The sequence below is a fragment of the Jaculus jaculus genome, chromosome X, assembly GCF_020740685.1.
Source record: "Jaculus jaculus isolate mJacJac1 chromosome X, mJacJac1.mat.Y.cur, whole genome shotgun sequence".
NCBI classification, from domain to species: Eukaryota; Metazoa; Chordata; class Mammalia; order Rodentia; family Dipodidae; genus Jaculus; species Jaculus jaculus.
The window spans coordinates 96,469,480-96,613,658 of NC_059125.1; the positions used below are offsets into that span (position 1 = coordinate 96,469,480).

The 144,179-nt window shown below is 39.5% G+C and overlaps 2 protein-coding genes and 1 non-coding gene across 5 annotated transcripts in view; 2 read left to right on the forward strand and 1 right to left on the reverse strand.

Moving 5' to 3' along the window:
* The first annotated feature begins 33,415 nt into the window (after nucleotides 1-33,415).
* Gprasp2 (G protein-coupled receptor associated sorting protein 2) lies at nucleotides 33,416-37,460 on the forward strand. Its single transcript, XM_004659186.3, has 3 exons — nucleotides 33,416-33,466; nucleotides 33,963-34,052; nucleotides 34,324-37,460. Exon 3 carries the CDS (start codon nucleotides 34,644-34,646, stop codon nucleotides 37,113-37,115), a length of 2,472 nt encoding a protein of 823 aa, XP_004659243.1. The 5' UTR covers nucleotides 33,416-33,466; nucleotides 33,963-34,052; nucleotides 34,324-34,643; the 3' UTR covers nucleotides 37,116-37,460.
* Bhlhb9 (basic helix-loop-helix family member b9) lies at nucleotides 33,420-93,082 on the forward strand. Of its 3 annotated transcripts, XM_045139986.1 has the most exons (9): nucleotides 33,420-33,466; nucleotides 33,963-34,052; nucleotides 38,664-38,758; nucleotides 40,036-40,106; nucleotides 59,656-59,823; nucleotides 88,274-88,372; nucleotides 89,127-89,220; nucleotides 89,548-89,623; nucleotides 89,949-93,082. In XM_045139986.1, the coding sequence occupies exon 9, from the start codon at nucleotides 90,222-90,224 to the stop codon at nucleotides 91,857-91,859; it is 1,638 nt and encodes a 545-aa protein (XP_044995921.1). In that variant the 5' UTR covers nucleotides 33,420-33,466; nucleotides 33,963-34,052; nucleotides 38,664-38,758; nucleotides 40,036-40,106; nucleotides 59,656-59,823; nucleotides 88,274-88,372; nucleotides 89,127-89,220; nucleotides 89,548-89,623; nucleotides 89,949-90,221; the 3' UTR covers nucleotides 91,860-93,082. The 3 variants fall into 3 exon arrangements, with proteins under 3 accessions (XP_044995921.1, XP_044995922.1, XP_044995923.1); XM_045139987.1 differs by lacking the exon at nucleotides 59,656-59,823; XM_045139988.1 differs by lacking the exons at nucleotides 33,420-33,466; nucleotides 33,963-34,052; nucleotides 38,664-38,758; nucleotides 40,036-40,106; nucleotides 59,656-59,823 and adding an exon at nucleotides 87,394-87,448.
* A 51,053-nt stretch (nucleotides 93,083-144,135) lies between these two features.
* Nucleotides 144,136-144,179, reverse strand: part of LOC123456963 — a 138-nt gene continuing 94 nt past the window's right edge. Inside the window, exon 1 of the small nucleolar RNA XR_006634820.1 lies at nucleotides 144,136-144,179. This exon is cut by the window's right edge and continues 94 nt beyond it. This is a non-coding gene — a small nucleolar RNA (small nucleolar RNA SNORA43).

Sequence of the window (144,179 nt, forward strand, 5' to 3'; positions counted from 1 at the left end):
AGCAAAGAAATTGAAACTTCAGAAAAGATGGGACTGGATAAAAGGTTCTGTGGATAAAGCACATGCCACAGAAGTCAGAGTTTAGATCCTTACAACCAAAATAAATGTCAAGTGGGTATTGTGATGGTTTATGTTAATTGTTAACTTGACAGGACCTAGAATCACCTGTGAGAGATTATCTAGATTTGGTTAGTTTCTGGGCATGCTTATGAGGGATGTGAGGGATAGTCTTGATAAGGATAATTGAGATGAGAAGATCCACCTTAACTGTGGGTGGTATCATTCCAAGGGCTGGGTCTTTCTCAAACCTTAGAAAAACGAGAGAGCTGTCCATGTACCATCATTCATTACTGTCTGATTACTCACTCAGGACTGAATGTGACCAGCTTCTTTAAGCTTCTGTCACCATGCCTTTTATGCCTTCGTGAACTTTAACCTATAACTGTTAAGGTAAAATAAACTCTTCCTCAAACTTATATTTGTTATTTTGTCTGAACAACAATATGGTTATTGGTACAGACATAGTGGCCATCTGTCTGTAATATCAGTTCTCAGAAGGCAGAGGTAGGAGAATCCCAGGACAAGCTGAATAACTCAACTAGCCAAATTGAAAAGCACTGGGTTCAAATGAGAGATGATGACTTACTAAATAAACTTAAGTGAGATCAAGGAACATACCACATATCAACCTCTGCCTTCTACATGCTCCTGAACACACAAATGCAAACACACATACACACATGCTCAACTCACAAAAAAATAATAATAGAAGTAAGAATTATGGAAAAGAACAAAGCAAAAATTCTAGAACTGATAAATCCAAAGTCTGATCTGAAAATTTCACTGAAAAAAATTGAGAAATTCAGCAGGAAGCTTGAGCAGGTAGAAGCGAATCTGCAAACTTAAAGGCAGGTCATTTGAGATCATAAAGTCAAACACAAAAAGAAGAGATAATAAAGATAATAAATAGGGTCTTAATGAACACTATCAAGTAAAAGTTTATATGCAATATGGGAATTGTATTAAACAGGAAATAAGAGGAACAAATCACTTATTTGATAAGCTAATGTATGAAAACTCCTCAATCTGAGGGAAGAAACTGACATGCAAATTAAAGCCAAAAATTCCAACTAGGACAATTTAAGAGAAAATCATAATGAGACATTTATTTAAAATCAAAAACAAGATGGAAATTTAAAAGCCACAAGATAAAAGTGACTTACCACATATAATAGAGCTTTTATAAGATTATAAATAGACTTCTCTGCAGAAACCATGCAGGTTAGAAGGAAGTACTATGATTAGTTAAAACACTAAAAGAAAAAAAAAAGCCAATCAATAAATGTGCCCAAGACTTTCCTTAATGAAGGAGAAAAATAGATTTTTACAGATAAGGCTAAGATAGTTCATTCACTCGAGATCTTCCCACAAGAATACTAATGAGAATACTTCAATTTGAAGTATAGAAGACAGCAACACTAAGTCATACAAAAATAAAATGTTTTCAGTACAAGATTTTAAAAATTTCTCAAATGGCTCTGCTAACGAAAGTAGTAGAAACTATGCCAACTTAAAAAGAATAAATAAAAGGGTTGGAGAAGATGGTTTAACCATTAAGGCATCTGCCTGCAAAACCAAAGGACCTCAGTTCAATTCCCCAGGACCCATTAAACCATATGCACAAAGGGGTGCATGTAACTGGAGTTCATTTGTTGGAGGCCCTGGTGCGGCCATTCTCTCTCTTTCTCAAATAAATAAATTAAATAAATATATTTTTAAAAATAAATAAAATGTAACCAAGAAGATGAATACATATGTGTGTGTGTGTGTGTGTGTATAATATTGGTAAAAGAAATTGCACAGTACACAAATGGAAATATATCCCTTATTTATGTATTAGAATAAACATTGTAAAATTGTCCATAAATAGGTGACATTACACATTAATTAATCTAATTATTTAATATTAATAAAGTACTAACAAAAGTTTAAGGTTATTTTTCAAATATACAAATATCTTAATTTTTTATGTAACTAGAAGACTCAAAATAGCAAAATAGACAAAGCAAACTTCATGAAGATATCAAAATAATACAAATATAAAAGATGAAATGAGAGTTGGAAGAATGGTTTAGTGGTTAAGACGATTGCCTGAAAAGCCAAAGGACCTAGGTTTGACTAACCAGGACCCAAGTAAGCCAGATGCACAAGGTGGCAAATACATCTGGAGTTCCTTTGCAGCAGCTGGAGGCCCTGGGGCATCCATTCATTCTCTCTCTCTCTCTCTCTTTCTCTCTTTCATTCTTTCTCTCTCTCTCTCTCAAATAAAAAATATTTTTAAAAGATGAAACTATACAGCTATTAGAAGAAAATGGAATCATCTCACATTAATCTGAGCAATGTTTTGTATTTTATTTTGCTTTTTTTTTTTACCACAAAAGCACAAAGAATAAATCCAAAAATGGGCAAATGGGATTGCACCTAAGTAAAAAGCTTATTTACTATAAAGGAAACAACACAATGAAGATGTAATCTGTAGTTTAGTAGAAAATATCTGCAACCATACATATGAAGTGATGTTAAGAGCCAAAATATGTGAGGAATTCAAATAACTTAATAGCAAGTAAAGAGATGACCTGATTTTTTTTTAATAAACAAAGGATCTCGATAGATATTTCTCAAAAGAAGACAGGAATGTAATGCCTGTATCATAATCATACATTCTAACCCACAGTATGTTAAGAGTTCTCTTTTGTCAGCATCTCTACCAACATTTGTTGCTTTCTTGATGACTATCATTCTGACTGGGATGAGATGGAAATATCAGTGTAATTCTGTATTCTATTCCATTCATGTATGTATCTCTGTTTGTGCCACTACCATGCTGGTTTTGTTACTATGGCACTGCTGTATAACTTAAAATTATATATGGTAATACCACTAGCATTGTTATTTTTACTTGTTATTGCTTTGGATACCACAGAATATCTACAATCTACAAAAAACTCAAAAAAAAAACAAGAAACCAGACAATCTAATCAATATATGGGCTAATTAAATGATCAGGCCTTTTTCTAAATGTGAGGAATAAATGACCAATAAATATATGAAAAACTGTTCCATATCACTAGCCCTCAGATAAATGTAAATTAAATTACACTGATAAAATTAAATAAATTAAAATATATAATATATAATAAATAAAATTAAATTACACTGATATGCATCTGCATATATGCATAGGCATATACCATACACAGACACATGCACCACATATCAAACATGCACAAATAAATTTTTTGTCTTGTGTTATTTTAAAATTTTATGTTTTATTTTGAATTTAAGATTTTTTTTCTATTTTGTGTACAATGGTGTTTAAATTTCAATGGGAATTGCATTGAATCTGTAGCATGTTTTTGCTATGATAACCACTTTCACAATATTAATTCTTTCAATCCATTAGTATGTGAGATCTTTCCATCTTCTGGTGTCTTCTTGAATTTCTTAACTATTTTATATTTTTTTAGTTTTTATATTTTATATTTTATTTATTTATTTGAGAGCAAGAGAAAGAGGCAGAGAGAGAGACTGGGCATGCTAGGCCCTTCAGCCACTGCAAACAAGCTAGAGACACATGTGCCACCTTGTGCATCTAGCTTATGTGGGTCCTGGGGAATTGAACCTGGGACCTTTGGCTTTGCAGGCAAGAACCTTAACCACTAAGCCATCTCGCCAACCCTCTTCTGTATTTTATTTTATTTATTTTGTTTTACGAGGTAGGGTCTCACTTTAGCTCAGGCTGACCTGGAATTCTCTATGCAGTCTCAGGGTGGCCTCGAACTCACAGTGATCCTCCTACCTCTGCCTCCAGAGTGCTGGGATTAAAGGCGTGCGCCACCACGCCCGGCTGAATTTTATTTTCATTTGTAGAGAAAGACAAAGTGACAGAGGGAGAGAGAGAATTGGCATGCCAGGGCCCCAGCCACTACAATCAAACTCCAGATGCTTGGGCCACCTCGTGAACATGTGCAAACTTGTGCTTGCCTCACTTTTGTGCATCTGGTTTACATGGGATCTGGAGAGTCAAACATGGGTCTTCAAACATTAGGCTTCATAGGCAAGTGCCTTAACTCCTAAACCATCTCTCCACCCCTTTTCTATATTTTAAATTGTTCTTTGTTGAGGACTTCTACTTCCTTCATTAGAGATATCCCAAAGTATTTAATATATTTTTTTTAATTTCTGTGAAGAATGGCATTGAAATTTTGATAGGGATTTCACTGAATCTGTATTTGCTTTTGATACCAAAGACTTTTAAGGCAATATTAGCTTTTCTAATCCATAAGCACGGATGGTATTTCCTTTTTTTTTTTTTTTTTTTTTTTTTGGTTTTGGTTTTTCGAGGTAGGGTCTCATTCTAGCCAAGGCTGACCTGTTATTCACTATGTAATCTCAGGGTGGCCTCGAACTCACAGCAATCCACCTACCTCTGTCTCCCGAGTGCTGGGATTAAAAGTGTGCACCACCACAGCCGGCAGTATTTCCATTTTTTAATAGCTTCTTTAATTTTATTTATTTTTATTTTTATTCATTATGAACTTTACTATATGAACAAATTGTGTGTTAGTCATATTCCTCTTGGGTTATCCTCTTATGTCCTTTCCAGTCTCCATTCTATTGATGGCTGTCTTTAGTGGGGTTATTGAAAACTTTTCTTTCTGTATTTTAAAGTTATTGAAGAGATCTTTCACATCCATGGTTAAGTTTCTCTTGAGGTATTTCACTTTTTAAAATAAAAGTATGTGTTTAGGATCTCAGCAGTTAGGAGCACTTGCCACTTAAGCAAGGGGACCTGACAGAACCTGAGACTGCACAAATCCGACTCTCCAGAACCCAAGTAAAAAACAAAAACAAGACATGACCACATAATTCTTTAACCTGAGTCTGCAGTGGGATGGGACAGAGACTGGAGAATCTCTAAGGCTCAAAAAGGGTAGATCCAGTTTGAGGCACAGACCCAGTTTTAAGGTATAATGAGGATGAGCAACAAAGACATGCACCAGAAGTTCTTCTGGCCTCTGAACATTCATTCATTCACAGCACATACATAAGTGCAAACATGTGCATATGCCACACACAATAATACTACACACACACACACACACACACACACACACACACACACACACACACATTTTTAAATAAATAATTTATTTGTGCATGTTTGATATGTGGTGCATGTGTCTGTGTATGGTATATGCCCACGTGTATGCAGATGCATGTGTACCATTTGTATGCATATAGAGGCTAGAGGAGAACATAAGGTGTCCTCTTCTATTGCTTATCTCCATATTTGCTTGAGATGGGGACTCTCCCTAAAACCACAGCTGTTCTTTTTGTAAGCCTCAGTGATTCTCCAGTCTGTTTCTTACACAACTGGGATTACAGGCATGTGTGGCCATGCCCAACTGTTTTCTTGAGTGCTGGAGAATTAAGCTCAATCTCAGACCCTCACAGACCCTCACACTTACACAGCAAGTACTCTTTAACTGCTGAGCCATCTCCTGGTATTTCACTTTTTCAGGATGTTGAAAAGGGGATTAGTTTTCTCATTTCATTCTCTCTTTTTTTTTTCTTTTTTTTGGTTTTCCGAGGTAGGGTCTCACTCTAGCCCAGGCTGACCTGGAATTCACTATGGAGTCTCAGGGTAGCCTCAAACTCATGGCAATCATCCTACCTCTGCCTCCTGAGTGCTGGGATTAAAGGCATGTGCCACCACACCTGGCTCTCATCATATTTTTATTCATACATAGGGAAGCTACTTGTGTGTGTTTTAATTTAGCATCTTGCCATTTTTCTAAAAGCACTTGTCAAAGTCAAGAGTTGTCTGTTGCTGTCGTTTTAGAGTTATGTATAGAGGGTTCTATCATCTGCTAAAAGGAATATTTTGAATTCTTTTATTACTGTTTGTATCCCTTTTGTTTTCATGTCCTGTCTTATTACTTGAGCTTAGATTGTAAGGGCTATGTTGAATAGGAATAAAGTGGGCACCCTTTTCTTGTGGAAATGCTCTCAGTTTTCCCCATTTTATCATATTTGCTACAGGTTTGTCATGGATATCATTTAATATGTTGAGATATGTTCCTTCTATTTTCAACTACTTCCTCAGGGGTTTTATCATAAAGGAATTTACAAATTTGTCAAAAGCCTTTTCTGCATCTATTGAGTAATCCATGAGATGTCTTTCCTAGAATTTATTTATGTGATGTATTATACTGTTTGGTGTATGTTGAAGGAGATAGTATGTCTGTAATGAAGCCATCTTGAACATTTTGAATGATATTATTTATGTGCTCTTATATTTAGTTTGTAACTAATTTATTGAGAATTTTTGCATCTAAATTCATGAGGGCCTATAATATTTTGTGTCTTTATTCAGCTCAGGCTTTAAGATAATAATGATTTTATTACCAAGTTTGGTAGCAAGCCTCTCCTTTCTACCTTATGTAGTATTTTGAGAACTATTGGGATCAATTCTCCATGAATCCATTTGGGCCTGTACTCATTGTATTTGAGAGATTTTTTTTTTTTAATTTTGGCTTCAATCTTGTTATAAATGTATAAGTTGGTTTTCTCACCTTAGTTTTATTTTATATTGGCAAGTCACATGCACTTAGAAATTCATCTATCCCTTTTAGATTTTCTAATTTGGTAAAATGTAGTTTTATGGGATCTCTCCTAATGATTTTCTGAATTTCCATGATATTAGCTACTTTTCTCATTGCTGCAATTAAGTCCCAGACAGGAAGCATCTTAAAGAAAGTTAGAATTTTTTCTAGCTTAAGATTTTGAGGGAATACTTTCTGTCATGGGGAGGGGAGGCATGGAAACAGGAGCAAGAATCTGGCTCATCACATTGCATCCACAGCCAGGAATCAGAGGGTAAACAAGAAGTGGGGTCAGGCTACAAAACCTAAAGACCCAACCCCCAATGATCCACTTCCTCCAGGAAACATTCCACAATATTCCCTAATGGCACCGCTAGTTAAGGACCAAATGTGAAAAATAAGAGCTTATGGGGCACAATTTATATTCAAACCACAACAATGTTTTATTGTCTATTTTTGTCTCTACTTTTTAAATCAATTGTTTCTTCTTTCTCTTTTATTGGGTTATTTTGACTAAGGGTTTACCAAACTTGTTTTCTTTTCAAATAACCAACTCTTTCTTTCATTGATTCCTCCTATTTTCTTTATGTTTCCATTTCATTAATTTCTTCTTTGATCGTATCTCTTTTTTACTACTGGGTTTGAGATTGCCTTGTTCTTTTTCCAAGACTATAGTATGTCTTATTAAGTTGCTTATGTGAAATCTCTATGACTTCTTAATATAGACACTTGTAGCTATAAGCTTCCCTATTAGAATGGTTTTCATTGAATCCCATAAGTTTTGGTTTGTTGTGTTTTCATTTAAATTTATTTATCAAATTCTTTAGTTTCCTTCTTAATTTCATCATCATTCAGCAGTGTGTTGTTGAGTCTCCACAAGATTATATGTGTTATGTATTGTAATACATTGTGGTCAGATACAATAGAAGTTATTTCAATTTTCCCGCAGTTGCAATTGCTTTATATTCTATTGTATGCTATATTTTAAAGAAAGTTCTATGGATAGCTGAGAAGAATATGTATTCTAAAGCATTTTGTGAATGTTCTGTAGATTTCTTTTTTTAAATTAATTTATTTATTTGCAAGCAGGGAGAGTGAGAAGAGAGAGAGAGAATGGGCACACCATGGTCTCTAGCCCCTGCAAATTAATTCCAGATGCATGTGCCTCTTGTGCATCTGGCTTATGTGGGTCCTGGGGAATCAAACCTGGGTCCATTGGCTTCACCAGCAAATACCTTAACCACTAAGCAATTTCTCCAGCTCATTCTGCAGATTTCTGTTAGGTCCATTTCTTCTGAGGTGTCATTTATCTTAGATGGTCCTATATCTTTATCAGGGTGTTCTGTCCATTATACTATTGCTGTAGTTCATCTTTGTGTTTATATCCAATAATTTTTGTTTGACAAAATTGGGTGCCCCAGTGTTTGGTACATATATATCTAGATGTGTAATATCTTACTTATGAATTGTTACCTTGTGTTGGTTTGAATATAAATCCACCCCCACTGTAGGCTAATCTGTTTGTTTATTTAATCACCAGTTTGTGGTGCTATTCTGAAAGGTTGTGGGAACTTTAGGCAGTACAATCCATGGGAGAAGGATGTCAGTGGGGCTAAGCCTTAACATATTGTAGTCCACTCCATTTGCTGTATGTATCTGCTTCCTCCATGTTGATGTGACAAGGTGCCACCAGTTTCCTGCTACTGCCATGGTTTCCTCACCATGGTAGACTTTACCTCAAAACTGTATGCCAAAAGTAATCCCTTTCCTTCCATAAGTTGCTTCTGGTCAGGTAGTTTTTTCCAGTAACAAGAAAGTAACTGGAACATAACTTAAACAATATGAAGAGATTTTGTTAATCTTTTGTAATTTTGGTTTGATGTCGATTTTGTCAGATATTAGAAGGCTGATCCCTGATTGTTTCTTTTTATTCTTTTTATTTATTTTTTTTTAGAGAGCCACTGCAATTGAACTCCAGATGCTTGTGCCATATAGTTGGCATATGCCACCTTGTGCTTGCCTCACCTTTGTGTGTCTTGCTAATATGGGATCTGGAGAGTAGAACATTGGTCCTTGGACTTAGCAGCTAAGCACTTTGACTGCTAAGCCATATCTCCAGCCCCACAATTACTTTCCAATTCTATTTGCTAGGAATATTGTTTTCCATGTATTTACCCTAAGGTTGTATTTGTCATCCATGATAAATAACTACTGTTGTACATGTTTCATGGTGATAAATTCTATCAATTTGTTTTATCACAGAAAGTTCTTTCTCCAATTATGACAAATAATTTTGCTAGACATAGTAGTCTGTGTTGACAGTTATTATCTTTCAGTACTTGGAATGCATTCCATAATCTCCTAGCTTTCAGTGTTTTTGTAGTGAAATCTGATATAATTCTGATGGGTCTGCCTTTATATATGACATGGTGCTTCTCACTTTCAGCAGTCAGTATTTTCTCATTGTTCTCTATGTTTGGTGAGTTAAATTTAATATGGTATGTAGATGTTTTTTGTTTGGTCTAATCCATTCTATGTTCTAAATGTCCCATGAGTCTGAATATTCATCTCTTTCTCTAGATTTGTAAAATCTTATACTGTGATTTTATTGTATAATTGCTTATGCCGTCAGCCTATATTTCTTCTCCTTCTATCCTCATGATTCATAATTTTTGTCTTTTAATGATGTCCCATAGAACTTACATGTTGTATTCATACTTCTCATTGTTTGGCCTTTATGAATGCTTCATTATTTTAACATATATATCTTGTCTTCCATACCTGTTCTTTTACCTTCCATTTGATTCATTTCATTGGTATGGATTTCTATTGGATTTTTAATTTAAATTACCTTGTTATTAATTTTATAATATCAATTGATTTTTCTCAGTATCTATTTATTGAAATTCTATTTCATATTCTCTATTGACTTTCTTTTTCCATTCAGGTTATTTGTGGTCTTAAATTTATTTAGTTTATTTTTAACTTCTTTGAATTATCTAAACTTTTCCTATAATCCTTCTTTTTCATTCCTTGTCTAGGATTTTGTATAACTTCATTATTGTGGAAATAGTATTGGGGGGGAGTATAGAATCATACTGCCTTGATTTTTCATGGTTCTTTTTACTTATTTTTTTTGAAAATTTCACACATATGTATAATATGTTTTGATAATATTCACCCCAATTATCCTCTCCTCTACCCCTCCCACATCACCTCTTCCCTTACCCAAATACTTGTCTTACTTTCATGTCTTTTTAAACATTATTTTTATTTTTAATTATTTATTTGAGATAGAGAGAAAGGGGCAGATAGAGAGATAGAGGGAGAAAGAAAGAAAGGGAATGGTCACACCAGGGCCTCCAGCTGCTGCAAATGAACTCCAGATGCATGTATCACCTTGTGCTTCTGGCTTACATGGGCCCTAGGGAATTGATCCTGAGTCCTTTGGCTTGGTAGCCATGCACTTTAAGCACTAAGCCATCTCTCCAGCCCTCATGACTTTTGTTTGATATAATGAATTTAATTAGGTTTGCTTGCATGATACTGGAGTACAGGCAATTTACCAATGGCTACACCAGTGAAGAAAATGCCTCCTTCTTCCCCAGTAGCAACTCAGGAAAGAGTGAGACTTCATGAGATCCTTCCCATCCATGGTGGAATGTTGATTGACCCAATAATGTTCAAGTAATCATAGCTGCTGTAGTTCTTGAGTGCATTTGACCCAACATGTTTGGAAAGCAGCATTCTACAATGTTCCTTTCTTTCCTTTTGCTGTTACATTCTTTCTACCTCCTCTTCCATGATATTTCATGAACTTTGGAGAGAATGATTGTGGTGGTTTTATTCAGGAGTCCCCTATAAACTCATGTATGTGTTCCAAATGCTAGGTCCCCAGCTGGTGACAATTAGGCAATTGGACCCTCCTGGAGAAGATGTGTTGTTAGGAGCAGGATTATACATGCTATGGCTAGCTTCCCCTTGCCAGTGTTTGGCACAATCTCCTACTGCTGTGGTCCACCTGATGCAGCCAGGAGGTGATATCCAGCTTCTGTTGATGCTATATTTTCCCCTGCCATCACAGAGCTTCCATTAAAGTTCATTAGTCAAAATAAACCCTTTCTCCCACAAGCTACTTTGGTCTGGGGCTTTCTGACAGCAATGTAAACTTAACTGCAACAGTGATAGAGATATGCTATTTAGGGCTGAGTACTCAAGATTCATTTATTCTCGGCACATTGTCCAGTTGTGAGTCTATGCAATAACTGTTGTCCAATGCAAAAAGTATCTTCTCTCTGAACAAAGTTGAAAGAAGCACTAATATATTGGCATAGACATAAATATTTAAAGGGCAGTTTTCCTGGTATAACATGTCCATTAACAAAATAGCATTAGTAGCTTCCCAACTAGTGCCTATGACTTGCTGTAATTATAACAGAGATGCCTTTTTAAAAGATTTATTTTATTTACTTATTAGAGAGAGAGAGAGAGAGAGAGAGAGAGAATGGGTGTGCTAGGGCCTCCAGCCACTACAAACAAATTCCAGATGCATGCACCACCTTATACATCTGGCTTACATGGGTATTGGGGAATCAAACCTGGGTCCTTAAGCCATCTCTCCAGCCCCCTTTATTTTGTTATTAAATATATACTTTGTATGGCATGTCATATATTGGTACCATCATTTCCCTTCTACAAGCCACAATTCTGCTGAGGACCCATCTCAGTGGGATTTCTGGTATTTCCCATGGGGTTGTAGTTTACTAATTGTGACAGCAGTAATCAGTCACTGTTGCAGGGGCAATGCCTCTGGATATGCCCTCCCAACTTGTGGCTCCTACAATCTTTCCAGCCCCTCTTCTGCAAAACTCCATGAGCCATGGTGAGTGTGTTGTAAGACTCTCAGAGCTCTCAGGGGCTTCTGGAATACTGCTTTGGTATGTGTTGAAAATCCTCAGTGTCTGTCTCCTTCACACTAATGCAGGTTATCAGGCATGCTATGGAAGCAGCAATCTTGTTCATTTCATCAATTGCTCTATGGGCTAACCTGGATCCTGACTGATGTGTGAGAGGTGGATTATCTCCTTGGCTCTCACTACCTTCTGAAAAAGAAAAACAGATCTCAAATATTGAATGAGGTCAGCATGGGTTAAATGGGATAAGAATTGTTAATTTAGAGAGATTTTGGTGGATGTAACCCCTCTTTGTAAGGTTGCCTTTGAAAGTGACTTGGTGATTCTTTATTTCTGCTTTCAATTATATGTTCTTTGTTCTATGGATTTAGCAGTTTAATTATAATGGGACAACTAGAAGTTCTCTTCTGGTCTTGTTTGATGTTCTAAATGTCTTCTGTATCTATATGAATTGGCATATTTTCCCCTAATTTGGTGAATTTTTTCTTCTATGATTTTGTTTTAAAATGAAAATTCTTTTACTTCTTTTATGACCATAATTTGCTTTATCCCCTTGTTTCCGTTCCTACTTGCCTGAGGTCTTAGTTGGTTTATGATATTCACTGTGGGTTCACAAAGGCCTCAGTCATTCCCTGTAATGTTGGGAGGCATGTCTCATGGTATTTCTACCTACTCTCCACAAAGATTTATATGAATTATTCTGTTTTTCCTTTATAGTTGTTTCATAAATTCTTTTCTAAGGAGAAGCTAACTTCCCAGGCTGGGCATCTCTGAAAAAATTAAAGGCTAATTCCAGTCAAGTACACCCTTGTAAGCCAATGAGTTTATTGGGCTTACTTACAGAACATGTGTGAGGGCTATTTAAAGTGTGTGGAGACTTCAAAGCAGCTGTAGCATGGAAAAATCTCATTCCAGTATCAATGAAAATCTCTCCATCCCTTGACTGTCCACTTTCTGAGGCCATGAGACATTGCATACAGCTGGTTGATTCATGTGTCCTCCATAAATTCATGTTTTGATACAGGTGGTAACTGAGCTCTCAGGTGAGGGTCTAATGACCCTCTCTACCTGTGGTGGTTTGAATAGAATAGATGGCCCCCAATATATTCAGTTGTTTGTTTGTAGTTAGCATTTTCAGACACCTGGCTAGAGGCAGTATCACTGGGTGGATCTTAACGGATGGTGGGGGGTTTCAGATTTCAATCTAAAGATATGCAAAGTGTGCCTAGCTGGAGTTCTTGAAGTATGATGTACTATGTGGCTTTAGGCTTGTGCTTCTCTCTCTCTGCTTGGCCCTGTGAAGGCAGGCCAGATTCTTCTCCCATTATGGAACTTCTCCTGGATCTTCAATAAATATCCCTTCCTCCATAACTGTGCCTTGTCTGGAAGTTCATCTCAGTGAACCTGAATCAGTCTGCTACAAAACTTGGTGCTGATGAGTGGGCTGAAATGAACCTGACCATGTGGATGTTGATCTTTTTGAATCTTTGTTTTGGAGAAATGGCCATGGACTTGGTGCTTGCAACTGAACATATCTTTTGGAGTGGTAAGCCAAGTTTTATGGACTATTCTAATGAGAGTCTGAGAATGCTAAGTGCAGACAGCATTGAACTTCGAGGGTTGGCTTATGAGCTTTCTAAGGGGAAGGAAAGACTTCAGAGGACTTTGTTGGAACTGGGCTACTGGCATAAGGGCTGGCTGCGTCCTGCTGCCCAGGCCCAGAGAGTTTGATCAAGGTTAAATTTGTTATGGACTGATGTGCTTGGCTAAAGATATTGGACTGAGAGATTTAAGATTTTAAGCTGCAAAACCTCAAGCAAGTTAGAATTACAGGCACTGAGACTGGTTTTTAAGTTACTGAATCTGCTATTGTCAAACACATTAGAAATCCTAAAGGAAGATGGTCCAGTTGCTTTGCCATGGAAAGGATGCCTAAGGATAGACTATCATAGAAATGCAAACACTTTTGGAAAGAGTTGACTGGAGAAGGAACCTGCTTTTCAAGGCTATGATTGGTTTCATCCCTGAATTAAGAATATGGCTGTGTCCTACACAACTGGTAGTAGTTTCAGAAGCATGAAAAATGCATGGAGTAGTTGTGAATTGCACACGGTTCCTGGAGCAGCTGCTGAGATGCTGCATGAGGTAGGGCCTGATACCCTGATAGGCTGAAATAGCCTTTGGAAAATGTGAGGAGTAGTCATGAATTGTACATGGTTCCAGGAGCTGCTGCTGAGATGCAGCATGAGGCAGGGCATGATGCCCTGATAGGCTGAAAGAGCCTTTGGAAGATGGGCCATGGTTTGCATGAAGACCTCAAGATGTTTAAGATATACCAGGACTATGCAAGTGCTACTATAGAGTGCATGTTGGCCTGAGTTGGAAGTGTTCCCTGGCTACTCTGCCCAGCTGGAGGGGTGGAATTGGAAAATCTGGAGACTGTCAGTCACTGGTTGTATTGGACTTGAACTGCAGAAGTTTGATATTTGTTTGATGGTGGTTGAGTTTGCATTGTTTTAGTCTCTCCTCGCTATGCCTTATACCAGTCGAAAATGTTTACTCTATGCCTTTATACGTTAGAAGTGTTTAACTTGTTTGATTTTACAGGTCTTAATATCTTAAATTGGTCAAGACTGTGGGGACCTTTGAAATTGAACTGAGTACAATTTACAATGTGTAATGGTTATAAATCTTTTGGGGGCCAGGGGCGGAATGTGGTGTTTTGAATAGAATAGATGGCCCGCAATATAGTCAGTTGTTTGTTTGTAGTTTGCATCTGCTGGCTACTTGGCTGGAGGCAATGCCACTGGGTGGATCTTAAGGTGTGGTGGTGGGTTTCAGATTTCAATCTAAAGATATGCAAAGTCTGCCTAGCTGGAGTTCCTGAAGTGTGCTGTGGCTTTTGGCCTTTAGGCTTGCACTTCTCTCTCTCTGCTTGGTCCTGTGAAGGCAGGCCAGCTTCTTCTGTCATTATGGAACTTCCTCTGGATCTGTAAGCTTCAATAAATATCCCTTCCTCCATAACTGTGCCTGGTCTGGCAGTTCATCTCAGCGAACTTGAAGCTGTCTGCTACACTACCCCTACTCTCCATAACGAAATGTCAACACATTCATTTTTGAGGCTCCTGTGTTGGCTGATTCTGATAAAGTTGGCTACAGTTGTTTACCTTAGAGAACTGCAGCACATAGCACCAGTATTTTGGTTTGTTTTTCTTCACTATTTTCATCTCCTTACTGAATACCTCTTTTATATCTTGTATAAATTTCCTTTAGCTGTTGCTTGTTGTTACTGTGTGTTAGGATTCATTCATGAGTTTGTTTTCTTCTTTGATTTCTTTGAATATACTTATAATCATTCTTTTTATTTCTGTGTCTGTGATTTTGTCCAATTCACTCTCTCTGTGCCATTATTGTGGTCTTATTAAGATTTGGAGATTTTGTCTTGACTTTGCATTCTTTTTATATTACTGCATTGGGATTTACGCATCTGTGGTTATTTCATTGCATTGATTATTTTTATCAGCTGTATTCTTTCAACTTAAGTATTTTACATGCACAGTTGGAATTAATTGTGGTACAGCTCAGGTAGATAGTTTAGAAATTATATACGCAGTTTAAGAGCTCAGGTGCTTACTGCTTCCTCCATATTACTCCCCAGTTAGAGTATTAACTACAGGAGTAACCACAGCTGCTGGATGTTCCCACTATGCTAATTTTATACTAGCTACTAAACAATGGTGGTCCTAGTGACTTCAAAACTGTTAGAATATAAATGAGCAAGAATGGTGTATACATATATATATATTAATGTTACATTTATAAAATACATGTATTAGCATTTTAGTTACTAAGATTAGAAGTAAGAGGGCAGCAGTGTTTGGGGTTTGTGTTATGTCAATTTGAAAACAGTCAAGATAAAAAATTATCTGGGGTGGAAAGTTCAGATACTGTTAGGGTTCACAAATTATAAATGTTTTAAATGCATGGAGGTTTGTGGTTATGAGATATGAAAAGGAAGAAATAATGAAGAGAGGGTAAAAGAGGTGGAATGAGAGGATAAGTATGCATACTGCATGGGAAAAGTAGTAGAAAGTGCCTAATCATAGACTGGGTGGGAAAACATACAGAATAATCCTAAAACCTAACTTAATAAGACAAACAAAAGCAAAACCACCATGAGATACATATATGTATATTAGAAAATAGATTTGAATATGAAAGGATCCCTGTGTCCTCATGTGTTTATGATTAATCCTCATACTGAGTCCCCAGCTGGTAGTGCTTTGGGGTGGTGGAGTCTTTCTGAAATAAATATGTCACTGTGGGGGGGGGGCTTCAGATTTTATAGCCCAGCTCCATTTGCCAGTGCTAGCTTATTCATTCTCAGTACACCCGCCCTACTGCTGTGGTGATGTAACACCCTGATACTTGTTCTTCCCATCCTTTCCCCACCATGATGAAACTTCAAATTTTAAGCCAAAAAATAAACCCTTTCCTTCCATAAGCTGCTTCTATTTGGGTGTTTTGTCCAAAAAATGATATTGTAACTGCTGCTGGGGGGCAGGGGAAGTGTCGAATTATTTCTCTTTCTGTAATGTTTTATGTAATAAACTACATTGAAGGGGGTTGTAGAATTTTGCACTTCTGGTTAAAACCTATAGAATGCTATGTGGGTTATGTATCACCCAGTGGTGTTCACACCACTAACCATTTGAAGTGAGTTTCTAGCCATGTTTGTTGAGAAGAAGAATTAGCTCCCTTCTTGGTAGACTTGGCTATATTCAGTGCTGTGCTGGAGAGCAGAAAGGGAGAGCCCTTGGCTTCAGCTGCAGTCTCAGAGGAAAAGTTGAAACATTTCTTGGTCCTTCCAGTGACCTCAGTCAATCTCTATACTATCCTATAGCTTCTAATCCTGCAAGACTAGTATTTGTGAGGAGAAGTACTTCCTGGTGGTTTCTTCTGTGCTCACTAGTGCCACTTGGTTCTGCTGGGCATGCAGATTAGAACAAATTCACAGTGACTTTCAGCTGCTTGCCCACAGAGATCTACTCATAGTTTTATAAACTATATTGGATATTACACATCTGGGCTTAGTTTATTGTCTGAATTTTATGAGCTATATTATTTGGGTTTAAGTATTTGCAGTATTCAAGTAGGGCTAGGTTGAAGTAATTGAAGTACATAGTTCAGAAGTCAAACCCTCAATCCATGTGCTCAGTGTACCTGGTGTGACTCCTATATTACATCCAAAGTACAATATTAAATTCACAAGCAATCACATCTGTTGAGTTTGCCCTCTATGCACATGTCATATGAGGCAGTTACAAATGGTTATCCCTTTAGCTCTAATAACTATTGGATGATAAACATATAGGGATAGTATGGTATATATTAGGATATTCATTACTAAAATTAGGTATGGAAGGGAAATAGCCTGAGTAAGGGTAGGGAGTTGTTAGATCAACTGAAAATCGATGGGCAAAAACTAGATTATTGAAGCTTCAGAGTTTCTGGACTTTTCAGAAGTGAACATAAGATAAATGGCTCCACAGGTTGATTCACAAAATCCAGGGTTATTCTCAGTTAGTGAGATCTGCTCTGTGCAATCGAGAGTAAGCCTACTTTTTCTGTATGCACTTTTTTTTTTTTTGCTTGAGCCAAGCCTGCTGTCTGCTCCCTTTGGCTTGTCAACATCTGACCCTGAGGTTCTCCAGAACTACCATCCTGGCTCTCTCTTGTCCTAAGTCAATATTTCTTCCTTGGTGCAATGAATTTTTAAGTCTTTACTTCCCTGTAATGTTTCATATAGAAAATTGTCTTGCTGGAGGAGATACAATTTGCAGTTCTGGTTCAAACCAATAAGACAAGTTTGTTCTTAAGGTTGTTGCAAATTAAGTTCTGCCTCCCTATTTTGTGGTTGTTTCCTATTCTCAGTCCTTCAGGGCAGCCTAATTTCAAATAACAGGTTTTCTCTCAAGATTTATTTTTCTTTTTTTTTCCTCAATTTTTATTAACATTTTACATGATTATACAAAATAACCCATGTTAATACCCTCCCTCCCTCCCACACTTTCCCTTTTGAAATTCCATACTCCATCATATCTCCTCCCCATCTCAATCAATCTTTTATTTTGATGTCATGATCTTTTCCTCCTCTTATGATGGTCTTGTGTAGGTAGTGTCAGGCACTATGAGGTCATGGAAATCCAGGCCATTTTTTGTCTGGAGGGAGCACATTGTAAGGAGTCCTACCTTTCCTTTGGCTCTTACATTCTCTCTGCCACCTCTTCCACATTAGACCCTGAGCCTTGGAAGGTGTGATCGAGATGTTACTCAATACTCCAGTCACTGCTTTCCAGAATTATGATACCTTCTGAGTCATCCCAAGGTCACTGCCATCTGAAAAGACAAAATTCTCTACCCAAAGTGAGAATAGCATTAATATAAGGGTATGAATATTAAGAGAAGTGCTTACTGGGCAGATTGATAAGCATAGTATATACATTTTTTCAGATATCAGCAGATGTTACACTCCTAGGGCTCATGACTACCCCTGTTTTAACTTTTCAGTATTAGGGATGTATTCCCCCCCCCCCCATAGAGCGGGCCTCCAGTCCGATTGGAGGGCAGGTGGTTTCCACCATGACAGATGTACCACTATTGCACCCATTGGCTCATCTGGCCTGGCTGGCCAATTATAAGGCTTGCAGTGTCCACTGTTGAGTATCTTCACTGGTGTTGTCTCTTTCTCCCATTGAACTCCATGTATAAGTGCTTCTTCCAGCTTTCTGTCAGCTGGTCTACATGGAGGAGCTTATCAGCTCAGTTCCAGTAGGATTTCTCAGTGGCCTTGCAGTATGTGGAGACTTCAGCAATCAGGTCTTACCATCTATTCCTGGTGGGAACCCAAGGTCCTCAGCAATGGCCTGTAATGTTTTGGGGGCATTAGGGACCTCCCAGGCCAACAACTTACTGGAGGGATCCCATCCCTGGCACTGAAAATTTTCTAACAATGATCTATGGCTCCTGAGTGTTCCATTGTCCGAAACTGGAGGATTCCATATGGTTTATTTGAAGATGTGGCACATTTATACAATGGAGTTCTACTCAGAGGTAAAGAAAAATGAAGTGAGCCGGGCGTGGTGGTACACGCCTTTAATCCCAGCACTCGGGAGGCAGAGGTAGGAGGATTGCCGAGAGTTCGAGGCCACCCTGAGACTACATAGTGAATTCCAGGTCAGCCTGAGCCAGAGTGAGACCCTAACTCGAAAAACCAAAAAAAAAAAAAAAAAGAAAAAGAAAAAAAGAAAAATGAAGTGATGAAATTTGCAGAAAAATGGTTGGATCTGGAAAGGATTATACTAAGTGAGGTAACCCATGCCCAGAAAGCCAAGTACCTCATATGTGGATACTAGCTACAGATGATTGGGCTTCTGTGTGAGAAGGAAAAATTTCTCAAGATTTTACTTGGTTGCTGCTCTCTGAGGCATGCAGAATGACAGAATGGGATTCCTCTCCACTACTAACCCAGAGACTGGTTGAATCTCACCAAAATCTGCAATTAATTTTGATACCTGAAATGTCTGTGTTTTTGTTTTGAAAGTAGGACTCACTGTCTATATTCACCAGGGCTATGTGGCTTACCTATTGGAGTATCTGCCTCCTCTGCTAAATGCTAGGGAGCTATATAGTTAGATAATTTCAGTAAGGATCCTTTTCCATGAGTCTCCATTTTTGCCATACTTTCCAGGTATCCTATCACAAACTTTATAAATGTTTGATGAGTTTTCTCTCTTTGGAAGAGAGTTTACTTTTTGTATCTTTTTTTTTTTTTACTCATTTTCACTGAATAATTCTAGTTTACCTTGTGTTTTAGTCAGGTCCATGTTGCTATGATGAGCTTCCAAACAGACACTGTTTATTAGAGGAATGGGATTTATTTCAGCTTACAGGTGCAAGGGAAATTCCATAAATGGCAGAAGAAACTGGTTCCCATTCATGAAGCACCAGTCAGCAACACAAGTAAGCACAAAACAGCAGCATAAACAGCAGGGGACTCCACCAGTGATTAGACTTCTCTGCATACCTTTGGCCTGGAGTTGAGATCTGCCCCAGTAACACTTCCCAGTAAAAACCTCCTCTAGCTAGGCAGATGGAGACAAGCTTTAATAAAATAACTGAGCCTAATCTACTGGGGGATATACATTCAAATTACCACACCATGTTACTTACAAGTCTGATCATTTTAATAGCTGCATTTTTTTAAGGTAGGGTCTCACTCTAGCCCAGGCTGACCTGAAATTCACTATGTTGTCTCAGAGTGGCCTCAAACTTATGGAAATCCTCTAACCTCTGCCTCCCAAGTGCTGGGATCAAAGGCATGCACCACCATGCCCAGCTTAGTTCCAATATTTGATGTATTTGAATAACCATTTGTGTAGTTACTTTTTTGTTTCTATGAACAAATACTTAACCAGAAGGATGTAAGGAAGGAAAAGGTTTACTTTGACTTACATTTGAAAGTGCATAGTCTATTATGGCAGAGAAGGTAAGGCAGAGTATCTAGTCATATTGCAGCCAGAGTAAGGAAGCAGAAAGTGAACAGGAAGTAGAGCCAAGCTATAGAACCTGCAGACCTATCACCAGTGACCCACTTCCTCCAGCAAGGTTCCACCATCTAAAGTTCTCACAGCCTTTCCAAATGATGCTATCAACTGACTGGGGGCCAAGTGTTCAAATACATTACCCAATTGGGGGGTTACATTATCTTCAAAATTCTTCCCCTGAACCCCATAGGCTCATGGTCATTTCATGGCAAAATGTGTTCATTTCAACATCAAATATGTCCAAAGTCTTTAACATTCCCAGTACTGTTTAAAGGCCCAAAGTGTACAGTCTCTTCATAGACTCAAGATACTCTCATAGTTGTGAACCCCTGTAGAATACATTTTATGTATATATATGAAAATTGTCAATACAAACATTTTTTAGAAAATATAAAGCTTAAATTATATACATCTAATGTATAATAGCACAAAGTAAACATTCCCATTCCTAAAGGAAGGAATAGAGGTACAGCAAGAAAAGATTGGGTCAAAGCAAGACAGAAATCAAGCAGGGCAAACACCAAATCCTGCAGCTTCATATTTGGTATCTAGGACTCAGTGATGAAATCATCTGGGCTCCAAAAAGCTTAGGTACCTTGTCTTTCCAACTCTGATACCTGTAGCACACTTAACCTCTCTTGAGCAGGAACTGCTTCAAGCATGCAATTTTCTTTGGCAGACATTCCTGATCCTGGCATCTCCACCATCCTAGAGTTTTTATTACAAATTGGTCTTCATTTTCACCACTCCATATTAGGGCCTCTCAGGGACTCCTTGCAGGAAATCCAAACCTGCCACACATTGTCTTTCTTCAGTGATTCTCAGGACCATGGTGAAATACTGATGACTCTCAACTTGCATTTGTCATGTCAGTAAATACAGTACCACATGGACAATGCTGGCAAGTTCTGCTACAGGATTGGATAATGGCATGAGGGTTGCCATATGAACTTTCCTGTTAAGACACACACAAGCATCTGTTAAACTTAGATAAGGCACCCATGACAGACAAAAGTAAAAGTTCCACCAAAGTAAACCTTGAACCAGAGAGCTTACTGGCTTAATTAAAGAGCATTGGATGAGGGCTTACAGTACATTGGTGACCCCAAAACAGCAGATGAGGGCTTACAGGAACATTGGTGACCCCAAAACAGCTATGGAACTATAAATCACTATTCTTTAATGGATGCTGACCTCAAGGAAGCTATATCACAGAGTCCCATGTATATTCTACCATCTCCCAGTATCACTTGCAGCTGGGTGGGAGGAGGGAGTAATGGCTGGAATCCCAGGTGAGGATACTTTGACCATCCCTCTTTTAGGGAGTGATAACAACTCCATGACTATTATTGTAGACCTTTCTTACCCATACAGGATACAAGTTTTCAAGTTCAACTATTGTTATTTTGATTGTTCTTCCAGATACTTTTTTTTTTCAAATCTGTAAGATACTCAGAGGTTAGCATTATACCATTCATACAATGAAACCATTTCATAGAGGTTGTAAATGATCAATGAAGGTCCATCACCATCCATTCCAAGTAAGTGCCAGTTAGCCTCAGAATTCAGCAGCTAGGGGATACTAAAGACAAATGCTGGCAAGGTACATTACAGTATGAACATATGTCATTCCTTATATCGACTATTTCATCAAAAGAACAATGTCTGACATAATTGCATGGAGGAGGCACAACATTATTTTGCTTTCTATAATCCATCAATATTTTCCATGAACTATTTCCCTTTCTCATCATTGGGCACTTCCATGTGGCTATCATGCTTCTCCTCAGCCTTGTTGGGCTCAGTTGAGGCAAGCAAAAGTTGTCTGGTCCAGTCTTGGGCCAAGGAGGAATGAGATTGCACTCTTGTCTCTGTGCCCACCACTGAAGTGGGCTCACCGGGTCTGGCAGGCTCTGGACCTGCAGGGAAACTGCAAACACTGCAGCTTTCTCCTCCTCAGCTACAGAAAGGGCCCCAGGCTTGGCCAACAATCTCCATGCTCAATATACTTCTTTTTTTGTTAGCATGTCTTTTATTTTAAAATGGTTTAACTTCCCAATTTCCACCTTGCTACCCCCCCTTTTTTTGTCTTTAACTTGTTTTCTTTCTATTTTATTTTTTATTTATTTTTTAATTTTTATTAGCATTTTCCATGATTATAAAAAAATATCCCATGCTAATTCCCTCCCCCCCCCCATTAATGTACTTCTTTACAGGAGAGAAATGTCCACAGTTTACTCTGGAGGAAGTTGTTCACCCTGGGACAAGCTTGGCCTTTTACCTATATTCTTTTATAATTTATGCTTCCCACTATTTGTTTAGGTTTTAAAGCCTTCTATATCTTAGCTAGCACAGCTTTTAGCCTTCTATTATTTTCTCCTCTAGGAAATCCTACTCAACACAAATTTTGCCATGTTAATTTCAAATCTTGCTCCATTTGATTTTTTAAATTTTTTGTTCATTTTTATTTAACAGCAATAGACAGAGAAAGAAGCAGATAGATAGAAAGAGAATGGGTACACCAGGGCCTTCAGCCACTGTAACAAACTCCAGATGCATGTGCCACCTTGCACATCTGGCTTACCTGGGTCCTGGGGAATTGAGCCTCAAATGGAGGCCTTAGCCTTCACAGGCAAGCACTTAATGCTAAGCCATCTCTCCAGACCCCTCTCATTTGAGTTTGAGTGATCCTTTGTCTGCTTTGCCATGTTCTTGTCTCTTTTCAATTGCTTTTCCATTTTAAGAACTGTATTTGCATTCTGGTCTGTCACTCAGATACAACTAAAATCTTTCCTACCTCATAAACATCATATTCCATCATGGAGTTCAGCAAGGCCAATAAAGCCCCATTCTAGCTCCAGGATCTCAACTGATTAACGTTGTTCTTAACTCTAGAGAACAGTGGTTTCTTTTTTGATAAACTCGTATGCCTGCCCCTCCTATATTGTCTTCCAACCCCTGATATTTAGGGGGACCTCAGATGGTGAGGGAGTGATTTTTTTTTTTGTTGCCTCAGGTCTGTCTCAAGGAGAGATGCAAAGTTACATTACTCAGTTTCTCCACTTGCAGAGCATTCATATTGATTTCATCTACCTACATGACTGACAAACACATAATCCAGGCCATTAAAGGTTCTTTCACTTCTTGCTTAAATACCCTTGCTAATTCAAGTAGTGCTGAGACAGAATATGGGCATGGCTTTCTGAAAGATGCTATTATCAAAGCCCCTTTTTGCAAGTTGAATCATAGATGTTTCCCTTCCTTTGTGTATTAAAGATAGCACTTTAGCAATCTCTTCTATCACTTCTACCTTACTTTCTTTCTCCTCATTGTCTGACTCATCTTTCTTCTCATGGGTTTCAAGTTTTTGTATCCCACAGAGGGACTATTTAACACAGTTCTAATTTGTATTCCCTTCCCCTTCTAGCACCTCACTTACTGCAACAACTGGTAAACTATCATCTCCATCTTATTCTCTCTTTTTATCCCATTTATCTCCCAAATTAGAGTCTAATGTGCAGGATGCTAGCTAATTGACCCTTTACTTTTGTAACTGCTTCATTACATGGCAAGTTCTTGCTGGGACAGCCATCTTGGCCTCATTTACATGTTTTATTATGCATAACAGTGGTCATGTAAACAGATATGACAGCTTGTCAGCAATCTAGACACATGTGTACTTCTCTCAGGGACTACAATGTATTCTGTAGTCCTTTCACCATGTCCAAGGCATCCTTGTATTCATGTGGCAGCCACATAGAAGAAGACAGTCACCCTAGATTACCCCACCATGGTTATACCACCTCCAGATGGCTCAGCTTAGCTACATGTGTAACTACCTACAGCAAGACCTATACAACTATCTCCATAGGAAGAAGGCACTGTTGTAGTTACCATCTCGTTGCTGGGACAAAGCTCCTGACCAGAAGTAGATTATGGGAGGAGAGGGTTTATTTTGGCATACAGTCTTGAGGGGAAGCTTCATGATGGCAGGGGTAAACATGGCCTAAGCAAAGTCACAGTATGGAGAAATAGTAGGAGAAGAGTGATTCTCACTAACACTGGCAAGCTAGGGGTTAATAGGTCTCAAGGTCCATCCCCAGCAACACATGTCCTCCAACAAGGCTCCACCTCCCAAATTGATATCTGCTGGGAACCAAGCATTCGAAACGCATGAGTTTATTGGAGATACCTAATTCAAACTACCACAGGTACATTTACATAGTACATGGGATGGGTGAGCTCACACCTTGGGGGAAGCATGAGGAGGTATGTTCATATTAAGATTGACACCGTGAGCTGGGCGTGGTGGCACACGCCTTTAATCCCAGCACTCGGGAGGCAGAGGTAGGAGGATCTCCAAGAGTTCAAGGCCACCCTGAAACTTCATAGTGAATTCCAGTTCAGCCTGAGCCAGAGTGAGACCCTACCTCGAAAAACAACAACAACAAAAAAGATTGACACTGTGGATGCTCCACTCATAATTCAGCCTCAGTTGCTTGTCTTCCTACCCAAAACAAGGGCCAGACAAATGCTTCTTCTAAATCATCTTGGTTTTGTCATGGCCTACATTTGGAAAATTTTGTTACACAAGTTTTTTTTTTGTTTGTTTTTTTGGTTTTTTTTTTTTTAAGAGATTAGGCAGTGGTATGGCCATAGGGGTTTTTTTTAATTAATTAATTAATTTTAGAGAGAGAGAGAGAGAGAGAATTGGCATTCCAGGGCCTCAGCCACTGAAATTTAACTCCAGATGCTTGTGCCAACTAGTGGGCATGTGTGACCTTGTGCTTGCCTCACCTTTGTGTGTCTGGCTTATATGGGATCTGGAGATTCAAACATGGGTCCTTAGGTTTCGCAGGCAAGCACCTTAACAGCTAAGCCATCTCTCCATCCCTGTTACCTGAATGTTTAATGAGATGTGAACAAAAGTCATTTCACTTGAAATAGGGCACAAATGGCAGACTAAAGTAATAATTCCACAAAATTCCAACTTGGTGAGCTAATGAGCTTATTGGGCTCACTTTAGATCATGGGTGAGGTGTTACTTACAGGAGCATGGGTTACTTCAGAACAGCTGCATCACTTCAAAATCTTACCCAATAATGCATGACAATGTTACCAGAATTACTGCAGTCAGAGCCTAAACTTAGCCCCTCCCTCCCCACACACATACACACAAATACCAAACAAACCAGGTATAACCACCCATCCTCAAAGAGTTAATTAAACAAACAATAGCAAAAAACACAGAAAGATATTTTCTCAGTGTGGACACATTGGGAAGAACAGAGAGTTCCAGTGTCTCCCCAAAGTCCTTCTTCCGGTTCCTGGCATGAGGTTCAGGTTTAAATAGAAGGCAAGGTTATATGTAGTTAAGAAGTCCCAGTCAAGATCTGCTTTCAACTGTCCCATTGTCTCAACTCTAATCTCTCATTCGAGGTCATCTAACAAGTTATAAATCTTTCCTAAATGCATGTTCCTCTGGCTGGGCCTATTTCTTTTTCAAGCATAAGATTTTGGGGGATATTTCAACTTCTTGGGGGTTTATTGTTTCAATAGTTTGATAGCCAAGGGTCGAGGAGATGACTCCATGGTTAAAGGGGCTTGCTTGCAAAGTCTGCTGACAGATTCAACTCCCCAGCCACCCATGTAAAGCCGGATGGGCATTTATTTGCAGTTACAAGAGACCCTGGCATGCACACACACTCATTTGCATGCACATACACCCTAACAACTGTGAAGATAAAAATAAAGTATGATAGCCAAAGAGAAGGGTCCAAGTGTTTGTTTATATCTTCCTTCCTACCAGAATGGTTATAACACCCTCACAGAACCTGCATTATGGAGTCCCCCATACAGTTAACCATCCACATCCTATATAATCTAGCATGTCCCCAAATCACTTGCAGCTGACGGGGTGGTGATGCCAGTCAGAATGGAGTAATGGCTAAAATTCCAGGTGAGGGTATTGTAACCCCTTCCCTTCTCCTTCTACTAGGGAATGTTAACAGTTCCATTATCATAGATCCAGCTATCATTGTAGTGTTCTGCTTAGTTATTACCCAGCCAAAGTAATCTCTATTCCAAGGTGGCCATGGAATTATCAAACTATGCCTGATTATAAAACCATACTACAACAAAAGTGAAAAAAAAAACTGCATTAGTGGACAAGCCTATAATTAGACCCTTATTTGGAAAAATCATTCAATTTTTCTACAAATGAACCACAGCATTCCAGTGGACTTTTTTTAAATAAATAATGCTAGAAGGATGGAGAGATGGCTCAGCTGTTAATGTACTTGCTTGCAAAGCCTGATGACCTGGGTTTGATTCCCCAGTAGCCAAGTAAAGCCAGATGCACAAAATGGCACATGCATCTGGAGTTCATTTACAGTGCAGGAGGCCCTGGCATGTCCATTTTCTCACTCCTTCCTCCTTCTCTCGCTCCAAACAAATAAAAAATATTTTTATGTGCATATGGAAGAAAATTAACCTTGGCTTCTGCTTCAATACACATACCAAAAACTAACTAACTAACTAAATGAATAAATAAATAAATAAATTATGACAGAACATAGACTTGATGATAAAAAAATCATCTGTAAAACTTTCACAAGAAAAGGAAGAATTTCTTCTTAGCTGAGAGTGTAAGACAAGTTTCTTAGATAGTTTACAGAATATATATTAGAATGGGGACAGAATCAGTCAAGAAAATCCAGAAAACTGTTGCAAATTAAAGCAAATGAGAGATGTAACACTAAATTCAATGTATGTACCTGGCTTTGATCCCATGACAGGGAAAAAGGACCATTAAGGATCATTTGAACACACTTGGAAGAATATATTATAATATAATATAATATAATATAATATAATATAATATAATATAATAATGCCATATCAATATTGAGCAATGAAATGATAAGCCAGAGACAGAAAAATCATTACAAAATAGACATCCAATTTAAAAGATTATCAAAATAGTTCACTGGCTAAGCACTTGCCTAGCTTGTAGAAGGCCATTGAACTATATCCCTAGCAATGCTGTTAAATATAGTTGTAAAATTTCAAAATTAGATTTCATAAGCTACTTGAGTTCTCATGTTTAATTTGTTCAATTTCCTTGCAATTACATGGGATAAATCTCATTATGTTCTATTTTTTAATCTTTGCTTTTAAAATGAAATTTAATAGAAGAAAAATTAAAAGGCAAAAAAAGATTATCAAAATATACAAAGAACCCTTAAAACATACCAGTGGTGAAAAAAACAACCCAATAGCTGGCAAAAAAAACCCAATCATTTATCAAATTAACATATTTAGTAGATGTTTGACATCATATGTCATTAAGGTAAATAGGTGAAAATAGGTCTGTGTCCATGGTGATTGACAGGAACAAGAAGAGATCACACAAGATGCACAGGCAAAGGATATGGTAGTGTACAACTTTACAAATATGAGGGGTTGGAGTGGTAAGGTTGAGTGGGCAGGTGAGAATGTTAGGAATGATGAGTCAGCACAGCTGTCTCTGGGCCAGAACTGAATGCATGTAGGGAGGAGGGGGTTGATCCTGAAATCTAAAATTTCAGGATCGAATCAGGAATACAGAGATGCTAGTACAAGTGTTATGGCTGTTGTAGCCTGTCAGTCTAAAGTCCATTTCAAGAGGCAGTAAATTGTGCTTAGCACTCAGTATCATGTTTCAATTTTTAATTTGGTCTCTGACTTTAAGGATGATATTTAATTTATCTGTGCTTGTATTCTCAAATGTTCTATGAAAGCAGTAATAGTGTATCTGGTACTAGTTTGTATTTTGAAGTACCACTATGAGCTAATACAAATGAGCTTAGAATATACTGCTCTCAGGACAGCGAATGTTCTCCTGACAAAATCGGTGCTTTCTAAATGAATTCATAACAAAGGGTCCCATAGGCATTTCAGTCTGGCAGTAAAACTTCCCAGTGTCTAGTAGAACCAATCTTGTGTAAGCAAATGTCATGATATCAAGATTCTCGCACTCCCAGAATTACCAGAGAAACTTGGGTTGCCATTGTTATTACATTTCTGTAAAGTTTTACAATAGAAGATTGATAAAGAAAGAGTGTGAGATTGTATAAAAGAAGGGTGGGGGAGGTCAATCAAAATTCAAAAGATTCTGAATAAGACATATGAAAATCTACTTTCTTAAATAACAGTACATCCAGAAGCAATAGATTGTTACTAGAAAAATTTCAGTGCCAGGGATGAGCTACCTTCCAGTGAGCTGTTGGCCAGGGAGTTCCCTGTTGCCTCCAAAACATTATAGGCTATTGCCAAAGCCCTTGGTTTCCCATGAGAAAGAGACTTCACATGACTGAGCAGCAAAGTCACTGAGAAATCAAGCTGGTGCTTAGCAGAAAACCTTCTCCCTGTATACCAGCCAAATGAAAGCTGAAAAGAGCTGCACTGTATGCAGCCCTATGGGAGACAGAAGCCATCAGTGGTAAAAATAATGGACACTGGAAGCCTCAAGTTTGGCCAGACAGACCAAATGAATCAAGAAGTGCAATAGTGGCATGCCTTCTCTGGGGGAAACCAACTGCTCTCTAATTAAACTGAAGGTCTGCTCTATAGGAGGGAATACATGGCTGGTACTGAGAACCTAATCAAAAGCCTGTGACAGGGGAGGTCATGAGCCTAGAGGTATAAAGCCTGCTCTTGTGTGGATAAATGCATATATTACAGTCACCAAATTGCCTTGGAAGCACTACACTTAATGTTCATATTCATATATTAATGCTCATTTTGGTTAGAGAAGCTCCTCTTTTCAGATGGCAATGACCACTGGGATGACCCAAAGGCAACATAGTGCTAAGTAAAAGGGAAGGAGGAGTGTCCAGCACTGAAACATCTCATGTCCTCCAAGACTCAGGGTTCATTGCAGAAGAGGTGGTGGAAAGAATGTAAGAGCCAAAGGAAGGGTACCACTCCTTACATACAATTGTACAGACAGAAATTGGCCTCGATATCCAAGACTTCACAGTGCCTAGCAATACCTACACAAGACCCTCATAATAGGAGAAAAAGATGATGACCTCAAATTAAAATAGATGGAGAGAGGGAAGGGATATAACAGAGAGTGGAGTTTTGAAGGGAAAGGCGGGGGAAGGAAGGGAAGTTCCATGGTTTGTTGTCTGTAAGTACAGAAATTGTCAACAATATTTTATATAAATATATATATATTTAAAAAAACAAAGAAATGAAAACCCAATCAAGTCAAGATCTACCATGTGATCAATTCAAATAACACATTTTTCTAAATGTGCTTAAGGATGTGATTTAATTTATCCCCCTCCAAAATGATCATAGTACTAACTGATGCCTTTATGACCACAGAGAAAATACTAATAACTCCACTGAGGAGGGCCCTCAGTAGAATGGGGTCTGGGGAGAGGGGATATAAGAGGATAACCTGAGGGGAATATGACCAACATGAAATTTGTTCATAAAGCAAAGTTTATAATTAATACAAATAAACAAATGTTCATAAAAAAGAAAGAAGAGTGAATGTATGCTCCATGATAACAGGTGTTTCTCCTTATTTTCTGTTGTATCCTCACTGTGTCTTGTGTAATCCAGGATGGCTTTGCACTTACTATGTAGCCTTGAACTCATGATCCTCCTGTTTCCATCTCATATGTGCTAGGATTACTGGCATGTGCCACCAACCACCTTGGGTTCTCTCACACAGACACTTATTCCTCTTTCTGCCACAACTAAGTACTGTTACAATTACATGAACATTTATTTATTTTATGTTAAATTTAACCAATTAGTAACCTTAGTTCCATCTGCAACCACACCTCACCTTAGCTAGGCAATATATGTCCATATGTTCAGGAGAAGAGGATATGGAGAGGTGGGGGGGCATTATTCTGACAAATATGAGGAAGGTGTTTAAATGACTTTCAAAATTTGAAAGGATGGGCTGGAGAGACGGTTCAGCACTTAAAGTGCTTGCCTACAAAGCCAAAGTAGGACCCAGGTTTCAATCCCCCAGGACCCATGAAAACCAGATGCACTAGTAGATGCATGTGTCTGGAATTCCTTTTCAATGGCTGGAGGCCCTGGTGGGCCCATTCTATCTGCATCTCTCATTCTCTCTTTTAAGTAAATAAAATTATTTTAAAAAGTAAAGTTAAGCCAGGCATGGTGGCATACACCTTTAATCCCAGCACTCAGGAGGCAGAGGTAGGATGATTGCCATGAGTTTGAGGCCACTCTGAGACTCCATAGTGAATTCCAGGTCAGCCTGGGCTAGAGTGAGACCCTACCATGAAGAAAAGGTAAAGTTATAAAAAATTAAGGGGTAACAGCATTTATATGTGCTTAATCCCAATGCTTTTATTCCCATACAGGAAGCAGGAAAAAGAGAGGATCAAGAAGAGGGGAACAAGGGGCTTGAGAGATAGGTCAGCAGTTAAGAGCATTTGCTAGGCATTAGTTTCCCCAGTACCCACATAAAGCCAGAAGCACAAAATAGCATTTACATTTGTAGTTCTTTGCAGTGGCAATAGGACCTGCTGTGCCCATTTTCAGTCTCTCATTTATTGCAAATAAAGAAATAAAATAAAAGCCGGGTGTGGTGGCGCATACCTTTAATCCCAGCACTCGGGAGGCAGAGGTAGGAGGATTGCTGTGAGTTCGAGGCCACCCTGAGACTCCATAGTAAATTCCAGGTCAGCCTGGGCTAGAGTGAGACCCTACCTCGAAAAAAAGAAAGAAAGAAAGAAAGAAAGAAAGAAAGAAAAAAAGAAAGAAAGAAAGAAAGAAAGAAAGAAAGAAAGAAAGAAAGAAGGAAAAAATATTTTTAAAGTGGGAGAAAATGTACATTGGATAAAGGAAGATTTAAAATTAGCCAAGTTTCTGTGTCGAGAAAATAGAGGTTCTGCAGGACTTTCCTCTGAGTTTCTGGTGAACCCTATCAAGAAAGGTTGGATATGAATTCACGGAGAACTATTGCAGCAAAACCAATTCAGACCCTAACTGAAACCTAAACAGTTGGCTACGGGGCACCAGAGAGGTAGAACTGACACCATGCAAATCCTGATAGGAAAAGACTATCTTTGAGAACTATGGGGCCAGCCAATAACCAAATTCCCACTTGAGAGAGAAACAGTGTGGCACACAGGTCGTGGCACAAACCTGAGGTTGAATTTCCAGGGCAGGAGGTCTAGTGTGGTCATTCTTTTAGAAGAGGGGCAGTGGTGAGTCTTGTGATAGGAGCCTTAGGGGCACAAGTGTCTTCCTCTCCTTTAATGCTGCATGAAATAGTGAAAGAAAAATATTGGAGAGCCACTAAAAGCCCTCTTGGCCATCTGTTGCTAGGTGACCTGTCCCCTATAGTCCCAGCACCCCCTATGCCACTGGCTTGGGAAGGAGGGTGAGCAGGAGAGGGAGTAGAGGAGTGCAGTGTGGGCTGCAATTCAGCTAGGAGCAACTTGGTATCCATCCGCTGCTCGCTCCATTTTTCACAGCTCCAGACCTCACTCTACTGCTGGTCCTCAAGCCCCCACCCAGCCCCTATCTGTCCGCCCCCCACAGTGTAGCAACACCAGAGAAGTGGTGGTGGTCGTCACGTTAGTGTGCGCGGGGGTCTGCTGCGCGGCGGGCTGGTGGGGGGCCGCCGCTCATCCCGGGCTGCGTGTGGCCCCGCCCACCTCCTGGTCGGATCTATGGTGGGCCTGGGAGGGGGCGTCGAGCCCACTGCACCATATCCCTCCGCCCCCTTCCCGACACCCTCGAGGCGAGCGGTTCTTGCCGCATCCTGCGCAGCCCCTGCCCGCTTTGGTGCAGAGGCGTGGGGGCGGGACGCCTGTCTGCCATTCTGCCAGCGCAGAGAGCGGTGGGAGCCCCGGCGAGAAGCAGACCGACTACCAAAGGGACGAGGGGTTGAGGGGAGCCCCGCGACCTGGGCTGTGCGCCTGTACAGGCAAGTTGGGGGAAGTGGGCAGTGCTGTGCGTGGTCTCGGGCAGGGTGTCTCGCACTGCAGCCCGGCTGACGGCGGGTCCCTGGGCCGTGACAGCCAGCACGCGCACGCGCGGAGGAGGCGAGCGGGTTGGAGCGGATCCCGGGAGAGGTGCGCAGCGCCGGGGACCCCTGGTGGTGAGGAAGCGGTGACCTGCACCGGCCGGGCCAGGCCACTGGCGGAGGTTCGTGGGGGGAGGGGCGGCGGTGAGGGCCGCTCCATCAGAAGGTCTGGAGGCCAGCGGCGCCCACCGCTTTTCAGCCAGCTTGGTTCTGGGGTTCCCAGGCGCCCCGCCCCGCCCTCGGCGGTGTCTGCGCCCTCCCAGTTGTGGCGGACTTGGCTGCTGGAGGAATGGTGGCGCGGGAGCTGGGGAACGGGTGGGCGCCCCAGTAGCCCACCGGGTTGGGTCGGGACTGGTTTGCGCGCTCTGAGGGCAGCCCAGCTGGTGGATGCGTCACCTCTGCCACTCTGCTACTGCTTCAGGAAGGAGACCTGTTGGGCTCTGTGTCCTGGGTGCTGTCCCTTCACACTGGCTCTTGCTTGATGTTCCTCTCTTGTCTGCGCGGTAGATCGGGAGTATTCTGACAGGCCCCAGAGAGCATCTGTACACCAGAAGCTTGAGAAAAGACGAGCAGGAAAATGACCTGGATTTCTGGAGGTGTGTGGGGATGGGAGTGAGCACTGTCTGTGAGTGGAGACCCGAAAGGGGTGGGGTGACTGACCAGAGCAGGTAGGGGAGAGAGGTGATTGTGCAGAGTAATAGTGCCTCCTAATCCTGTTTCTCACAGCCTTCCAGATACTTCACCGTCCCCAAGTGGGGGTCTGAAAAAAATGGTTTACGGGTTGGTGACTGCGTCATAAAAACAGGGACCACTTCACAAGCAGCTTTCTAGAATATGCGGTGCCCTTCCTCCATTTTATGCTGCGCAGGGCAAGGAAATGTGGCGCACCTAGTGGTGAATCCTCAGAATTGGAAAAGACAGTGATGGGAAGAGTATGACATCAAGAGGTGTTCTTATCTCTGGAACCCTGCAACTAGGCCTCAATACAACAAGAATGTTCCATATGCACGACCCTAAATGGTTGAAAATACATGATATGGGGGGCTCCTATCCTTGGTGTTGGTTTGTTCACCAAGCCCAGCTGTTGCCATCATTTCCTGATTGTCTTACATTTTCCTCTCTTTGTCCATAGGCCTGCTTTAATGAAGGCTGGTCAGTTCTGCAAGAAAGGAAAAGACAGAGGAGATTGGCTCAAACCTCTGGACCTTGGTGAGAAAAGGGACAGTGCCTGCCATAGCTACTGAGGAGGAACAGCAGGTAATTTTAATCAAAGTGGGCATAGGATGACTTCTGTTCTCTAAAATTCCCTGCTGCCTCAGCATCCCTTTTCTGTTTCCTGCCACAAATGCCAGGACAATGAGGTAGGTATAAGTTGGACTGTGACCAGAAGAGAGAGCACAAAAAATAGGACCCAAGCCGGGCGCGGTGGCGCACGCCTTTAATCCCAGCACTTGGGAGGCAGAGGTAGGAGGATCGCCGTGAGTTCGAGGCCACCCTGAGACACCATAGTGAATTCCAGGTCAGTCTGGACCAGAGTGAGACCCTACATCGAAAAACCAAAAACAAAACAAAAAAAAAAAAAATAGGACCCTGGAGATGGGAAACTTTAGACAAATTTGACCCTTAGAAAGAATGATGCTTGTTTCTCATAGGGGTTAGAGTGTGTGCCTATCTAACAAACATCTTTATTCCATTCTCTTCTCAGTGTTTGTCTTTAGGACCTACTACAGTCGTCTTTAGTGTGTAACATCACTGGACCCCAGACACGAAGGGGAATTGCACCACATCTCTGAAGGTTGGTATGGGAGTCAGTAATAGTAACCATCCACTAATGGAGTCCAGGAGTGATGTGGGTCAGCTCAGGGTCTTCCTCTGCCTCTCCATTTCTAGCACATGCACTTTCTCTTCCCCACCCCTCTTACCTGTTTTTCAGCAAGCAAAAGTGACAGAGAGTCTTTCTCATAGCCCAGCTGCTCCCCCAACATTGAGCACATGTCTCTTTGTGTCTCTTCCTGAGGCAGCGTAATTGGATAAGACTCAATCCCCCATCTGTTCTCTCTTCCTAGATCCACTTCCTGTGGCAGCTCTGGTGGTACTGGATTTGCTGCTGACCACCATCCTCCATAGGTCTGCACTACCTAGGACCTGTCCATCCTTCCCCAACTTGGTTTTACCTCTTCTGCACTTTATCTGTATTATTGACAGAGACTGTGCTTGGATAGGATTTTCGGTGACTCCAGGATTGATGAATTAATCTTTTTCCCTATTATATCCTCTGTATCATCGGAAGATCAGGGTGTGACAGTACAATTCTGTGACGTAATCTGTTATTGAGACTGAGGTTTTGATAGACATTCTTAATTGAGCCTTCTTGCTAACTGGTACCATGACTAGGGCAGAGGTTGAAACTGGTGCTCAAGCCAAGCCTGAAAAGAAGACTGGGGAAGAGGCTTTGAGTAGTGCTGAGAGAGAGAGTGAAGTGCCTCTGGTGGTCAGACCCAAGGTTAGGACCCAGGCCTCAGTAACACCTGGGGCAAGGCCCAAAACTGAACCTAAGTCTGTTACTGGGGCAAGGCCCAAAACTGAAACCCAGACAGTGTCTGGGGCAAGACCCAAAACTGAGGGCCAGTCAAAGACTGGAGCAAGGCCCAAAACTGATAACAGGGCAATAGGAGGTGCACGTCCTAAGACTGAGACCAAGCTAATCAATGCAGCAAGGCCTAAGGATGATGCTCAGGCATGGGCCCACAGTGAGTTTGGGTCTAAGACAATGTCACAGGTTGAAGCGACACCCCCAACTAATGCAGTCACATGGCCACTGGTCAGTGCTGAATCTGGGTCAGGGACTCAATCTATGGATAGAGAAGTAGCCAATGTCAACAGTGAAACCCTTCCTGGAACCCAGAGTCAGATTGGAATTCAACCCTGGTTTGGACCAGGAGAGGCAACTAATATGGGTTCTTGGTGCTATCCTAGGCCTAGAGGCAGGGAGGAAACCGCTAATGAGTCTGGATTTTGGTCAGCAGATGAGACTTCTACTCTGTCTTCATTCTGGACTGGAGAGGAAACAAGTGTCAGATCATGGCCCAGGGAAGAGGCAAATACCAGGTCTAGGCACAGGGCTAAACATCAGACTAACCCCAGGTCCAGACCCAAATCCAAACAAGAGCCCTATATTGATTCTTGGTCTGGGTCTGAAGATGAGACTGGGAACCCATTTTGCTTTTGGGCTGGAGAAAATTCCAATAACATGTTCAGGCCCAGAGTCAGAGAAGAGGCAAATGTCAGGTCCAAGCTAAGGACAAAGAGAGAGGACTGTTTTGAGTCTGAATCTGAAGATGAGTTCTATAAAGAGTCTTGGTTTTTGCCTGGAGAAGAAGCCAATAATAGATTTAGGTGCAGAGACAAGGAAGAGCCTGATAACATCTTGAAATCCAGGAACCAGAAAGATGTTAAAAGTGGTGATAAGGTCAAACAAGAGCCCAGGTTGGAGGAGGATGTCATTATTGGATCCTGGTTCTGGGCAGAAAAAGAGGCCAGTTTAGAGGCTGGAGCTTCAGCCATCTATGAATCTGAGTCAGGGGCTGAGGGAGGAGCCATTGGTGGATCCTTGTTCTGGACTGAAGAAAAGTCCAGTTTGGGTGCTGTGGCCAGAGAAGAGGCCAGGCCTGAGTCTGAAGAAGAGGCCATATTTGGGTCCTGGTTCTGGGATAGAGATGAGGCCTGCTTTGATGTAAATCCCAATCCTGTGTACAAGGCCAATTGTAGGTTCAGAGATTCACCTGAGGAGGAACTTAATGCATCATCTAGGCCCCAAACCTGGGAAGAGGTTACTGTTGAATTCAAACCTGGTCCATGCCATGGGGTTGGCTTCCCATCCAACCGCTTTAGAATGCCTGAGGGGTCATCTGAAAATACTGAGGGAAAGCCCAAGAATGTAGAACCTAGCCCAGAAGGGGAAGAACAGGAATCTTTGTTTCAACCGAATCAGGCTGAACCTGAGTTCCCATTTCAGTATGACCCTTCCTACCGATCAGTTCGGGAAATTAGAGAGCATCTTAAGACCAGGGAGAGTACAGAACCTGAGAATTGGTCCTGCAGCTGCATACAGTGTGAGCTTAAAATTGGGTCTGGAGAGTTTGAAGAACTCCTTTTACTAATGGACAAAGTTCGTGATCCTTTTATCCATGAGATATCTAAAATTGCAATGGGTATGAGAAGCGCTTCCCAGTTTACTCGAGATTTCATTCGAGATTCTGGTGTTGTCTCACTTATTGAAACCTTGCTGAATTATCCATCCTCCCGGGTTAGGACAAGTTTTTTGGAAAATATGATTCACATGGCTCCACCTTATCCGAATCTAAATATGATTGAGACATTCATATGTCAAGTGTGTGAGGAAACTCTGGCACATGGTGTGAATTCCCTTGAGCAACTAACTGGAATAAGGATGCTTAGGCACCTCACTATGACTACTGACTATCACACATTGATTGCCAATTATGTGTCCGGCTTTCTATCCTTATTAACCACAGGCAATGCAAGAACAAAGTTTCATGTTCTGAAAATGCTACTGAATTTGTCTGAAAATCCTATGGTGGCAAAAAAACTATTCAGTGCCAAAGCTCTGTCGATATTTGTGGGTCTTTTTAACATAGAAGAGACAAATGATAACATTCAGATTGTTATTAAAATGTTTCAGAATATCAGTAATATTGTAAAAAGTGGAGCAATGTCTTTAATTGATGATGACTTCAGTCTTGAGCCTCTTATTTCTGCATTCCATGACTTTGAGGAGTTAGCAAAACAACTCCAAGTCCAAATAGACAATCAAAATGACCCTGAGGCGGGACAGTAAAGTTAATGTGATGATCCACCTACCAGTAATCAGCCTTATGTTCCCAAAGAGCCCTGAATAGTGTTTTGGTGTTCACAGTCTGGTTTTATGTTGTAACTTATATTCTTAATGCTGATGTTAACTTGTCAAACTCTTGTTTTGAGCTGAATCATTTGTGGATGCCAAATGAATATTAGAACTGAAAACACATGTGCTGATATTTGTCTTGCTGTCCAGATTGTGATATTTTTTAGTGTTGAGCTTCCAGTGAAGTGAGTCATATGAGTAAGCTACCCTGCTATTTGTTGTTTAAACATGTTATCTACTTGAGTCTGTGTTTTCAATAAAGTTCTATGTTAAAATTGGCATAAATGACCCTTCTTCACTTTAAAAATCAGGTACATAAATATTGTGTGTATTTGCAAGTATAAGTAATTAGTATCAGGACAGTTAGTATCAGGACAAACTGCATCTTACAAAACCCCATTCTTGCAATTATGAAGGCTACTATGGGCTTTTGGTATTTAGTAGTGCATCAGAGAAGTGGGGCCCATTTAAACTCACCGAACAGTAACCATTCTTGAAAGCCAACCATAGTGATGTGAAAAGTATGCAATTGGAAAAAATATGTAAAAGTAACATGAATATATTCAGCCTGTGTGAAATAAGTGAGAAGATGCAGTTGGAAAATTGGAATTAGGTAAGTTGGGGGGGGGTATGCTTAGTAAGCCAGATCTATAGTGTATAATTCAAAATAGTTGTTGCTTTAATACTTCCTAAAGGGTGACCAGAAAAGACTTCAATTAAGTGGACTCAAGTATACTATTTCCTCTAAGTTCATACTCATAATTGTTAAGGAAATATCACTCAGCCATTAAAATAATTGTATGGCATTAGTAGTTTATATCTAGTGAAATAGAGAGGAATTTTACATCATCAATAAAAGTTAGGTTCTATCTTAAAATGAGTATATAAAATGGCTATGCAACTCAATATGACCTAAGAAGGTCATTCTATATATTCCATAGTTTGGCATAAAATATGAAACACTAACATCTTAGATATCGACACTGAAGAATTTATTTAAAAATAAAATAGGGCTAAAGAGATGGCTCAGTGGATAAGGTGCTTGGCTGAAAAGCCTGAAGACCCAGGTTTGATTGCCCAGTACCTATGTAAAGCCAGATGCACAAATGGTGCATACATCTGGAGTTGTATTAGAGCAGTTAGAGTCCCTGGTATGTCCATTCTCTCTCTTCCTCTCTCTGCAAATAAAAATATTTTTAAAAATAAATAAAATACAAAGTAATCATGTAAAATCAATATGGTTACATTTAGTGACTAGTTATAGATCACATGCTGACTGGTAAATTCATGTGAATTATAAAAATTTTTATGGATAAAATGATTCAGAAAATTATACATGGTAATACCTAAGAAAACAACCTTTTAAATGAATTACCAAAATTACTATTTTATATATTATTTGTATTACTTTGTTGATGGTACAAAAATGGCAATTGTACACATGATTATTACATTCAAACAATCATAAAATTTCCTTTTTAGGTGACAACAAAGTTCTGGAACTAGACAATGATGGTTGCAACAACATTGAGAATGTACTTAGATCACTGAATTGTACACTTTAATTGGTTAAAATGGTAAGTTTTGTGTTACATGTATTTTACCAAAGCAAAAAGCAGACCACACCCACATTCTACATTCAGACAGAAGAATTTCAAAAGTCTGAGATGGAATGGGTTTTGAGAGGAATTAAAAATTGTGAAAAATATCAGATGTTTTCTTTTTAAACATGGTGAATTTTTTTATCTGAATGTTTTATCTGAGTATTTTCAAAAAGATATTCTTGTTAATTAAAAATGACCATGGTGAAAAACTTTCCATCACAGTTAATAACTGCTGAGATCAAGAAACAGCTGAAGGAGATAAGTGTGTATTCAATATATGTGAGATAAGGATATGAACAAATCAAATTGTATATCCATAGGAAATTAAATGACAAGATAGTATTGCAAAGTTAAATTAAAAATGTCTTACAAGGTAACTTTGAATACTTAATGGTATCCATTCCATTGGGCAATGCTTTTATATATCTAGTAAATAATCTGTAATTTTAACATCAGCCTCTGCAAGGTTGAAAAGAATAGCTCAGTCAATAGAAAGTAAACCCAGTGCTGGGCTGAAATAATATCCATTAATTTTTGTGAGTGCATACAACTTACCTACCAGTGCAGTATGATTTGTTTCCACTTGATTTTAGTATATATAAAGTTTAATGGAAGTAGTAAAAAGTAGTTTAGTCTCCCTTTAAAAACACAATTGACGACAGGGACTGTCCTCATGGTAGAAACTGGAATTGGGATCATTTTTCATTGATGTTTTTCAGTATCCATGTGTTTTCCAATGTCTGAGCATTTGATAAATTATTAAAACTCAGTTCCTCTCCTAAATCCTCATGGAACTTTCCTTTCCAGTTGATTGTGTTTAAAGAGCAAGATCCAGGCCTTAGGCTGGAAGATTTGGTTCCTAATTTGGCCATCCAGCTTTTGTCTTCACTGGAGTCAGAACATTAGTTTCTTCTGTCAAGCACTTCAACCCCAGAGTCAAAAGGTTCTGCCGTCCAAGCTGCAGGGCTGCTGTGGGTACACTTCTAGTCATGTGGTGTTGATGGTAGGTTATGTGACTAGGCTCTTGCTTAGGGAGGCAAAGAGAAGAGACAAGATGAGCATACACCTGCCATTGGGATAGGTAGGACAAGGGGTGGGGAGTTAAAAGTCGATATTGGTGAGCTGATATCTCTTCATGTTGACTTAGCTTGAAAACTGACTCAGGTGGCCAGAATTACAGCACTGATTGGTAGAGGAAACAGTTACTCAGCCAATAGTGAACAACTTAGCCAGGTCTTTCTTTTGTCCAGGAGCTCAAGAAGCTGGGAGTCATCCTGTAGGAAGCATTCCTGCAGAGAAGCAGCAGTTGCTATTGAAAGAGGTGGGTGCTGGGAAATGGCATCACTGGGAGGAGGTGGCAGAGGCTGAATGTCATTGCTTGAAATGCGGGTCCTTCTACTCCTTCCTATTTTCTGAACACCTTTTCACCTCATCTCTAGGTTCCTATCTAGTACTGTGACTGTTTTTGTAGGTGAATGAGGGAGGTGAGCTTATAGGTGGAGTTTGCTTCATTAGCACCGAACAGAAGTTGTAGTGAGAACTTGTAAATTCCTGTGGAGCTACATTTGGAAGGACAGTAGTCAGGATGGTAACATTAGGATATGCTACTTTTCTTCCTCCTACCATGAGGGTTCTCTCTCCCTCCTGTCTGTCTGTCTGTCTGACTTAGCAGTGGAAATGTGTAAGTCAACGGAGATGTGCAGATCAGCTAAAAATTTGGGGAGGGGAAAAGAGAAGGCTTTTTTCTTCAGGGTGCCAGATAAATGAAACAATGGAAGAAAATAGGAGGCATAAACTCATATAGAATTTCTCATTAGTATTCTCCAGCCTTTTCAACCCCCAAGAGCTTCCTGTATCTCAGCTCCATGCAGCAGCTCCCTTCCATTTAGGATCACACATTTCTGGCCTTTTGAAGGCTCCTTTGGTCTGCTGTCTTGCATCTGAGAATGATCTTTCTGAACACATCTATAAGAACAACTGCATGGGTACATTCACAGACCTCCCCCCAACATACTCAGTTCCCTGTTTTGTTTTTTGTCCATTTCTCAGGATGTGTTATTCCTTTGTTTCCATCCTAGGTAGCACCCATTTGATATATATTTTTTCCTGTTTCTGAACATTCCTCTCCGTTGCATCCACTAGATACCAAATAAATGAAAATCTTTCTTCTGCTTACAACATTTATACCAACAAATTTATGTATTTTTTTATACCAAGTAGTTCACTAGTTCTCTGGACATCTATTGGGTACTTTACAATTTAATTTAAATGTGGCATTACCCACAGTTATCACAGACTTCAGTGGTTATGGGCTTAATTTTACAAGATTGCCTCCAACTTCAGGTGACAGTAAGAAATAGTGAAGCTCTTCACACTTCTGTCTGACATAGCTACTAAAATCAGAATTTTGCACAATGTGTTCACATTGAATAATTTGTTACAAATGCTTACACAAGTCAGGGTAACATTTTAATAATAATATTTTATTATAAAAACACATTAGAAGGGCTGGAGGGATGGCTTAGCAGTTAAGACATTTGCCTGCAAAGCCAAAGGACCTTGGTTCGATTACTCAGGACCCATGTTAGCCAGATGCACAAGGGGGCTCATGCGTCTGGAGTTCATTTGCAGTGCCTGGAGGCCCTGGTGCGCCCATTCATTCCCTGCCTGTCTGTCTGTCTCTCTCTCTCTGTCTCCCCCTCTTTCTCTGTCAAATAAGTAAGTAAATAGATATTTTAAAAGTACATTAGAAAGGCTATAAATAAAATGATGAGGTAGTATATAGGGCAAAGTCTAGAAAGATTCCAAAGTGTAGAAGTAACTATTCTCATGGAGATACTGTGTACCACCCTCCTAGCACATGAATGCATTAATTAATCTGGAAGCTTTACAACTTCATCACTTGTGATCTTAATATAAAGAAGATATCTTTAGTAGAGTGTAGAAAGTCTTGGGTAATCCAGGAATGGTATAGCTGGGTTGTATTTAGGTAGAAATGTAGAGAATGGGGTTGGGGAGGAGATTCCAGAGATTTAACATACAAAAGAAGATGATGGGAACAGAAAAACTAAATCTCAGCTGCTGGTTATGTGTAACACAAGTGAGTATGTGTAGAAAGTATGCATAATATATAAATGAGCCATAAAAGGTGATTGGGTACCCCACCTTTTCCTTTCTTGGAACAAGACTTCAGTCTGGCTCTGGTGAAATTCCAAGTTTGTTTGTCTCTCCCTTCAATAAACTACCTGCTTTTCAGTAATTATCCATGTGTGTCTATACAATTCATTGTCAAGAGACAGAAGAATCTGGGAATGTCAGTGCATGGTCCCAAGGGACTCAGACCTGCATTTATCTATGCCAAATTAATTTATTACAGATATGTAGTTCTACTTTCTGTTTCGTGGGGAACCTTCATACTGATTCCATAGGGGCTTTAGAAGTTTACATTCCCACAAGCAGTGAATAAGGCTCTTTCCCCACATCCTGGCCAGCACTTGTCATTTGTTTACTTGATAGTAGTCATTCTGATTACGATGAAATGGAATTTCAAGGTAGTTTTAATTTGCATTTCCCTGATGGCTAAAGATGGTAAACACTTTTAAAAATATTGATTTCTTATTTATATGTCTTCTTTTTTGAGAAATGTCAATTGAGTTTATTAGTCCTTTTTTTTTCTTTTTTAAAAATATTTTATTTTTTCTCAATTTTTATTAACATTTTCCATGATTATAAAAAAAATCCCATGGTAATACCCTCCCTCCCCTCCCACTTTCCCCTTTGAAATTCCATTCTCCATCATATCCTCTAACCCAGGCTGACCTGGAACTCATTCTGTAGCCTAGACTGGCTTAAAACTCACTATAATCCTCCTACCTTAGCCCACCAAATACTGGCATTATAGACCTGAGCCACCACACCTTGCTTAGTCCATGTTTTGGCTGAAAAGATTTAGGGTTTTTTTTTTTAACATTTTATTAACAACCTCTATACATATACAGAATGTTCCCTGATCACAATACCCCCCCAGCACCCTTCATTGTCCTCTTTCTCCTATCCTCCTCCACTAAACCCCTTTTTATCCAACTAGTCCCTCTCTTATTTTAATGGCATCAGTTTTTGCCCTCGTATTACGCAGGTCTTGCATAGGTAGTGTCAGCCACTGTGGGATCATGAATGTCACAGCCACTTTATGCCCAGAAAATGGTATTCCAAAGCACTCCTCCCCTTTGGCTTTAAATTCTTTTGGGTTTCTTTCTGTTGTTGTTGAAACAAAAGTTCATTCTAGCCTGGGATAATCTAGAACTCACTCTACAGCCCAGGCTGGCCATAAATTTGCAGCAGTATTTCTACCTCAGCCTTTCAAATGCTGGGACTTACAACATACATCATCAAACCTGGCTATTGGATGTGGGTGTCTTTTTGTGTTTAATTTTTTCAGTCATTCATATATTCTAGATTATTTTATGAAGAGCAAATTATCCTCTATTTAAAAATCCATAGTACTTCAAATTCATTATGTAAGGAAGCCCAAACCACTACCTTCTCCCAAAGCATATAAGTCCGTGGCATATATGTTCTAAATATTACCCTTCTGTCTATGTATAGCTGCTAAAACTTTCTCCCATTCTGTGGGCTGCCTTTTCACTTTGCTCATACTTTGCTTTGCTATGCAGATGAATTTTAACTACATATAATTCCCTTTATCTATTGCTAGAGTTATTTCCTGTGGTATTAGAATCCTTTACATATAGTTCATGTCTATGCTTACATCTTGAGGTACTTTCCCTATGCTTTCTCTTAACAATTTTAGATTTTTAGGTCTTACATTATTGGCTTTGAGCCAGTTTGACTTGATGTTTTGGACAAGAGGAGAGATAGGGTGTAGTTTCATTCTTATATTGTGAATCTAGTTTTCCCATGATCCTTTGTTAAAAAGGCTATCTTTTCTGAGGTGTATGTTTTTAAATTTTTGTCAAAAATTAAGTGGCTGTGGCTGTGCAAGTTTAACTCTAGGCCCCTCCTTCTATTCCACTCCCCATGTATGTGTCTATTTTTGTGCCAGTACCATTATGTTTTGTTACTCTGAGCATCATATGAATGTTTTGATCATTTTTTATATTTCTCTGAAGAATATCATTAAAATTTTGATCGGAATGGCATTGAATCACTTTTTGTAACTCTAGTAGTTACTTTGCTTGTTGCTGTGACCAAATACCTGAAAAGAAACAAATTCTATTTTTGAAGGGATCCAAGTCATCATGTTAGAGAATGCATGGCAGCAAGAGTGTGAGACAGCTGGTCATTTTATCCACAGCCAGGCAACAGAGATAGACAAATTCTGATATTTCTTTTTAGTCAACACAGCACCCTAGCCCATAGGATAATGCTGCCCACATTCATGCTGAGTTTTCCCTCTTAAACATTTCTGGAATTACTCTTATAGACACACCAGAAGTGTGTTTTCTGTGATTATGCTTAATCCTGTCAGGTTGACAATAAAGAGTAACCATGTTTGTCATATTAATTCTGCCAGTGCAAGTGCATGGTAGGTTTTTCAATCTACCCATACCTTGTCAGTTTCTTTCTTCAATGTTTTAATTTTACGTTGTAGAGGTCATGCACTTCCTTGGTTAGGTTTGTTCCTAAGTACATTTAAGCTAATACTAATAATGGGGTAGAATTCATGATTATTTTGAGGCAAGCCCAACAGACTACCTCTTTATGGGGAGGGGGGAGAGAGAAAATGAGAATTGGCATGCCAGGGCCCCCAACCACTGCAATCAAATTCTAGATGTATGCACCTCCTTGTGTGCATGAGTGACCTTGTGCTCTTGTATCACTGTGTGTCTGGCCCATGTTGGACCTGGAGTGTTGAACATGAGTCCTTAGGCTTCACAGGCAAGTGTCTTAACCACTAGGCCATTTCTCTAGCCCAGAATTCATGATTTCTTTTTCAGCATATTTATTATTGTATAGAAAAGTCACTGACTTTTGTGTGTGGATTTTATATCTTGTTACTTTTACTGAAAGTGTTTATATCAGCTTTAAGAATTTTCTGCTTCAGTCTTTAGAGTCTCATATGTATATGACCATATCATATACAGATAGGGATATGTTGACTTTCTTTGTTTCTAAATTATATTTTGTTTACTTCTCTTATAATGCTGCTGTAACTATGATGCTACACACTACATTGAATAATAGATCATAGGCATCCTTGTCTCATTCCAAATTTTAATGGAAATGCTTTAAGAACATTTTCCCTTTCAGTATAAATTTATCTATATGTTTGTCATATGTAAGTTTTTAGGTTGAAGTACATTCTTTCTATTGGATATTTCTTTTTTCTTTTTTGAGGTAAGCCCAACAGACTGTCTTATTTTTATGAGAGGGAATGAGCATGAGAGTGCATACATGCATGCGTGCGTGCACGTGTGTGTGTGTGAGAGAAAGAGAGAGAGAATTGGTTTGCCAAGACCTCCAGCCACTATAATAGAACTCCTGATGAATGTGTCATTTTGTGCGCATGTGCAACCTTGTGTGCTTACATCACTTTGTGTGTCTGGCTTATGTGGTACCTGGAGAATCAAACATGATTGACTACCTTTTACCACCCACTCAGTATTTCCTTCGTTTTCTTGGTTGTAGTTCACTATCTGGAGCTATGGCCCACACCTTCATTCCTGAAGTGTCTGGGGGCATTTATCACTCTGTCTTGGTGATGTAGTTTTACCTTGACTTTAACCACACCAAGAGGTACTCTAAAGGATCTCCTGAAATCCGAACATACTGTTCCTTGCCTACCTTGTGGGTGAGTAGTTAATTTAACCCTAGTTAACATATATATTCTTTGGTTTTTAGAGCCCAGCAGAGAGAGATTATGGGCATTCCAGGGCCTGTAGACACTAGGGCATGGATCTTGGGCCCTTAGGCTATGCAAGCAAGTGCCTTAACTACTGAGCAATCTCTCCAACAAAACCCTGGCAGTTTTGCTCAAGCACATGCCAGCACTGTAACTACTTTCTTAGTCTGTTGACTCAAATATATCAGGAGCACAAAATGGCCAAGGGGATGTCTTTGCTTCCAGTTCCATGGAATGTCTTTTGTTTCTCCTAAGCAGAGGCACTCCTCTCTCTGGAACTAAGACTTCTAAGCCAGCAGAGAATTAGGTTAGGGGACAAAAAGCAAAATAATCATGTGCAGATCACTTCAGGTAATATTGAGTCATATCTTTCTCATTTCCATCCTTTGTTTCCTGGACACATAAACCCTGGTTATAGGAGAAACACTACCACTTCTGTTTTATGATGGATTGCTGCTGTGCACATCCATCTTTGTGACTTTGTCAGTCAAATAACACCCAGAACATGATATGCATCTCAGGTTACTTGGTGGTCCATCATCAAGCATTCAGTTTCTACTAAGGCCTCATAGCAGTCCAAGAGCTGTCTCTCAAAGGGAGCATGGTAGTAGGAAGAAGATGGGAGGACCGTTCTCCAAAACTCCAATGTGATTAAACTGTAGGGGCCTGCAAAAAGCTCCAAACAGCATTCCTGTGTACCACTGACACCTCAAGTACCATTAAGTCTATTGGATCATATGTCCCAAGTAGAAGAGCAGCCTGCACAGCAGCCTGAAATTGTTGAAAAACTTTCTCTTGTTCTGAGACCCCTCAAAACTAGCAGCTTTTTTTAAAATTTGATTTATTAGTTTTCTTTTCATCAAATACAGGCAGTTTGGTACCATTGTTTAGGCTCATCTATGATCTACCCCCTCCCATTAGACCATCCTTGTTGATGTAAATGGGTCGTGCATTGTGGAGTTAGTCCCCACTTATTGGTATGCTAAATGTCTCTGCAAATCATGACCCAACATGTGACTCTGACATTCTTTATTTTTAAAAAAATATTTACTTATGTATTTGAGAAAGACAGTGAGAGAATGGGCATCCCAGGGCCTCTAGCCACTGCAAATAAAATCTCTAGACACATGTACCACCTCGTGCAGCTGGCTTACATGGGTACTGGGGAATTGATCCTGGGTCCTTAGGCTTCACAGGCAAGTGCCTTAACCACTAAGAAATCTCACTAACCCCCTTTCTTTTTTCTGATATTTTTATTTATTTGTAAGCAAAGAGGGATAGAGAGAAGAGATAAAGACAGAGAGAATGGGCCTGCCAAGACCTCCATCCACTGAAAATAAATGAGATACATGTGCCACTCTGTGCATCTGGCTTTATGTGGGTGCTGGAGAATCAAACCTGGGTCATTAGGCTTTACAGGTAAGTGCCTTAACTACCAGGCTACCTCTCCAGCTCTAAAACTAGAAGCTTTCTAAGTTACTTGGTATATAGGTCCCAGTAACATAACAGACAAGGAATGTACTGTCTTCCAATTCCAAATAGGCCCACTAGGCATTTTGCTTCTTTCTTAGCTTTCTCCCTTAGGAAGGGCCAGGTACAACAACTTACCATTCACCTTAGAAGGAATAACTCTGCATACCCCACTGAACTAGAAACTACACTGAGGTAGAAGTCCCTTGGATTTTTGTTGGATTTATTTCCCATCTTCTGATGCTGTGTGATATGTGAACAAATTTACAATGGCTGCTAATTCCTCATAAATTGGTCCAGTCAACATAAAGTCATCAATGAAATAAACTAGTATGATACTTTGAGGAAGGGTCAGGTAATCAACATCCCTACAAACTATGTTATTACACAGGTCTGGAGAATTAATATAACCTTAAAGCAAATAAGTAAAGGTGTACTGCTGCCCTTACCATCTGAAAGCAAATTGCTTCTGATGTTCTCTATGGACAGGGATTGAGAAACAAAATAAGGTGAGATAAATGGTTCCTACCACTTACCAGGAGATGTGCTATCAAAGAAATAACACCTGATATAGCAGCTATAATTGGAGTGAGTTACTACTTGACTGAGATTATGATAATTGTCATTCCCCATGATCTATCCATCTTTTGCACAGGCCATGTGGTAGTGACAACTACCCCTGCATAGTTCAAGTCCTTGATGGTAGCTCTGATCTCTGAAATTTTTCCATCAATGTTTTGGTTCACTGCTTCCCTGGTAGCTGTAACTCTAATGGTTCCCATTGACCTTTCCAAATATAATGGTCCTTACTCCACAAGTCAGGGAACCAGTGTGGGGTTTCTGCCAACATCTACCTAGTATATATGTCCCAATTATTTATTCTTGGATGGGAAAATAACAAATGGATGAGTTTGGGGACCCACTGGACCTTTCATATGTCAGACATTGGCTAAAACTTCATTGATCACCTCTCCTCCATCTCCCCTTCATACTTTATCTGAAGGCCTGCAATATGGTTTGGGATCTTCTGGAATCAATGTCAATTTAAAGCGAGTGTCTTAATACATCCTGCAAGGTCTGATTATTTTATTTCCCGCAGTGCATAGTTACCCTTGTAAAAGGCCAGAGGTCCGTTTGGGGAAGGGTTGGAGAAAAAAAGTGTATATATAATTTTAAGAATTATATAATGGTCATTCTTTTGTAGAACTTGGCCTCCCCTTCATTTGAGGGGTTCTGGGTTCATAACTTGGCTCAAGTCTAGAAGTTGGTTAAGGTGTCATGATTCTCTATTATGATTCAAAGTATTCTTTTGTTTATTAGCTCTGGAATTTTTCTCCTTGTAAACATAAAACAAAAACTTAGTGGGCTTCCTATATATTTAACTTCTAGGAAAAATACAATTAATTAGCCAGTGACAAAGGTCTATGTGAGTCAGACCATTATGAACATTTCTTTGTCTGTGTTGTCCTTATGGTAAGTATACTCACATCACATTTGGTGATTTGAGTGATGTCACTTGACCCTTCTTGTCTTGGGATCCAGTTTGACCCATTGAATATAAGTCATGTAATTGAGCAGCTATGGTTCCCACTATAAAGTCTAAATTATACAGAAGAACAGTGACAGAGATTGTCAAGTATCTTGGTGACCCCTCACAAATTTGTTTTTGTATCACTTATTTTCTTGTGGCTATGACCTAATATCTGACCAGAAGAGATCTTAGGGAAAGAAGGGTTTACTTTGGGCTTATACTTTCAAGGGGCAGTTTCATGGTGGATAAGGCATGGTGGCAGGTGCAGGAAGATGACTCATCATGTTAGCAGGCTGGAAGCAGAGTGAATTGGAAGTAGAGCTGGGCTATCAAACTTAAGTGCAAGTTCCCATGAACAACTTTCTCCATCAAGGCCACACTTTTTAGAGGTTTCACAACCTTCACAAACAGTGCCAAAACCTGGGGACTGTTTTCAAATGCACAAGTCTATGTGGTTATTTTACATTCAAACCACAACATTCTGCCCTTGTCCCCCATAGGCTAATGGACATTTTAGGATGCAAAATTAATTTAGAACAAGTTCATAATTGCCCATGGTTTTTAAGAGTTCAACACAGTTTAAAATTCCAAAGTGTATAATCAACTGTGAGTCTCAAGACAATCTGTTAACTATGATCCCCCTTTTTTTTAAACCGGGTGTGGTGGTGCATGCCTTTAATCCCAGCACTCGAGAGGCAGAAGTAGGAGGATCACCATGAGTTCGAGGCCACCCTCAGACTACATAGTGAATTTCAGGTCAGCCTGGGATAGAGTGAGACCCTACCTCGAAAAACAAAAACAAACAAACAACAACAAAAAAAAAATAGGCATGTGATGCATTCCTTTAATCCCAGCACTTCAGAGGCAGAGGTAGAAGGATCACTGTGAGCTTGAGGTCACCCTGAGAATATATATGAGTTCCAGGTCAGCCTGGGCTAGAGTGAAACACTACCTCAAAAAAAAAAAAAAAAAAAAAGCAAAAACAAACAACTTAAGTATTCCCAACATATAAACACATTAATTTCAAAAGGAAGGAATGGGGAATAGAAAGAAAAGATTGGGTGAAAGCATGACTGAAATTCAGCAGGGATAACACCAAATCCTATACTCCATGTCTGATATTTGTACTTATGATGAAATCATCTGGGCTCCACAAGTCTTCTGTAGCCCTAACCCTCCAACTCTGATCTCTGTAATGCATATAATCTCTCTCATGAGTCAGCTCCTCTTTGAGCCTACAACTTTACTTGACAGATGTCCCTTGGTCCATCCTGGGGTGTACATGGAAACTTGGGCATCCTCTTTACAGTTTCACACAGTATCTCCTCAGGGCCTGTTTGTAGAGATTCTGTTCCTACCATATGTTGTCTGGCCTCAACAACTTTCTAAAGCAGTGGTTTAATACTCCATGACCTTTATTTAATTTATTAGAGAGAAAGAGAGAGAGGGGGGAGTAGGGAGGGAGAATTGGAGTGCCAAGGCCTTAGCTACTGTAAACTTAACTCTAGATGCATGTGCCACCTTGTGTGCATGTGCTGCCTATGTGCATGTGTCATCTTGTGCATCTGGTTTACATGGGTCCTGGGTAGTCAAACCTGGGTCCATAGGATTTGAAGGGAAGTACCTTAACTGCTAACCAATCTCTCCAACCGTCCATGACCTTCTTTTTTTTTAAATTTAATTTATTAGTTTTCATTTCAGTTAATACAGGCACTTTGGTACCATTATTTAGGCTCATCTGTGATCTACCCCCTCCCATTAGACCCTCCTTGTTAATGAAAATGGGTCGTGCATTGTGGAGTTAGCCCCCAGTTATTAGTATGATAAATGTCTCTGCAAATCATGACCCAACATGTAACTCTGACATTCTTTCCGCCCCCTCTTCCGCAAGATTTCCCTGAGCCATGTTGGGTTCATTTTTGGTCTGCTTCAGTGCTGAGGTGCTTTTAATTTTATATTTTTTATGCTTGTAAAAAGAGTATGGCATATAAGCACCTAAAAAAATGTTCTACGTCACTAGTCATCAGGGAAATGCAGATTAAAACTACATTGAGATTCCATCTCACTCCTGTCAGATTGGCCACCATCATGAAAACAAATGATCATAAATGTTGGCGGGGATGTGGAAAAAAAGGAACCCTTCTGCACTGCTGGTGGGAATGCAATCTGGTCCAGCCATTGTGGAAAACAGTGTGGAGGTTCCTAAAGCAGCTAGAGATTGATCTACCATATGACCCAGCTATAGCGCTCCTAGGCATATATCCAAAGGACTCATCTCATGTCCTTAGAAGTACATGCTCAACCATGTTTATTGCTGCTCAATTTATAATAGCTGGGAAATGGAACCAGCCTAGATGTCCCTCAACAGATGAGTGGATAATGAAGATGTGGTACATTTATACAATGGAGTTCTACTCAGCGGTAAAGAAAAATGAAGTTATGAAATTTGCAGAAAAATGGATGGACCTGGAAAGTATTATACTAAGTCAGGTAACCCAGGCCCAGAAAGCCAAGCGCCACATGTTCTCTCTCATATGGGGATCCTAGCTACAGATGACTGGGCTTCTGCGTGAGAATGAAAATACTTAGTGGCAGAGGCCAGTAAGTTGAAAAGGAGACATAAAGGGTGGAGAAAGGAAGGGAGGAGGATACTTAATAGGTTGATATTGTATATATGTAATTACAATGTTTGTAATGGGGAGGTAATATGATTGAGAATGGAATTTCAAACGGGAAAGTGTGGGGATGGGGAGGGAGGGAATTACCATGGGATATATTTTATAATCATGGAAAATGTTAATAAAAATTAAAAAAAAAAAGAGTATCATGTGGATAACAGTTTTAATTTCTGTGGCCATCTGGGTATGATGCCTAGTCTTGGACCACCATTGTAGCAGTCTCTGTATGCAGACTATGGGGATCGCTTGTCATGGGAAACTTTTTCCCTGGAGAGATACAGACACATGTCTTAACTCCAAATAGGGCTCAGATGGCAGACCAAAGTACTACACCAATCCCAGTTTGGTGAACCAATGAGTTTATTGGAAAGTCACTTAGCATATAGGAGAGGTTACTTATAAGAATGTAGAACCTCAAAGAAACCACTTGGATGGAGATTCCTATGTTCTAATTACTCCTTGGATGGTCCTCCCTCAGCCTCAGGATGAAAGCTTACTTACAGAGTATCAGGACCCCAGAGCAGCTGTACCCTGGAGAAGTCTCATTCCACCCTCAATGATAACTTCCCTGTGGCTTCTTCTAGATGTTCATTGTCCCTATCTAGGAGTATGAAACCACAGAACAGCAGTTCAGTGGGGCTTACTATGCTCCTTCTTCAGCCTGGGGTTGAGGGTTTATTTACAGAGCATGAGACCCCAAAGCAACACTATAGTGGAGCTCACTATACTGGATTACTCCCATGGATGCTCCTTCCTTGGCCTCAGGGTGAGGGCTTATTTACAGAGCATGGAGACTCCATAGAGCTCCATGGAGCTCATTGGAGTTCATTGTTCCTAGATCTTTTTCTCTATATATACTCTATCTTCTCCCCCCCCGAGAGGTCATGAGATCCTGTGCATTATTGTACACAGCTGGCATGGGGTATCTAAATCTCAGGTGAGGGTCTGATGACTTTTCCTATGTCTTCTCTCATGAGTTGACCCAGCTCCTTTTGATAAACCTGAAAATAGTTGCATACACCTTTCATTGTAGAAGAAATTTGCCATACAATAACACTCTTTTAGCTTCCTCCCATCAGGCCTTATAATTTATAAATAATTGGCATTTTAATAAGCCAGAGCATTCAATATGTGGTGTTTTGCTTTCAGGACATCTTTCTGCTGTCCTAACAGAGCAGTAGGCATCTCTTTATTGGTTTAATCTTCTTAACAATGACAACCTTCTTTTCAGTTTAAAAACATTTTATTTATTTATTTTTTTGAGAGAGAAAGAGGCAGAGAGGGAACTGCTTGTCAGTTTTAAATATGCTCACATTATTTTCCTTGATAAACTTCACACTTTCATATCACTCTGCTTTGCATTGTGCTGTTTGGTGATGTCTCTCTGCTTGGATCTATGGAAATGAGTCAGCATCTTCTGCCATTGAATTAAACCTGAAATAAATGCTGTTTCTCTCATAAGCTATTTCTCCCTGGCTGTTTGTCCCAGCAATGCAAACCTTGACTGCAACAGGTTGCATCTTTTGGATTCTTCCATTGTGGGGGATTAGATTTTATACAAGTCTGCTCCATTATTTCAGTTTCCCAGAGGTTTGTATCCTTTCATCAACATTAAGCCAAGGGATATCAAGTATCTTCAGTTTTGGCATACTATGCTTGCTTTTTTTTCCATTTTTTTATTATTTATTTTATTTATGAGAGAGGGAGAGGCACACCAGGACCTTCAGCCACTGCAGTCAAACTCCAGACATGAGCACTATCTTATGTGCAGATGCAACTTTATGCACATGCATCACCTTGTGCATCAGGCTTATGTGGGTTTTGGGGAGCTAAATCTGGGTCTTTAGATTTTACAGGTAAATGCCTTAACCACTAAACCATCTCTCCAGCCCAGTATGGTTTCTTTTGACCCATACGTTAGCCAACCAATTAAATAAGCCCTTGGGACTTTTTAATTGTGTACAAGCTGCACTATTAAACCTAGAATCTCTGTTAAATGAGCCCCTATCAATAAGCTGTCTTACCTAGCTTTCTTCCCTCTCTCATTATCACAATTTGAAGGTATAGTTTGTCATGATATGGAATAGGGAAGTCATGGAAGTAATAAAACGAGGCACCTCATTAAAATTGGGTTCACTTTTCTTATTTTTATTCCACCTGAGAACCAGGCCACCTACATTTTAGGCATGTCATTATTACCTCTAGAAACTTTCTTTCAAACCTGTCCAGTGGTTTATCTCCTAGATTATTCTAGATCCTGTCAACATGAAATTTAATATTAATCATCACAAATCTATCCCTTGTCAACATGACATCCAAACAAAGCACTTTTAAGCCATAACCTTCCATCCTTTAGCTCCAGAATTATGGCTATCTCATAATGAAAAAAAATCAGTCCAACTTCGATTGTCCCTACAGTTGTAAAAGGTTACAACAAGGATAAAATGTGTAAGTACAGAGTCTCTTCTGAGACTCAAGAAAACTTATAACTGTGAGCCCCTATAACATCAACAAAATAAGTTACATACTCCTGGGCTAGAGAGATGGGTGTGGTTAAAGGCACTTGCTTACAAGCTATGTACTTCCAACATATAATGGCAAAATGGAAAACATTCCAGTCTAAATGAAATGAATGGAAGTATAACAAAAAAAACAAAACAAAACATGGATGAAAGCAAAACCAAAACCCAGATTGGCAAATACCAATCTTGCAGCTTCATGTTGAGTATTTAGGGATCATTTTAGCTCCTAACAGCCTGTGTAGCCTCCAGTTCTGTTACATACAGTAAACATGGCCTCTTTTCTTCATCTTGTTCCCTTCTAGGCCTGTAGCTTTCATCAGTGGATGTCAATGGACCTGGTGTTCCCAACATCATAGGATCTCCTGGAATTTTGTTGGTTTTATGGTGTTTGATGTTTTCCTATTCCTATTTGCTTATTTCCTGTCCCACTGAATGTTTTCTTGCTTATAACATCATGTATCTTCTATAATGCTCTACATGGGTATGAATTTCTTTATCATGGGAAGTTTTTCTTTATTCTTCAGTTACAAAGAATAGCTTTACTGAGTTGATAGTTATTGTATTTCAGAGATTAAGGTACTTTGCCCCATGAACTCTTGGCCTTTAGGACTTCTCTTTAGAAATCTGCTATTATTTTGATGTTTTGCCTTTATATGTGACTCAGATTTGCTCCTTTTGCTTTCAGTATTCTTTCTTTGTTCTATATGCTTTTTGTTTTAATTGTTATAGGACATAGAGGGGATTATTTTCTTGTCTTTTCCACTTGGCAATTTGAATGCCTTCTGCATCTGGTTGGCTATTTTCTATAGATTTGGGAAAATTCTGTTACGGTTTTCTTGAATCTCTTTTGTATGCCATTACACTAAGATGTTTCTCCTTTTTATATTCTGATGGCTCAAAGATTTTATATTTTAATAGTGCTCCATTCTGAAAGCAAAATACTATGTGTGGAAACAGCCCCAATTAATGGATTGGCCCAATAATGAGATAACATAATAGCCAATTAAAAACTATTGCCTCCTGAGATCCAGTAATTCTGGAATAGTAAAGGAAAAATGATAGTGTAAATGTGTCATATGTGTAATAAGTTGTTAATTACAATGCATAGGAATGGAAAGGACATAGGTAGAGCAAGACAGGTGATTAGGGTGGTGGTTTGAATTGGATGTCCTCTGTTAATTCATGTGTTCTGAATGCTATGTCCTAATCTAGTGGCAGTTTGGGAAGTGGAGTCTTGCTAGAGAAGCTGTGTTTCTAGGGTTGGGCTTAGGGGCATTATAGCCAGCTCCCATTTGCCAGACCTTGGCTCATTCTTCTGCTACTGTTTTTCACCTGCTGTGACAGATGTTTTGTCCAGCCTCTACTATTGCGGTACTTTCCCCTGCCATCATGAACCTTCCACTTGAGACGAAGCCAAAATCAAAACTTTCCTCCCACTAGCTGCTTTTGGTTGGGTGCTTTGTCCCAGCAACAAGAAGGTAACTACAACAGAAAATTGGTACCAGGAGTGTATTTTGTTGTTGTTTTCTTTTGTTTTATGCTATAAACCTGACTGTGTGCTTTTCACCTTTGGAAACTGATTTTGATATTTGACTAGCTGTTGAACATTGGGACAGAAGGAAGAATCCAAATATTTTGAAAGGGAGGCCAGAATGCTGTAGAAGTTTCCTTGTTCTTGGACGTTAGCTTTATTCTCCTCTTGATTAACAAATATGTAAACTGTTACTATGGGAGTATAACCAATGTAGAAAAGGCTGTTAGCATTGCAATAGGGAGGTTGGAGAGATGACTTAGTGCTTAAGAACAGAGATGTTTCTCTCTGCAGATAGTGACTACTGGGGAGGCTCAAAACTAGTCAAAGTTCTGAGAATAAGTGACTGTTGAGTACTCAGAGGTAAATATGGCATCTCTAATATGCCTTCCAAGGCTCAGAGTACATTGCAGAAGAGATGATGGAAAAAAATTTAAGAACCTGAGGATGAGGAGGAGTGCTTTGGACCACTATCTTCTGGAAAAGAAGTAACTATTGCATTCATGACCCTTCAGCAGCTGTTGGTAACTACACCAGACTTGCGCCATATTAGACCCATCAGTATTTGACATGGACAAAAAATAAAGACATCAAAATATAAGAGGGAGTAATTAGAAAGAATAAGGGGTTCAGTGGAGGGGAAATGAGGGTAGGGAGACAACAGAGGCAATGGGAAGGGACTATGATCAAAATACATTAAATATATTTGAAAACTGTCAATAAAATAGAAATAATAGAAAATTAATAATATTTTAGATTGTGTCAGAACTGTTGATAAATTCTGAGACCTCTTAATGGTTCTCAATCCTCTTCTCACATCTACTCTGCTCTGACTTTTCCTTTTCTTTCACTCCTAGAAGAACAAATTTTAGGTAATTTGATGGCCAATTTTAGGAATAAGCCCTCGAGGGAAAAGAGATCCTATACTGAGGCAGAGCATAATGGTGCACAACTGTAATACTAGCACTTGGGAAGTAGAGGTACAAGTATAGGTAGTTGAAGTTTACCTGTGGTTACATAAGAGATCCCATACTGTATTAAAAGTTTCAGCCTTGCCTGCGAAGCCAAAAAAACCATGTTATACTTTCCAAATCCCACTTAAGCCTGACACACAAAGTGATGTAGGTACACAAGGTTGCACATGCACACAAGGTGGTGCACATGTTTGGAGTTGGATTTTATTACCTGGAGGCCCTGGCATGCCAATTTTCTCTCTCTTGCGCACTTGCTCTCACTCTCACCATTGCTCTATCTCATAAAAACTGCAAAAACATATTCTATTTGTAAGTGTTTCCCTTCAGATTAACTCTTTTTTGTTGTTTTACAAGGTAGGGTTTGCTGTACCCTAGGCTAACCAGGAATTCACTATGTAGTCTCAGGGAGGCATTGAACTCATGGTGATCCTCCTACCTCTGCCTCCCAAGTGCTGGGATTAAAGATGTGTGACACCACACTTGGCTGCTGACTAACTCTTAAAAAGGGAAGCTTAATAATCAAATTCTATGTAACAAGCTTCTTTCTTTGTTCATTTTGCAAACTCTTTAGTTGGTTTTCTTTTGAGGAAATATACCTGAATTTTATGTAAGTGTGTCATGTATGTTTGCATTAATGTTTATAGATCATTGTATATTGGGACAACATAGAACAAAACTCAGTGTACCCATAGAATTCTCCAAAATAATAGTAACAAAACTTGAGTCCATGTCATTTTTTCATCCATTTTCATTGTACTTGATAGTATTTTTTAAAATTTCTCATCATGACTTAATGTGTGTGCATGTGTATGGATTTAGGTATTTTAGTCATATAATAAAGGGCAAAATAAGTATGTTTTAACTTTTTAAAACCTATTGAGGTAATATCTTTAATTCTATTAAATGCTTCCTAAAACATTTAAATACTACTAGCTTATATAAAACAACATTTATTTGGGTTATAAAGTTTCATTAAGTTACAGAATTTATCATTGGATGAGTAAGTTTAAAAAAAAAATTGGGGCCCTGGAGGGTGGCTTAGAGGTTAAGACATTTGCCTGCAAAGCCAAATGACCCAGGTTCAATTCCCTGGAACCCTCATTAGCCAGCTGCACAAGGGGGCGCATGTGTCTGAAGTTCATTTGCAGTGGCTGGAGGCCCTGGCATGCCCCATTCTCTTTCTCTCTCCCCCCCTCTTTCTCTGTCAAATAAATAAATAAATAAAAATAAAATATTTAAAAAATAATAATCAGTATATGGAAATTGAGGTATCATTCATTTTGGCATTTTCAAATGCAACTTGTTTTTTTTTAATTCCTATTTATCTTTGCTATCCCTATCTCCTGCCCCTCCCACTTCTCCCCCACTGTATTCCCCACTTTTGATTGCATTTCCACCTTAATAGATTTTGTCCAATTTTTTTTTTTTTAACAAAAGAGTGAGAGAAAAAGAGAATTAGCACACCAGGGTCTGCAGCCAATGCAGTTGAACTCCAGATGAATGCACCATCATGTGTGCATGTGTGTCCTTGCACACTTGTGTCACCTTGTGTGTCTGGCTTATGTTGGACCTGGAGAGTTGAACATGGGTCCTTACACGTCACAGGCAAGTGCCTTAACCACTAAGCCATCTCTCCAGCTCAGGTTTTGTCCACATTTGCCCCCTATGTAGCTATTATAAGGTAAGGTCTGCATATCAGAGAAAACATGTGATTTTAAGTGCTGTTTCTCAGTTTGAATTAATTCACTTAATAGGATTCTTTCCAGCTTTATAAATTTTCATAAAATTTTCATAATTTCATTTATCTCTACTGCTGAATGGAATTCCATTGTTTATATTTACCACACTTTCATTATCGATTCATGTGTTGATGGGCATATAGTATGATTCCAATACCTAGCTATTGTAAATACCATGGGCATAAGCATGGATGTGTAAGTATCTCTATAGTAGAGTAGAGAGTCCTTAGAGTATATACAAAGAAGTGGTATAGCTGGGAATTATGGGAGTTTTGTTTCTAGTTTTCTGAAATGTCACCATACTGATTTCTATAATGACAATACTAGTTTACTCTCTCATCAACAGGAGATGAGGGCTCCTCTTTTTCTGCATCCTCACAAGCATTTTTTGTCTGATTTCTTGATTATAGCATTCTAACTGGGGTAAGATGATATTTCAAAGTAGTTTTGATTTGCATTTCCCTGATGGCTAGGGGTGTTGAAAACTTTTCCAAGTACTTATTTTCCATTTATGTTTCTTTTGTGAGGTGCTTTTTATTTCATTTCATTTACTGCTTTGGTGATTAACAGATTTTTTTTTTTTTTGGTGGGGGAATGTTTGCAGTTTTTGTAAACTCTAATTATTTGATCCCTGTCTGAAGTATAGGTGGTGAAGATTTTCTCACATTCTGTAGGCTTTCTATTCCTTGTTGATGATTTCTTTTGCTGTGTGAACCTTTTTAATTTAATGTAATCACATTTATTGATTATTTGGGCTATTTCCTATGAATTTGTAGTCATGTTCATAAAGTTCTTCCCTATGCATATTGTTACAATTATTTGGGCTATTTCCTATGAATTTGTAGTCCTGTTCATAAAGTTCTTGCCTATGCATATTGTTTCAATTAGCTTTGCATTACTGTAAGAAAACACTCAACCAAGAGCAGCTTGTGGCAGGAAAGGGTTTCTTTTGAGTTACAGACTGGAGGGGAAGCACTTTGTTGGCAGGGGAAGCAATGGCATGAGCAGAGAGTATACATCATTTCCTGGGAAAAATCAGGAGGAAAGTATGCCAAATATTGACAATGGAAGCTGGCTATATCACCCATAAGTCTACCCCCAACAATACATTTCCTCCAGGAAGCTCCAATTACCAAATTGCCACAGCTGGGAACGAACCTAACATGCAGAACACATAAGTTTTTGGGGACATGTAAATCTTACTACCACATCTATATTTTGAAGTGTGTTCCCTATTTTTTCCTCTAGCACTTTCCATGCATCAGATTTTATATATTTTTTATTTTTTTTTATTTATTTATTTATTTATTTATTTATTTATTTATTTATTTATTTATTTGAGAGTGACAGACACAGAGAGAAAGACAGATAGAGGGAGAGGGAGAGAATGGGCGCGCCAGGGCTTCCAGCCACTGCAAATGAACTCCAGACGCGTGCGCCCCCTTGTGCATCTGACTAATGTGGGACCTGGGGAACCGAGCCTCGAACCGGGGTCCTTAGGCTTCACAGGCAAGCGCTTAACCGCTAAGCCATCTCTCCAGCCCTTTTTTTCTTTTTTTTTAGAGAGACACAGAGAGAGAATTGGTACACCAGGGCCTCAGCCACTGCAATTGAACTCAAGGTGTTTGCTCCACCGAGTGAATATGTGCTACCTTGAGCTTGCCTCACCTTTGTGCATCTGGCTATGTGGAATCTGAAGAGAGATTGGACATGTGTCCTTAGGCTTCACAGGTAAGCACCTTAACTGCTAAGCCATCTCTCCAGTCCTATGTATTCTTTTTTTAAAAAAAAATATTTATTTGTTTAAAAGCAGAGAGAGAGAGAGTGGGTATACACATTACCATTGCAAGTGAACTCCAGATACATGCACCACTTGGTGCATCTGGCTTTACATGGGTACTGGGGAGTGGAACCTAAGCTGTCAGGCTTTGCAAGCAGGCACCTTTAACCACTGAACAATCTTCCTAGCTCTGTATGTATTCATATTTCTTCACTTTTTTGTTTGGTTTTTTCAAGGTAGGGTCTCACTCTAACCTAGGCTGACATGGAATTCAGTATGTAATCTCAGAGTAGCCTCGAACTCATGGCAATCCTCCTACCTCTGCCTCCCAAGTGCTGGGATTAAAGGCATACGCCACCACATCTGGTCTGTATTCATATTTGTCTTTAAGCGTTTACTTTGTAAACTTAGGAACCTAAGTGCAGTTTGGTGTATGAATATTCACAAGTGTAATATCTTCATGATAAGTTTTTCCATTTATTAAAATTAAATGTCAGCCAGGCGTGGTGGTGCACGCCTTTAATCCCAGCACTCGGGAGGCAGAGGTAGGAGGATTGCCATGAGTTTGAGGCCACCCTGAGACTCCATAGTGAATTCCAGGTCAGCCTTGGCTAGAGTGAGACCCTACCTCGAAAAAATCACACAAAAAAACCAAAAACAAAACAAAACAAAGCAAAATTAAATATCCCTTTTTAATTTCTTTTTCTGATTAGTTTTGGTTTGAAGTCTGATTTGTCTGACATTAAAGGTAGCCACTTTCTGCTTGTTTGCAGCTTACATTTGCTTTGCAGTTTGATTTCCAACCTATTTGTGGGATAGATGAGTGCCTTGGCTGCAGCAAATAGTTGGTCCTACTTTTTGATTGAGTTATATAGTAAACATCTTCTTTACTGGTGAATTGAGGCCATTTTATTTAGAGTTATTATAAAAAGATGATTGCTTTTCCTAACATTTTGCTGGGTGAGGTCCTGCTTGGTTGGATTATTAGCTTTTCATTTCCTTTTCAACTGAGGGATGGTTGATTTGTTGTGCTAGGCATAGTTGATTCCTTTCCTATCTTTGTTCATCTGTTTCCTGCATGAAGTATATCATATTTGTATTCTTGAAGATGGGGCTGCCTTTCTTCTTATTCCTTGTAAAGTATTCCTTTCATAATTTTCTGTCACGCTGTCTTGTTTGAGATAAATTGCCTTAGTTTATATTTGTCTTGAAGGATTTTTATTTCTCCATCGATGTTTAAAGATAGTTTTGCTGGTTATAACATTCTGGGTTGTTATCTACTTACCTTCAGAGCTTGAAATATATCATTCAGTTTTTTTCTGGGTTTTAATGAAAGCTCTTTGGTTATTCTGATGTTTCTCCCTTTGTGTGTGAACTGTCCTTTTTCCCTTAAAGCTTTTAGTATGTTTCTTTATTTTCAAGTTTTTATATCCTTGCTATAATGTGCTATGCAGAGATCCTTCTGTGGTTAGGTGTATTTTAAGCCTCTTGTGTTTGGGTATCAACTTTTTTTTTCTTTTCCTAGATTTGGGAAATTTTCTCTTATACTTTCATTAAGAAGTTGATCAAAATGCTGTCCATAGAAGCCATAGGTTGCTACAAAAAAATCCCAGTGCTGGGGGTGAGGATACCTCCCAGTGAGTTGTTGGTCAGAGAGGTCTCTGAGGCTTCCAAAACAGTATAGGCTATTATTACCAAGGCTGTTGGTTGCCAACCAGAACTAGATGCTAAGATCCTATTACTGAAGATTCCACATGCTTTGGTTGCAGGATACTGAGAAATCAAGCTAGAACTGAGCTGGAAACCTCCTCCCTCCTGGATAGCTATCATTTTGCTGGAAAGTAGACTTAGGGTGTGGCAGAATAGTGACAAAAATCATCAACAACCAAGGTATTCAACTGGCCAGCCAGTCAAGATGTGCCCATTAGTGCAATAGTGATATATATGTTATGGGGAAAGTCAAGAGCTCTATGATTCAATTTGAGGTCAATTCCATGGGAGGGAATTCATACCTATATTGAAAACCTAGTAAAAAGCTTGTGGGTCATAAGCCTGAGGGTGGGGAAAGCTACTACCAATGTTTGGTCAAAGGGATATATCATGTCCACTTAAAAATTAAAACTATAAAATAAAAAATAATCCACGCAGGAGGTTATGATGACTCAAATCAAGGTTAGCTGGTGTGAAGATGGTAGGAGCAATCTGATTCTGAACATTTTTATTACAGAGCTGATAGCATTAGCAATAACTTAAGTATAGATTGAATATAGTTATGCTTTAGATCAAATGTTCACATAAACTAATGTGTTGTGAATCCTAGCCCCCAAGATGCTAACAATTTGGGAGGTGGAGTCTTGCTGGAGAAGGTATGTTTCTAGGGGTGGCCTTAGGGGTATATAACCAGCTCCCCATTACCAGAACTTGTTTTACTCTCCTGCTGCTATTTTCCACCTATAGTGACCGAGGTGATATCCAGCTTCTGCTCATGCTATGCTTCTCCTTGCCATTATGAAGCTTCCCCTCAAGGCTGTAAGCCAAAATAAATACTTTCCTCCCATCCAAAAAAGAAAGCTGATCAATTACTTTTATATTTAAATCAGCTTCTTATCCTGCTCTTTGTATTCTGAGATTTGGTATTCTGAAATTATCAGTCATGTTCTTTATTGTTTTTCTTTATATGAGTCTGTGTGTATCATTGTCTCAGCTTTGTCCTCTATCCCTGAGATATATTCTGTTGTAGTTTTTATTTGTTCTTTCCTTTTGTTTCAGTATTTTTTTTAAGTTTCAGCATTTCAATCTCCTTGCTAAGTTTTCCCTCCATATTTGTGACTTTTTCCTCCAATTTACTCACTATTTAGTTCATGTTGGAGATTCTTATCATGATATCAAGTATACTTTTCTTAGATCACTTATTTGCCTATTTGAGGTGTCTACATGGCTGTTAATTGTTTTTAGAAGTAGAGCTCTAACTTCTTCCTCTGGCATTTCAGCTATCTGGTTTTCTCCTCCTTGTGGAAGAGTTGAGAGGTTGTGAGTGTGTTATCTTGGTTTGTTATCTCTTACTCCTTGTGTTTCTTTGATGTGACTTGGGCATTGATGGAGATGGATTTCCCCCATCTTTTATTTGTTCCATTTCCTTCCTCCCAGCTCTATTTGGGTGCTTCTTTTGTCTTGTGGAGATGGTTTTTTGTTTGTTTGTTTGTTTTTGTTTTTGTTTTTTGTGTTTTGGGTTGTTTTTAGTTACATTCAGAAGTGTGTTTCTATGAGGTTTTCAGGGAGTAGGCCAGTGGTGAGTCTTGCTAGTAGATTTGTTGGTAGATTTGATTTTGCCCACCTTATTAGTAACCTATTGTGTTACCATTCTGTTATATTTAGCTTCACTTTGCTGACACGAATCCCCTAACCGAAACAGCTTGTGGGAGAAAAGGGTTTATTTTGGCTTACAGACTTTAGCGGGATCTCCACGATGGCAGGGGAAAACGTTGCATGAGCAGAGGCTAGACATTACCTACAGATCAACATCAGGTGAACAACAGCAGCAGGAGAGTGAGCCAAATATTGGCAAGGGAAAGCTGACTATAACACCTATAAGCCTGCCCCCAAGTATACATCTCCTCCAACAAGGATTTCATTTCTAAATTACCATCAGCTGGGGTTTAACATTCATAATAATTGATAATGAGTTCATGGGGGATGCATGAACCAAACCACCACACATTTTATGCCCATTGAATAGCTTAACAGCTAATATATACTATTTTAATTATTATTATTAATATGCTGTTGCTGTGGCCAGGGTACTAGGGCATTGATATTTATATTCTTTTGTCCTCTCTTTGGGTTATAGTTTGTAATTGTGACACCCTAACTCAGCCAGCCAGATTCATTCTGTGACTATAGCTTTCAGGAAATAATAAGTGATGTGATGGAGTCAATTGGGCATGGTGGCTCACTGCCACAAACCCAGCACTCTGAAGGCTGACATATAGGATCCCTGCTGAGTTCAAGACCAGTTTAGGCTACAGAATGAGATCCAGGACAGCTCAGCTAAAGTGAGGCCATGAGTCAGAGCAGGAAAAAACAAACAAAAAACTTTTGTCATTTCTCAGACCTGGACTTTCCTGTGCCCCAGGCCAGATGAAATTATGTTCCTTGAGGTACTAAGACTAGACTTATCACAGGCAGGGCTTTGTATAGGTGGAAGGAAAGTGGAAGTGTTGACACTGGAGAGTTCTCACTGGGTTGGGAGTAGGCACCAGTTAATAGTAAAGCCATTCTGGGCTTCAGGTTTTCCAGTTCTTAGTTATTACTCTGTCCTGGAGTTGGTTCTGATAGTTTTGCTGAGCAGGGAGTCTTCCCTGAAGCCTCTGTTTCTGTGTATTTGTTCCTTTATTCTCTCAAACATGACGTAGATGCTGCCACCGTACCTGGATTCTGTGGATGCATATATTTTGATAATTGTTTCCTTCTTAAGCAGGTTATGGAAAGAATATTTTATTTTATTATTTAAAACAAATAGTCCCAGATAACAAAAAATAATAGGACATAAAAATAAAGGGTCTTGCCTGCAAAGCCTGCTGGCCCAGGTTCAATTCACTAATATTGACATAAAGCCAGATGCAAAATGGTACATGTGTGTGTGATCCCAGAACACCTATGACAATGGGAAGTAGATCCAGGAGAAAACAAAGCACGTGGACCTGACTAGTTTGCAGCAGCAAGAGACCCTATTTCGAAGAAGGTTGAGGATGGACAACTCCTGACCCCTACATGCACATACACATCCACATGCATACACACACACACACACACACACATTATTATATTGATGGACAAAGCACCTTACCAGAAACAACTTATGGAAGGTTAGGAGTTATTGTACCTTAGAGTGGTGAGGGGAAGTTCTATCATGATCGAGAAAACATGGCAAGAACAGACAGCAAGGCATCACATCTTGTCACAATAGTTATGAGGGAGAAGCAAGAGTGAGCTAGTGAACACCCAACCTGGACAAATAAACTATAAGTTCCACCCTCAGTGACACCTCCAGTAAGGCTCCACCTCCCAACAGCTCCCCCTTTTGTCCTCAAATTGCCAGCAGCTGGGAACCAAGTATTAAAAATACATCAGGATACAGGGGCATTTTATATTCAAACTGCCATAGTATGTTAATCCAAATGCCTCTGAGTAATATACATTATGTTCATCTTATCTGATTAACTTCTATGAGTTTATTTTTCCATTATATTCTTTTTTTATGATTTCTTTTTATTTTTTATTTATTTATTTGAGAGCGACAGACACAGAGAGAAAGACAGATAGAGGAAGAGAGAGAGAATGGGCGTGCCAGGGCTTCCAGCCTCTGCAAACGAACTCCAGACGCATGCGCCCCCTTGTGCATCTGGCTAACATGGGACCTGGGGAACTGAGCCTCGAACTGGGGTCCTTAGGCTTCACAGGCAAGCGCTTAACCGCTAAGCCATCTCTCCAGCCCACCATTATATTCTTGATACAAATGTTAAATATAAGGTTATTACAAAATCAGGGTTATGATACATATAAAATGATGTATTACATATAATAAAACCTTGATATGAAATTTTCATTTCAATGGAATTGCAGGGAATATAATGATAACAAGGTATAGCATTCAGAATCTAGGTTTATCAATGTTTTTGGCTTGTGGAATTCAAATGAAACAAAACAGTGGTCATTTTAAAACCAAGCTTCTGATGCCTGGTCAGCCTGCCTAAAACCTTATCAATAATTATGTTTAGGCTCTATGTCTTTGAGATCTAAGTTCTTCTACTTTACAGTAAGAGTCATGTCTTGGAGGTACACAATTAAAGATAGTTAATACTATATAAAATGATCAAATGAACAGTTTAGAGTATGGGTATATGTATTGAATTCATTTTTTGAGTGGGGGGGAGAGAGAGAATGGGAATGTCAAGGTCTCCTGCCAATGCAAATAAATTTCATATGCATGTGGCACTGTGCATCTGGATTTACATGGGTTCTGGAGAATTGACCTCTGACTGTCAGGCATTGCAACCAAGTGCTTTTAGCTGATAAGCCATCTCTTCAGCCCTCAGTCATCTCTCCAACACCACCCCTCTCAGTTGTTCTTTAAAACTAACAAGTACAGGGACTTTTTTTTTAGTGGTTAAAGGTGCTTGCAAACCCTAATAGCCTGTATTAAATTGTCCAGTACCAGGGCTGGAGAAATTGCTCAGTGGTTAAGGCACTTGTTTGAAAAGGCTGACAACCTGTGTTTGATTCCCCAATACCCACATAAAGCCAGATTCACAGTGTGGCCCATGGATCTGGAGTTTGTTTACAGCAGCAAGAGGCCCTGGCATACCTATTCTCTCTCTCCCTCCCTCACCTTCAAATAAATAAATAATTTAAAAATAAATAAATAAATTTACCAGTACCCACATAAAGCCAAATGTGTCTGGAATATGTTAGCAGTAGCAGGAGGCCCTGACACACCCATACTCTGTCTGTCAAATACAAATATATGTATGTATGTAAACAAATAAGCTAATGTGTGATAGTTATAAATGAAAGACATAAAATCTTTGCATTTTGTAGAAGTTTCTTCTTATTTCTGGGACAGGATACCATACTAGAAGCAGCTTATAGGAGGAAAGGTTTTATTTCAGGCTTTTAGGTTTAAAAAGAAGTTTCAGCATGGCGGAGAAAGCATGACAGTCATCTTATAGCTTCTTACATCAGCATGAGAGAGAGAGATGGGGGGAGTGGTAAGAACAAGCAGAGACCATCAAGAGGGAGCTAGCTCAGAAAATCCAGTGGGCTAGACTAATAAACCCAAGGCTCCACCATCTGGGGACTATGTAAGAAGCTTAAATATAAACATTTGAGGCTATGGGAGCCATTTTACATTCAAACCACTACAAGTTTTTAAATATATAAGCATGTGTATGTATACATTGTCTACATGTACGTTTTTGAAAGTGGGGTTTCCACTTTTTGTGAAAACACAAATATCTACTGTGTTAATTAAAGCAAAAACTTTGAAAGCTCATTCAGTTTGGGACTGAACTTTTTTTTTCTTTTTGCTTAATTTAATTATTCATACATATATTGCATTTTATCATATATACCCTATATCACCTGCCCTTATCTCCTCTGCTGATGTTTTTATATTGTTTACACCAAATTTGTTTATAAGTATGTATGTAAATTAACATTGTTAAAGTAGCCCAAATTCTTTTCAGTTTGTAGTTTAACTTAAATTTTAACAACAAAGCCAAAAAAAAAAAAAAGTCCTAACAGGTTTGGCCACCTACCCCAACATACACCATTAAAAAGGCAAAGTAGGGCTGGAGAGATGGCGTAGCGGTTAAGCACTTGCCTGTGAAGCCTAAGGACCCTGGTTCGAGGCTCAATACCCCAGTACCCACGTTACCCAGATGCACAAGGGGGCGCATGCATCTGGAGTTAATTTGCAGTGGCTGGAGGCCCTGGCACGCCCATTCTATTTCTCTCTCTATCTGCCTCTTTCTCTATCACTCTCAAATAAATAAATAAAAATGAACAAAAAAAATTTTTAAAAAAAGGCAAAGTAATGGCAAGGGACAGAGAAAAATATTTAATAGATGTGGCCTTTCTGAGGTGAGCAAATAGAGAGGTGTAATGTTCCCCAATTCATCTTTGGGATGCTAAAATAAGCTGTAAGTTTAAATTTAAAAAATAAAAACAGAGGACACATGAATAATATGTATAATTGGAAATTTCTGGTCAAAGCATTATCTCTTCCATTAAATCTCAATTTTGGTACTATGAGATGCTCCAAGAAGCACCAAGTACCTGAGTAATGAACTGGATTTTGGAAGCAAGTATTGCTTCTGCTACAGGGTATAGACTTTCCTTTATGAATAATTGCTTTTTTGGCAAAAATCCAAGAATTGATACAATGATTTATTTCCACTTTTAGCTTTCCCTGAGTAATTAATATACCTTACTGCAGAAGTAAACAGGAAACCGAAAGGAAAGATACATATACAAAAGTACAGAGATGCCAGACTTTAATCCCACTTTTGCCTTTCTGCAAACTCAAATAAGAACCCTTTTTTAATGCAAAGACGTTTTCTAAATGCTTATTTACAATACTTAAATATTTAACAAGTAGTTAATTTAAATTTGTTAAGAAAGCACAGTGGTATTAATGTTTTACCTGTATTTGTAACTGTTAGATATTAAAGATACAATATGTATTCTCTCTGTTTCAGGTTTAGCTCCCTAAGTTTTCAATTCGAATATATGTATTCCAAATACATCTATCTTAGTTTTATAAAAAGATGTCTACTAAATTTTGTAATATTAGTAATATGACAGAAATGGACCATTATATTGTCAATTTGACAACCTAGAATCACCTGTGAATGATTACCAAGATTATACTCTCTTGATGAGATTAATTGATATGGGAAGACCCTCCTTAACTGTGGGAAGCACCAACCTATGGACTGGGTTCCTGGACTGTATGAAAAGGAGAGAGCTAGCTGAGTACCAGTATTCATCAGTCTCTACTTCCTCACTGTGGACTGGATGTGACCAGCTATATCAAGCTATCACCATGCCTTTCTTGCTGTAATTTTTTGTAACCTGAAACTATAAACTGAAGCATGCTATTCATTTATTTTTTCATTATTATTATTGTTTTTGGTATGGATACATCATGTGTTAGTAACCTCTTTTCCGTCATCCCTGCCCCCATTCCACTGGGAACCCTCCTCAGTGGAGTTGCAGGTCTTCCTTATAAGATTGTGGGAGCAGAAGTCAGTTATTTGGGGGGGGCAGGGAATGCCTGTGGGCATGATGTCTCAACTTATGGCTCTTACAATCTTTCTGCCCCTTCCACAAAGTTACCTGAGCTGTGGTGGGTGAATTTTAAGTCTTCTTCAGAGATGAGCTCTTAGGGACCTTTGGATCTCTGCTTTGGTAAGTGTTAAGTATCCTCAGGCTATGTCTCCTCTCCCTGGTGCTGTTTATCAGGTTCAGCATTTGCTCTCCCAAATTCTTATGTGGTTTCACCTTGGGCTGGGCTGAGGTGCAAGGGGTAGTTTATCTCCTGGGGTCTCACTACCTTCTGAAAAAGAAAAAAAATTCTCTAGTGGAGAGTGAAGTCAGCACAGTTTAAATGGAATAAGCATTATTAATTTAGGGAGAAGTTGATATATATAATCCCTTTTTTAGCCAAAGACCAGTGAGAGCTTGATGCTGGCGAGTGTAATATTTGTTTCCATAGGATTTTGATCTGGTTCCCAATTCTAGACATAGGTTCCTTTACACTGAGCTGATCTCTTAGCCAATCAGAAAGCTATTGGTTGCCAACCAAGGCTATGTACCACTGTTGCACTGGTGTGTACATCCTGTCAGGGTATTTGCTTCTGAGTAGCTCAGATCATTGTTGGCCACTTTGGCCCAGTAGCTCATGTAGCACTTTTCAGCACAAGGTGGGCTTTCTGGACTGACTCTCTTCCAGATTCCAGCCAGGTCTGTCCATGCTCTATGTCGGGAGCATATGGTGTCTAAAGCAAATAGGGTCTTACCTTTTCCTTCAGGCAGGTAATCAAGTGCTTTGACAGAAACCTGTCTTGTTTTGGGGACCTCATAAATCTCTCTAATCAACAACTTATTGTGGGTAGCAACAAATTTATGGTACTGGGAGTTACAGGCCAAAGACAAAACATTTTTAAGTTTAGGCTTCATCCCACCCTCCTCAGGGCCTTTCTTTTCAGGTGCTTCCCCTTATTCCTTTTGAGGGTTATATTGTTTGGTCTATCTCCAAGGATAAAGGTTTCTAAGGTATCAGTTCATTTTAGATTTGGTTTTGTGTTTGTTTTTCCCCACCCTCCTCTCCCCCTCCCCCAAACCCTTCTATCCTTATTGTATAGGTCTTGAGTTGCCTATCAGGTATGTCAAAAACTCTAGTTGGTCCAAGTTAGGAACTGCAGCTAGGTGAGACCATGTGGCATTTGTCTTTCTGTGATTGTGTGAGTTCATTGAATATGATGTGTTCTATGTCTGTCTATTTTCTACAAATTTACTTGTATCATTTTTTATTACTGCTGAATAGAATTCCATTGTGTAAATGTACCACAACTTTGTTACCCATTCATCCAATGATGGACACCTAAGTTGATTCCAATTCTTAGCTATAATGAATTGAGCAGCTATAAAGATGGTTGAGCAAATCTCTGTAGTGAAGCATGGAACATTTAAGATAAATGTCCAGTAAGGGAATAATTGGGTCTGTTGGTAGCTCTATGTTCATCCTTTTCAGGACTCTCCACATTGATTTCCATAGTGGTTATACAAATTTACATTCCCACCAACAGTGGGTGAGGGTTCTGCTTTCCCCACCTCCTCAGCAAAATTTGTCATTGTTAGATTTTGTGTTTGCCATCCTTACTGGAGTAAGATAGAATCTCATAGTTGTTTTAATTTGCATTTCCCAAATGGTTAGGGATGTTGAACATTTTCTTAAGTGTGTGTGAGCCATTTGTGTTTCTTCCTCTGAGAACTCCCTGCTCAGTTCTCTACCCTATTTTTGGAGTGGTTTGTTTGATTTTTTATTTAGTTTTTTGAATTCTTTGTAGACTCTGGATATTAGGATTCTGTTAGTGATATAGCTGGTGAGGATTTTTTCCCATTAAGTGAGTAATCTATTGGCTTTGGTTATGGTATGCTTGTCTGTGCAAACACTTTTTAGCTTCATGAGATCCCATTGGTTGAGTGATTGTTTAATTTCCTGAGCTAATGGTATTTTGTTCAGGAAGTCTTTCCACACTCCAATATCATGGCAAGTTCCTCCTATTTTTAATTCCAGGAGGAGAAGACTCTCGGGTCATATATTGAGGTCTTTAATCCATTTGGAATTGATTTTTCTGTTTGGTGAGATAAGTAGGTCTACATTTTTCTACATATGGTTATCCAATTTGTCCAGCACCATTTCATTAAGATGCTGTCTTTTCTTCAGTCTATTTTATTGTCACCTGTGTCAAAGATCAAGCAGCTATAGTTACTTGACCTGAGTTTTGGGTCTTCCCTTCTCTTCCGTTGGTCTATGTTTCTGTTTTTATGCCAGTACCATGCTGTTTTTGTCATTATGATTTTATAATATAGCTTTAAATGGAATAAGGTGATACCTACAGTGCTGTTACTTTTGATAAGGATATGATTGCATATCTGAGGCCTGGTGCTATTCCATATGAATTTTGAGACATTTGTTACTAACTTTGTGAAGAATTATGCTGAAATTTTTATTGGTATTTCATTAAATCTGTATATTGTTTTGGGTAGAATTGCTATTTTCACAATGTTAATTCTACCTATCCAGGAACACAGGAAGTCTTCCCATCTTTTCAAGTCCTCCTTGAGTTCTTTCTTGAACTTTTTAATGTTCTTATTATATAGGTTTTTCACATCCTTCACTAGTGTTATTTCAAGATATTTGATTTTTTTGGTGGCTATTGTGAATGAACAGCCTCACTGATTTCTTTCTCTGTATATTTACACCTGGCATATAGAAAGGCTACTGATTTTTTTTTGGGGGGGGGTTGATTTTGTAGCCTGGAACTTTACCAAAGGAATTAATCACCTTTAGAATTTTTGAGATGGATAGTTTTGGGTCACTTATGTATAGGATCATGTCATCTGCAAATACGGCTAACTTGACTTTTGTCTTTCCAATCTGAATCCCTTTTATTTCTTTCTCTTGTCTTACTGCTTGGACTAGGACTTCTAGTATTATGTTTAAGAGCAGTATTGGGAGTGGGCACCCTTGTCTTGTTCCTGATCTCAATGGGAACTCCTTCAGTCTCTCTCCATTAAGGATTATTTGGGCTTTAGGTGCTTGACATATAGCCTTTATTATGCTGAGCTGTAAACCCTCCATGTCTATTCTCTCCAGCTTTTGATCTTCACTGTATCAATTGAGATGATCATGCAGGTCTTATGGTTAATTTATTTTTGTGGTGTACTGTGTTGATCAATTTCTGTATGTTGAATCATTCCTGCATCCCTAGGAGGAAGCATACTTGATCAAGGTGGATAATGCTTTTGATATGTTGTTGAATTCTGTTTGTGAGGATTTTGATCATAATGTTTGCATCTAAACTAATCAGGGATATAAGCCTATAGCTTTGTTTTCTTATTGTATCTCTGTCTGGTTTTGGGATTAGGGTGGTACAAGCTTCATAAAAGGATTTGGGAGGCATTAGCTGCTCTCTTATTATGTGAAACAATTTGAAAAAAATTGGTGTCAGTTCTTCAATGAAGGTTTGATAGAATATGGCTGAGAAGCCATCAGTGCTAGACTTTTCTTTTGGGGAAGGGTGTTTTTTTTTTTTTTTTTGTCCATTCAAAAGATTGATTTGTTGTAATCTTTGTATTCTCCAACTTTTAAATATAATTTTTTATTACGTAGTTTTGTACTTAGTGAATACAGTCAAGTTGGTACCATTGTTAGCCTCCTGCATGTCCTATCCCCGCCCCCTGACCCCTCCTTGTTGAGGTATATGGGTCATACATTGTGGAGTTAGCCCACAGTTATGGATAGGAGGAAATGTCTCTGCATATCATGACCCAACGTGTGGCTCTGACATTCTTTCCACCTTATCTTCTGCAAAATTTCCCTGAGCCATGTTGGTTTCATTTTGTGTCTGCTTCAGTGATGAGGTCTTGAGAGCCTCTGAGTCTCTGGATATCTGATTTGGTAGAGTTCTCTGTGATGATGTCCTTCACCCTTGTGCTGGCACCAGGTTCACCAAGAAAACAGCACTCTTGCTTGTTTTGCCAATTATCATTAGTTTAAGCTGGTGCCCTTTTGAGGTATGATGGGCTGGTTCTCTCCTTAGGATCTGCACCTATCTGAAAAAGAGAAGCAGATTCTCCAATGGAGAGTAAAGAGTTAGCACCAGATAAATGGGTTAACCATTATTTTTTTTATAGAGAATTTAATAGGTATAGGCCCTCTTGTAGCCCATGAGTGGTGGTAGCTTGATAATGAAGAGCAGGCTAAATTTTGGATATGGTTTTGACTTGTTTCCCAGCTCCAGCTATGGGTTCTGTTCCACTGAGTGGATCAATTAGCCAAATCCAAAGCAGTTGGTTTCCCACCATGGCTATGTGCCACTATTGCACTTGTGTGAGCATCACAACAGGTTATTGATGTTAACTAAGTTAGACCATGAATTGCTTGGACAGATATTGGTCATTTTCCCCCAGTCACCCATGTAGAACCTTCTGGAACTAGACACTCTGACAGTCTGGGGACAGACTCTCTTCCACCTTCCAGCCATGTCACTCCATGTTACATATCAACCACATAATGGTGTCTACAGCAGTAGGATCTTGCCACTAACCTTTGGTGGGTCATCAAGTACTCTAACAGAAATCTGTCATTCTTTTTAGGAAACCTTGTAGGTCTCTCTCATCAAAAGCTCATTGTGGATGATAGCCACCTGCTGGTACTGGGAGTTATAGATCAGTGCCCACTAAGAGAAGGAAGAAAAAGATAACTAATATAGAAGAGTTAGAGAGGAGAGAGAGAGACAGAGAGAGGAGCTGTAGAAGATTAAGGTCAATCTTCATCATACCCTCTCCAGTGCCTTGTGACTCAGGTGTTCCTTGTAAGGGCCTGGTGAAGGTTTAACCATTTAGTCTGCCTTTTAGGATGTAGAATTTTATGGTACCATTGCCATTTGGGTCTAGATTTGTGTCTACCACCTCTGCCCTTTCCCTCCCCTCCTTCTCCACCCACCGTATTGTCTAGTCCTCCAGATACTTGCTGGGTATGTCGGCATCTTGGATAGATTCAGGTTACGTGCTGTTGATGAGTTTTCTTTTCTTGTGGCATATCTGGTTTTGGTATTAGGTTGATAGTAGCTTCATGGAAGGAGATTGGGAGCTTTCCCTCTTCTCCAATTGTGTAGCACAGTTTGAGAAATATTGGCTTGAGTTCTTCCATGAAGGTTTGATAGAATTCAGCTGAGAAGCCATCTGGCCCTGGACTCTTTTTTGGGGGGAGTTTTTTTTTTTTTTTATTACTGTTTCAATCTCGATGAGTGTGATTGGTTTGTTTAAGAGATTACTCTAAGCCGGGTATGGCAGCACACGCCTTCAATCCCAGAGGTAGGAGGATCGCTGTGAGTTTGAGGCCACCCTGAGATTACACAGTGAATTCCAGGTTAGCCTCAGCTAGAGTGAGACCCTACCTCAAAAAAACCAAAGGGGGGGGGGAGGAAATTAATCTGCTTTGAGTTTAACTTTGAGAGCTGGTATGTGTCCAGGATTTATCCATTTCCTCCTTATTATCCAGTTTGGTGGAGTAGAGGTTTTTGAAATAAGTCCTGATCATGCTTCCAATTTGACTTATGTCAGTTGTGATCTCTCCTTTTTCATTTCGAATTTTGTTAATTTGAAGCATCTTTTTTTTTTTTTTTTTTTGCTTCATCAAATTGGCCAGGGTTTTGTCAATCCTGTTTATTTTTTCAAAGAACCAGCTCTTTGTTTTGTCAATTGTATTAATTGTTTTCTTCATTTCCAATTCATTAATTTTGACTCTGATCTTCATTCTTTATTTCCATCTGGAGCTTTTTGGGTTGGATTCTTCTTGCTTTTCCAGTGCATTTAGGTGGATGGTTAGGTTATTTATTTGGGATCTCTCTGTCTTTGCTATGAAGGCATTTTGTGATGTGAATTTTCCCTTGAGGACTGACTTCATTGTGTCCCATAAGTTTTGGTACGATGTGTTCTCATTGTCATTCATTTCTAGAAAAATTGCAATTTCATTTCTTATTTTGGCTACTTTCCATTTATTGCTTAAAAGTGTGCTGCTCAGTTTCCAGGAGCCGATGGGATTCTTGGTGGGTCTTTTGTTGTTAATTTCTAGCAATATAGCATTGTGATCTGATACCATGCAGGGAATTATATCAATCTTCCTAAATATGTGGAGGCAGTCTTTGTGACATAGTACATGTTCTATTTTAAAGAATGTTCCAGGGGCTGCTCAGAAGAATGTGTAGTCTGTAGATTCGGGATGGAATGTTCTATACATGTCTGTTAGGTCTCAGTGGTCTATGGTTTTGTTGAACTCTCTTACTTCAGTGTTGAGTTTCTGTTTGGATGATCTGCCTATTACTGATAATGGTGTATTGAAGTCCCCAACTATGATGGTGTTGGTGGTTATTTATGTTTTATTGTCAAGTAGGTTTTGTTTTATGAACCGTGGTACCCCTGTGTTTGGTGCATTAAAATTTATGATTGTGATATCCTCTTTATGGATCATTCCCTTGATAAGCAGGAAGTGGCCTTCTTTATCTTCTTTGATTATTTTTGGTTTGAAGTCTATTTTATCCAATATTAATATAGCTGTGCCTGCTTGTTTCTTATTCCTGTTTATTTAGAATATTGTTTCCCACCCTTTCATCCTGAGGAGGTGTCTGTTTTAGTGATGAGGTTGGTTTCTTGAGGACAATAGATTGAGGGGTCTAATTTTCTGATCCATCCTGTTAGCCTGTTTTTCTTGATGGGTGAATTAAGGCTGTTAATATTTGGGATAATGACTGTGAGGCTTCATTGGATCCCTGCCACATTGTCTTGGTAAATTGTGGTTTGGTGTTTTCATGGACTTGGAAGTTTTTTGTACCTTCTCTGAGTTTGATTATTGTGATCTGTTTCTTATAGGCATTTTAGGTTGATTATTTGATTCTTCTATATGGAGAATTTCCTGAAATACTCTCTGTAGGTATGGTTTTGAGTTCATATAATTGAAAAGCTGAGTTTTGTCATGGAAAGTTTTTCTTTTTTGTAAATCTTATTTTATTTTCTTGTTCTCATTTTTTAAAACATTTTTCATGATTATAAAAAATATCCCATGGTAATGCCCTCCCTCCCCCCCCTTTTCACCTTTGAAATTCCATTCTCCATCATATCGCCTCCCCATCTCAATAAGGCTCTCTTTTTATTTGGATGTCATGATCCTTCCCTCCTTTTATGATGGTCTTGTGTAGGTAGTGTCAGGCACTATGAGGTCATGGATATCCAGGCCATTTTATGTCTGGAGGGAGCATGTTGTAAGGAGTCCTACCCTTCCTTTGTCTCTTACATTCTTTCCACCACCTCTTCCGTGTTAGACCCTGAGCCTTGGAAGGTGTGATCAAGAAGTTACTTGGTACTCTAGTCACTTCTTTCCATCACCATGATACCTTGTGAGTTGTCCCAGGGTCACTGCCATCTGAAAAGAGAAGATTCTGTACCCAAAGTGAGAGTAGCATTAATATAAGGGTATGAATATTAAGAGAAGTGCTTACTGGGCAGTTTGATAAGCATAGTATGTACACTTATCCAGACATCAGCAGATGTTATACCCCTAGGGCTCCTGACTACCCCTGTTTTAAGTTTTCAGTATCAGGGATCTATTCCATCCCTTGGAGCTGGCCTCCAGTCCAATTGGAAGGCAGTTGGCTTCCACCATGACAGACATGCCACTGTTGCACCTGTTGGCTCATTTGGCTTGGCTGACCAATTATAAGTCTTGCGGTGTCCACTGTTGAGTATCTTCACTGGTGTAATCTCTTTCTCCCATGGAACTGCATGTAGAATGGCTTCTTCCAGCTTTCTGTCAGCTGGTCTTCATGGAGAAGGTTATCAGCTCAGTTCCAGCAGGATTCCTCAGTGGCCTTGCAGCCCAAGTATATGGAGTCTTCAGCAATAGGGTCTTACCATCAATTCCTGGTGGGAAACCAAGGGCCTCGGCAATGTCCTATAATGTTTTGGGGGCATCAGGGACCTCCCTGGCCAATAACTCACTGGAAGGTATCCCATCTCTGACACGAAAAATTTTCTAGCAATGATCTACAGCTCCTGAATGTTCCATTGTCCAAAACTGGAGGATGCCATATGATTTATTTATATCCTCTTAGATTTTGATAAGCCCTTCCTCCACCTTTCCTTTACTCGATCTCCTATCCTGACCTCACTTTGGGCCTTTTCACTCCCGTTAATCTATTTTTCTACTTACATATATACAATACCAACCTATTAATTACCCTCCTCCCTTCCTTTCTCTTCCATGTGTATCTCTGTTTTAGCTTACTGGCCTCTGCTGCTGAGTCTTTTCCTTCTCACACAGAAGCCCAATGATCTGTAGCTAAGATCCTCATATGAGAGAAAACATGCAATGCTTGGCTTTCTGGGACTGGGTTACCTCACTTAGTATAATCTTTTCCAGATCCATCAATTTTTCTGCAAATTTAATAACTTTCTTTCACCACCTATTATGAGAGATACTTTTGCTGGGTAATATAGTTTGGACTGGAAGCCATAGGTTCTTAGACTTTGCAGAGTTCCATTCCCAGCCCTTCTGGCTTTCAGCGTTTCCATTGAGAAATAAAGTGTAATTCTGATGGGGTTACCTTTAATAGTGATGTGCTATTTTCCCCTAGCTGCTTTTAGTATTTTCTCTTTGGTGTCAATGTTTAGAGTCTTAAAGACAATATGTCTTGGAGAGTTTCTCCTTTGGTCTATAATCTGTTTGGAGTTCTATTAGCTTCTTGTAGCATTATGATCTGATATCATGCAGGGAGTTATGTCGATTTTCCTAAATATGTGGAGGCTGTCTTTGTGACCCAGTATATGGTCTATTTTAGAGAATGTTCCATGGGCTGCTGAGAAGAATGTGTACTCTGTGGATTAGTTCTGTAGTTCTGTAGATGTCTGTTAGGTCTAAGTGCTCTATGGTTTTGTTGAGCTCTCTTACTTCCCTGTTGAGCTTCTGTTTGGATGATCTGTCTATTACTGATAATGGTGTGTTAAAGTCCCCAGCTATGATGGTGTTGGTGGTTATTTCTGTTTTATTGTCAAGTAGGTTTTGTTTTATGAACTGTGGTGCCCCTGTGTTTAGTGCATACAGATTTATGATTGTAATATCCTCTTGATGGATTGTTCCCTTTATAAGTAGGAGGTAGCCTTCTTTGCCTTTTTTGATTGTTTTTGGTTTGAAGTCCATTTTATCTGATATTAATATAGCTACACCTGCTTGTTTCTTATTCCCATTTGCTTGGAATATTGTTTTCCACCCTTTCACCCTGAGGAGGTTTCTGTCTTTTGTGGTAAGGTGGGTTTCTTGAAGGCAGCAGATTGAGGAGTCTAATTTTTTGATCCGCCCTGTTAGTTTTTATCTCTTGATGGGTGAATTAAGGCCATTAATATTTAAGGTGATGACTGTGAGATTTGATTTGATCCCTGTAATGTTGTGGTGGTAGAGGTGTGTTGGCATTTCTGTGGAATTTAAGTTGTTTTTTTTTTTTTTTTTTTTTTTCTGTCTACTCTGGGTTTGGTTGCTGTGGTCTGCTTCTTGTAGGCATTTGTGTTTGGTTATTTGTTTCTTCTCTGTGGAGAATTTCCTGGAATACTTTCTGTAGGTTTGGTTTTGTGTTCATATAATTGTAAAGCTGAGTTTTGTCATGGAAAGTTTTCCTTTCACCATCTATTATAAGGGAGACTTTTGCCGGGGAGAGTAGTTTGGATTGGAAGCCATAGTTTCTTAGAGTTTGGAGAGTTTCATTCCAGGCCCTTCTAGCTTTCAGGATTTCCATTGAGAAGTCTGCAGTAATTCTGATGGGGTTTCCTTTGAAAGTGGTGTGCTGTTTTTCCCTAGCTGCTTTTAGGATTTTTTCTTTGGTGTTAATGTTTAGAGTCTTAATGATAATATGTCTTGGGGAGTTTCTCCTTTGGTCTATTCGGTTAGGAGTTCTGTTTGCTTCTTGTATTTTGATGGGCCTTTCTTTTAGGAGACGGGGGAAGTTTTCTTCAATTATTGTGTTAAATAAGTTCTCCATGCCTTTTTGATGGGCCTTTCTTTTGAGAGAATGGGAAAGTTTTCTTCGTTTATTTTGTTAAATAAGTTCTGAATTTCTTCCTGTTCTGGTATTCCCATGATCTGGATGTTAGGACCTTTAAGGGTATCCCACAATTCCCTCATGTTCTGTTCACAGAAATTTTTGAACTTATTGAAACTTTTGAACTCTCAAACTGTCTCTTCTGTCTTGTCTTCCAGATTGGAGTTTCTACCCTCCATATGGCTGACTCTATTCTTGAGAGCTTCTAAAGTGTTTTGGACTTGTTCAATTAGGTTTGCATTTTCTACTACTTTTCTATGTATAGTTTCCATCCCTCTGTCTAACTCCCTTTTCACATCATTTTCTGACTTTCTTGATGCTTCTTAGAATTCATCCTTGCATTTCTTTGTCTTCATTCATCATCACCGGCTGATTTTTGAGGTCCTCTTTTTTTTTTTCACTCTCCTTCATATCTCTTAACTGTCTTTGAACACCTTCCATTTTCTTATCTATTAGGTCTAGTCTAGTGATGGCAGCATCCACATGATTATTGGTCCTTTGTTGCTTTTCTGCAAGTTCTACCAGTAGCTTGGTCAGGGTTGCATTGCTCTTGGCTTCATTTTGGTGTTCTGATCCTAATGTCTCTTCTATGTTTTGATTAGAGACATTCATTATAGGACTGAGTGATCTTACTGGATTTACTTTCATTTGATTTTTCATGTTATTTTGTGGTGTGGTCTGCCCATCATAGTGTATGGACAGGGAGTATAGGACTGTGGTCTTGATGGGTTGGGGAAGTGGTGCCTCTTGGGGAAGCTGGCCTGAGCTAGCAGGCAGGCAAGCAAATGAGCAGAGTGGTCCTGATCTTACACATGGGCATATGGATCAGCCTGAGCTCAACTGCAATGTGAAGCTGAAGCAGCTGAGGCCAGATGCCAAAACAGCCTGAGCCCTCACTCAGCAGAATGCCAAAGCAGCCTAAACTCATGTGTGGCAGGACACTGGGACACTGAAGCAGCCTGAGCTCATATGCAGCAGGACCCCATTGGGCCCTGGCAAGGCAGATGGGGGATTGGGGCTGAATTGGCACAGGCGGACAAGCAGAGTGAGCCTGAGTTTGTGTGGGCAGGTAGAATGGGCCACAGCTTATGCGTGGATAAGTGGGTGGCCAGAGCAGTAGGCAGGCAAATTGGAAGAGCAGGCTAAGCTTGCACTAGTGGATGGGTAGTGTGCGTGTAGTGGGAAGATGGACCAATTGAAACTGAGCTCGAGCAGGCCAGTGGTCAGAGCCTGCCCAAGATCACACATGGGCAGGGGTAGCAGGGCGATCGCCCGTGTGCAGTGAGGCAAATGGAACTATGCTGGCTTGGGTCCCCTTTCCTACCGTAAGTATGAGAGTATCCTGAAGCTAGGACGATGGTCATGGCAGCTGCTTGGGAGGGTTAGGGGACTGATGGGCTACCTGCAAGTAAGGGAATCAGTGATTCCTTTTTTTCCCCTTTGTGCCCTCCCACTGGTGATCTATTAGAGATTGCTCTCCCCTAAAATATCCAGTTAACCCTTAATGCCTTGCCTTTCTTTCCCAGGGGGGTGCAGTGCAGTTAGGCACTTGCCTTCTTGACCAGAAGTACCTTTTTTTCGAGGTAGGGTCTCACTCTGGTCCAGGCCAACCTGAAATTAGCTATGTAGTCTCAGGATGGCCTCAAACTCCTAGCGATTCTTCTACCTCTGACTGCTGAGTGATGGGATTAAAGGTGTGCACCAGCATGCCCAGTTTATTGGTGAGGCCTTTTATTACCTTTTCAATCTCTATGGATGTGATAGGTTTGCTTATGAGATAAATCTGCTCTCAGTTTAGTTTTGATAGGTGGTATGTATCTAGAAATTCATCCATTTCTTTAGATGGACTGTTAGGTTATTAATTTAGGTTCTGTCTGTCTTTATAATGAAGGCATTTAGGGCTATGCATTTTCCACTTAGGACTGCCTTCATTGTGTCCCATAAATTTTAGTAGGTTGTGTTTTCATTATCATTCAATTCTAGGAATTTTATAGTTACTTTTATTTTTGATTGAGAGCTTCCATAATTTTAGACAAAACCCATGGTAATTCCCTCCACACTTTGCCTTTGCAACTCCACTCTCCAACATATCCCCACCCCCTCTCAATCAGTCTCTCTTTTATTTTGATGTCATCATCTTTTCCTCCTATTATGATGGTCCTGTGTTGGTAGTGTCAGGCACTGTGAGGTCATGGATACCCAGGCCATTTTGTGTCTGGAAGAGTGCATTGTAAGCAGTCCTACTCTTCCCCAATGGATCCTGAGCCTTTGAAGGTGTGATAGCAATTTCAATGTTGAGCACTCCTCTGTTTAATTTCTTTTTTTATTTCTTCCATAACCCATTCAATGTTTAAAAGTGTGTTGTTCAGTCCTCAAGAGCTGGTGGAGTTCCTGATGTGTCTTTTGTTGTTAATTTCTAGCTTTAAAGCATTGTGATCTGATATGATTCAGGAAGTTACTTCAATTTTCCTGAATTTATTGAGGCATGCTTTATGGCCTAATATATGGTCTATTTTGGAGAATTCCCATGAGCTGCTGATGAGAATGTGTATTCTGTAGAGTTGGGATGGAAAGTTCTGTAGATGTATGTTAAGTCTAGTTGATCTATGATGTTGTTGAGCTCTATTTCCCTGTTGATTTTCTGCTTGGATGATTTATATATTGATGACCATGGAGTAGTGACATCTCCAACTATGAATATAGTGTTGGTATTTATATCTGTCTTGTTGTCAAGTTTTGTTCTATAAACTGTGGTGTACCTGTGTTTGGCATATATAGATTTATGATTGTGATGTCCTCATGTTGCATTGTTTCCTTGATGGGTAAGAAGTAGACTTTTTTGTCACTTTTTATTCCTTTTGGTTTGAAGTCTATTTTTATCAGATACTAATGTAGCAATACCTGCTTATTTCTTATTTCCATTTGCTTGGAATATCATTTTCCATCCTTTCATCCTGAGGAAGTATCTGTCTTTAGTGGTGTGGTGGGTTTCTTGAAGACAGCAGCTAGAAGAATCCTTTTTTGATTTTTTTTTTTTTTTGGTTTTTTGAGGTAGGGTTTCACTCTAGCCCAAGCTGATCTGGAATTCACTATGTGGTCTCAGGGTGGCCTCGAACTCATAGTGATCCTCCTACCTCTGCTTCCCAAGTGCTTGGATTAAAGGCATGTGCCACCACACCCTGATGAAGGGCCCATTTTTTTTTTCCTTTTTTTCCTTCTTTTTTTTCAAGGTTGGGTCCCATGGGTCTCACTCTAGTCCAGGCTTGACCTGGAATTCACTATGTAGTCTCAAGGTGGCCTTGAACTCATGGTGATCCTCCTACCTCTGCCTCCCTGAGTGCTGGGATTAAAGGTGTGTGCCACCATGCCCAGCCGAAGGGTCCATTTTTTGATCCACCCTATTATCTTGTGTCTTTTGGTGGGTGAGTTAAGACCATTAATATTTAAGTTTATAAATGTGTGTGTAGCACACAGATTCAGGTTCACTGAGATGAACTTCCAGACCACATACAGTTATGAAGGAAGGGATATTTATTGAAGCCTACAGATCCAGAGGAACTTCCATAATGGCAGAAAAAGCTGGCTGCCTTCACAGGACCAAGCAGAGAGAGAGAAGTACAAGCCTAAATGTCAAAAGCCACACAGCACACTTCAGGAACTCCAGCTAGGCACACTTTGCATATCTTTAGATTGAAATCTGAAACCCACCACCACACCTTACGATCCACCCAGTGACGTTGCCTCCAGCCAGGTAGCCAGCAAATGCAAACTTCAAACAACTGAATATATTGGAGCCATCTATTCTATTCAAATCACCACAGTGTGGTTCAGTTTAATCCCTGCCATGCTGGGTTGCTTTACAGGATTTGATGCTTCCTCGTGTTTTGTACTTTTTTGAGCCTGGTCTAGTTTTGGTTATTGTGATCTTCTTGTATACTTTTGAGATTGGTTGTTTGAGTCTTCTGTATGAAGTAATCCCTGAAGTATTCTCTGTAGGTTTGCCTTTGTGTACATATAATCATAGAGTTGACTGTTTTCATGGAAAGTTTTCCTTTCACCATCTATTATGAGGGATACTTTCACTGGGTACAGTAGCTTGGGTTGGAAGCCATAGTTTTTTAGACTTTGAGGTGTTCCATTTTAGGCCCTCTGGCTTTCAGAGTTTCCATTGAGAAATTGTAGCTAATTCTGATGGGATTGCATTTGTATGTGGTGAGTTGCTTTGTTCTTGTAGCTTTTAGCACTTTCTATTTTCATTGTTAAGAGTCTCAACTATGATGTTCCTTATACAGTTTCTTCTTTGGTCCTGTATTTTTGATATTCTGTGAGCTTCTTGTAACTGGACGGGCCTCTCTTTTGAGAGGTTGTGAAAATTTTCTTCAAAATTTTTGTTGAATATGTTCTCCATTCCTCTGGCCTTGACTTCCTCTCCTTCTTGTATATCCATAATCTGATGCTTGGTTGGTTTAGGGTTTCCCACAGTTCCCTTGTATCCTGTTCATATGATTTTGGAACTTAGCAAAGTTTTTGGCCTCTAAAGTTTCTCTGTCTTGTCTTCCAGCCCAGAAGTTCTGTCTTCCACATGAATAACTTTGTTAGTGAGGGGTTTCAGAGTGGTTATTAAAAGCTCTTTTGACTTTTTTTTTCTTTTTGCTTCATGTCCATCTTTTTTGAGGTATAATTTCAGTTCAAAGTCTGATTTTCTTGATGCTTCCTGGAATTCATTCTTGCATTTGATCAAGTCTTCATTGAGCTTACTCAACTATTTATTGAGATCTTCCATTTGTTGACTCACCTTCAATTCATTTATATCTCTTTTATTTCTTCTAAGTTATTCCTCAATTAAGTTAAGCCTAGTGTCAAAAGCTGATTGCTATAAGAGATGAGTCTGTTCAATTTCATTTATGTGATTTTTTTTTTTGATGTCTTGCCTCTACTTTAGCAATTCTTTTGATCAGGGTCACATTGGTTGGTATATTTTCACATTAGTATTCAATTTCTCCTATTTTCTCTAAGATTTCATTGGAGGCTTCCATGTGGGAGTAGGCATCCCTGATAGAGATCTCTGTTTCCTGACTTTCTTTTTTTTTGTGTTGTGGACTTCCCATCCTAGGTAAACATTTTATTCTTTCAGGGGAAAGCAAGTATATGTCCTTGTAGGATCTTCAGTGGGTGTTCTCTTTTAAATGTGAACCCGATTGGTGTACAATGGTTTATAACCACAGATGCACAGATTGTGGAGATTGGAAGTACTTCAAAGGTACCTAGGGAACTGGGAGCTCTGGACTACTCACTCCATTTGCACATACTCTTCAGCACACTGAAATCAGGGCTTGAAGAACCAGGAGCCAGTAAGCTGGAGAGCCAGGGGCAAGAGACCAGCTCCTACAGTGGTGCCTGTACCTTTGGGCTCAGGGAAATAGGGATTTGGGTACTCAGGGGCCAGTCAAAAAGGAAAACAGAGCAAATGGCTTGCTTTTGCAACCCATATGCAGGGGCCAGGCTGCCCCAAGGCAGCAGCAGGAGTACTGGGACCAGGGAACTGGGAGGTGAGGAACCAACCAGGAGCTCTGACCTACTCACTCCACATGTGTACCCTACAGAGTAGGACCCATTCAATCAGCAAGGAGCCTGCTTTTGGAGCAAGTTGACAGGGTCCAGGTAACCTCAAGCCAGCAGCAGGGAACCAGGACCAGGGAACTGGGAGTGGGGAAACAGGACTTTTCCTTTTATAAACTGACTTTTGTTAGATGTCTTATTCCAGTAATGAGAAATAACTAATATAATCATCAAATAAGTAAGATATATGAGTTACAAAGTTTACTGGTTTCTATTGATACTAAAAATGCTAAGCTACCTTAAAGAATCCATTACTCTTATTAAGAGATTTGGGTTAACTATTCTTACTTAAGTTATAAAAAATATTTTATGCTATAATAATAACAATATTCATGATGTTCTGTACCTTAAGATGTTTTATTGTTTTTTATAATTATTTTTATTTATCTGAAAGCAGAGAGAGAGTTTGAGATAATGGGCATGCCAGGGCCTCCAGCCACTGCAAATGAACTCCAGATGCATATGCTACTTTGTGTATCTGGCTTTACATGGGTACTGGAGAATCAAACCCAGGTAGTTAGGCTTTGCAGGCAAGTGCCTTAGCCACTGAGGCATCTCTCCAACCCAAGAGGTTATATTCATTGATTAGATAAGTATTTAAGTTTTCTTATAGTACAGTTAGGTGGGATTAAAGACAAACAGCATTCAAATTTTACTGATAGCATAGCAAAGAACATAGACAATATTAGAAAGTGACTCCTACAAAGTCCCATTTCCCTTTCTAACTAAAATAATATTTTTATTATGCCCACAAAATGTATACATTCCAATTGTGACATGTCTGACCATCACAGACAATAAGGAGCAGGACCATACTTTGATCACTGCTTATATTCATACTTCTGATCCTGTTCTTAAATCTGTACTATATGTCATAACCTCAAAGATGGACTTGGGTCGAGGAAAGGGGTCATTAGATCTATCTCTCTTTCGAATTTGCCACATTTTCCTATTTTCTCTGTTAATTTGGCTTTTTTATTTAGCTTATTGGAAAGAGCTGGCCAAGACTGGTGTGTTTGGACTGTCAGGGCACAGGCACTAACCCTAACTACAGCACTTCATATAAGAGAAAAAAAAAATCTGTGAGGTAGAAAAAAATGACTTTTGGTATGTGTTTCAAGAGCTCATCACTGAAGTAGATTTAAAACACACCCACCAAGGCTCATTGAACTTTGAAAGATTCTAAGAGTCACAGGTTGGGATGTCCTGCCCAGAGGCATTGCCTATCCCCAATAACTGACTGCAGCTCCCACAAGGCATAACCCACAACCTCATGTAGAATACCAGCAACCCCACTGAAGAGGGTCCCCTGCGGAATGGGGGCAGGGAGGCAGGAAAAGATGGTACCAACACATGATGAATCTATACAATATATGTTCTTAATAATAATTTTAAAAGGGGTTGGGCAGATGTTTTAGTGATTAAGTGCTTGCCCGTGAAGTCTAAGGACCCTGGTTCAAGGCTTGATTCACAAGGACCCACCTAAGCCAGATGCACAAGGTGGCACCTTGCATCTGGAGTTCCTTTGAGGTGGCTGGAGGTCCTGGGGTGCCCATTCTGTCTGTCCCTCCCTCCCTCTTTCCTTGTTGGTGTCAAATAAAAATAAACCAAAAAAAAGTGTTTTTAAAGAATGACTTTTTTAGTGCAGACACATGACTAGAGATCTAGTTTACCCCGGGACCTATAATGAGGCACCCTACCTGAATTCCCTAAAGAAAAACATACAAGACACACCACAGGTTCCTTTCTGGGCTTGTTGTAGACAACTGTACGGGCAGCCATACAAATTCCCACTTGAAATGAGAGGAGTAGTGTGGCACAAAGGTCGTGGCACAAACTTGAGGTCGAATGTCCAAGGCAGGAGGTCCAGTGTGGTCATTCTTTTAAAAGAAGAGCAGTGGAGCAGTGGTGAGTCTTGTGACAGGAGCCTTAGGGGCACAAGTGTCTTCCTCTCCTTTAATGCTGCATGAAATAGTGAAAGAAAAATATTGGAGAGCCGCTAAAAGCCCTCTTGGCCATCTGTTGCTAGGTGACCTGTCCCCTATAGTCCCAGCACCCCCTATGCCACTGGCTTGGGAAGGAGGGTGAGCAGGAGAGGGAGTAGAGGAGTGCAGTGTGGGCTGCAATTCAGCTAGGAGCAACTTGGTATCCATCCGCTGCTCGCTCCATTTTTCACAGCTCCAGACCTCACTCTACTGCTGGTCCTCAAGCCCCCACCCAGCCCCTATCTGTCCGCCCCCCACAGTGTAGCAACACCAGAGAAGTGGTGGTGGTCGTCACGTTAGTGTGCGCGGGGGTCTGCTGCGCGGCGGGCTGGTGGGGGGCCGCCGCTCATCCCGGGCTGCGTGTGGCCCCGCCCACCTCCTGGTCGGATCTATGGTGGGCCTGGGAGGGGGCGTCGAGCGCACAGCTCCATATCCCTCCGCCCCCTTCCCGACACCCTCGAGGCGAGCGGTTCTTGCCGTCTGCTTTGGTGCAGAGGCGTGGGGGCGGGACGCCTCTGGGCCATTCTGCCAGCGCAGAGAGCGGTGGGAGCCCCGGGGAGAAGCAGACCGACTACCGACGGGACGAGGGGTTGAGGGGAGCCCCGCGACCCGGGCTGTGCGCCTGTACAGGCAAGTTGGGGGAAGTGGGCAGTGCTGTGCGTGGTCTCGGGCAGGGTGTCTCGCACTGCAGCCGGGCTGACGGCGGGTCCCTGGGCCGTGACAGCCAGCACGCGCGTGCGGAGGAGGCGAGCGGGTTGGAGCGGATCCCCGGAGAGGTGCGCAGCGCCTGGGACCCCTGGTGGTGAGGAGGCGGTGACTTGCGCGGGCCAGTAGGACCAGACCACTGGCGGAGGTTGGGGGGTGTGGGGGATCTTGGTGAGGGCCGCTCCATCAGAAGGTCGGGAGGCCAGCGGCTCCCCCGGCCTTCCAGCCAGCCTGGTTCCGGGGTTCCCTGGCGCCGCCCCGCCTTCGGCTGTGTCTGTGCCCTCCGAGTTGTGGCGGAGTTGGCTGCAGGAGGAATGGTGGCGCGGGAGTGGGTAGGCGCCCCAATAGCCCACCGGGTCGGATCAGGACTGGAGTGTGCGCTCTTGGTGCAGCCCAACTAGTGGTGCTGGGACGGGGGGACGGGGGGGGGTGGGGTGGGGGGCGTCACCCCTGCTACTCTGGTACTGCTTCAGGAAGGGGACCTGTTGGGCTCTGGCCTGCTGTCCTTCACACTGGCTCTTGCTTGATGGCTGTATGGTATGTCTAGTGTGTTATAAGAAAGGACGCCATCAGAGAGTCGATTATAAACCTATCAGAATGAAGTTCAGCAGCCTTAAGTACAACATTGTTTTATAACCATCTATATTTTGATGTCCATGCCCATTTTAGTGCAAACAAATCGTCAGGGTAATGCATAGGCCTATTTTGCAGCTACTGATAATATAAACAGTATGGTATTAACTAATCTTTCACGTTCAGAACTTAGTTTTTCGATATCCCAGTCTACTTTTGATGCATTGGGTTAGGAGTTAAAGTAGAGGAGAAATCTTTCAGCGGGGTCATTTTAGAATATTTGAAATTACTCTGCTTCTTCAGTGTCTGTCTTTGGGACTGTAAACATCATCTCCAACCATCCCTTCTTATTCCTCATAGTTTTGTACAGAAGCAGTCCCACAAAATATTTTATGGTATTTTCAAAGGGGAGCAACACTAGGACCATTAAGAGTTGCTAAATTTCATAAACTTGGTTCCTGATTCTCAAAAAGGGGACAAGATTAACTTGGATTCTAGAAATATGGCCATAAACCTGGTACTTTTTAAAAACTGTGGTCAGCATATTTTCTTTATGTTTATCTCAATGTCTTTACTGTCTACAGGTTGTAACACTTCTTTAACCAGAGGACTCTTCTTTGGAGGGAAGGATATCATCTGAAGATCCTGCTTTTGTGGGCAAGCTGACATTGATGGAAAATTAGGTGGGCTGTAGGTATATATGGAGAGGGGTGTATCCAAAGGTGGTCTCAATGTGATTGTACCCATTAGTTTCTGTGTATTCTCAAAAACAGTTGCCTGTGTTCCACTACCTATTTCTTCTTTTTAGGTTTTTTTTTTCTTTTTTTCTTTTTGAGAGAGAGAGATAGGGAAAGAGAGAGAAGACACAGAGAAAGAGAGAATGGGCACATGAGGGCCATTAGCCACTGTGAATGAACTCTAGACATATGCACCCCCTTTTGTGCATGTGCAACATTGCACACTTGTGTCACTGTACTTACGTGGGACCTGGAGAGTCAAATATGAGTTCTTAGGCTTGACAGGCAAGTGTCTTAACTGCTGAGAAATCTCTCTAGCTCTTTACTATCTGTTTCTCTAATTTTATTTTTCTGCAGTGAAAATAAGATTTCTTTACAGCTAGGAAAAATGACTGACTTCATGGTTGGAAGAAGTATATTTAGACAGACTGCAGATCTTGAGGGGTACATCTCAGGAATCACTTGGAAAACTAGGCCAGTAGGAAACATTTAACAACCTTGAATATGTAAAAGAGTGTTATAAACCTTGTCTAGATTTTTTTTTTATTACAGACATACTTAGTATGGGTATGTCATGTGTCGTTACCATCCTTTCCCTTGTCCCTGCCTCCCATTACACTGGAATACTTTGCTATCTCAGTCCCTTGTGGTTTTTTTTTTTCTTTATTTCTGCTTATGCCTTTTGCCTTTATATCCACAGGTCTGCTTCCTTCTAGATTTCTGTAGAGATGTGTAGGTAGCTGTTCTCTTGGAAACTAATATGACAGCAATTGAAAACTTCATTTGGATCCAAGGTGGGCATGAGTATGAGCACCTGTGGATTAGTTGGTGGTAGAGGTGGCTACTGACAAGTGGATAAAATCAGCTCTTACCTTGGAGCCAGTCTTCCAACTTTCCAAACACTTTTGCCCTCACATTTGTGGGGGTGGGGAGCATGATGAGCCTGGATTGTTCCTGCTAGTATTAGATATTGTGTCAGGAAATGTGGAAGGAATCCATTAGGGAGAATGGGGGGGGTAGTGTTATATAACCAAAGTTCTAGGTTGTAAAGATAGTTATTGGGAGATCAGAACACAGACCAGTCTGTCTGAAACTATTCTCATTTGTGCCTTTGTCTATAGGTCTGCCTGTGAGTCACCTATAGTTCTTATCAACACTGGAGGTAACGAAGGAGAAAATTGCATCAAGTCAGCACAGGTTGGTATGAGGCCTGTCTGTGTAGACCTACAGTGTCTATGGTGTGCACCAATATGGAACCAAAGAGCCTAGGTGCTCCATAGCTTCCCAACTCTCATCAGTTTTACCTCCCATCCCTGTTGCTTTGGATACAAAGATAATAACTTGAGCAGGATATTATTGGACATTAGTGCATATGCAAGAAATAAAATGAAATAGCAAAGTTTTCTACTAATCCATATCTCCTACACCACAGTCCACCTCTATTCTTGTGTTCTGTTTGACTATCTGCAAACCAAAGATGAAAAAGACTCAAAGCCTATTTCTTCTTTATATCTTTCTCCAGTGATAGCCTTGGATTGGCAGAAGATTGCTGTCAACAAGTGTGTTCTCAGAAATCACCTTCCTCCCATATATCAAGTTCACCTCTACTCTGCTTATATCATGGACAGAGGTTCCTTTTTTTAGAAAGGGAACTGAATAACTACTGAATTGACATTTGATTCTAACCATTGCTGCCACTTTCTTCTGTGATTTAGACAAAAACATAAATATATTGGCCTTGTACACACTGAGATCTAAGGGTAAGACTAGATAGTGGGTTTAACTGAGTTTCACCATGACTGGTGCAAAGAATAAGGCTAGAGCCCAGGCCAAAGCTGAGAAAAAGGCAAGTGTACAAGCCAAAGCTGCGGTAGAAAAGCAGGCTCATACTGTGGTCAAGCCTGCAGCCAAAGTTCATACAAAGGGAAAAGCTAAGGCTGGACCTAAAGTAGATGCTGTGGCAGAGGTGAAGACAGTGTCTAAAAACAGGGGTGCTGAGGTGAAGGAAGGAACCCGGTCAGAGCCTAAGACTCCAGTTAAAGCCACATCAGATCTCCCCAAAGCTGAGAACAAGGCCACCAGCTCTGCATGTAAAGATAAAGCTGGTACTGATAACTGGTTCTGGGCTGGGGAAGAGGCTAGTATCAACTCTTGGTTCTGGAAGGGAGAAGAGGCTGGTAATCGTTCTGTGACTAAGTATGAAAATAAAACTGATGCTGGTGCCCAAAGCTCTGTTGAAGTGATCGAGCCTGTAACCAGGGTCGGCTGCAAATCTAGGACAGGATTTGAGGAGGAGGAAGAAGAGAATGTTATTGGAAACTGGTTTTGGGAAGGAGATGTCACTGGTTTTGAACCTGATCCTAAACCTGTGTACAGAATAGTTAGACCTCAGCCAGTGGATGAAATTAATGAGAAAAATAGACCCAAGGACTGGTCTGAGGTAACCATCTGGCCCAAGGCTCCTGCTGTAACTCCAGCAGTGTTAGGATTTAGATCCCAGGCCCAGTCTGAAACAAGGCCATCTTCATATATTGTTCTGGCCTCAAATGAAGAAAATAATCGTTCTTTGCCTGCCGAAGCAGCCTCCTCTTCTAAAGGCACTCGCTCGAACTCACAGCCTATCCCAGAGTACCCATTTGGTTCTGACCCTTGCATCCAGACCTTAGAAGAAATTAGGCAACAAATCAAGATTAGAGAAACGAATGGCATTAAGCCATTTGCTTGCCCTTGCAAAATGGAATGCTATATGGATTCTGGGGAATTTGAAAAACTTGTTAGCATACTTAAGTCAACTACTGATCCTCTTATACATAAAATTGCACAGATCGCAATGGGTATTCATAAGGTTCATCCATTTGCCCAAGAATTCATTAATGAAGTGGGTGTAGTGACACTTATAGAAAGCTTACTCAGCTTTCCTTCTCAGGATGTGAGAAAAAAGACTGTAATTACCCTGAATCCTCCTTCTGGGGATGAAAGACAGCAGAAGCTTGAAATACATGTTAAGCATATGTGTAAAGAAACTGTGTCTTTTCCCTTGGATTCGCCTGGGCAGCAGTCTGGATTAAAGATACTAGGGCAGTTGACTACTGAGCCTGTTCATCACTACATTGTTGCTGGTTACTTTTCAGAGCTTTTCCATTTGTTGTCCCAGGGAAATCGTAAAACCAGAAATCTTGTTTTGAAACTGCTTTTGAATATGTCTGAAAATCCAAATGCAGCTAGAGACATGATCAATATGAAGGCATTGGCAGCACTAAAACTCATATTTAACCAAAATGAGGCAAAAGCCAATCTTGTTAGTGCTGTGGCCATCTTCATTAACATAAAGGAGCATATTAGGAAGGGCTCAATTGTAGTTGTTGATCACATGAGCTATAATATGCTTACTGCCATTTTCCGTGAAGTTAAAGGGATTATTGAAGCAATGTAAGATGAGCCAGAAATGATAGAGAACACTGAACAATATGCAAACTGACAGGCTATATATTCTCAGAGTCTTGTATAATGTTTGGCTCATTACATTATGCACACTATACCTTAACATCTTTCACACAGTGTTACTTGTGATAGACAATAGCTTGGAGCTGCTTCATTTTTTGGTGTATCAAATGAATATTACATCTTGAGGTAAAGATATTTGTTGACAATCTTGTACAGGCTGGCATATTTGTCACGTTTTACTTAAAGAAATTGTGATCCATTTGTCAAAAGTATACTATCTTGATCAGTAGTGTCTGGTCCATTTGTGGCTTTAAATGTTAAAAAAGAAAATACTGATTTTGTAATCTAGATGCAGAAATAAAGCATACACAAAGGCTACCTGCACTCTGTGTCTAACATATTTTTGTACATATATTTTTTTCATTGCCCAATATGACCCCTGGGTTCAAAAAGGAGGAAGGGGTTATAAGCTATTTAATGTAAGAGGGATTTCTGTTTTCTCTGTACTATGGCTACATCAAACATGGCCCTGAATCTCACACTAAATGTTGCAACATTTATAACTCTAATTTTATACTATTTCACTTATGTCAGTCTTCTCAGAAGAAAAAGGATGTTGGTATGGAGAGAAAACATAAGACACTACATTTTACATGTTATTTTCCCTTTGCAGTGGTCCTGTTAAGTAGGTGCTCACATTTGGTTTCATTATTCTGGATATCCCTTAATCAGATTTGAAACCACAGCTGAAAAGAAGTATAGCTATTTTTTCTAGCACCAGAACCCCATCTCACCACACCTACAATCCTTTACTATTTGGTGGTAGCCTTCAAAGTTCAGAGACTGTTTTGTTTTAATCTATTAACTTGCAGTAGGCCAAAGTAACTTGCAATGTCTCTACTAGGTGTTAACACTTAGTTTTCTTCAGATACATATCCATAAGGCATTTGGCCAGGAGAAAAGACTGAGATTATAGATACCATGCAGTATCTAGGAAATTCTAGGAAAACAAAACTTGTTAGATGAATAAGATGCAGCTGTGGATTTAAAAGAATCCATACTGTCTTTTTGTGGAGAAAGTCTCTATCTGTAAAACCCAAGTATGCTTTGAGATTTTCAAAAGTTAGAAACTATAACTATTGTGCTGTAAGTACTATTTGTAACTATGTTGTGGACATCTTTCCTTGTCAATAAATATGCTTCTATAAAATACTTTTAATCATTTCATGTCTCCTGTGTTAACAGTTGGTATATAGTGTTTTTAATTTTTTATTACATGTTCTTTAATATAGTATACACAGACATTCATTTGCAGATCTATTTTATTCAACAATTTACTGTGAACTCATAATCCTTCTGCCTTTGCCTTCTCTGTGCTGGGATTATAGGCATGTGCCAACATACTCACTAAAATTGTTGGCATTCATAATGATACATATATATATATATATATATTGTTTTTTCGAGGTAGGGTCTCACTCTAGCTCAGGCTGACCTGGAATTCATCTGTAGTCTCAGGGTGGCCTTGAACTCACAATAATCTTCCTACCTCTGCCTCCTGAGTGCTGGGATTAAAGACATGTGCCACCATGCCCGGCTTAAAATAATTTTGTTTTTAAGAGAGTTCCTTTCTCCGTTCCTCTCTCCTCTGCTTAGAACTCATTGTGCTTGTCTAATTGTGTCTCATGGGTCTCTACAATACTCCATAAAATGTGGAAGACTCCCTAGTTTCACTCAGGTAAGCAGTATAGGCCTTTAAAGGGGAATTGACTCACCCAGTACCCTGTCACTATTATTTTTCTATTGCATTGTATGCTGTGGCTTTTGCTTGAAAGAATTGTCCATTTGAGAAAATAGCAACTAATCTTTGTCTTTGCAGACAGACTAGTTCTAGGCTGGTGAAGATCTTCACTAATTAATGGCGGCATATCCTGAATCTTGCATTCAGCCTGAAGTGAGGCACAAAAGTCTTCTCAGTTTGCTTGTGTCCTCCTATGGTGACTGTGCCTGTGTGTACTTTTAAATGTCTTGATATGCAAAGCTGCTTTTATAAGTCTTGATTTTGGTTCACTAATATATACATTTTTTTTTAAGTTTGGAACAAATTCTGTTTAATATTTTTAATTGTTCTTATCCTCTGCACATGTGAATATTATGAGATTCTCAGTTCCAGCCTGGAAAAGTTATCACAGTTATCCCCATCTGGAAGTGTTGGGGCCATTTTTGCATTACAGGGACCACACATTTTTACAGAACTCTTAGATGACATTTTTGATGTTTTTATTTATTTATTTATTTTTTTTTTGAGGTAGGGTATCACTAGCCCAGGCTGACCTGGAATTCACTAAGTAGTCTCAGGGTGGTCTCGAACGTATGGCAATTCTCCTACCTCTGCCTCCCGAGTGCTGGGATTAAAGGTGTGTGCCACCACACCCGACTTATTTTTATTTTTAAATGACTTAATTTCCCAGAGTCTAATCAAAGCCTCTTTTTAACCTCTTAGATTGTCTATGTAGTTCTTGTAATCTTTTACACCACATTTCTATGAATCTAGTCCCACTACAGGTTTCATAAGTATTGCCTACTCTTTCTATAATTTAAACTCAGTTAATATATGACCACCTATCTTTTTAAGGACTATTTCTGTGTGAAGATTTTACGAAGTGATTTTTTTCAATGGATTCATCACTAACTTATAATAATTATTTCTCATTTGTCCTTCAAAATAATTTCATTCATTTGTATACCCACCAAAATTGTGAGTGTATTTTTCTATAACCTTAGCACTACTGAATATCAGTAACTTTTTAAAAATTGCTAATCTAATAAATGCAAAATATCTTCCTACATTCAGTTTATTTTCAGTTGGACCTGATATTCCATTGGTTAGATAAATGTTCCTTCATTAATCTAATGTTCCATTATGGATCATAAGGTTGTTTCTACAGTTTCTCTAATATACTCAATATTTTGTTGTATACTTTCATGGTTATTCTACTTAAAAGGATGTTGATTTATATGTGTGAGTGGAGCCACCTGCTAGTTTCCTGATTTATCCACAAGTGAAATATCTACATGAATACTAGGGTATCAAAAATAGAATTTACCATTCATCAACTGATAAATAACTAAACAAAATGTAGTATATGCACACAATAAAACATTATTCATCCTTAAAAGAAGAACTGGTAAGCTGGGCATGGTGGCGCACGCCTTTAATTCCAGCACTTGGGAGGCAGAGGTAAGAGGATCGCCGTGAGTTTGAGGCCACCCTGAGACTCCATAGTGAATTCCAGGTCAGCCTGGGCTAGAGTGAAACCTTACCTCGAAAAACTAAAAAATAAAAATAAAAAAAAAGAAGTACTGGTATATGCTACATTATGCATGAATGTCAAACTATAATAAATTTTCTGCTAATAAGTGAAGTAATAAATTTTATGTAAATTAAATCAGACATATATGATCACATATGATTCCACTTACCTTAATTATACAGAATAGTCCAGTCTAATAGAGAAGCAGAAGACAAAGGTCCTGGAGAGTGGCTGCATAATTCATATGGAGTTTTTCTTTGGAAGCCTGAAAAACTCTGGAAACATAATACTGTAATGCAGACCCTTAAGATATTAACCCTAAAGAATTAAAATTTCTCTAGGAAATGCTATGCAAGAGGTGTGTGATGATTACTCTTTATTGACAACTTGATTGGATTTAGAATCACCTATGAGATATATCTCTGCATGTTCTTTTTTTTTTTCCAAGCTCTTCCTTTTTCTCTTCATGTTCTTGATAGTATTTCCATTCAGAAGAAAAGTCCCAGCCTGAATGTAGACAGTACATTACATTGACTAAGGTTCTGTGCTGAATAAAAAGGGGGAAAAGAGTGTGAGGATTCACTTTTTTCTGCTTTCTGATTTGCCCAGATGTAAGCAAGCCATTCTTACTCTAGTGCCTTCCATACCATAATGGCCTGCCCACTTCAGGCCATGAGCCAAAAATACACCATTCCTCCCTTAGGTTGCAGCTATGCAACATGTCATTTGGAAGGCCACTTACACAGTTTATAAAAACTTTTATCAGAGACAAGAATAGACTTGGAGAGAGATTTATAGCCTGTGAAAGGTACAGTAGTTGAGCTACAAGAGGGGATCACAATGGGAGGAAGGAATATATCTTTTACATGAAAGTTTTAAGTATTCTCAGATGAGATACCTGTGTGATTCTCACATGTGGATGACCAAATGAACATCTCATTATTTTGCTAAGCAATACATTTTATTGTAGGAGTTGCATTTTTGGGGGGACTGCCTATCTGTGTAAACTTCAGATAGCCTGGGTCTGATTACCAAAGTGTGGAATTCTCCCCAGTAGTGTCAAAACTCTCTAAGACATATTATAGTTTGTTATGGTTAATTCTTTTAGATTCTGCTTGGAGCCAACATCAACTCTGCTTTGAGCCCATCTTGTATCCATCCCAGAATGGCATCCTCATTTACTCATGACAGATCAGTAAAGATCAAATTATCAACAAGGGATGAAGATCTTTTTTTTTATTATTTTTATAGCTGCTTCAGAACTGAGTAGAACTGGGGGAAGGAGCTGATTGGAATCACTGATCTATTGTAGGGTCATTGGACAGGCTCAGGAGGCACTCTGGAGGAGTGGGGAAGAAAATGACCATCACAGGATACCAGAGCTCAAATGATGACATCAGATCAATCATCCTCTATGGTGGGAAGCAGGTACTGATGTATAATTGTGAAACACCATCTGGAGTTTAATGCCCAATAATTGACAAGCAGAGTTAAAAACAACAGGATAGGGCTGTGGGCACTAAGGAAGTTCAAAGCCATGCAGAGAAGCTACCTAGTTGTCATAGCCAGATCTCTACTATGATTTGGTGAAGATCTTCAAGTATTTTTTTTTTTTTTAGAGCAAGTAAGAGAGACAGAGAATTGCCTAAGCACAGAAATTGAACTCCAGATGCTTGGGTCACCTAGTGAGCATGTGTGACCTTGCACCTTCCTCACCTTTGTGCTTCTGGCTTACATGGGATCTGGAGAGTCAAACATGGGTCCTTAGGCTTCACGGGCAAGTGCCTTAACCTCTAAGACATCTCTCCAGGCCTGATTTTTTTTAATTTAGAGAGATTTATTTTTATCTCCCTAAATTATCTTGACATGTTAACCCAGAAACATCAAGTTTCATTAAGGAAAGCATATGTGTTTCTGTATTAAAGTTATCTAGCACAGTCTGGAATTGAAAGACTATACTTCTGTTAGGGTGCTGAAGTTCTATTATTGTGCTTCTGTATCTGCTACCATGGACTTAACATGTAGTTTGTAGGATGGAGATATGTTTAGCCTTCATCTCTATGGCTGAAATTTCCATTGGCTAAAAAGTCCTCTAAGAATGGACCAGCTCAAAGTTGCCTGTTATAGTATCAGGGGATTTGTGGGTTAGTACTCCAAAATCATTAATGTCACATATTCCTGGCCATTGGTTTTAAGAATAAGGGTGTGAAGGCGAGAGTGCCTTTAATTTGTTAAAATATTTTTATTTAGGGCTAGAGAGATGGCTAAGCAGTTAAGGCACTTGGCTGAGAAGCCTGAGGACCCAGGTGCGATTCCCCAGTGCTAATGTAAGCCAAATGCACAAGGCGGTACATGCATCTGGAGTTCATTTGCAGTGGATGGAGGCCCTGGCATGCCCATTCTCTCTCCTATCTGCCTGTCTTTCCTACACACTCCCTTTTTCAAAAATAGGTAAATAAATAAGTAAAATATTTTAAAAGGGGGCTGGAGAGATGACTTGGCAATTAAGGTGCTTGCCTGTGTAGCCTAAGGAGTTCATTTGCAGTGGCTAGAGGCCCTAGTACGCCCATTCTCTCATTCTCTCTCTCTCCCTCTCCCTCTCTCTCTCTCTCTCTCTCTCTCTGTGTGTGTGTGTGTGTGTGTGTGTGTGTGTGTATGTGTGTGTGTGTCTGTGTGTCTTTGTGTCTGTGTGTCTCCCTCCCTCCATCTTTCTCTCACAAATAAATAAATAATAAAAATATTTTAAAATATATTTTGTTTATAAGGAGCACAAGAGGGAGGGATGGAGAGAGAATGGGTGCACCAGGGCCTCTCTAGCTGCTGCAAATGAACTCCAGATGTATATGCCACTTTGTGCATTTGACTTTACATGAGTATTGAGGCTTTGCAGGAAAGTGCCTTGACCACTGAGCCATCTCTCCAGCCCAAGTGCCTTTGTAGCAAGGATCCTAGGTTATATAAAGAATCAGAAGATGAGAAATCTGAGATAGTGACAATCTGGGCATCTTTCATTGTTGTCATCACAAAATACTCCCCACCACTTAGTTAAGAGTGCTAGGTACAAGTTGGTTTTGCAAGGAAAGTAGTAATTTGTCCTATTAAAGTTTACTTAGTGGTTTGTCCCTGGGTCCACACATATTAGTGGCTTATTGGTAGGATATCATACTTGAATAAAATAGAGGGCTCCCAGGATTCCCAGTGATCTTTTTTTATTTGCCTTTTTCCAAAGAAGTAGTCATCTTCATCTGTACATGATCATGATAAGACTGGCAGACCAGATTTCAGAGGGTCAAAGTTAAGAGAGAAAAGTGAGGTTCCATTCAGTTGCAGATGGGACTACAGTGGTCTCTTATGGTTTAGTATTAACCTTTGTTAAGGCAAAAGGAATAAAGAGTTCAGTTCTTTACATTATTTTCCTACCATAAGCCCACCAAAGACATATAGAAAATATAATCCCCGTGTTCATGATATGGCTCTCGTCAAGAGATATCAGTATTGTAATTCCATAAGAAGGAGAAAGTTGGCTTAAAGTGGTATCTAGGAGCCTCAATAGAGGTCCATTACTTTTTATATAATGGTAACAGAAAGCAGCCTTTCTGATCAAGGACTGAGCCTTACACATTCTTTTGGAGTTGGCTGTTTAAGGCCTTGTGGGCTGGGGGTCTGCTCCCACTGCATGTCCTTCCTTCCTTCCTTCCTTCCTTCCTTCCTTCCTTCCTTCCTTCCTTCCTTCCTTCCTTCCTTCCTTCTTTCTTTCTTTCTTTCTTTCTTTCTTTCTTTCTTTCTTTCTTTCCTTGTTGCATTGGAGTAGAGAAATATAGAATCCTGATTATTGACCAGAGGCATTAGCCATGTTTTCTAAGTCAATGGATTAAGAAAGTATTGAGTCACTTTGTGAATATAGCCAATGGTTGATCATATTAGACAGAACTGCTATTTTATTTATGGCTGTAGTGAAGGGGTGAAAAATACCTGAAACATGAAAGAGAGCTGCCAGAAGAAAGCAAGACAATCATGGTTGTTCTGAGATTTGAAATGGTTTGTAGGTTAACCAGGATAGAGGGCTGTTACTATCAAGAGAATAATTATTACAAGACAAGGTTTACATGAGTTGTGGCAGAAACTCCTTCCCAGGAGGTTTTGAGTGTATCAAAGTTAGGACAGACAAGAAAGATGCTCTTTGAGGGGAGGGATTCGTTCTATAAGGCAAGAGATTATAATTAAAATAATAGTGAGGGGCTGGAGAGATGGCTTAGCAGTTAAGGCACTTGCCTGCAAAGCCAAATGACCCAGATTTAATTCCCCAGGACCCACGTAACCCAGATGCACAAGGTAGCGCATGTGTCTGGAGTTTGTTTGCAGTGGCTGGAGGCCCTGTTGCGCCTATCCCCGCCCCCCATCTCTGTCTCTTTCTTTCTCTCAAATAATTAAATAAATAATAAAAATATTTCTTTAAATAACAGTGAGCAGGAAGGACCCCAATACCATATCACCATCACATTGGTTTTACTACAGGGCAAATTAAACAATATTAAAGTAGGTGTTTGTCACACATGGTGACAAAGCCTTGAAAATTGACTTCAGTTTGGATTTGAGGAAAATGCTATAGAGTCTGGTTTAAACAGCTTTGAGTGAACTTGTATTTTGTGGAAGGATTTTGATGTATCCTTGGGTTAATGTGAAGAGGTGATCATGGAAAGTCGGTGCTAGGCTTGGGGTATACTTCTGTTATGTGGTGATGGTTGTCCCAGTGATATAAATATACAGAGACAGGTAATTTTCTCTGAAGCTAACAAGAGATTGGCTTAAAGCCTTACAAAGGACTTCAAAATGGCTGAGGTGGGTTGTTGACGTAGGAGTGATATAGGATCTTAAAAGTTCAATTGGGAGAAGAATGGGCCATGATTATTGAGTTCTAAGTGGGAGCTTAATTAGCAGTATCATAGGGTTGGGTTGGGCCTCTCAACTTTTCCATAAGACTGAAGATGCTATGTGGCATGGAGATAATACTGAATTTTGACAGCTTCATCTGCTCCCCCAGAGATACTGGTGATGATAGCCAAGACAAATATTCACTCTAGGGGTGAGAGATTGATAGAATTTTTGTATTACTAAATACTTTATTGTTTATGGTTTTCATGCTGAGTCATTAAAATCATGTAGATAGCCAACAAAATAACCTTTCTATTTCCTTTAACTCTTATGGTCAATTAAGACTCTATGTGTCGCTTTTAGAGATTTATGAGACACCCCTTTGTTCCTTTAACTTTCCTCTGCTAGTTGTGCCATTTGCAGGCATGGATCATAGTGTAGATGACCACTGGACTCTTTAAAAGTACAGATGATTTTCCTTTTAATGACTCCTCATTGTAGATGTGCACTGGTTAGGGTACAATGTTTAGGGTAAGTGATAACCATTTATTGGAGTTACAGAATCATATTTAGAGGTCCTGTCACTCCCTGAGTCTAGGATGACCTGATGGGGCTAGAGCCAAAATAGTCACTTATTCTTTTTTTTTTTTTTTTACCTATACAGTTTAGTGTGTTTAAGGAAGAGGTCTGATTGATTGATAGACTCAAGAGGATGACTGAGGAGAGGCCAGCCCACAGGCATGCTAAGCCCAGGAAACTTAAAGATGAGGCATAAAGTTGTCACTGGAGTTGTTGTTTGCAGCCTGAGACTGGGTCACACATGGATTCTAGTCCTCCTGGGCAGACAAGGTGGCATCTACTTTGGCCTTTGTCCTTAAATGACTACATATAAAAAAGCTACCTTGTTCTTATTCTCTATCACAAGGCATATATTTTGTTACAAAGGAAAACAGTTGCTGTTTCAGGTTCTAAGGATCAAATTTAGACAAAGTTTTGAGAACACAACCCAAGGTCAACTCAGAAGGAATGGAGGAAAGCAGGAAACTCATCATGTGTCCATATGAAGTTGCAATATCAACCCAAAAAGCATCCCTAGTGGGAAGCAGACCCTCCTATTTCCAGGTGTCTCATTATACTGACTAAACATAGACTTACTCAAAATCTGGAACTCTCCTGAGAATAGAGATCCTCCTGACTTACTGAAGTGACACCAAATTTCACTATGGAGCTAAATATGTGTGGCTGGTCAGGCAGGACTGATTTCAAATGGGAGACTCACAAAACAAACTGGACATGAATCAGTTGTGATGAAAAAGGAAGACTCACTGTCCTGGAGAAAGTGAAAACATTGTTATCCATAGATCTCTTGGGTGGGTTACATCTATCTAGTCTGGCTGGGAGGAGAAATGGTAAGCACAAATACCATTAGCCACATTCTGTGGCTCTAGAGAGTAATGGCAACAAATGTTAAAATGGGGGAAAAAAAGGAGTTAGAATGGAGATAGAGAAGAGAGTTCTCACAATATGTGCAGATTTGTTCCAGATAAGTTTCAGCTGCCAGCCACACCAAACAATAAGAGTAAAGAGTTTCCCAGAATTAAGGTAAAGTGGCCCCTTATCATTCAGGTGATAGTATGATATGCTCCTTCCACCACTTTCAGATCCTACCAAAGAGTAGCCTTGGCCAGAATCCATCATTTCTGGGCAATAAATAAGGCTTTTCTACAAGTATCCAAAAGGAATTCCTTAGCCCTGTACCCTAAAGGGCATTGGCAGGTCAGGATCACAGTGTGGCAGCTTTCAGGCTATGTGGAAATGTAGTCCTAGCCAGAGGCCATCTGTTGTCTTCAAGCTGCTATCCAGCTACCAGGGGTTCTACAGTTGGTAAAATGAAGAAAAGTTAAATTTGACCAGCTAATCCATCTGACCCCACTGCTAGGCATCCTTGCCCAAAGGATTTCATCTTCACTGTCTTCCTCAACATGAGGTTGTGTTGAATGAGTAGCCATAGGGCCCAAGAAGAAGTTGAAGATTATCATACTGTAAATAGGAAGCTTCTGGTTATATTGTAGAGATGACAAGAAGTGAATGATCATGCCAGTTCTGTTACTTATCTAGATAGTTTTTCAGTGTCTTTGAGGCCAAGCTTGATCATCTGTGAAATTGGATTTTTACTGTACCTTCTCTACTGCTGTTTGCAGGTAAATAAAAAAAAAATAAACTGTAAAGGGTTCACAGAACACAGTAGGCACATTTCTGTCCTATGAGGAGACACCATTGGTAGAAACCCAAGAGCATAAATTCATAGAGAGGCTGTGGAAAGGGAGCAGCAAGCCCTGAAATGCATCACCAAGCATGTGAGCTTTGGGCCAGAGCTAAGTTATGGGATGATTACCTATGGAAGCTGGTGAGGAGGAAACAGTCATGGTGCCATAGCTTATAACTTCTCTGCTTTCTTGTCCCTTCATTTTACTATCTCCTTTCATCAAGGAGAATCCCCTTCAGAATCTTCTAAAGTATAAGGGGCAAGAATCATGGTTTCTAGGCAGCAGAACGAGGTCATAAGAGCATATATTGTAGACTACAGAACCTCAGGTGAGTCACGTCCTCTATGACAGCCTTAGTCTAGCACAGTGGTATCCTGCAATATTAGTCTAACCTTTGGGTCAGAAAACAGTTTAAGTTTGGAATCATTGTTGAAGTTTTGGTGATTTTAAAAATGAGTCTCCATATGTTGGGTAGAATTCTAAGGTGGCATCCAATGGCATTCATCCTTGTCTAAAACCTTCCCCTTTGAGTGTGGGCAAAATTCATGAATATGCTGAATATGGTGAAGAACCAAGCTGTACTTCTGCTAAGCCCCAAGGTATTTGGAAAAAGATGTGCTCCACAGTCAACACTCACAACAGAGCCTTCAGCAGATACTAGTATTAGTCATCATCAATGCAAGCACTTTCTTGGGCATCTCAATGTAGTGGAGCCACATAAATATAAGCTTAGGTGACAACAGAAGGAGCAGACAAACACATATCTGAGTATAGTCAGCACAAGGTATTTTCTGAGAGAAAAGAAATGGCTACTAATTTGGTGTGATTGTTGAGCAGAATTTAATATACAAAACTGTTTCTGATCAATTTTGCTCTTTTTCTGTAGGTCCTTAATATTGAATAAAAAAATTGTCTTGAAGGCTTGGTGGACTTTGTAATAATTTTGTTTGTGTTTTACATGATCATTCTCACAGGGCTAGCATTTTCAAGAGCCCTAAGATACCTCTCTAAGTCTTTGTGATGCAGGATTTTGGGTACAGGAAAGGACTAAATTCCATAAAGATGAAGGGGATCCCATGCCTAAGGACCTTTGTGTCCTTCTCCAAGTTAACAAAGAATTGATACATAGAATCAGAGAAGGGTGAATTATGAATTATGAGTTATTTTAAGGTGAGTTAGGATCCAAAAGAAGGGCCAAGCAGAAAGGGCCAAGACAAAAATAGATACTTCCTTTTCCCAGGCAGGTAAAGGGGAGGAAAGACAAAAACTCTTCCTCACATAGGGAGAAATCTGGACACCTATACACACACACACACACACACACACACACACACACACTGATAGAAAGAGAGAGCAAAGCACAAGAGCCCAAGTCAAAAGATCCCTCTCACTGGACATGGTGGCGCACACCTTTAATCACAGCACTTGGAAGCCTGAGATAGGATTATCACTGTGAGTTCAAGGGCAGCTTAAGACTACATAGTGAATTCCAGGTCAGGTTGGGCTAGGATGAGACCCTACCTTAAAAAATGAAACAGCAACAACAAAAGATCCTTTTCACATGGGGCAGGGTGGTCAGAAAAGACTAAAAGATAATAAAGGACTCAGAACCTGAAGAGAGATCACACATGGAGTAAAACAAGAAAGCATCCAAACACAGAATGCATGTGGAAAGCAAGCAAGCAGGGCAACAGCCAGGCCAAAAAAAAAAAAAAAATCCAAAGCAAGGACCAGGAACATCAGGGGCCAGAAGAATGAAGAGAGGGATTTACACAATGTGTCGGGCCCATTTATGGATTAAACATACAATGAAGATGAGCTTTGTCATCAGACTCAGTTGAGTAAGGGAGACTTGATTGATTGGTGGACTCAAGAGGTTGACTCAAGAGGGGTCAGCCCACGGGTGTGCTAAGCCCAGGGAAACTTGAAGACAAAGCAGAAAGAACTGGTGAATTGTTGCTTACAGTCAGCTTGAATGAGACTGGAGCAGAGATGGGTTCTAGTCCTGCCAGGGACTGTCCCTGGCTGACTACCTATAAAAATGCTGTTATGCCCTATTCTCTTTCATTTGTATTGTTGGCACATTTTTATATCAAACAAAATTCCTGGCAAAGGACGGTAACCATCTTGTAGGAGAGGAGATATTCTAAAGAGACACTTTGCCCCTTGGTTTGTTTTCAATTTATTTAATGAATGGACTCCAAAGAGTTAAATTTTCCTCTATTCTGAAGGAAAAGGCTAAAGCACTGGTGCCAGGCAGGAGAGGAACTTGCTGTCTGGAAGAGATTTCACACAGTTCTGACAACTTAAATTAACACAGACATATTTTCCGGCCTTTCTTTAATCTTTTCTGTACAACTGTAACACTTCTACAGGAAAGGTGGACACTAGGACTCTTTTCCTGGTTTGGTCAAACTGTAAATAAATCCATTTTTCCTTTATCAATTTGTTTCCTAATTTCTTTTAAGAAGGGTCAGGTTTATGAATCTAAATGCACCTGTAACAGGGCTTCCTTTCCTCTAATGGAAAGCGCAGAGTTCCCACAATGGCCTAGGTCCCAGCCTAGTTTCAACTGAGTGGTATTGTTTTTCAAGCAGTGGACGGAATAGAGCAAGGGGACTAGGGTCAAGACAAAAGCCTGTTGGGTTTGCAGAATAGTCTGCTCATGGCAGTTACCATAGAAACCTGATGTCATGACAACAATGATGATGGTCTGATGGAGACTCCATTGATTTAGTGAAAGGAGCAAGGTTTCTCCACGATAAGTTTTGTCTCAGCTGAGTAAACGTGTTTGTACAATGGCGGGTGAACTTCCCTGTGGAGTGGGGAGAGGCAGGGATCCCAGATCCTAGTTGGCTGGTTCCAGTACTGGGACTCAGTTCCAGAAAGTCTTGCGAGGGAGAGATATGGGGCCCTTTTGGCCCCGGGGAGAGTGCTGTCATATTCCTGGGTGTCCTGGACCCACTTTTTGTGTACATGTGAGGATAAGATGGGGAATGGCTCTTTCTGAGCTTAGCTTTCCTATTTGTGGAATGGGTGTCAGAATACTCACAGGATCTCTGATGCATCTGGTATCAACACATGTTCAAATCCATAACCCTGTTTGTGGTTACTGTGGAATCACCAGGGTCTGTATGAGTTCAAGGTAGTTCTAATTCCTTTTCACTTATATTATTAGGGTATAGTAGATGAGTCTAGAAGTAAAAGACTCAAGTGAAAAAACCAATTGTAACTGCTGTTTGTTTTATTCAGTACTCAGTTGTCAGTGCCATTGGTCATTAGCTTATGACTTAGCATGGTGCCTGGTAAATACTTTTTTGAGACACGTTCTCAAAATATATTGCAGGCTGGTTTCAAGTTCGCTATATATGTAATTGAGGATGATGTTGAACTTCTGATCTTCCTGCTTCTAACTCCCCTGTGCTGGAATTACAGGTGTATGCCACCATACCCAGTTCATGCACTACTGGTGATCAAACCCACATATTCATGCATGTGAAATAAGCACTCTACAAGCTGAGCTATATCTCCAACATTGACTTATTAAAATCTTTTGAATTCTGGCTTCTGTTTCTCACTGGGCAATTCATCTGATAGCTGAGATCATAGCAAGTGTCTGAAGGAAGTAGGTTCTAAGGGTGTTGATGGGTACTGAAGCCTCTACTCCATATCTGAAATGCAGTGGTGTTCGGGGAGCCTCATAACTTCTAACCCTAGTGGGGTATGATATTTGACTCCACTGATTTCAGGGAGCTGAAGAACATGTGATGGAATAATGCTCATGAGCTTCACAAAATAGTGTGAAAAGTAGAGAAAAAAATAAGAAGTTCTTAGCAATTTGTTGCTTTTATAGGTATTGGTCTTCGGTCATATTTTATCCATAATATGACAAAATATTTTATAAGACCACAACTTAGAAAGGGAAAATTTTAAATGCTAGATGATTTTAATACAAAATGTAGAATAGGGCTGGAGGGATGGCTTAGTGGTTAAGGTGTTTGCCTGCAAAGCCAAAGGACCCTGGTTTGATTCTCCAAGACCCACATAAGCCAGATGCACAAGGTGGTACATGCATCTTTAGTTGGTTTGCAGTGGCTGGGGGCCCTGGTGCACCCATTCTCTCTCTCTCTCTCTCTCTCTCTCTCTCTCTCTCTCTCTCTTTCTCTCTGACTCTCTCAAAAAATAAGAAATAAAAAGATAATTTTAAAAAAAAGAAAAAAATGTAGAATAGTTAAATCAAGCTAATGAATATATACATCACCTTGTATACCTTCTTTTCCCTCCCCTTTTTTGGTTTTTCAAGGTAGGGTGTCAGTCTAGCTCAGGCTGACCTGGAATTCACTATGTAGTCTCAGGGTGGCCTCAAAATCACGACAATCCTACCTCTGCCTCCCAAGTGTTGGGATTAAAGGAGTGCACCACCATTCCTGATTACCTGCTTTTTTGAAGGAGAATTTCATTATAGTCCATTCCCCAGGCTGGCTTCAAGCTCGTGGCACTCCTACTACCTCAGCCTCCCAGGTGCTGGAATTAAAGATGTTATCCACTTTGTCTGGCTCTTAATCTACTTATTTTTTTAGGGATGCATAAACACAACATTTACTCTCAACCATTTTCAAATATACAATATATTTTCATGTAACTGTAGGCAACATGATGTATAATAGATATCCAAGAATTTCTTGCCCTAACTGGAATTTTGTTTCTTTTGCTCAACATCTCCCCAGACCACCACCTTTACTGATAACCATTTTACTATTTCTGTGAGTTCAATTTACTTATATATTATATGTAAGATATATAGGTCTCTGATTTTTTTTAATTTTCATGTCACTGAAAACCTTAGGCCTCTGATTTTGTCTATATAATTGTCATTATCAGTGAGTCTTATGTTTTCATCTTCCTAATTAATGCTGAGGTCCTTGGTTTCCCATGAGGAATAGATGGTAAGACCCTATTGCTGAAGGCTACACATACTTGGGCTTCAAGGCCACTGAGAAATCCTGCTGGAACTGAGCTGATAACCTCCTCCATGTAGACAAGCTGACAGAAAGCTGGAAGAAGCCATTCTGCATTTGTCTGCTTTTTGTCTGTTTAATTTGTGATACTGTAAAGCAAGCACAAGTATTTCCACTTAATAAGCAAGTACTCTATCACTGAACTACATTCCCAACCTAGCAATTGTCCTTCCATGACTAGATTATTCTAAATAACAAGATTTGCTTCAAATTCATTACAAATGATAGAATTTCCTTTTCAGGTAGAATAGTATTATGCTATGTGTCACTATCATATTTTCTTTTTTTCTTAATTGATATGTAATATCCATACTTATTTATGAGGCATAGTATCATATGTGTGTGCATGTATGTATGTGTTTGTGTGTGTGTAATATGCTGGGAAGCTTCAAACTCTTCCCTTCTAGTTACTGTGATATAAAACATTAGAAATAGGGATGAAGAGATGGCTTAGTGGTTAAGGTGCTTGCCTGCAAAGCCTAAGGAGCCAGGTTTGACTACCCATAAACCATGTAAGCCAGATGTATATGATGCTCCATGTATCTAGATTTAGTTTGCAGAGGCTAGAGGCCTTGGCATGCTCATTCACTCTCTGTCTCTCTCATGAATTAAAAAAAAATGATTGGAACCACTTTCCCTCTTTCTAACTGCATTTTTGTATTTACTATTCACTCTTACTCCAATCTTTCTTCCCTCTACCCTTTCTATGCTCTAGTGACATCTATTCTGTATACTATTTTATGTGATCAATCATTTTAGCTTCCAAAAATAAATGAGAGCATAAGATACATGCCTTTCTGCACCAGACCTACTTCACTTCATATGATGCCTTCCAGTTCTATCCATATTACTGCAAATCACAAGATTTTATACTCTATGTGGCTAAATGATATTACATTATGCATATATGTGCCCCATTTCCTTTATTCATCCATGATGGATACTCATGTTTATTATATATCTTGTCTGCTGTGAATTCTGCTTTTACTTTTTAAATTTAAATTTTATTGGGAAGTTTAATGTATGAACATATTGCAAATTGGTGCTATTCCCATCATATTATTCCCTTATGTCACTTCACATTAATATGCACACAATTTATATTTTGATGTGAAAGTATATGTTTCTTATCAAATTACTATAGCTATTATTTTTAATGGTTTTTGTCTTTTAATTTTCTTGTTAAACATTTAAGTAATGGATACATTATCATAATAGTATTAGGTCTCTGATTTTTTTTAATTTTCATGTCACTGAAAACCTTAGGCCTCTGATTTTGTCTATATAATTGTCATTATCAGTGAGTCTTATGTTTTCATCTTCCTAATTAATGCTGAGGTCCTTGGTTTCCCATGAGGAATAGATGGTAAGACCCTATTGCTGAAGGCTACACATACTTGGGCTTCAAGGCCACTGAGAAATCCTGCTGGAACTGAGCTGATAACCTCCTCCATGTAGACAAGCTGACAGAAAGCTGGAAGAAGCCATTCTGCATGCAGTTCAATGGGAGAAAGACAAATCACCAATGAAGATACCCAACAATGGACACTGCAAGCCTTATATTTTGATAGCCAGGCCAAATGAGCCAACGGGTGCAATAGTGGCATGTCTGTCATGGTAGAAACCAACTGCCCTGTAACTGGACTGGGGGCCCACTCCATGGGAGGGAATACATCCCTGATACTGAAAATTTAAAACAGGGGTAGTCATGAGCCACAAGGGTGTAACATCTGCTGCTGTCTGGCTAAATGTATATACTATGCTTATCAAACTGCCCAGTAAGCACTTCTCTTAATGTTCATACCCTTATATTAATGCTACTCTCACTTTTGGTAGAGAATATTCTCTTTTCAGATGACAGTGACCTTGGGATGACTCAGAAGGCACCATGGTGCTAGAAAGAAATGACAGGAGTGCTCAGTACTGAAATATCTCTATCATTCCTTCCAAGGCTCAGGGTCTATTGCAGAAGAGGTGGTGGAAAGAATGTTGGACCCAAAGGAAGGGTAGGACTCCTTACAACATGTTCCCCCCAGACGCAAAATGGCCTGGATATCCATGACCCCACAGTGCCTGACACTACCTACATAAGACCATCATAACAGGAGGAAAAGATCATGACATCAAAATAAAAGACAGACTGATTGAGGTGGGGAGGGGATATGATGGAGAATGGCGTTTCAAAGGGGAAAGTGGGAGGAGGGAGGGCATTACCATGGGGCATATTTTTCTAATCATGGAAGTTGTTAATAAAAAAAAATTGAGAAAAAAAACAAGGTGGAGAAAAAACTGAGGAAGAAACCAACATTGATTTCTCATCTTCATAGGCACATACAAATATACCTGCACCCAGTAATGTGTGCTACACATTTAAGAACACACACATGCATGGATCTCACACATATGCAAAAATAGTACACTAGATTCTCATCTTTAATTCTCCATTCAGTCTGTTACAAAATATTGTTTGAGTTATACAAAGAATATCTGGCCTCACACAAATATGTTGTTGGAAAAGGAAGGGGCATTTGAATAGCCATTCAGATAATTGTGGCTGCCCTTCTCTAGCCAGACTAAAACTCAACAAAATGGTACTTTTTAAAAGGTTAGTTGCAATATAGAGTCCAAAAACACATTGATAAACTTTTCCTACCTTATTCCATGAAAATGTGCTCGTCTTGGGCTGGAGAGATGACTCAATGGTTAAGGCACTTGCCCGCAGAGCCTAACAACCTGAGGTCAATTGCCCAGTAACCACATAAAGCCAGATGCACAAAGTGGTATGTCCATCTGGAGTTCATTTGCAGTGGCTGGAGGCTCTCCATGCCTATTCTTTCCATCTCTTCTCTTTCTCTGCTTGCAAATAAAAATATTTTTTTTAAAGTTGGCCATGCCTCCTTTTCTGCTCCACAGGGGAAATCTTAAAAGAAATAGCTAGAAACAGAAGTCCAATGATAAATACTAGCATGCATACCATAAGTCAGCTCTCCCCTGCCATGGCAGACATAGGCAGTCAATCACTGAATTCTCTATGCCATCCTAGGCCACCTAGTCACAGTTCAGGGAGCTTTCAGAATTGTGATCATTGTGTTTTGTATTAATAAATTCCTCTGCTTTACTACAGAGCAAAACAACATTAAAAAAAAAAAAAAAAGGAAAAGAAAGATGCCCATGAGGTAGCTCCAAACCTGGGACTTAATGGATAAGTAAAAATGGCTGTGAGGTCTAGGGGAGCAATGATACTAATGTCTGCATATTAGCCACCACCATTCCTGAGTTAGTTGGCCATATCCCCTAAAATAATCATGTAGGTTCATATGTTACTATTATTCTTTTCCAGGACATAGCATTTTCAGTTCTGTTCTAATTGGCTTACTTATTTCTGGTACTGGCTGTCCCCAGGCAAACAGAACTTCTACTACTATAGATTATGTTTCATTCATTAAATAGAATCATAGATTTTTTGTGGTAATGGAGCTGGCCCCTTTAATTTATTTATTTTTAGATTTACCCACTTATTGCATATACTTACAGTTTATTCGGCTTTCTTAAAACTGCAGGGTACTGTTACAGTATGTGGATATGCCACCATTTATTTTCACCTTTCACTTGTTGATAAATCTTGGGGATTTTATCATCTTGAGGCTTTTGTAACCAGGGCTTCTATCAACACTTATGTATGAGTCTTTTCATAGAGGTATTCATTTTCTATAGTGTAAATATTTAGACATGCAATCACTGGAATGATATTCCAGGCTTAAAGCTGTAGGAAATGTCCCAACTGTTTATAAATAGTTGTATCTTTTTGTTTCCACTTTAGGACATAGTGATATAGGATATAGATTCCCTAAAATTTAATGATTTGAGAATATTTTCATGTACTTAGTTGACATTTGTATATCTTTTCTAGTGGAGTAGAAATTTATATCTTTTGCCTGCTTATGTGTTGAAGTGTCTGGACTTTTTTTTTCCTGAGATTAGTGAGATTTTCCTATAGTTTGAATACAAGTTGTTTATCATGTATATAACTTTCAAATATTTTGTATCAAAGACTTGTCTTTTCATTTTCTCAGCAGTGTATTTGAAATACCTGAAAATTTAAATTTGAGCCATTATAATTTGTTGATTTATTCACTTGTTTGCTAATTTGTTCATTTATGAATTGTGATTTTGGTAGCTTATCTATGAATTGCCACCTAATAGAAGGTGACAAATATTTTTCTTTTTTTGTTTTATTTTAGAAGTTTAACAAACTTGGGTTTTATATTTATGTTTACGAACCATTTTTAAAAATTTTATTGAGAATTGTAATATATGGACATACTGTAATTTGATTGGATTTCCATCCAGTTATCCTCTTTGTTCCCTCTCCTCTGCCCTTAATCCACTGAGGATCCTTCTCTTTCTAGATAGTCCTTCCTTTGTTTTGTTGTCTCACTCATTTTGTCCTCCTCTATCGTTTGTGTCAAAACTTTTATGGGCTCAGAATAGCACAGGTCTTGTGAGGGTATCAGCAAATACTGAGAAGTCATGAATTCACCAGTCAATTCACTTCTGGAGAACAGTGCCCCAAAGTACTCTTTCCCATCCTGTGGTTTTTACATTTATGCCCCCTCTTCCACAATGTACCTCAAGTCTTAGGAAGTGTGATAGATATCTTGTTTAGTGTTGTGCTCTGGACAACCTCTTCTTTTCTGATTTTATGAGTTTTGAGTCTCCTCAGGATCTACCACTATCTTCATAAAGAATGTTCTCTGGATAGCAGGAGAGCAGCACTTATATTCAATCTGCCACGTCCCCTGCAATGTTCCTTGGGCCCTGACAGATGTAATAGAGATGACACATCCAGTGCTAAGTGCTAGGATTTCTATTCTTGTAATTTTGATGAGCCTTAAGTTTCCTTGGTATTCACCATCATCTGTAAAAATATGCTCTCTAAACAAAAGTGAGAGCAGCATTAATGAAAGAGCATGAACATATAGATTTAGAAGGCTTTAAAATTTTTAAGGAGTTTATTTATTTAAGAGAGAGAGGCAGATAAAGTGAGAAAGAATGGGCTTGCCAGGGCCTCCAGCCACTGCAAACAAACTCCAGATGCATGTGTCACCTTGTGCATCTGGCTTATGTGGGTCCTGGGTAATCAAACCTGAGTCTTTAGGCTTCTCAAGCAAGCACCTCAACTGCTAAGCCATCTCTCCAGCCTCTAAAAGGCTTTTTGATGGGCATAAGGTATGACTTACTTTGAGTTGACTCTTGTATATGGTGTAATATATGGATTTCAAATCATATATGTGCATATAGATATCAAGTTCTGGCACATTATGGAAAAGACTATCTTTTATTCACTGAACTTCATGTGCATCTTTGTCAAAATCAGCTTTCCAGCATTTGTGAGGTACTTTCTCCATTTCTTATGTATTCTGAACTTTGGTCCACTTTTAGAACTTTATGTCAGAACTACACTCTCTTTATTGCTACATGTTTATAAGGAGTGTTGAAATCAGACAGTGCCTTTCCTCCAATTCTGTTCTTCAGTTGTGTTCACATTCTAGGTCCTTTGTTATTTTCACATGAACTTTAGAATCAGCACATCAATTTCTTTTAAAAAATCTATTAGTGTTATTATTGTGATTGGACTAAGTGTATCAGTCTGAGAGTTTACATCATAGTGATACTGAGTGTTCCAAACTATGAAAATAATATGCATCTCTGTTTATTTAGGACTTCTTCAATTTCCCTTAGCAGTGTATTGTAGTGTTTAAGGTACATGCCTTGTTTATATGTGGATGGATTACTTTTACATATTTCACATTTTGGGGGGATTCATACGTATCAGTATTTGTGGGGGGAGGAGTTTAGGTAGTGTATCACTCTAGTACAGGCTGACCTGGAACTCATACTGTAGCACCAAGCTGTCCTCAAACTCCTAGCCAACCTCATACCTTTTCCTCCCCAGAGCTGGAACTAAAGACGTGCGCCACCATGCCCAGCTTAAGGATCAGTATTTTAAATCAACATTTCTTTAGTTTTCCCTAAGCTGTTACTAAATATTGAACAGTAAGTTGAACCCTCATTCAAGCTGCTTGCTCTAGGACTGAAAATGTATGTGATGACTGATTTGCATTTGCCTGTTTCTATTTCTGTTTTTAGAAGTGATGGGAAATGTATAGGGACTAGAGGAATTACCCCAGAGACAATTCTACAAAACAATTACAGAAAAAATGCATCAAAAGTAGTTTTATAGAAAAGTATTTATGTGTGTGTGTGTGTGTGTGTGTGTGTGTGTGTGTGTACACCATGATCTCCTGCCACTGCAAACCAATGCCTATTCGGCTTTACATGGGTAGCTGGGGTATTAGACCTAGGCCAACAAGCTTTGCAAGCAAGCACCTTTAACCACTGCACAATCTCCTCAGCCCCAAGAAAAATAGTTTTGTACCTTTGCATTTAAATGTAAAAACAGACATCTGTTGAATTATGCAGTTGTTTTCTTAATACCCCTCCAGCAATTAATTTCAATAAATTCCTTGGATCTTGCATGGTGAGACAGGAAACGACATGGTACTACTACATCTTTATGAGCACAGGTACAGGTTAAAAGATTCACAATATTATAACTTAGAGTGTAGAAGATGAAACTCATACCTTGCTGGTGGCAATGAAAAATGGTACAACTGCTTGGAAACTATTTGGCTATGAATATTAATATATGCAATTGAGTATATGTGTATTGCTGAAGCTTCCAGGGAATGAAAATATATATATTTGAGTTAATTACTGTGGACAGTTCAAACTGTTGAGGCCAACATTATTTATTTATTTATTTATTTATTTATTATTTTTGTTTCTCTGAGTGTGTCTGCATGCACATATATGCATGTGTGTTTTATGTGTGTGTGTGTGTACTGGTATGTGTATTGTATGCAAGTGTATGTTCCCTTGAGGTGCCCCATATGCTCACTTGCTATAGGGGGCTTCCACTCACCTATAGTGGCACAAGTGGAACATCAGGCATTCCACTTCAACTCTCTTCCTTCTGGTCTTGTTTTGAGTCTGTCTCTCTTTTACTAACTCCAGAGCTTACAAGACTCAGACAATTCTTGGGTCTCTACTCCCCTGTGAAACTGGGATTACAGGAACACGTGGCCATGCTCAGCTGTTTTATGTTGAATCTGGAGATTTAAACTCTGACTTTATCAGACCTCAATGCTTGTATAGGAAGCACACTTAACCACTGAGCAATCTGTCCAGTTCAAGACCAGCATTTGTGCAAGTGTGGTCTATGGACCATGTCACCAAAGTGTCAGGGGCTGCTTGTTAAAAAAATATGTCATTGATGCCACACACTAACTCTGATGAATCAAAATGAGACAACTGAGATGGGATATGTCCTCATTTTAAGTAATTTTTCCAACTGGTTCTGATATTCATGTAAATTTGCAAAGCACTGATGTGGATATGCAATTTTGAATCATTTGATTCTTCTGTTACTGTTGTGTATCAAATAGGTAACAATCCCTTAAATTAAATAAAAATTCTTCAGTAATTTGCATGTAAGGCACTGGTCTGTCACGGGGTAAATAGCGTGGACAACAGACAACCAGTGACCCTGAGGTTGCCCCTGGATTGAGAAAACCAGAAATAAGCAATAATAATAAAAAATAAACAACTTCATGTGGCATTTTTGCTTTGAGGGAAAATACTGTAGAAAGCTACAACCCTGCCACTGAATATTCTTTCCAACTTGTCTGTCTTCTATTTTGATGTCATCAATTTTTCCTCCTATTATGCAGGTCTTGGTAGGTAGCATCAACCAATGTGAGCAATAGGGTTTTACCAACTAGTTTTGGTGAGCAACTAAGAGCATTGGCAATAACCTGAAATGTTTTGTGGACATCAGAGTCTTCTGACGCCAACTATTCTCTGGAGGGTATCCCAACACTGGCACTGAAATTTTTCTAATACCAATCTATGGCTTCGGGGTACAACATTATCTACCTCTACAAGATACTTCTGCCCAAACTTTCCCTTTTTTATATATGTCATATATATATTTGTTATATATAAACATATATGTGTGTGTATTAGCTAATGAATAAGTAGGTTTCCATATGGCTTATTCATAAATCTTAAATTTTGGTTAACCTTCTTTCTCACCTCTGCTTCTCCTCCATCCCCTCCCCTTAGACCATCCCCTACTCCACTATTCTTCCCCACTAGTTATATATCTACTATATCTTCCTCTTAAACTCTCCCCTCTTCTCTCCCTCATAGCCCATCCCTAGCTTCCTGGTCTCTATAACTGACTTCAGTATTGTCTTTTAAACATACTTTCATTTTCATTTATTTATTTGAGACAGAGAGGGGGAAAGAGGTACAGAGAGAGTGTGTGAGTATTGGCTCACCAGGGCCTCATGACATCGTAAACAAACTCCAGACCACGTGCCATTTTTGGCATCTGGCTTTTACTATGGAATCAAACCTGGGCCATCAGTGTTTATAAGCTAGTGCCTTTAACTGCTGAGCCATTTCTCCAGCTCCTATTATCCTACTATTGCTCTTTATTAAAGACAACTTACAAAACTATAACACTATAAAATTCTCAACTACAAGGATTTATACAACAGCTCATAATGTTAATTATTTACTGTGTACCTAGCAATATTTGTAGGATTTTCAAGTATCACAAGTAATTTTCAACATAGGAACCTATGAAGCAAACATACTTCATAAGAGTTCTGCCACTTTACCAATTCATACTTTTCATTAAAGATACCTCAGATGAGTTTCATGTGCTTCTGATAGACCTAATGTCATGTTTTAGTTCAGAATTCCACAACACTGTATCATAATGTGGAGTACCTTAAACAAATATGTATTTGTCATACATCTGGAGGTTGGAAGTCTGGATTAGACCACCAGCACAGTTGGGTTCATGAGGGTCTTTTTCCTGACTATGTCCTCATATGGCTTTACTTGGTATGTACATGCTGAAGAAGGAAATTCTCCCATGTCTTTTCTTATAAGGCCTTGAAACCCTTTGTGAGGCCTCTGCCCTCATGACCTATTGTTTCAGTTACCTTCTTGTTGCTGAAGCAAAACACCTCACCAAAAGCAGCTAAAAGGAGGAATGGGTTTATTTCAGCTCATAGTCTCAAGAGAAATTTTTATCATGGCAGGGCAAACATGGCAGAGCAGGTGTTGGGTATTACATCTGGTCATATATGGGCAATGGCAGCAAGAGTGAATGAGATATGCTAATAATTGGACTGCTGGTATTTATTACTACTGTCAGACTTCACAAATCAAGTGGTAGAGAGGTAGCAAATGACTGATAGTGCCCTTTTGTAGTACTTTGGACTAAACTCAAGGTTTATAATGCTGGGCAAGGGTTTTTTTTTAATGTTTTACTTTATTTATTTATTTTAGAGAGAGAGAGAAAGGCATATAGAAAGAGAGAATGGGTGCACCAGGACCTCTGGCCACTGCAAACGAACTATACAGGTGCATATACCTTCTTGTACATCTGGTTTACGAGGGTACTGGGGAAGCAAACCTGGGCCTTAGGCTTCACAGGCAAACACTTTAACCACTAAGGCATCTCTCCAGCCCTGGGCAAGGGTTTTTATCAATGATTTGAAAGAGGGTTTTACTAGTTGTTCAGGCTGGCCTCAAACTTGTGATCCTTCTGCTTTAGCATCTCAAGTAGCTGGTATTACAGGTCTATGCCTATTCTTTTCTATCCCATACTTTTGATTTCATTTATAGTTTTTAAAGACCAAGGTGTCATTGTACAGCCCAGGTTTGAGATGCTGCTACCTCAGGATCCTGCAAGCTAAGATTATAGGCCTGCATCACCACACATCCAGTGATGCCCAATTCTTAACACCACAGCCCTCACTGGAAATTTCAGCCTCATTGTGGGTTCTTGAGCTCTCTCTCCTTTGCTTGCTGTATCTCTTTCTGTGGGCAAAGATATGCTCCATCTGTGGTTTTAAGGGTGTGAACTTTCTGGGATTTAGATTTGGAGAGGAATACCACAAGACTGTCAGCTTATAGAGAAGCACTAAGAGGAGGAGACCTTGATGTAAGAAATGTGTGAAAATTGTGTTGTTAAACCAGATGAGTCAGCTATGACTTTGATGACCGGTAATAAAGATGGAACATTTCTCTTCTTCAGAGCCATCTTGATTTCCTGTCAGAGGATGACATAGTTATGTGTGCATGCCTCGGAAATTGGCTCCTGCTATTGCAAACAGGAACAGTAATAATGCTGTCTTCACATAGGCAGGTTGAGCATAGTCATGGGGAAGGTATCACTCCTTACAGGACTGCTTTCAAATCCCCACTGATAATGGAAAGAACAGTCTACTCCAGCTATGAAGAGGAGATGAGAGTTAGCTACATGGGTGGGTGGGTGTGAGCCCTTAAAGCAACAGCCGCACACTAGTAAATAAAGACCTAGGCCAACAACTGGCTAAGTGAGCTGCTGACCTGGGGGCAATAATATACTTCCATGAGAATTTATCAACTGGAACTAGGATGTAGGCCTTCAGATCACAGCTCTGTGCTGTCCTCATGAATCACTTAAAGCTGCTTTTTGAAGAAGTGTAGGTCTGATTCTTGCCAATTTGGAGTCTCTTCCTTGATCTCAAAAAGATGAGGGGGTATTAACATTACAGGGTGGTTGTAGAGATGGGATGCCATTTTATGTTTGTATGATACAACTCATATGCAAATATATCTCCTTCCTGTGATTGAGGCTTTGGGGTGCTTGCAAAACAGGGTATCACCAAGTGGTGCACTTTTCCCAGAACATAGAGTTTTAAGTGCACAGGGATTCATGCACGGGGCAGGGAACTTTGGTGGGAAATGGAGGTGGGCTACTTTTGAGGCTGTTTGGAAGTATTATTTTCTTCATTTTTCTAATAGCACTGGAATTACCTGGGCTGCTCTTCCTTCCAGAGGCTAAATTTGGCTGTGTGCCTCGGTTGCTATGCAACAGTCTGCCTCTGAGCTCAGAGGATGATTCAGGGGAAATGGTCCAGGAAGCTGTGTCCATAGCATCCTGGAGATGGGTAGCAGAGAGGGGAGTGGAGGGAATATGTGGGCAGCTTTGACGCAAATGGGGTCTTGTTGTGTTGGTGTAATGCTTTCTAGAAGGGACCTTTTCTGTAGTGTGATCTTATTGGTTAACAGTAGGAAGAAACAGAGCAGGCAAAGAATGGTCAATGAGCAAAATATATGGTGCCAATATCAACTGAAACCTGTGTTTATTATTTTAATACAAATAGACATTTTGAAACAACATTGACTCTCTGTTTTCATGAATTATTTTTAAAAATATCATCTTTTTCATTTCAAAAATTAAGGCTTAGTATTGAAGAACCAACTCATGATTATAGTTATATAAGTCTCAGGTAGGGACTCAAGAAATAATAGTGGAAGGGAGATAGAGACATAGCTTAATGGTATCACCAAATCTTCTAGAATTTTTCACTCCCTGGAAACAATATCAGTGTATCCATCACTTTTGGAGATCAAAAAATACAGTAGGCAGCCAGGGATGGTGCCACATGCCTTTAATCCCAGCACTCAGGAGGCAGAGGTAGGAGGATTGCCATGAGTTCAAGGCCGCCATGAGACTACAGAGTGAATTCCAGGTCAGCCTGAGCTAGAGAGAGACCCTACCTCAAAAAAAAAAAATACAGGAGGTACAGTAACACTCTAATATGCAAAGGAAACTGAATGTGTTTGTTTGTGTGTGTGTGTTTATAGAATTTGAGACCTAGAAACTATGATACAATCTTATGTTTCAGCTTCACGAATATCCACATGCATATATTTAAAGGCAGAGATTGACACACACATCAACTGGCTATAAATAATTATTAATTTTCTGTGGTATGGGAAATTGAACCCAGGCCCTTATGTATTGTTGTAGCTTGAATGAGATGCCCCAAATAGCTGCATGTGTTTTCACTGCTTGCTGTCTAGCTGATGGCAATTTGGGAAGTGGACCCTTGGTAGAGGGGTGTGTTGCTAGGGGCAGTCTTTGGGGTTATATAGCCTGACTGTCCCCTTGCCAGCTCAGCTTGCTCTTGCTGCTTCCTGCCTGCTGCTGTGAAAAGACAGTTATATTCAACTTCTTCTCTACCATCCTCTCCTGCCATGCTAAAGCTTCTCCCATGAGACTTTAAGCCAAAATAAACCCTTTCCTCCAATCAGCTGCTTTTGGTTGGGTATTTTGTCCCAACAATGAGTAGGTAACTACAACATGAATTCTAAGCAAGTATAGTACCATTGGCTGATACCCCTAGTCCTAAGCAATTTCATTTGCTTCTTTGTCCCATAAGAAATATGGTTTGTCCATATTACAAAAGTATTAATTACATGCATATCATTTTTTTCAATGTACATATTTAATCTTAAAATTATTACTTTCAATATTTTTCTGATTATAGTATTTGAAATAATAAGGGGATGTCTATTTACAAAACAAAAATGTGTGCATATATTTATTAATTTGTATATATGTAAGAAAAGAGGGAGAAATGATTGCTATACTGAACCAAGGAACATTTTTTAAAAAAATATTATCTATTAATTTGAGGGAGAGTGAGAGAGAGACAATGTGAGTGTGCCAGACCCTCCAGTCACTGCAAACGAACTCTAGACACATATGTCACTTTGTGCATCTGGCTTATGGGGAACTGCAGAAGCTAACCTGGGTCCCCAGGCTTCGCAGGCAAGTACCTTAACTATTATGGGGTCCAGTGTCACACAAGTAAGACCATCAACTCGAGGAATGTGAGATAAAGTTTTATTGGGTAAAAAAGAAAGAAAAGGGGGGAAAAATAATCTGGTACTCCAGGTCTGCTCCTCAGAGGGCATCTCAAGGGTCAGCAGCTGTGAACTGTTCAGGGTGTCAGCTTTTATTGGAAGTAACCACATGATGTTAGGAAAAAAACATCAGGATGGGAGTTACACCCTAAATCACAATTTACATGTGACATGTACAGCCATAAAAGTTTTTAAAAAAGGAACTTGTAAACAGATCTGTTGGTCAGTTACAGGAAGCACCACCTTGCGGATGCAAGGTAGGCCTGTGACCAGGAGTCCCACTTATCTTAAGGAGTTTGCTCAACAATGCAGGCCCCAGGAAATGCTTGCTATTCATCCCAGCAGAGCCTTCTGTTTACCTGCCATTAGCAAAGCCTCCTGTTTGTCTACCATCAACAGAGCTTCCTGACTTCTATATTTCTCTAGGCTGGGTATAAAGAAATGTAGAGAAATATAACATTTTGCTCTCTTTATATAACCACTAAGCAATCTCTTCAGCCCCAAAGAAACATTTTTTATATTCTCACACAGATATCACTTTTGTGAGAACAGTTGAAATACACTGTGTTCAAATTTCCAAATTATATTGCATTCTAATTATTCTTTATTAAGCTATACATTATCTTGACTTTTGTTTGGTAAATGCAATTTAAAAAATATTTTTGTTGGGCTGGAGAGATGGGTTAGTAGTTAAAGGCACTTGCCTGCAAAGGCAAAGGACCCAGGTTTGATTCCCCAGGACCCATATAGCCAGATGCAGAATGTGATACATGCATCTGGAGTTCATTTGCAGTGGCTGGATACCATGGTTTGCCCACTCTTTCTCTCCCTTTTTCTCTTTCTAAAATAAATAAATAAATACAAAAATATTTTAAATATTTTTGTTTATTTGTAAGCAAAGGGACACAGAGAGGATGAGAGTGAGAGAAGGAGAGAGAAACAGAGAGGAAGGGAGAGAGAATGGGCATGCCAGGGCCTCCAGCCACTGCAAATTAACTCCAGATACATACAACACTTTGTGCATTGAGCTTTATGTGGGTACTCGGGAACTCACCTGGGTCATTAGGCTTTGCAGGCAAGCATCTTAACAATTGAGTAATCATCCCAACTGCAATTTCTTTTCATTCTGACATACATATCACCATTCCTCTCTTCTACCACACTAGGCAATATTTTCTCTACCATCTACTGGTGTTAATCATTGTTCAGGCCACATATAAGTGAAACCATGCATCATTTGCTTTATGTGGCTTATTTCACTTAGAATAATGTTTCCCAAGGCCATCCATGTTGTTACAACAGAATTTCCTTCTAGACTGAGTAACATTTCATTTTTCATATCGCATAATTTCTATTTGTCAATAGGTGTTTAAGTAGTTTCCATATTGTATCTGTAAGTTGCATTATAAGATTGCTTATTTGATATCTCTGGGGATAAAAAAGTTATTGACAACCTCTACACATATACACAATGTATCTTCATCATAATCCCCTTCTACTACCCTTTCAACCATAATAATAAAATCTATTCCCTTTCTACTAAACAACTTCTTTTTTCTAACTAGTATCTGTACTATTTTGATGTCATTTTTCTTTTGCCCTCATATTATACAGCTCTTGGACAGAAAATGACAGGCACTATGAGGTTATGAAAGCAGCTACAACTTAGTTTTTGGAAGACTGCGTTCAAAGCACTCCCTCTTACCATACTTTGGCTCTTAACATTCTTTCTGCCACCTCTTCTGCAATGTTCCCTGAGCCTTGGATAATGATGCTTCATTTAGTGCTTAACACTCAAATATCAATTCTTCACAGCAATTTGGTGAGTTTTGAGTCTCCTCAGAAGTCACTACTATCTGAAAAGAGATAATCTGTTTTGCTAACCAAAAATGATAACAGCATTACTATATGGGCATAAACAAATATTTTGAGGGCAATTTAGTAGGCATAATATATACATTTAGCCAAACTACTGTAGTAGCTTTGTCCTTAGGGCTTATGACCTTCCAAACTCATAAAATTATATTAGAGATGGGCCTTGGGGTTGAAGAGTCCAGTGTACCTTGTGTTCAGAGCCAGCACGCACTTTCAGTTCTCTCTTTGTTGTGGATGTATGATGAATTGAACCAGCTTCCATGGCCATAAGGAAGTTTCCCCTCTTTTGTAACCAGGCTATAATTTGCCTGAAGTCAATGATACTCATTGACATAAATATCAAATTAGTTAGGGCTGGCATTGTAGCTTAGTGTTAGAGGGCCTGCCTTGATGCACAAGGCCCTAGGTCTGATCCCTAGCACTTTCTGTAGATTGGTGTTCTCATTCCTGGTCAAGGAAGTTTTCTAATTAGTGGTTGATATTTTGCAGATAGTTGTCACTTCCCAAAGGTTGGATGAAATATGTTAAGTTTGGGGATTGCAATGGAGGACCACCAAAATGGACAGTTCCTTGGATCTAAGACTTTATTGTAATAGGAGAGAGGGAAAAATAGAGAGTGAGAGAGAGGAAAGGGATAGAGAAAAGGGGTACATCAAAGAGAGGAGGGAATATGCACATAACTGAAGCGGAACAGCTGAAAAGAAAAGAAAGAGAGTAGGGGACAGGGAGAGGGTTTTATGAAGAGGAGAGAAACTGCTCTGTAAGGGAGGGACATTTGTCAGTGTGCAGAGGGGTGAGACTAGGCAAAGTGGCCTTTCCTCCTCTTAGCCCTGAGGGTAACTTCAGTAGTCATACCAGGAGGCAATGTCAGAATCCCAGATATAGCATGGCCAGGTGGTAGCAGAGATGGGATGGGTAGAAAGCTTTGGGACTCTAATATATATATGTGACATTTATATATATATATGTATATAAAACATTTGTTTCTTCCCCTTGAATATTTGAATAATCTCAATACTTTAAATTAAATAGTAAATGAAACTAAATTCCCAAGGAGTGAATTTCTCTCTTTAAGTTCATTATACTTTGTTTGTATTTGGTTCAGCTATGGTTTTAACAAAAAATAGTTAATCCTGGACTTCACAATCTGCCTTTTCCTGTGTGTGTATGTGTGCAGTTAAACTATTTGTTGTAGAAAACAATTCTCACTTCCTTGTCAGAAAGGAGAAAATTGGACCAGGATGAATATTCCTTATAGAGCTAATACATGCCATCATGATATACATGATTTCTCATTTACTGTACCTGACAAAAATGGTATACATATAATTGTACCATTTATTAAAAAGGAAAACAAATTTACATACTAACAAGGGAGATGTGATTACTTATTTTATATAAAGAATTAAATCAGCTGAATATTTGATAATGCAGGATATAGAGTATCTTTAATATTTCTTAAAATAGATAATTTTAATTTTATAATCACCAATGGTAAGAATATCACTTCACATAAATACATATGACAGAGATATGTTTAGAATTACTTTAGAAGTTATTGAAAGCTGTCCTAATCCCAAGCCTAGATTCATTGAATGATTTTTATGAAACTCAAGTCAGCAACTCAAATAGCAATTTTTAAAAAATATATTTTTATAAACTTAATTTATTTGAAAGAGAAAGAGAAAAGGGCAGAAAAAGAGAGAGAATGGCCACACCAGGGCCTCTAGCCAATGCAAATGAACTCCAGATACATGCACTATCTTGTGTATCTGGCTTTACATGGGTCCTGAGAAATCAAGCCTGGGTCCTTTGGCTTTTCAGGCCAGCACCTTAACCACTAAGTCATCTTTCCAGCCCTCAAATAGCAATTTTTTAAAGTCAAACTTTTTAACACAATGCAATTTAAAGATCTACTTATTTAATACTTAAATGCTGAGGAATTATAGTAGGCATATACTAAAGGCCATTTTGTCATCAAACCATTGTTTCTGCAAGAGCAGAAATCTTTGTATGTAAAGTTAAAATTTGCATTATTAATATATGATATTCTTGAATCTGAGCCACGGTGTTTTAAGGCAGCATTTATTGTCACTGCATGATGTGATGTTATGCCCTGTGCAAACTCTGTTTCATGTGTTGAGAACCAAGACTACAGTGAAGTTACATGATGTAACATAGGGGAACTCTGCTAGAAATCCCTCAAATTCATTAAACATTTAATTTTGAATTAATTTTTTGTTTTTGCATGTTTAGAAACTTCACATTTTTTGTTTTTTGAGGTAGGGTCTCACTCTGGCTCAGGCTGACCTGGAATTCACTATGTAGTCTCAGGGTGGCCTCGAACTCTTGGTGATCCTCCTGCCTCTGCCTCCCTAATGCTGGGATTAAAGGCGTGCACCACCACGCCCGGCTCAGAAACTTCACTTTTAATACTGCCACATATTTTTGAGGTTTTATACCACAGTTTAAAAGGTGAGAAATGAATATAACTTAGTCTTTCTAAAAACATTTTTTGGCTGGGCGTGGTGGTGCAGAGAGACTACATAGTGAATTCCAGGTCAGCCTGGACCAGAGTGAGACCCTACCTCAAAACAACAACAACAAAAAATATTTGGAGCAACTGGAATTTTCATGTATTGTTGATGGAAATATATAATGCTATAGCTAATTTAGAATAGTTTGGCTTTTTCTTATATATACATTTCTTTTTTTAATTTTTTTGTTTATTTTTATTTTTTAGTTGAGAAGGAAAGATAGACAGAAAGAGGCAGAGAGAAAATGGGCACACCAAGTTCTTCAGCCACTGCAAATGAGCTCCAGATGCATGCGCCCCCTTGTGCATCTGGCTTACATGGGTCCTAGGGAAATGAGCCTCGAAATGGGGTCCTTAGGCTTCACAAGCAGGTGCTTAACTGATAAGTCATCTCTCCAGCCCCTTATATATCCATTTCTTAAACAGGCACTTAATATATGACCCAGCAATGTGATTCTTATGTATTTACCCAATTGAAATGGAAATCTGTGTTAATTTATTAAAAAATACCCAAAAAGTTACAGCAACTTTATTTATAAACAACCAAATTGAAAATAATCCAAATATCTTTCAGTGGTTTTATAGATAATACAATTTTTGATCATTCATTTTATGTTACAAACACAGAAAAGTGTTAACTTGAAAGGCTGAAGTCTGTCATCTTTGGAAAGACTTGTTTACAAGGTTGGTCCTTGACTGTTATTTGAGAAATTGGCACTTGAACCATTCTGAAGTGTGTGGGTATTCTCCTGATTTTAGCTGTCTTTTGCCCTTGTCAGTCCAGTCAAGACATCTTTCTCTTAGCAGTTAGCTAAGGACTGTCCCAAAGAAGTATCGAAGCCACTCTGCCCTGCGGTATTAGTACTTGAGCCTGAAGCAGTCTCTTTCAAGAAGGCTGTAAGCAGCAACATCCTCCTAATCCTTCCTCAGCAGCAGCAACAGCATTTTTTTTTTTTTTTGTGAACTTAGCATCTGTGAGCTGGCCTATCCTTAGCCAGCCTCCTGGGTGTCCATCATCCAATCAGGATCCTTCCTACATATCTGAACCCAATAATGAAACTCACTGTTCTTGAATACCAGATTCATATACATGGGCCTGAGGCACATGTGAAAGACCCTTCCCCCAGAGATTTCTTTCCCAAAGAGAAACTTCTATTCCTCATGTGAGAAAAATTCTTCCCTGGTCTTTTCCTCTCCCCTCCTAGCAAGGAATGTATCAGAGAAATTCCTCTTAGCTGCTCTTTCTTCTTCTTCTTCTTCTTCTTTTTTTTTTTTTTTTTGAAAACAGCAATTATTTTATGTGTGTGTGTGTGTGTGTGAGAGAGAGAATGGGAATGCCAGGTGCTAAGCCATTTCTCTAGCTCTTACCTGCTTTTTCCTTTTCTTCTGTTTGGATTCACCCTATCCTGAATAAAGTCTCATAACTTATACTTCTCTGTGTCCAGGTTCTTTGATGACTTGAACAAAGACCATAAGTTTGGGGTTCAAATGTCTGGTGGTCTCCTGAATAATTATGGAGAATTAATCACTCCCATAGCTCCAGTCCTACAACAATTTCATGTTCTATGCCTAGACTCTGAAAAACATGTGATTTATGCTGGACACCTGCCTTCTTTCTGGCTTGATGGTTGCTAGACTGCGGGTGCATTCATGACTAGCCTCCACTAAAATTCTTGGGTTCTACTCGGGCATGGTGGCACATGTCCTTAATTCCAGCACTAGGGAGGCAGAGGTATTATGATTGTTGTGAGCTCGAAGCCAGCCCGAGACTACATAGTGAATTCCAGGACAGCCTGGGCTACAGTGAGGACATACATTAAAAAAAAAAAACCTGGAGAGATGGCTTACCAGTTAAGGCACTAGCCCGAGAAGCCTAAGGACCCATATTCTACTCTCCAGCTCTCACTTTAGCCAGAGGCACAAAGGTGGGACAAGCGCAAGGTCGCACATGCCCACTATTACAATTCACCAGTTGTTATGGATTAGAGTGAGGGAAGCTATTTGCCTACATAACATACTATAAAATGATTGTTCTTTTTAGTGGAGAAGGGTATAATTAAATTATTCAGTGACTGTGGTATTGGTTGCACAAGTCTGAATTTCAAAACTTCTACACCAAAAGGAATTAATTTTTCTATAAATAAATTTATATATATATATAAACTGGGCTATAGATGATGAGTCAATAAAGCTGGGGACTTGTTTTTCTAGTCTCTATGTTTGCTTAACTTCTATTAGTGATGATGATGCAGGCAGCATGGCTATGTGCACCATGTGAGCTAAGTAGCCTTTATGGTACCGTATACGCAGCGGTTGTCAGAACAACAGGTGCTTCTTCTAGGAAGATATGAAGCTTTTTACAAGCTAATGTAACTAAATAATAATTTAACTCATTATCTCTTCCAACATTACTTAAGCAACCTACTATTAAATCTGTAGACCAGATCAAGGTATAGGAAGTTACTAAATCAAGAAAATTATATTCTAATGTGTGCTCAGTAGAGAAGCCTGGAATTTCACTAAAACTCTGTATACTGAATTAGCGAAGAAGCTGAGTGCTCTAATCTCCCTGCAGCACATTCATGAATTTCTATTGCAATGTATTTGATTCATTAAAATCTATACATTTAATAAAATCAATAATAAAATAATAAAGAAACATTTTATGTAGCAATGATGCACAGGGAGACCCCTATAGAAAATCAAAGCATTTAGACAACAGCCCCACTGAGACCTCATGTTGAATTTGTCTGAATTTAGCACAGAGAGCAGAAACCATTCAGCTGAGCTTACAAAACACACAGAATCCTAAGAGGTAATATATGGCTATTGTTTGGGGGCATATTCTTGAATACAAATGGATCTCCAAAACATGTTGATATGGTATTTTTTCCTCTTTTCTGTAATTTGTTATCAATAAAAGCAGAGATTCCCATAGTCTTAAAGCTTTGGTAGTCTTACAATTTTTAGCATAGTTTTGTTGTTGTTGTTTGTTGTTTCTGTTGTTTTTTTTTTGGGGGGGGGGTTGAAGTAGAATCTCTTTCTAGCCCAGGCTGAACTGGAATTCACTCTGTAGTCCCAGGGTGGCCTTGAACTCATCGTGATTCTCCTACCTCTGCCTCCCAAGTGCTGGGTTTAAGCATGTACCACCATGTGCCTTTTCCTTTGGATTGTAGCATAGTTTGTGTATGAGTTTGTGTGTTGGACCAATTTCTGAACATTTCATCAGCCTCTTCTTGAAAGAATTTTCAAGAACATGATTTTTCAAACCAAACTCCAGCCTCCTTCTACTAGACTCCACAATAGCTTCTTTCGAGAAATAATAAGTGGCGGTGACAAACTGCTCCCCAACACATACAGAAAGTCTTATCTTATTCTTGATGAGTATGCAATTTATACAATGGGAATTTATGCCCTGTAAGAAGTGCTTCTCAAAGAGATTATCTTGAGATACTATCTCTTGTCACAGGTCGGTAGCTTAGTAAGAATTCTTGGGAAACATAGACAGGGTTTCTTCAACAAAAGGCAGATAGATTGTAGATTGCGATTGTGGATCTCTGTGATCCTCCTAATGAAGCAATGCTAAGTAAATAATTCTGTCCAAGTCTGTGGTTCATTAGTGGGAAGCCCATGTGCCAGCAATATAAGCCATATCATTAATTTCATCTTTATAGGAAAATTGATATGTTGTTATTTTGTCATGATTCTATATTGACTTAGAGCTCAGCATTGGTGCAGAAGGGTATTTTAGGGTTAGGTTAAAGGCTCAACATTGTGAAGTAATTGGAATGGGAATCGTTAGGGAGTAGTGAGGCAAAGGGAGAGAAGTAGAACTTCTGGTATTCCCAACTCTGAAATCAGAGAACAACGCTTATGTAATATAGCTTGCTTCCCAGGACTTGGAAGGAAGAAGGTCCAGCATGCATAACTCCTATTCTCTTTCTAGATCTTCCAATCAGGTAAGTAATTCCCAATATGGAGAAGGAGTAAGTACAGAAAGCCCTCAGGGCTAGGGCAATGCCCACAGCCATAAGGATATGTCTCTGAGACTTTGTACTGATAAGACTCCCCCATGTTTTCTTTTCCATCAAACAAAATTCCGAACCACAGACACATGCTTCAATCCTACATTTTGTTTAATAAGTTCCTCCAAATTCAAATATTCCCTCAAGAATAGAAAAGGAAGTCAGGTAGGATAAGTCTGGGGAAGCTGAAATTAAAGGTCACCTTTAAAGGTCACAGGACCACTCCCCAAGGCTACAGGGTCAGTGAAAAATTGTTGAGGGGAAGACTCTGCCTAGTGTTCTATAGAATTTTTTTTTTTTCTGGAGGTTAACAAGTCTAAAGAAAAGGTTGCAATAACCCTCCCTAAAGTTATATAAAGGTTAAGCAACTGTTTTGGGGCGAGATAACCAAGCTGCCTGCAAGTCCTGCAGTGTGCTTGAGAGATGCAGCTTCAGTAAGTCACCTCCTATCTGAGGTGGGCTTCTTCATGATGGATCTGCCTTTGATTGTTCCTGTCAGCAGCCTCTTAGCCCCTTACTTAACAGGTTGCTCTCTTAAGTAATTCCAATAAACTCATAGGTTCACCAAACTGGTATTGGTGCAATCATACTTTGGTTTGTTGTCTATCCCCCATCTGGGGTAAATAGATGTCTATTTGTATCTCCCCAGGATCAAAAGTTTCTCAAGACACTACAACCTGAGCAGAATTTTTCCAACTGTATGAATCCCGACCTAGTTACTCTAGTGAATGTTTTCTTGGGTCACTTGAAGGATGATTTGATTTTTTTTTTTCTTGCTTTAAGAGACAATCAAGAGCAAGGAAGGGAGGGGTATAGGAATGAATTTCTGATGTGTAGAGCATTCTCTGAATATCAGTTGCCATAGAAACCTGACATCAGTACAGTGATCCTGATCTGTTTTTAATGAAGACTGAGATGCGTGGTGATCTGGTGAGAGGAGCAAGGCTAATTTGCTAATTTTCTACCACACAATTCAGTTTCACTGCTGAGTATGTTTTCTTAGATAGACTTAAGGGCCAAGATGTTTTCTTTCAGGAACAAGCAAAGGTATTGAAGGGAGAGCTCTTTGGAAGCATTTCCTATCCCACTAATAGAATAGTCTGAACTTCATGGTTGCTATAGAAACCTGAGCTGTCTGGAAACAGTTTCCACTTGTAGAATACGCTATACTTCATGGTTGCTATAGAAACCTGATGCCATTTAGGCATCCATGGAAACCAGGATGGCTTTTTTGTATTTTCTTGTTTTTGGTGAAGGGGGTTTATTTATTTGAGACAAGGTCTTACTATATAGCCATGGCTGACCTTGTATTTGTTATATAGCTCAGCTGCCCTAAACTTACAGTAGTCCTACTGCCTCAGCCTCCCAAGTAAATGGAATACACACATGCACCACCACACCCTGCTTGACCAGAATGACTATTGAATGATGACTGGCATGATTTATGGAAAATTTTAACTAGCAAGTAAGGGATTAGAAGGTTTGAAGGACAATAGTTCTGGGCCCCTACATCCTACTGAAAACAGCTTATAAAACCCAGGACCAGAACTGTAGAACTCTAATTATTGCTCAGAAAGATGGGATCTGTCATATCTCTGGCCCTGAACTACCTCATAGGTCCTTAATTGATGGCCATATAAATGTGGTTTTAAGAATCTCAAACCTTATAAGACTAATATCTAGTAGGAAACTTTGCATACTATTGTCCTGTCCTATAAGTGTCAACTCAAATGCGCTTGCTAATCACCTGAAGAAGAAAGTACCCCTCAGGAAAGCTGTCTGCTCTAGACTTTAGAAATAGCATAAAGCCTAACTTAAAAATTTGGTTTGGAGCTGGAGAGAGTGCTTAACGGTTAAGGCACTTGCCTACAAAGACTAAGGATCCTGGTTCAATTTCCCAGTATCCACATAAGCAAAATGCACATGGTGGCACATGCATCTGAAATTTGTTTCCAGTGGCTAGAGGCCCTCCACCCCCTCTCTCTCACAAATAAATAAAATACTTAAAATGTACATTGGCGAAACGATCTCTCTTATTACTCATTCTTACCAGTGAGAGTGTACTGCTCTGCAATGGTTCCTTTAGTCATTACCTATTTTTATCCTGTGAGGGTGCTCCACATTAATATGTACTAAAAACGGCCTATTTTGTGCACCACACTTTGGGTGTCACCTTTGAATTTTTTTCTGCAAAAATTACAAAGATCGAGGAGTGAAGGGGAAGCCAGGGTAAGATCCTGGTGACAAGAAGAGCAGGGTCTCATTTGTAGCTTCCTTGACTAGAGCTGAAATGTACGTATGCCATAGTCTAGGGGTTGCTGAACCTCCATGGGGGTTGTGGAAACAGATGTAGAGATTTCAAATCCATATCTAATTCTTCCTATTCTGGAACTCTGTACTGGGATGCTTCACGAAGGACAGAGACACAGGACCGTTAGAAAGTTTAGGTTCTCTGTCCAGCATCACATGACACTATCATACTGCCCTATTTGGGGGGGGCATAGCCCTCAATTTAGTGACGACTAACCTCTGGAACTGTCCTATACAGAAATGGACAAACTGTTTCTAAGAGAAGAGCCTGAGAGGTATGAGAGCCAAATCCTGGTACCATCAACCCAGGAATGAGCTAGCTGCCTCTAGCAACAGCCTGAGGAAAACGGAAACTAAAGAGAAGTTTAGTAAACTTGCTGCATCCACTGTTACCAGTGCTCTAATGTTATTGCGGCTGTGGCTTCCTCTCTTCATACAGGTACACATTGTTACTTGTATGAAACAAGACCTGGTAGTACATAAACATGTAGTAAATTGCATGAGCAAAGGATAAGGAACTTTTAAGCTTGGATAATTTTTAATCATTTGCTAAAGGAAGGAATTTAGGGGTATGACCTGCTGGATTCTGCTGTTCCAGAACATACTTACACTCTGATCACAAGAGCAATCAAACTAATCCCACCTGTTGCCTTCAACAAATGTGTGGGACCATAGTTATTGACCTCATTATCTTCAACATTATGGTCAGTACTTCTTATTCATATATGGCTGTTCATAGTCAAGAGTCCAACTAGACCTCTGAGGAAAGGAGCATAGAGCATATGTTAAAATCAGACAGCATCTGTAAACATTCTTGCCGGCACTGGTCATCTGTACAGTCCAGGCCAAATGTAAACCAAGGCAGAGGAAACCTAGTCTTATTGCTTTAAACCAGTAAATCACACAGTTGTAAGATTAACTTTAAAACAAGTTACAATAATGGATTTATCATATCACAGCAATAATATTAGAAAAACTATTTATGGGCTGGAGAGATTGCTTAGTGGTTAAAGTGCTTACCTGCAAAGTCAAACAACCCAGTTTCAATTCCCCAGGACTCACATAAGCCAGATGCACAAGGTGGCTCATGCATCAGAATTTTTTTGTAGCAACTGGAGGTGAGCCTAATTCTCTCTTTCTCTCCCTTTCTCTCTCAAAAAAATAAATAGAAATACAAACTAGTATGTGTTTTAGAGACTGAGTTGATTAACCATTTAAATTATATGGATCCTTAATTATACTTCCAGAACACTATTATTTTATGTAGAATCTTACACATGTATAGACATACATTAAAGTTATTTCCTTAATATTATTTTAAAATGTATTTCATTTTTTAATTTTTCAAATATTTTTATTTGTTATTTGAAAGCAAAGAGTGAGAGAGTGAAAGTGAGTCAGAGAAAGAGAGAGAGAGTGAGAGACCACATGTACCAGGCCTGCAGGCTTTTCCAGCAAGTGCCTGTAACCACTGAGCCATCTCTTCAGCCCATTATTTTTTTTTAATTTGCATCCAGAGTAATAGGTTTCATTACAACATTTACATAATACTTTGTGTTGCTGGTTCTCCTCCTTCATTTCTCTCCCCTATCCTCTATGCTCACACCACTTGTAACCTCCCACCTCCAGTAGTTTCTTTTCTACTATTTATGCTTTCATGTCATATGTATTCTATAGTCTTGCTTCCCTCATCCTTAAAACTTCCCTCCATTTTATAGCCTCTTTCTAGTTTCACTACCTATATTCACATTTGTATCTACATATATAAAAATTAAAAGCCAGGCTCCTCATATTAGGACACATGGTATTTACCCTTTTGCATCTGGTTTATCTCATTTAATATAACTATCTTCATATTCATCTATTTTCCTTCAAATTTCATGTTTACTGTTGGCTGAATAAAATTCCATTGTGTATATATGTACCACATCTTCATTATCTGTCAATATGTTCATGGACAACTAGGCTGATTCCATTTCCTTGTTACTATGAATAAAGCAGCAATAAACATAGATGTGCAAGTATTTATCTATTATAATATAGAATATATGCTCAGAAGTTGTAAAGCTGTGTCATATGGCTTTTCTATTTTTAGTGTTTTGAGAAACCTCCACACCTATTTCTATAGTGGCTGCACAAGTCTTTATTAGAACAAATAGTTAATAAGGATTCCTCTTCCCCCACATCCTTACCAGGATTTGTTGTCATTTGTTTTTTTTTTTTTAATTATTTATTTATTTATTTGGGAGCGACAGACACAGAGAGGAAGACAGAGGGAGAGAGAGAGAGAATGGGCGCGCCAGGGCTTCCAGCCTCTGCAAACGAACTCCAGACACGTGCGCCCCCTTGTGCATCTGGCTAACGTGGGACCTGGGGAACCGAGCCTCGAACCGGGGTCCTTAGGCTTCACAGGCAAGCGCTTAACCGAAAAGCCATCTCTCCAGCCCGTCATTTGTTTTCTTGATGAATATTCATTCTTACTGAGGTGAAATATTATATTTATGAAGAATTAATGTTTTATTCCCTCATTCTCTGGTTATACTTCATAGTGTGTTTAAAGCCAACACTAGGAGAAGGACCATATATGGATAGCCAGCATTAACCATCCAAATATAGTGAAATAAGACCCATTGAGACAAATAAAAAGGAGAAGAACAGAAGGATGTTATATGACCCTCTCATGGGCAAAACAAAACAAGTGCTCCTGAGGGACAGCGTGCAACCAAACAAAAGGGAGAGAGAGCCTAGGCTGTGTAACAACTTTCTCCTTCCAAAATCACCAATGAGAGGAACCAGCATGGCATTATGGCAACAGAGATATCTTTTAGTAATTTAAAAATATATATTTACTTGCATACAAACAATGAGTTTTATTATGTTTTTTTTTTAATTTTTATTTATTTATTTATTTGAGAGTGACAGACACAGAGAGGACAGATAGAGGGAGAGAGAGAGAATGGGCGCGCCAGGGCTTCCAGCCTCTGCAAACGAACTCCAGACGCGTGCGCCCCCTTGTGCATCTGGCTAACGTGGGACCTGGGGAACTGAGCCTCGAACCGGGGTCCTTAGGCTTCACAGGCAAGCGTTTAACCGCTAAGCCATCTCTCCAGCCCTTATTATGTTTTTTAAACAAGTGTTTTTGTTTCCCTTCTCCCCTCTTTCCCCTTGCCCACTTTAAGCATTAAAATTTAGCATGCACATATGATCTAGAACTTGAGATTTTTGTCTTTCTTGACTTGGGTTACCTCATAGTATATTCTTTCCAATTCCAAATATTTTCATGTATATTATGAAATTTATAACTTTATTTTTCTTTATAGCTGAGTAAAACTCCATTATGTATATATGTACCTATGTACCACATTTTCATTATCCAGTCATCAGTTGATGCTCATTGAGGATGATTCCATTTTCTAGCTATTGTGAATAGTGCTGCAATGAACATGGATTTATTCTGTGGGGAAAGAGGAATTCTTATTCACTATTGCTGTGAGTGTAACTGGTATAGCTACTATGCAAATTACTGTGGAGGTTTCTCAGGAAACTAAATACTGAATGGCCATATTATCCAGTGGTACCACTCCTGGACGAATACCCAAAGGATTCTATATCCTATCTTAGATATACTTACACATCCATGTTCATTGTGGCACTATTCACAATAGCTAGGAAATGTTATTACATTTCCTTTTTTTTTTTTTTAAATATTTTTATTTATTTATTTATTTGAGAGCGACAGACAGAGAGAGAAAGACAGGTAGAGGGAGAGAGAGAGAATGGGCGCGCCAGGGCTTCCAGCCATTGCAACCGAACTCCAGATGCGTGCGCCCCCTTGTGCATCTGGCTAACGTGGGACCTGGGGAACCGAGCCTCGAACCGGGGTCCTTAGGCTTCACAGGCAAGCGCTTAACTGCTAAGCCATCTCTCCAGCCCTACATTTCCTTTTTAACGTAGAAACATTAATGAGACAAGCATGGCCCCTCTTCCAAATGCTTCACTCAGCTTGAGGATATGGGTGCCCTGTGGTAGGGATGGAAACTCCTTGAGGATAAACATATAGAGGGGTCTGTTTACAAGATCAAAACTGGCCAGTACTGGAATGTCTCATAAGGGACAGAAATGTGGGGCCCTCTTGACCCTGGGGAATGGCTGTCCTGTTACAGGATGTCTTAGATTGACCCTCCAAGTATAGATATAACATTTGTAGGAGGATAAGACAGAGCCCAAGCCCACCTTCCCTTATGTGAAATGGGTACCAGAGTTTTCACTCATAGGATTGAATACTGGGATGTTCAGTAATAACAGTTGCTTAATTACTGAGATAGATTCAGGACCCACCTCTCCCCGTAACACTGGGAAGGTGTTAAGCACTATTACAGCACTATTAAACTTACTATCAATATTAATAAAATTTAAGCTTTTCTTTTCCTCTCGGTCCCATATTTAACTCAAATTGGAAGAGGTGAGTCCGGTCTCAAAATGGAGGGCTATGATCCAAAAGAACCAGAGCAGTTGAGGAAGCTGGTATGAGCTTTGAAACTATAGATGACAGTTTGAGAGAACATTTTGAGAAATGGGACACACTCATAGACTGTGTGGTCATGAGAGACCCCAAACAAAGTGTTCCAGAGGCTTTGTGACTTGCTCATGTGTTGAAGAGGTAGATGTAGCAATGTGTGCTCAGCCACACAAGGTTTATGGATGTGTGGTGGAACCAAAGAGAGCTGTTTCTATAATGGATTCTGGTGCCCATTTAACAGAGAAGAAAATTTTGGTTGGTGGTATAAAAGAAGACACAGAAGAATATAATCTGAGAGACTACTTTGAAAAGCATGGCAAAATTGAATATAAAAATTGAACATAGACTGTGTGTGGTGGTGCAAGCCTTTAATCACAGCACGCAGGAGGCAGAGGTAGGAGGATCGCCGAGAGTTCAAGGCCACCCTGAGACTACATAGTGAATTCCAGGTCAGTCTGAGCCAGAGTGCAACCCTACCTCAAAAAAAAAAAAAAAAAAAAAAAAAACATAAAAAACATAGAAGTGATGGAAGGCAGGCAGAGTAGAAAAAAGAGAGGATTTGCTTTTGTGACTTTCCATGATCATGATACAGTTGATAAAATTGTTGTTCAGAAATATCACACTATTAATTGGCATACTTGTGAAGTCAAAAAAGGCCTTCTAAGCAAGAGATGCAGTTGGCTAGGACACAGAGAGGTAATGAGGTGGATCTGGCAACTTTATGGGTCATGGTGGAAACTTTGGAGGTGGTGGAGGTAATTTTGGTCGTGGTGGAAACTTTGGTGGAAGAGGTGACTATGGTGGTGGAGGTGGTGGCAGTAGAAAAAGTTATGGTAGAGGTGATGGTGGATATAATGGATTTGGATGTGATGGTGACAACTATGATGGTAGTCCTCACTACAGTAGTAGAGAAGGCTATGGTGGTGGTGGACCAGGGTATGGAAACCAAGGTGCTGGATATTATGGTGGAGGAGGAGGAGAATATGATGGTTACAATTAAGAAGAAAATTTTGGTAGTGGTAACTGTGGTGGAGGTGGGAACTACAATGATTTTGGAAAGTGTAGTGGACCACAGCCGTCAAATTATGGACCCATGAAGGGGGGCAGTTTTGGTGGAAGAAGCTCTGGTAGTCCCTATGGTAGTGGTTATGGATCTGGTGGTGGAAGTGGTGGATATAGTAGAAGAAGGTTTTAAAAATAGCAGAAAAGGGCTACAGTTCTTAGCAGGAGAGAGAGTGAAGGATTGTCAGGAAAGCTACAAATTACTTTGAGACAGTCGCCCCAAATGCATTAGAGGAACTGTTAAAATCTTCCACAGAAGAGTGATGGTCTATAGTCAGGAAATTTACTGTAACTTATACAGGAAACCCTTCTTGTTCAGGACTGTCATAGCTACAGTTTGCAGAAAGTGCAGCAATTGATAAAATGCAATGTAGTGTCATTTAGATGTACATTCCTGAGGTCTTTCATCTGTTGGAGCTTTGTCTTTCTTTTTCTTTCATTACATCAGGTATATTCCCCTGTAAATTGTGATAGTGGTACGAGAATAAAAAAAGGGGGGGGCAAGAGAGATGGCTTAGCAGTTAATGCGTTTGCTTGAAAAGCCAAAAGACCCTGGTTTGATTCTCCAGGATCCACTTAAGCCAGATGCACAAAGGAGTGAATGCATCTGGAGTTCGTTTGCAGTGGCTGGAGGCCCTGACTCATCCATTCCCCCCCCCCTCTCTCTCTCTCATAAATAAATAAATAAAATATGTTTTAAAAGTAAGGAATTTTTAACTTTTCAATAAAAATATTAAGCTCTTGTTGCAAGCACTCCTGTTGATATTTTGTCTCCTATGAATAAGCAAAAACATTAGGGTGAGGCAATTTGATTCCCTAATTGACAGCTGTCCTGGTTGCCTTGAACAAAAAGATGGTCTGTCAACACTAGCCATTTTGAGTGCCTCACAATGATCACATCTGTTTACTCCAGTTCCTGAAGACACAGCCTCATCCAAGGTTGTTTGAAATACTTTGAATCAGACTTTTTGCTATCACAAACGGGGGTGAATTCCACAGCCAGAATAGGAGCACTTCTGCCTGGTAGCCTAGCAGAGGGGCTGCTGTGACAAGGCTGTGACTGGTGCAAACACAAACTCCCTTTTGCCTATGGGGTGGGCTATGATCAGTTCAATTACCCTTAGTTAGCTATGTAAGAAAGCTGCTCAGGCTCACTTAGTGAGTTTGTTGGGAGACATGCTCAGACTCACTTAGTCATGTTTGTTACAACATTGCTTCCAATATAAGGCTTCCCTCACATATTCTTTTGCCTACCTTCAGTAGTGCAAGCTGAGCTGATATCACAAAGAAAGATAAGACTCAACATAGTAGAGACAGCAGAGGGGCAGTGACAGCTGAGTTGGAGGCTAACCAAGGTATCAAAGTGGAAAGGCAGCTGTCTACTTAAAGCTGAAGGTGCGGCTGAACAGATAGAGCAGTCACAGCAGGAATAAGGAGGATGGAAGAAGAAATGATGGAGAGCAGATACTGAAGATTGGAAGGCTATAAAAAGCCAGAGAAGAGACACTCCAGACCCTGACTACTGGAAGATTTCCAGAGAGATGTCAGGTTCTCAGGCACCCTGGATAAGGGAGTTATAAAAAACACTGTATTCTGTCAAGGGCTGAGAAATCCAAATCCTCAGGCCTTCCCAGATGTTGAAAGGCCAGCTGTTGCCTAGTGCAAAGGAATCTTTATTTCTTAGGCCTACACAAGAGCTAATGTTCCCAGGAATTGGAGACCTGCATGAGTATAGAGTGCCAGCTGCTGCTACTCCTGCCTGCTTGCCACTGTCACTCTCTCACATGAAAAGTAGAGGGATACAAAAGCTGCAAAGACCAGAGCTCAAAGAACTTCCCCTTGCCTACTCATGATTTCTATCTCAGTAGAGGGACTTATTGGATGAAGGGGCTTAGTTCCCTCTCTTCCATACCCATTTCACTGTCTCTTCCTCTGAACAATCAGTCCCTCTTCTATTTTGATGTCTTTTTTTTTCCTTTTGTCTTTCTTTGTCATCCATGATGACATGTTGGTGGACCCAATTTTGTGCATGTAACAATAGTTGTTGTGAGGTTATGAATGTAATGGCCACATCCACATCGTGTCTGGAACACAACATTCCAAAGCTTTCCTTCCCATCCGCTAGCTCTCACATTCTTTCCATCAAGTCTTCTGCAATGTTTACTGAGCCTTGGAAGGTGTAACAGCACTTTTATTTACAACTGTCATGTATTTTATTTTCACTGAGCTGCCAACAGACTGTAGTTGGAGAGTTTATGAAGTTGAAATCTCAGTCCACTTAGTGATAGTAAAGGTAACTGACAATTACTATGCAATTGCTTGTGTTTATGTGTGACCTTTTAGATGTTACTGCCAAATATTAAAACCAGGGAGAAGAATGCCCCAGAATCAATTTGATAGATTGCCTCCAGCAAAATAAATGTAAAAGAAATAGTCTTGCTTTCAATTCTATGTGAATGTTCAGAATTGAGTTTGTTCATTGTATACTATTTCATTTTTATCCTCCAGCAATTAAATCCTATGTATTTATGGGAGCTTGGAGAAAGGAGAGGGATAAAAGAGAGAGGGAGAAGTGAAGGAGAGAAGGAAGTGAGGAGGTGGGGGCGGGAATAACATGTGGTTTGTATATATGCATGAACATGTGTATTGCTGAAACTATCAGGAATGTTTACTGTGAAAGGAGATATATGAGATGAAATACTGTGCATCATGTCAGTCCTAATGGGCTCCTAGCCCATCCTCCAAGCAAGATTAAGGTGATGAATGCCTGTTTTTCCCAGCTGTCTTGGCCAGCACTGTTGCCATGGTGATTCAGTAGCTGCCACAGGATTTGGTGCAGAGCCTCTATGTGAGATTCTTATTGGAATAATTTATTGCCACAAAAGCTATCAACTGTTGCATTTTGAATATTACTATTCTCTCTAAAATAATTAGCTAGAACATTATGGTTAGTATAATTCCAACCTGTTTGGAACACACAAGCTAATGTTCATGAGTGTGTGTGTATGTGTGTACACACACACACACACACACACACACACACATTTGCTATTGTCTTCAATTCTACTTGACATTCACTAATTCATCTCCCCCTCCTTCTATGTGAGTTGAAGTATACACATTATAGAGGGCTTCTTCCCGGAGAGCAGGAAGTTTGCTCTGCATCATCCCAAAATTGTAGACTTACCAGACCACCTCTGTCCCCTCTCAGTCACCCCCTCTTCAGAACATTATGGACACAACTGTCCAAACTCCACTTTGACACTCCCCATTTTCTCAGCATCACCTCCCGTCTTCATCACACTGCCATATGCCTACCCACCTTTACTGCCAAGGTAGGCTGGAGCTTGCTGATAGTCCATCCCATGTGTGCTTTGAAAATACATATATTTATATAAATATTTTACATCTATAAGATTTTTCAATTTTTTTTGTTTATTTGAGAGTGACAGACAGAGAGAAAAATAGGGAGAGAGAGAGAGAGAGAGAGAGAGAGAGAATAGACATGCCAGGGCTTCTAGCCACTGCAAACGAACTCCAAATGCGTGTGCCCTCTTGTGCATCTGGCTAACGTGGGTCCTGGGGAATAGAGCCTCAAACCAGGGTCCTTAGACTTCATAGGCAAGCGCTTAACTGCTAAGCTATTTCTCCAGCCTCCTGTCAGATTTTTCTTGCAAACAAATAATGATTCTGTATGTAGATTCATAAGCTAGGTCATAATTGAGGATTTTTTTTCCCCTGCAGCATTTCCTTTTATTATTTTAGTCAGCTTGCAAAATAACGGTTTTTTTTAGATTTTCATACATACATATCATTGTACCCTACACAATAAATATTCACTTGTCTACAATCCCCCCCTTCTCTCACTCTCACTTGCTCTTTCTTCCTTCCTCCAAAGTCTAGTTCCACCATACAAAAAAGCTTGCAGTATTTCGTCTTTAACAATGGGGTACATAAGTGCCACCTCATGACAGAATCCTGAACTGCAGCATGAACACCATTGAACATGAATGAAGATAGGGACAGGCTGACACCCAAGTCTAATTTACAGAGCTTTCTAGAAGTCTGGGTGGAAAGTGGAACCATTCTAGGGCTAGAAAATCAGTTATTTACAGGCCTCCTAGACAGAAAATACAACCTCTTATTATGTAGAAATGAAATTTGTATGTGGCATCAACAGATTTTTTATGTTCTGAAACACAGATAGCTACACACCTATATAAAAAAAATTCATCTGACTACTTGTCATTTTGAAATTCTAATTCTGTAATTTATTTTATATTCATTATCTGACATTTTAGTATAAGAGAAACTCCTCATTAATCATAGATAGATATGTTTGTATATGAAGGGTAGGTAACATGTACACTAAATTCTTTCACAATATTTTTGCTTTCCAAAACAACAAATTGTTTTCCTGACTTTTCCAAAGGAAATTAATTTAGTCTATTTCTTAGTTTTTCATTTTAGAATACATTGGCTATTCATAAGTAGTTTGATGTGTTTTAATCTATATAAATAATTTTATTTGGCATTTATATTGTTCTGTCTATGTGAAGTAGGAGTTGTATTAGCTTACCTTTATGACTGCTGACAGGACTTTTAGCATGGTGTTTTTTTCATTTTTTAAGAAATATTTTATTTGCAAGGAGAAAAAGAATGCCAGGCTATTTATCTGCTGCAAACAAACTCCAGATGCATGAGCCACTGTGTACCTCTGGTTTTACATGGGCACTGGGGAATCGAACCTGGGTCATTAGGCTTTGAAGACAAATACCTTACACACTGAACCATCCCTCCAGCCCCACATTCACATGCACAAGAATGAATACACACATATGAATATGGGCATGTACATATGCACACATACACACAAAATTAAAAAAAAAACAAAATTAGTGTCTTTTGCTTCATTATTTAAACCGTGATTTATCTGCATGTTAGTAGTTTAGATAAAAATAAGCATAGAAAATTCTAAAATTAATCCATGTTAAAGAACATTACTTTTTGATGGCATCCTCTTCATTCTCCTTTGTGCATAGCCAGTATCCAGAACAAGATGGCTATTAATTCCATGCATTTCCTTATCCCTTTTTTCCATACCAGTTCTTCCCTAAAGAAAATATAATGTTCTTTGCTTTCTAATGAGAGAGAGAAAGAATTGGCACACCAGGTCCTCCAGCCACTGCAATCGAACTCCAGACTTGTGCACCACCTTGTGCACATGTGTCACCTTGTGTGTCTGGCTTACATGGAATCTGGGGAGTCAACCATGGGTCCTTAGGCTTCACAGGTAAGTGCCTTAATCACTAAGCCATCTCTCCAGTCCACCATTCTTTTGAAATATTGTTCATATGTGCACAAAACATAAATAAACAATATATTTATATTCTTATCTCCCAGTTAGCTAATTTAACACCGAGTATATGCATATAATTCACAAATGCACACACATGAAAAAATGATTCTTACATTCAAAGAAATTATACAGGAAGGTCAAGGTGAAGCCATTACTAAGATCTCAGCAATGGGTTGGAGAGAGGGCTTAATGGTTAAGGTGCTTGCCTGCAAAGCCTAAGAACCCAGGTTTGATTCACCAGTACCCACATAAGCCAGATGCACAAGATGGTACATGCATCTGTAGTTCGTTTCCAGTGGCTTGCAGCCCTGGCATGCCCTTTCGCTATCTTTATCTCCCTCTTTCTCTCTCAATTAAATACATAAAACATTTTTTAAAAAAGATCTCAGCAAGATGATTTGCACACCATCTATAATCTTATCATTTCCTTTCTTCTCAACTCAACATTTTCTCATTAATAATTATGATAGTCCTGGGCTGGGGAGATAGCTAGTCAGTTAAAGACTCATGCTTGCAAAGCCTGATGGCCTGGGTTCAAGTTCCCAGTACCCACATAAAGTCAGACGCACAAAGTGGCATGTGCATTTAGAGTTTGTTTGCAGTGGTAAGAGGCCCTGGTGTACCTATTTACTATCTTTTTCTGTCTGTCTCACTCTGCTAGCAAATAAATAAAAGTATTTTTAAAAACAATGATTTCACTAAACTCAGATGTTTCTATGTGTACTGTTATTATTTCCATTTATGTTCTTTATGGAACTTTGTTTATTTGTTTGCTAGTTTGTTTGAGACAAGGCTGGTCTGAAACTTAAGTAACTGAGGCTGCCCTCCAAGTTAGGATCCTCCTGCTCCAGCCCTCGTTGTACAAATAGTGTAAGTATGTGCCACCATGTTTGTCTTTTATGACATTTTTTGAATTGAATGTTTAATTTTTTATATTAGTCATTAATATTTCAATATATCCTTTTCTTTTACTTGATTATAACATGGGAAGTATTCATCATTATACTAAACAAATTTTGTAATTTTAATCTACTTTTAATTTTAGTCTAACACCTTATTTATTTTTCATGTGAAAGAGCAAGAATGAGAGAGATAATTGGCACTCCAGAGCTTCCAGTCACTACAATCGAGCTCTAGACGCATGCACTTTCTCGTGCATACGTGCGACCTTCTACACCTGCATCACTTTGTGCATCTGGCTTATGTGGGACCTAAAGAGTTGAACATAAGTCCTTAGGCTTCACAGGCAAGTGCCTTAACCACTAAGCAATCCTTCCTGCCCTCCAATACTTTTTTAACAACCTTACATGGTGTTGATTTTTATGAATAACCCATGCTCATCCAAAAATGATGTGTACTATGTAATATTAGGTTCCTCAGTTTAGTTTATGTCTATCATAAGAGCTGCTCTTGGGGTTATGCTACTCAGGTTTTCTTCACAATTAGTAAAATTTTCTCCATTTGAACATTTTTGGATTAAGAGAAGTATATTAGAGTTATATATTACTTATATTTTTTTCTATTTCTTTTTGCCTCCACTGTGTTTTCTACTGCATAACTATATTCATAAGTGATTAGAATTATAAGTGATAATATCTCTACATTTTTCCTATGAATTCTTTAGTTTTACCACTCTTGGGCTCTAGGCTTTATAAATTCATTTTACTTTAACTGCTATTTCATAAGTATAAAGATTATAATCTATGCTTTCCTGTTTTTATCCAAGGTCTAATATGTATTTGTTCATTTAAAACACTTTCTCCTATCTAAGTTAGTTTTAGGTATATCATTTAAAAGATTTTGCTTCAACAGCAATCTGAAAATACATTTCATTACTCAGTTAATTTCATTTAGTGTTATCTCTATAGGGTCAGTGTCTTAGGCCATTTTCTTTTCTTTGGGTGGGTGCTGAGGTAAGGTCTCACTCTGTCCCAGGCTAACATGGAATTCACTTTATAGTCTCAGGCTAGCCTTGAACTCACAAGACTACTCCTACCTCTGCTTCCTATATGCTGGGAGCACACTCAGCCTTTTTTATTTATTTATTTAATTTATTTATTTATTTATTTATTTTTTTTTTTTTTTTGAGGCAGGGACTCACTTTAGCCCAGGCTGACCTGGCACTTTCTCTGTAGTCCTAGGCTGATCTCAAACTCACAGTGATCCTCCGAGCTCTGCCTCCCAAGTGCTAGGCTTAAAGGTGTGTGACAACAAACCCTGCCTTAATATTTTCACATAGAACTATGTCTTTTTTTTTTACCTGCAAAATGTAAGGCTATATGACATTCTTAGTGCTCACTGACCTCTGA

Bases quoted from the DNA above. Each gene is read 5' to 3' on its own strand.
- Gprasp2 (XM_004659186.3), top strand. From the start codon at position 34,644: ATGACTAGGGCAGAGGTTGAAACTGGTGCTCAAGCCAAGCCTGAAAAG.
- Bhlhb9 (XM_045139986.1), top strand. From the start codon at position 90,222: ATGACTGGTGCAAAGAATAAGGCTAGAGCCCAGGCCAAAGCTGAGAAA.